The 144,179-nt window shown below is 41.8% G+C and overlaps 1 protein-coding gene across 3 annotated transcripts; it reads left to right on the top strand.

Annotated features, from left to right (window-relative positions):
* The first annotated feature begins 62,269 nt into the window (after positions 1-62,269).
* A1CF (APOBEC1 complementation factor) lies at positions 62,270-141,648 on the top strand. Of its 3 annotated transcripts, none has more exons than XM_044239521.1 (12): positions 62,270-62,352; positions 86,636-86,779; positions 103,491-103,625; positions 105,404-105,534; positions 110,616-110,854; positions 115,669-115,833; positions 121,973-122,070; positions 126,202-126,475; positions 128,422-128,603; positions 133,519-133,655; positions 134,350-134,492; positions 137,767-141,648. In XM_044239521.1, exons 2-12 carry the CDS (start codon positions 86,681-86,683, stop codon positions 137,916-137,918), a joined length of 1,755 nt encoding a protein of 584 aa, XP_044095456.1. In that variant the 5' UTR covers positions 62,270-62,352; positions 86,636-86,680; the 3' UTR covers positions 137,919-141,648. The 3 variants fall into 3 exon arrangements, with proteins under 3 accessions (XP_044095456.1, XP_044095454.1, XP_044095455.1); XM_044239519.1 differs by having other exon boundaries at positions 128,398-128,603; XM_044239520.1 differs by lacking the exon at positions 62,270-62,352 and adding an exon at positions 69,741-69,829 and having other exon boundaries at positions 128,398-128,603.
* The last annotated feature ends 2,531 nt before the right edge of the window (positions 141,649-144,179 follow it).

Raw genomic sequence — 144,179 nt, 5'->3', positions numbered from 1 at the left:
GAGACTTTTTATATTAATTGTTGTCCCCACTAAGGGACAAAACTGGTGACGAGAGCTTGAACAACAAGGGCCCATACTGGGGTTCCCTGCAGTAGCTTCAGCCTCTCTCTAGGTCGTGCTGGGGATCTACTCCGCTGACAACAGGCTCTTAAAATGAAAAAGCTGAGTAGAACAGATGTTTTCAGGAGTCCTTGAAAGTCACTCTTCTACTATGGTGGCTCAGATAACCTTTAATTTTACAATTCAAGGACAGCAAGGAAAAATATCAGCCCGCATCACATCACCGTTTTCAGTGGGTTTCATTACATTCATGGTGCTTTGTCCTTAAAAAGACCACTTGGATTTTTTGTTCTCATTAGGGCTGGAAGAGTCGATACCAATCCCACCTGGCAGAGCTAGAAATAGTCATTTTCCTCGCTATCCTCTCCAACAAAGCAAAAATAAGCCAATAAGGAGCAGGGGTTCCCAAAGCCAAGAACAACGATGTTACTTCTTGGTGTTCTGTGCTCTGTTGTCTCAACCACATACATGACATTCGAGAACATTATATTCCTTAAGAAGCATGTATCTATTATTTCTGGTAGGTTCTTCCTTAACCTTGACACAGTGCTGGACAGGCATTCAGAATTCAAAAGGTTGATTCAAAAAGTTGTTCAAAAAGTTGATTGTGACACACAGTAATGCATCTGAAAAGGTTTTGGCGTCCACTTTGTGTCAATATTTAAATATCTTTCTTTCTCCATCTTACAGTCGGCTCCGTTCTTCACCGTCAGCCCACACACAAACTATTTTCTTCATTTCCGTGTCTCCCTCCTTCCCTCCCTGTCAGCTTCCTAAAGTGGGGAGGAGCCTGGTTTGCATGTGAGGGGATGAATCAAATGCCTTATGACGATCACTTCAATATGTCTGAGGGATACCGCAGAGCCTAAGTGGGATTCAGAGTCAGCCTGAATGTGAGGTCTGGGTATTAGTGACCTTTCTGGAGACTCATCCTTGGTGGGGAAGGTGGAGTAGGGGACCAGGGCCCAGAGGAGGAGATTCTGTGAGACAGGCTTTGGGCGGAGGTAGAAGGGCCCTGATGGAGAGAACAGGATGACATCAGTTGCCTCGCCCAGACCTCAGGATGAGGTGTGATTCTTGAATAGAAAGAAATAAATAGCAGTTCTGTGGCAAATTCACTATGTGATATATTCTTCAATGACTTCATGAGTCATAGGACACAAGCAGAATTACTTTGAAGCCACAGTGACCAAGTCTATACCTTGATTTAAGATCTTCAGGGGGGGTTTTGTTTTTGTTTTTGCTTTTTAACATCACTAGAGTCTTTCAGAATATGATTCCAGAACTCCACCTTCATGAAAAAAAAAAAAAAGACTAAATGGCTATTTACCCCAAAGATACTGACATAGTGAAATGAAGGGCCCTCTGTACCCCAATGCTCATAGCAGCAATGGTCACAGTCACCAAACTGTGGAAAGAACCAAGATGCCCTTCAGCGGACAAAGGGACAAAGAAGATGTGGTCCATATGCACAATGGAGTATTATGCTTCCATCAGAAAGGATGAATACCCAACTTCTGTATGAACATGGATGGGACTGGAGGAGATTATGCTGAGTGAAATAAGTCAAGCAGAGAGAGTCAATTATCATATGGTTTCGCTTACTTGTGGAGCATGAGGAATAACACGGAGGACATGGGGAGATGGAGAGGAGAAGTGAGTTGGGGGAAATCGGAGGGGGAGATGAACCATGAGAGACTGTGGACGCTGAGAGACAAATTGAGGGTTTGGGAAGGGTGGGGGGTGAGGAGGGGTTGGGCGAGCCTGGTGGTGGGTGTTAGGGAGGGCACGTATTGCATGGAGCACTGGGTGTGGTGGATAAACAATGAATCTTGGAACACTGAAAAGAAATAAAATAAAATAAAATGGAAAAAAAAAAAGACTAAATGGTTGAATAGCAGTTAACCAAGTGAAGCCTGGGGAGGAGGGGAGGACATTTCAGGTGAAGCAGACGGATAAAGCAAAAGCACAAGAAACCAGAATCTCACGCAGTTCCTTACTGATGGAGCTTGAAGTCACAAGACGCAGTAGTGCTAGGCATAACACTGAAGAAGAGGCACCTTGTGAAGCAAGGGTAGTCAGCTCCCATCCAGCATGGGTGGCTTCCTGAGGAGCTCTGTACAGGTAGAGTCTGGGGCTGCATTTAGGGTCATCAGCAACATCATGATCAGAGGGAAGGGAGGAGAGTGATGGCACACGTGCCAGGATCTGAAGTTTCCACCTGGGCAATGAGGAGCCATTGAAGGCTCTTTGCCCCCGGCAGGTGTGGCCTTACACACATGAACTGTATACCACCAGAGTATATTCACTAAGTTTGGCCTGTTTTCCTTGAGCCTGAGAGATCACTGATCAATATTCAGTGATTGCATTCACAGTACTTGTTGTATCCTGATTCCATCAAGGCGTTCTAGAAAGGCTGAAAGATATGCTGATTTAGCCAATAACGTAGATCCTCTCTGACACTTGAAGACTTGGCTGTTACAAGGCTCAGCAGAGGTACGACATCTACAGTTTTTTTTAATCCCCTCATCTCACTGTCACCTCTGGCTTAATGAGTCCCTAAAAGGCTGCTGTGACATAGACCAGCCAAGTAGGTAGCAAGTCCCCTTACCTCCTTAGTAGCTAACTCTGGGTTGTTATTTGAGCCTTTTAGATTTGATTTCTCGTTTTCATTATTTCCTTTGGGTTTTCCTGAGACTGGTAGGCCAAGGAAAGATCTCCACTTGAATATACTCAATGACAAACTAGCAAAATTAAAAAAGAAAGAACTTGGTCTTCTGAAAAGAATTACCCTCAATGCTATTATATTGATGTTGGGGTATATAGAGATGTTGGGGTAAGGAGAGACCATCACTACCCATGACTTTGAGGTTTACAGTTTGGGTAGTGAGTTAACAATGGCATGTTGAATCATAACAAAATTTGGAAAAGGAGGTAAGAAGAAAAAGACAACTAATTTAAAGTAGACCTATCTAGCTATTAAATGTGAAGCCTTAGTTCATATTATGGCATTATAAATGTATATACTCAGACTTGATCAAGAACCTATCCATAACAAACTTCTTTGTAGCTATAATATAATGAAGGTTTTCTGTTTGTTTTAAAGATTTTTTTTTTTATTTATTGGATAGAGAGAGAGAGCAGGAGCAGGGGGAGCAGCAGAGGGAAAAGCAGAGTCTCCACTGAGTGAGGAGCCCTGTGTGGGACTTGATCCCAGGACCCTGAGATCATGAGCGAAGCTGAAGTCAAGAGTTAGACACTTAACCGACTGAGCCACCCTGGCACCCATTATGGTTTGAAGATTATATTATTTAATAAACAGCTACAAATCTTTCAGTGCTCTAACAGCCATTCCTTTTCAGCCATTTGATTTTCTCTACAGCTCTCCACAAAGTTTTTTGTTTCTCTTACATTTTGGTGCACAGAAGGGAACATAATATATCTGCCAAGACTAGAAAATATTGGTATTTTAACTTTTTAGTCATTCTCATTTCTTTGGATACACTCACGCTGCCAGTAGGCTTCTAGAGTCCTCCATGTGGGCACCACACAATTCACAGACACTATGCCATTCCTCTGCTTTCATCCTAAAGCTTTTCTGCCACAGGAACAAGATGGCTGCTTCAGTCCAAGCATCACCTTCTCTCAGGACAGTATCTCAAGAAGGAAGAAAAGGGACAAGAACATAGTGTACATTATCCCTGTTTTGACAAAGGAAAAAAATTATCAAGATGATCCTCTAAATAATATCCCATTATTTCTCATTGGTCAGAAGTGAATCACATGGCCACGCCTAGGTTTAAGAGAGGATGTGGAAATGAGTATCTGGCAAAAACCAATGGATAGCCAAGATTAGAGTAACCCATAACTTATCCCTTTGATCTAGACACATCCAAAATAATAATAATAATAATAAGCCAGGGCTTTTTTATCAAAAAAGAAAAAAAATCAGGAATAACTTTTAAATAAGTAACCAACATTTTCTGATACATTTCCCCTTGAAGAATGAGCAGTAGCCTAGAGAGGTGAAGGGTTTTCCTGATGTAGGGATTTGGTAGATCATAGAGAATACCAGAAGATGAGAAAGCTGAGGTGGAGGAAGAGATAACTTTCATTCAGGGACACACAAACTTTGAAATGACTCTGGTGCATTGAAGTGGAGGAATCCAGGCAGATGGGCAAAATGCAGGGCTAGACCTTCACAGAATGCTGTGCACTGGAAAGAGAAGGGAAAGCCATCTAGAGAAAGTAGAGGGAGAAGGGAAGGGAAGGGAAGGGAAGGGGAGGGGAGGGAAGGAGAGGAGATTGGAGTGGAGGGGATTGGAGTGGAGGGGATGGGGTGGAGGGAGGGGGATGGAGAGGAGAGGAGAGGAGGGGAGAGGAGGGGAGGGGAGGGGAGAGGAAAGGGAGAGGAGAGCTGTATGGAATGCCAATATTTAAAGGATGAGAAGAGAAATTTAGACCCTGGAAGGCAGCTCAGAAAGGCAACTCAGCGATAAGAGAAAAACCAGGTCAGGGTTAATACCATAAAAATGCAGAAAAGGTTTCAAGAAAGGACTGATAAAGAGAAGTCAAATACAGTGAAAACGTCAAATAAAATGAAAGTGGGACGTGTCAGTGAAGCAACCTGGATAGTTAAAATATTACTGCTTGATAACAGTATTTTCAATAAAATGATGAAAAAGAAGACATCATAGTGGATCAAAGAATAAATGAGAATCAAGGGAAAAAGGCGAAAGTGTTTAAGTTACAACACAAAGGGAGACACAGAGACATGCACACACACAATGTAGTTATCACTGAGGTTTTTGTATTTTAAATTTAAAAAATAAAAGTGATAGACATTTTAGGCTCTATGATTTTTTTTTTCTGTGTGTCTTCTCAGACACCGCTTAAATGGCCTCTGGTATCTGATGGTGGACACACGTGTGTATTTGCTATGAATTCTTCAATCTCATTAATGCTATATAATTCAACCTGAGATTTGAGCTTAATTCCAATCTTTACTACCTTTGTGTCCTTGAGCTATGGGGTTTGTCCAAGGTAACACACCTGGTTTGTAAGGTAACTGGGCTTCAAATTCAGGTCTGACTCCAAAGCCCACTGAGCCTTCTGGTGAACCTACTGGTGTATGAGTGAGCTCCAACTCTTACAATGACAGCATGACTTCAGTTTGTCCACATCAATCTGTCTATCCTCCCTTCCCCAGCACCCAGACAAAACAGAGGCTATATGAGAAGAGATGAGAAAGAGGTCCTTGGGTCAAGAATTCTGTCAAGAGATAGGAGCACGGGGCATCTGGATGGCTCAGTCAGTTAAGCATCTGCCATCGGCTCAGGTCATGATCCCGGAATTCTGGGATCAAGTCCCACAAGAGGGTCCCTGCTCAGCCGGGAGTCTGCTTCTCCCTCTGCCAAACCCGCCCCCAACCCTGCTGTTATGCTCTGTGTCTCTCTCACTCTTTCCCAAGTAAATAAATAAAAATCTTTGGGAAAAAAAAAAGAGAGAGAGAGAGAGAGAGAGAGAGAGAGAGGAATCAAAGGGTTAGTCTCCATCCTCCTAAGGATGAGAGGTCCACACCTTGCTCTTTCCTGGAATTCCCAGGCAGCTATAGCTGAAAAGCAGATAACCCGTTACACAGACAAGTTCTCCAGCAAAGGGCTGTGTGCAAGAGGAGTGTAACTAAGTGATGCCCATGATACAGGCGAGTCTCACACAATATGCACAGGCCATGCTATACTCATGGTGGGGACCTGCCAAACAGCACTATCGATGATAATAACCAGTACGTTAATTATGCCATTAGAAGAGTAAAAAAAAATAATGTTCAGACCCCCCAAAAAAGCTCTATTCATTTGAAGTCAACCACTCATATTTTAAATCATTTATACATGTAATGTAGGGAGCTGTTTTTCCTTGGAAGAGAGGAAATAAATGATTACAAAGAGTTTCAAAAGAAAAATGATTGTTATCTTAAATTTCAGCTAATTTTTAATGGGTTTTCCATGGCCATAGGCTTGACCTTTTTTTGCATTTTACTTTCTCTCTTCTACTCATGAAGAGACAAAAAATGACAGCAGCTAATGCCAGGTCCTTTGAGCAATTGCCCTGTAACAAAGCAATTTAGAGAGGCAGACAGAAGATGGAGTCAACTTTTATGAGAGAGTTGCTCATGTTTTCCTCCGATACAACTTTTCCACTCGGATATTTTATGACAGCTACGGTCTCCAAGGACCAACTATGCAAAGTTAAGACTGATATTTTGTAATAAGACTTCCCTTACTACTTAATCGTTGCAATGTGTCAATAAAACTATCTGCCTGGAGAGGGCCAGCTCCGTGAACTTGCTCAAGTCCAGAAATCAACTGTCTACAAGGATTCATTGTTTTATCCTGGGATGCCAAGGTTTACTCTCAGGCAGACTCCGAGTCTGAATTTTCTGATGCCATCCATGAGAGGAACATTTTGCCTTCTTTTTATTTATTTATTTTTTTCATCACGATGGAATTATAAAATTTTAACAGTCGGAGTGGTTTTCCATGAAATGATGAAAGACTTGCCATTAGAAGTGCTTAGAAGTGCTGATATCTGGTAACCTGTTCTTGCTCCATAGTCAGAAAAACCAGAATTCCCGGAATTCCCGAGATGTGTTGAATCGCTAGGCTGGACAGTATGCTCCGCAGGCAAGTTCTCATTCAATGCACACAGAACCTCCAGGCTGAGAACTAGTATCCTCTCCACCTTTCAGAGGAAAAAGCTAAGGTTTAAAGACACTAAATAAACTTTCAGAGTCACACAATTATTAGTGGCAGCGGGCAGACTCAAACTTGGGAGGTTTGAGGTGGGAGTCTAATACTCCCAACCTGTATTACAAAGAAAACAGGAGGTGTCCATTATCATAATGAATGAGAATCCTCACCCAGAAGACCATGTCAAATGAGGTGATTTGTTAGTTAATATAATAGCAAAAAGGGGGAAGTAATGAAGATTTATTTAAGCAATAAATATAACAATTAAGAAACCTGTAAATATGAAGCTTTTATTTTCATTTTTAATCTTTGGTATATGAGAACATTTTGAAAAAAAAAATAGACAAAACTAAATGGATGACTTCTGGTCAGAACTACTTTAAGAAGAGTAAAGCTCTAGGGGTGCCTGGGTGGCTCAGTGGGTTAAAGCCTCTGCCTTCAGCTCAGGTCATGATCCCAGGGTCCTAGGATCGAGCCCCACATCCGGCACTCTGCTCAGGCGGGAGCCTGCTTCCCCCTCTCTCTCTGTCTGCCTCTCTGCCTACTTATGATCTCTATCTGTCAAATGAATAAATAAAATTAAAAAAAAAAAAGAAGAGTAAAGCTTGGGAAGTTCTGCACATTACCAGGTTGAGCCCTCGGGATGTTTTCTAATACTTTCCAAGAGGTGAAGTATTTGTGTCAGTGTGTTTATTTTTTAAAGACTCAAAGGAGGAAAGAAAAAAATGCATTTTGTTACTAGTGACATACTATCTAGTTAGACCATTTTTTCCCTGAATCGATGCTCCATAACAGGCTCCTTGTGTCACATACTGTTACAAACAGATGAGCCGAAAGCCCATCACTGACCCACTGACCCAGTTGTTCCAGAATGGAACAACTGAATGAGATGAAAGTCATGGTCTCTGAGGTTTCCAGGCTTTTTAGTCTGATTCTATGTCAAAGGAGGCCCTTCTGAGTGTGGAAAAGGGCACTACTGATTATGAGTCAACAGACACAAACCTCTAGACCTTCCATCACCTTAGCTAATGCCCACCCTCCGGTCATCTCTTGGCACTGCTGCTGTCTGCTGGGGTAGTAGACACCCTTTCTGGAGCCTGAAGGGGCTGGGGTTGGGGGGGAACCTTTTGATGAGAGTGAGTGTGGACAAAGTACTTGGGTTCCATTAAAGCGATAAGATCAAAATTCCTGTCTGGGACCATGTTTCTTTAAATGCAAAAACACTCCAGAGGCTGGACTAGTAGTAGGTCATGGTTTTTGAGTTTTACTGGAGTTCATACATAAAAGAATCAACAGAATACATATGGACATAATCAGAGCAAGGCTGGTAGAGGCTAGAGGGTAGAGGCTTGTTTCATGTGAAAAACAAGAATGGGAAAAATAAAAGGAGGGGAAAGGTCCTGGCACAGGAGAGAACGGGCAATTTAGTTTGTAAGGAAGAGACTGAGGTTTCTCCTCTAGTGAAGGATGTTTTGTTTGTTTGTTTATAGGATACATGTGGAAGTAAGAACGACAAGACCGTCACTAAGTGACTCGGGCTTACGTAAACTCATAAATAGCCGCACAATTGGCTTCCCATAGAAGGACATATAATTTGGAAATTAGAAGCTTATTTAGAATCCAACATAACTCTACATATACTGGGTTGTCTCTTCTCTCTGGGCAACAAAAGCTCTTTGTTTCCTGCTGTGCCATGACGGAAACTCAACAACCCTCTTTGCCTCTGCTCTTTTCTGTAAGTCATTGGTCCTTCCTTCCAAGAACTCCCTCCTTCTGTGGGTCTGGCATTCCACATCTCCAGGGCACAGGATCTAACTTGTTCATCAGCCCACCATCCAGTAGCAAGCTCCTGCTGGGAAAAGTCTTTCTGTTGGAAAATCTAATATGCTTCTAGTTAGCCAGAGGCCAGCTGCCCTCAGGTCAAATGCCTGCCTCTCGTCCAATAGCTGTGACCAGGGTAATGGGATCACAGCAAAGGGAATGTGATCGCTCATGGTGCTGGGATACCACACTCTCCCAGATGTCCTACACCTCTCTAGCTAGTCCTTGGGTTCTTTTTTCAAGCTTATGCTCCTATGTCTAGGCATTAAATGTTGGATTTCCTTAAGTTTGAGCCTTAGGTCTCTTTCTCCTTCCCACTATCTTTCTCCTTATATGATCTCTACCATTCCCACAGCTTCAGTTCCCGTGGATGTGCCTATGATTTCCACATGATTATCTCTTGCCTTGATTTCTTGCCTCCTTTGAGCTCCAGATTTGAGATCTAATTGCCAACTTGATAGTTCCACTTTTCTGTCTCAGAGTCATCTTGTAGGTCCAATGTTTTGGATCTAGCTTGTGTTCTGTCTCAGACCTGTGTTTTCCAGTACACATCATTATTCATTCAGTTGCAAAAGCCATAGACTTAAGAGTCATCCTTGACACAGCCGTCTTCCCCCAATCCATTTTCAACCTATCCCCGTGTTCTATCAGCCTCACTTCTGAACATCTCTTAAAGCCATCCACTTTTCACACTCTTCATGGCCATGCCCCCAGCACACGCCACCATCATTGTCCTGCTGGACCACTGCAGGGGTCCTCACTTTGGTCCCTCTTATCTATTCTAGTTCCTTTCAATCTATTCCTGGTACAACAGTGAGCTTTACAGAAGTCAGATCTTACCATGTTACCCTCCTACTTTAAAACTGTCAGCAACTTCCTATTGCCCTTGGAATTGAGAACAGCATCTTTAATGTGGCCCTGCCTATTTACTCTATGTCCCATATACCTTACCACCATCATTATGCAATCTGTTGCTTTGGTCTTGCCACAATGACCTGATTTCAGACCCTTTAATATGCCAGGATCCTTCCCTGTAACAATTCCTTTCAATGGGCTGATTCCTTCCATGGAAAGCTCTGTTTATTCTGTGTAACTCCTACCCAACCTTCACAACTCAACTTTTCCTGATTCCCATCTGTATCAGGAGTCTTTGCTATACACTCTCACAGACCCATATGTCTGTCTTTACAAAGGATACACTAATGATGTATTTTTTTGTTTACCCCCACCAAACTTTAATATTTGTATTAGCTAAGATCATATTTATGTTTATTTGTCCTTATATCCTCAGGGTTCCTAGTAAGTGCTGAAGAACATATTTTGAATGGATGGATGAATGACCAACCACCATTTCCCTCAATAGGAGATTATAGGAATGACACAGTTGTCCTTTGAAGGGTTTCTCATCATGTTAGTCACTCAAAGCATCATAGATTTCTTTCAAGATCAGTTAAAAAAAAAAAACAAGAAAAATAGGCAAGAGTTATCCACTGGTACATTTACTGTAGGAGGAACAAAATTAAATTCTTATATTCAAAAATGTTATTAACCTGAGGAAGGAAAAGAGGGGCTTTCCAAGCTCCAAACTGAACATGAGTTTAGAAAGAAGCATGACATAAGAAATGCAATTAAGAAGATATTGATAGTTAAAGCCTTAATCTAGAGGAGGTACCTTGAATTGTGATTCTAGAGGCTTCTGTGTATAGAAGATAGTGACAGAGAAGAGATTTTTAAAATTTTCAATCTCGGGACATCTAGGTGGTTCAATTGGTCAAATGTCTGACTCTTGACTTCAGCTCAGGTCAGGATCTCAGAGTCTTTAGATCAAATCCTGCGTTGGGTTCAGCACTCAGGATTCTGCTTGAGATTCTCTATCTCTCCTTCTCCTTCTGCCCCTCCAGCTGATTGTACTCTTTCTCTCTCGCTAAAATAAGTTAATGAATAAAATCTTTAAAAAATAAAAATCTCCATCTTAACTTGAGGTTGGAAATACAGTATATATGTGATAGATATCCCATTCTAATATCAAAGACAACACACCAAGCAGGTTCTATAGTGAAAAACATAAGTGAATTTAACAAGATCTAAATATACCAGTATATTAAAAATCTACAGTTGGCTGATAAAAATAAACATGGAGTATTTGTTACAGTTATTTACTTTCCGAAGAACACATATGTCTCTTACTAGAGACCAAATTCTTTTAGAATTGCTATGTGGTAAGGTAATCACAACACCAAAAACAAAAAGTATAAAAGATTAATAGATCTGGAAGTGTAAAAATGTCAAACATCTTTGTGCCACAAACACACGCCAGCAAAACACCAACAAATACTATCAGCAACTAAAAGAAAGCAACAAACTGAACAAAAATTTGCAAGACAAAACATGAAGGATTAAAGTCTTGAATCTAAAAGAATATAGTCTTAAAAATACAAGGAATGCGATGCAGCGAAAGCAGTACTTAGAAGGAAATTTGTGGTATTGAATGTTCATATTAGAATAGGTGAAAGTCCTAAAATCAATAATCAAAGATCCCCCCCTGAGGAGACTAGAAATAAAAGAGCAAAATTAAATCTAAAGTAAGCAGAAGGAAAAAAAGAAGAATTAGAACAGTAATCAATGTAATTGAAAACAGGAAGTCAATAGGGAAAAACCAAAGAAACCCAATGGTGGTTCTTGGAAAAGAGCAATAAACTTGATAAGCTTCTTTCAGGCAAAGGATAGGGGGCTGAAAAAAGGAGGAAGAGGATACAGATTACTAATTTCAAAAATGAAAGACAGACATCATTAGAGATCCCATACTGATTTGGATAATGGGGGTGACTATGCATGTGGAGGTAGGAGATTTATGGGAAATCTCCACACCTTCCTTTCAATTTTGCTGTGGACCTAAAACTGCTCTAAAACAAAAACAAAACCTTGTTTTAAAAAAAATCTATTGAAAAAGACAAACATCCCAAAGGAATGACTGACTAATCATACCATCAGGTGATTCACAAAAGAAAGGGATAGAAATAGAAAAAATATATCTCAAAAGTGCTTTTTCTAGATCTAAAAAAAAAAATAAAACAATTGGATAAAATTTTTTCACCTCTTATACTGCAAACACTCATAATACCCAGTTTTGTCTTAAGTGTTGAGGAAATGGGTCCCTCAAGCACGTTTGGCAGACATGGCAATAAACTGGTCCAAAAATTCTTGCGGACAATCTGATAATATATGTGTCGACTTTTTAAGATGTATACCTTTGACCTAGAAATCTAATCTGAGAAAATAATCAGAAAAATATTTTTTAAATTTTGAGAATAAGGATGCTAATAAACAATGCTAAGTTCAGCATTTTTTATAACAGTGAAAATTCCAAAAACATGAAGTTACAACAATAGATTAGTTAGATGAATAATTATAGTAAATCTACTCTATGGAAAACTCTGCAAGCATAACTTTTTTTTTTATTTTGATATATATTTAGTGACAAAATATATCTGTGGTTTATTCAGTAATATTCACGTTTACAAAATATCATTTCCTATGTATCTACATCTACCTGTCTATAAATAGTCCTATGTGCATTAAAAAGTCCCAAAATCTCAGAAACATTTACCGAAAGGTTAATGGTAGATATTTGGGGAAAATGGGATTATGAGACTTTCACTTTTATTGCTTTCTATACTACGTAAATTTTTTAAATGAGCACTATTGCTTCTAAAATAAAATTGAAAAAAGGGCATAGGATATATTCAGCAGATTTGAAAAGCATGGAGATAAATCACACTTGCATCTATATCAAAGCTTTCTCTTGCTACGTCAGATGTCTACTTTTCTCAAGGCAGAAAATTTCTATGCTTAGGAGCAGACTTCCCTTTCCAAGAACAGTGTGATGACTCCATCATGCCATCTAGTGTTAAGAATCTGTGATGATGTCTTGAGAAAGCATCACCATGCAGCAAGATTTTAAGTATTCCAATTCACAATTCTATAGGCAATTTGAGCAACATGAGTAGCTCTTTAAAAAGAACACTGAGACTTGTTGTGCGTATACTCTTATGCCAAAGACCAATGCAAGTTTGTAGCTATGTCCTTTCAACTCAGATGTAACTGAAGAAATGACAGAGAAATGTCTAAAATCCAAGGTGGTTAATATGTACAGAGGTAAAAGAGGAGAGTGACTCTCTGTCCTTACCCTCACCTCACCCATGCTCCTCTGATACACCTACCACCACCGTTCCCACCAACACCAAGAAAAGCTAAGAATCAACCAGTTTCTTTAAAAGGTTACAAAAACAATAATTTGATTTGAAGATATACCCAAAATCACCTTACTTTTGCTCTGAGGATAGAAACTAAAAAAAAGGTGAGTCACAGATTTATTTTCTTCTGCGCTACAGACACAAATTAGTACTCAAAGGAAGCTGATGTCCTGTTGATAGCTCAGCTCCAGGCTTATCTGAAAATAACCAATACAACTCCAAGTAGAACCCTATGTCAGCTCCACAAAAATACTTACTGAGTATCTGCATGCTGGGCTGTTTTAAGTGTCAGAAAACTATACTAGGTGGTAGGAAATGGTTGTCTAAAAAATATAGCAAAGTCTCTCCAGGAACTTACAGACTAGTGTGGTTTTCTTAACTCAGTAAGATGTTTCTAATTCAAAACTATGAATCAAGTACCTTAAAAGTGTCCTATCCTATGACGGGTTGTTTGACATCTGAGAGTGTATCCTAAAGAAAAAAATACAAGAAACTCATCTCAGAAATAACAATAGTGACACATTGGAAACAACCTAAATGACCAAAAATAGAGCATTAGTTAAAAACCATTCATGCAATGGAATATTATGCAACCATTTAAAATAATGTATTGAAATATTTTTAATAGATTTTGCAAATATCCGTAATAAGAAAGAAGGAAGAATGAAGAAACAATAAAATGCAAACTATCAGAAGCTCTTCTGTAAGTGGGATAGGCAGTCACAGGTGATTTGACCTGTCAGGGTATCGGTGACTCTCATGAACAATGGGCATGGCAAAATCCCAGGGCAAGATTGAATGGTGGAGCTATCCGATTTTCAAGAGTCCCTAAAGAAAGCCTCTAATACTTCAAGATATACAGACAACCAGTCTCCTTCACAACCATTGGAAAGAAAGTTTATACAGAGGAGGTGTGGCCGCCCTTTATTAAACCTGCTTCCCCAACTGAGAAAGAGCCAGATGAGTCTGAAGACTCTGGGAGCACCCTCATATTACCGCTTTCTGGAAACCAAGTATTGGGGTGACAGTAGACTTCCCTTCCCACTCCAGCTTTCTGGATATTTTATGTATTGAATGGAAGGAAAACAGAAGATACCACCCCGAAATATGCCTCTCTGGATGATTTAGAGCTGGTTATTTTTAAGAAAAAGCAGACATAGAAAAAACACCCAACCTGAGAACTGAGTAAAAACTACCCTTCTGTAATACAACAATCACATTTATAAGGGACATTCCCATTTGCCAGGATGCCTCCCTCTCTGTGCCAGGAAGAAGCTGAGTAAATCTCTAGAAGCTCTTACCAGTGGAGAAGAAAGTGACTTCAAACTGCGTAACAACCATACCCCTACTGATTGTGCCTTTACAATAACCTCCCATAGCTGGCCTTCCCTTTGTCCCCAACACCTTTTGTCCTTAGCTTAAGAAGGTATTTAAGGTGGAAACTTGGGGCATTTAGAGGAGTTACTGAGTTTCCTGGACATCTCCCAGGTGTACAGAAGACATACACGGCATGAAACTTCTGTTTGTTTTTCTCCCATCTGTCTTTTATTACAAGGAGGTCTTAGCCAAGAACCTAGAAGGGTGAAGGGAAAATTATTTTTGTCCTCCATGCAGCGAGCAAGCAAGGCTTATGTCCTGGTCTAGGAGATGGATTGGTGGACCAGGAGCTTTAGAATGCCTTCTCCAGCTTCAACAGTCTATTGTAGTAGCCCTCCTGTGCCTACACTGGTGAGTTGTACCTGTCCTGGCCAAAGCACTGGAGAATGATCCCACAGGTGACAAAGCCAGCTTTCACAAAGTCCAGGCTAGCCATCAGCAGGGACCTTGAGTTAAACTAAGAGAAAGACAAAGCTTGTCTCCTAAGCAGAAGTCAGTAGAGAGCCCCTTCTATCTGTTCCTCCTACACGTGGTTAGTAACTACAGCTTGACCCAGACCTCAACCACACCAAACCTGCCTCAGGGACAACAGAATATCCATCCACAACTGTCAGATACTCAACAACACATGTTAAGAATATGCTGTGTACCAAGCCATGCCTTTTCTGAGCTTCCAGTCCTCAGGGTGGAGGAGAAGAAGGGAGGATGACGGGCATGAACTGAATAAACAAACAAAAACGAGGAGCATGAGAGCCAGAGTGTGCTGAAGGGAGACTGTGGTTATGAGACGCAGGGAGAGCTGGGCACATGAAGCCAGATTTAAAATTATGGTCTTTATTCTGTTATAAAGAAAACCACAGAACCAAAATGGAGTCACTTGTGCTAAGCCATGTCACCAGATGGGGGATTAATACCTGACCTAATTGCAGTTTCAACCTTCTCCAAAAAAGGTCATCTTAAAGGGCCACTCTGAAATTCTGTCAGCCCCAGTGATATAATCCGCTTACTGACACCCTTTGGATCCCAAGACTTTGCCCCAAATTATTCTTTTTCTGTTTGTTTAAGACCTCCTTACTCTGCCTCTCAAAACCTGTCCCATTTGGGGTGCCTGGGTGGTATAGATGGTTAAGTAACCAAGTCTTGGCTCGATCTCAGGGTCGTGGAACTGAACCCCAAGTTGGGCTCTACACTCAGCACAGAGTCTGCTTAGGATTCTCTTTCCCTTTGCCCCTCCCACTTGTGCTCTAAAATAAAATAAAATAACATTAAAATAAAATAAAATAAATCATAAAAAACCGGTCCCTTTCCATAGTCCTTTGGAGCTCCTTTCAATATTGCTAGATGGGATGGAGCCTGATTCATGAATCACCAAATAAAGCCAATTCAATCTTCAAATTCACTAGGCTGAATTTTTGCTATTTAACAATTCCAAGAGTCAGAGGCTCTGGGGTCCGTATAGAGCTCAGCTTCTGCCTTCTGCCTTGCTTCATGACAAACACATCGTCTTAGCAGTCACAGATCCAATTATCTTTCTCTCCTTTGTAAAATGAAATGGTTTAATTAAATGAGCACTAGGTTTATTCCAGCCGTGAACCTGTTCTTTTTACAAGCTCTGCAGCTGACTACTGATTAAATCACTAGACTAGTACGAAGATTCCCAAGGATTTGTTGTGATCATGGAGTCATTAGCCTTTGTATACCCTTTCTTTTCAGAGCTTGACATATTCCCCACGCAGGAGTTCCTACTGCAAAGCAAGTATTCATAAACATCTCACAAAGCCAACTGATCAAGGGTAGTGAGACTTAATCACTATATTACCATTTGTTTCTTTAGTACGAAACACAATATAGTCAACTGCAAGAAAAGTTTCAGCAGCACAACCAATACACTCTAATGCTTTGTATACTAAAATATATTTGGCCTGATGCTATCACTACTACACTTACCATTTTCTTCAAGCTTTAACCTTGTACTTCAGCAAAATGGGTTCAAATGAACAAAGAACATTCTTTAGAATTCTATGCTCCGTGGAGTCATGTTTCTGCAACTAAGATGTTTAGTCTTCCTTTGGCTCTAACTCTAGTCTGTTACACTCTTCTGGCATAGTTTTGAAGAGGGCTCAGTTTTGTTGTGCCTTCACAGTGTATTTCTAAATTCACATTCTAGTGTTTTATTAGCTGTGAAAGTCAAAAATGGGGAGACTGCATATTAAATGGCAGTTCAGAAGAAAGCAATTAAACATTTTGCAAAACCAAGTGAGCATCACTACCATAATTATCACCTGCCTTGTTTGAAGATATTCTCGCCAACAAATTCAACTGAATCCTTTTAGGATGTTGCGAGTAATGGAAATGTATTACATGTAGACAATGGATTGAATTCAGTAAAATACACTAAATTTCTTTCTGCCTGCATAGTGAGCTTATTATATCTCAAACAAGAAGTTGTGACTTGAGACTTGACTTTGAAGCGAAACAATTTTCCCAGATCTTTCCATTTTGTCTAAGTGGTTGGTATAACTCCACTGCTCTTGTTGGAAGGGAGAGAAGGGCGGGTCTGCTCTGGGTAAAGAATCTGGAAGTTTAAGTTCAGAAAGCAGTGACTTTTTCAGTTGTCATGAAAAGTACATATATATTGAACAGAATGAAAATATCATAAAAAGAAGCCAAAGTAATGCTATAAATATGAGAAACGGGTTTTTTAAATGAGGAGATAACAGAGCATTTTGGCTACTGAAGCCTAAACTTTTGTAGATTTTCCCCCTCTTTCATTAGTTGCAATTTTTTGTTTTTTTAAGTTTTTTAAAAATTATTTTAAAAAGTAGGCATTTGTGGCCTTTCAGGGGAGCATGGAGGGGGAAGGCATCAGGTGGTGTAGTGACAGACCAAAGGTAGTGAAAACCAGCATGCTGCCCACGAGAACCATGGTGTGGTGTAGGGTGTGAATTCTCACATACATGAGCCAGCTCCAATGCCCACCTTGCCTGCCTTGATTTAGGCTCTGGGAGCCTTTTGTAAGTCTCTCCATGGTTCAGATTCTTCACCTGGGGCACCGGTCGAATAGTACTTATGGCCTAGGGTTTTGTGACGGTGGAGAGTGAACCAAGTAGCAATCTTCCATGCAAATATGAGAGGATGACCAAGCAAAGTGAACATGCCCAAAGATGAGCTCTTTTTGGTCAAAGAAAAAGAATATTCCAATAATATACTGCTAGGCAGATTTTTTTTTCTGGATGGGTACTCAGGAAGCTGTTTATAATTCTTACCTCTGGAGATGAAGAAAGGGAGGCCAGGAAAAGGGGTACAGAAACTTACTTACCATTCTGTTTTTTTCTAATACTCTTTTATTTATTTTTTAAATTTTTTAAAATTTCTTTTCAGTCTAACAGTATTCATTGTTTTTGTACCACACGCAGTGCTCCATGCAATCCGTGCCCTCTACAATACCCACCACCTGGTTCCCCCAACCTCCCACCCCCCCGCCACTTCAAACCCCTCAGATTGTTTTTCAGAGTCCATAGTCTCTCATGATTCACCTCCCCTTCTAATTTACCCAAATTCCCTACTCCTCTCTAACGCCCCTTGTCCTCCATGCTATTTGTTATGCTCCACAAATAAGTGAAACCATATGATAATTGACTCTCTCTGCTTGACTTATTTCACTCAGCATAATCTCTTCCAGTCCCATCCATGTTGCTACAAAAGTTGGGTATTCATCCTTTCTGATGGAGGCATAATACTCCATAGTGTATATGGACCACATCTTCCTTATCCATTCGTCCACTGAAGGGCATCTTGGTTCTTTCCACAGTTTGGTGATGGTAGCCATTGCTGCTATAAACATTGGGGTACAGATGGCCCTTCTTCTCACTACATCTGTATCTTTAATTGTTTTTATCACATGCATTGGGAAAAAAAAAACAAGGATTACCTAGATATTGAGATAGTCAGTCACTCTCATTTTCTTCTTTATATTTGTCTGCATTTTAAAAAGAAAAGCACAGTTGCTGAAGCTTTTTGAAAGTAATAAAGAAAAATGCCTGATAGCAATTAATTTTTTAAACCTTTTGCACAGTGAAGGAAACCATCATCAAAATAAAAAGGCAACCTACTGAATGGGAGAAGATATTTGCGCTAAGTGATTAATAACTACAATATATAAAGAATTTCTACAACTCAACATAAAAGAACAAATACTTTGATTAAAAATGGGCAGAGGGCCTAAACAGACATTTCTTCAAAGAAGTCATACAGATGGCCAATAGACAAATGAAAAGATACTCAACATCACTCTCGCAGCTGACTGTATTAAGTTTCATACTAAAGAAACAAACAAAAATACAGTGATTGAGTCTCACTATTCTTGACTTGTTGTCTTTGTGAGATGCTTACGAATACTTACTTTGCAGTATAAGCTCCTATATATGGGCTATGTCAAGCTCCTCAAAAGAAAGGCATATAAAGACTAATTGCTCCATGATCAGAAAGACAAGGCCACAGTACAGTAGATACCCAATAAACTTTACCAAATTGACTTCCAAGACCCTGCCATGTACCCCACCACCAGCTCGGAAGGAAGTCTAACTAAACTTGTGGAACTATGACTACTTATCTTGGTAGGTGCATAATCTGCTCCAGAAGCGAAGAGGAGGAAACAATAATGTCTTTAAGAATCAAGGAAAACCACTCAAGGTCAGTAGGTGACCACTGAGATGTGTATCAAAAAGTGAGGAGTTTCCCAAGGAAAATGGACATGAAAGGCATTCCACACAGTGAGGGTAACATAACCAAAGGCATGGGCTTAGGGCAAGTGCAGGATGTTATTCTAGAAAGAATATTCTGTCAGACAGCAAGCTCTCCAACGAAGCCTAGACTCAAGATTTTAAAACCTTATAAATGAGATTAAATCAAATTAAATATGGTAATAGATGCAAAACCACCCAACACGGTGCCCTACAGCACAGACTCAACAGATGTTGGTTTATTTCACTTTATCCTATAGACCGGGACTGGGCAAATTTTTCCTGCAAGGGGCCAGATAAAAATTGTAGGTTTTACCGGCCGTCAAGTTTCTGTTGCTACCAGTCAACACTGCTGTTATACCATTTAAGCAGCCATACCCAATAAACAGATGGATGTGAATGTATTCTAATAGAATTTTATTTTAATAACAATTACAGGGGCTGGATTTGGCTTGCACACCACTGTCTGCTGAGCTCTGCTGTCGACCAGTGTTTCAAAAAACCAAGCAAGAAAGTGCAGTATATATCATCATGATGATTCCCAGAAAGGAGCCATTTAATTTTTAGTACTCACGGACGGAGAAAATATGTAACACATGACTCATACGTGAGCTCTCATGTTCAAGAAATTTCTATACATCTATGAAAAATAGTAGTACTTTACATATATATCATTTATTCAGCCTGGAGGTCATTGGAGTATCAAGTTTAGGGTTTTTGCAAAGACATGCAGCTTGTCACAGCTGTGATCAAATGGAAGAAGCAGCAGAATGCTCGATTTGTGCATTTAGAAGGGAAGGGTAGAGGAGAGACTGAGGAAGGGCTCGATTGATATAAGGTTTTGCTTTCAGAGCATTTCCTGATACACAAGGGAATGCAGGAAACAAGCAAGAGAGCTAATACCTCAGCAGTCCTTATAGCTAGGAGGTCATGTAAGTCAATGATTTCTGGGTCTATGAACTAGAAAGCCCCCAGAATTTGAATTTATAACACAAAGAATGAAGATGGAAGGAACCTAAGGGCACCTGGGTGGCTCAGTCAGTTAAGCGTCTACCTCTTGATTTTGGCTCAGGTCATGATCTCAGGGCAGTGAAATCGAGCCCTACATTGGGCTCTGCACTTAGGATGGAGTCTGCTTGAAATTCTCTCTCTCTCTCTGCCCCTCCCTCTGCTCAAGCTTCCCAAATAAATAAACAAATAAATAATCTTAAAAAAAAAGGGGGGGCGCCTGGGTGGCTCAGTGGGTTAAGCCGCTGCCTTCGGCTCAGGTCATGATCTCAGAGTCCTGGGATTGAGCCCTGCATCGGGCTCTCTGCTCAGCGCGGAGCCTGCTTCCTCCCCTCTCTCTGCCTGCCTCTCTGCCTGCTTGTAATCTCTGTCTGTCACATAAATAAATAAAATCTTTAAAAAAAAAAAAAAAAAGGAGGAGGAGCCTTAAGATAGTAAGCCTGAGCGTCTCTGGCTTTAGGGAAGCAGAAACCAAGAGCCGCCTGGTTCCATCTTTCACACCCAGAAAAAATAACAATCATCTTTTCCATTTGCTAAGCACATACCTGAGGCTGCTAGCAGTCAGTTAACAGGTCTAAGGTCATGAAGGTGGGAAAACGAGAGGAATTTCTCGATAGGGTCCATGGCTTACTCTTCCTATTACATCTGAATAGAGAGACTGAGGCTAAATCATATAGTGCTAGGGGTAGATAAGCCAGTGCTAACCTGAAGGGGAAAAAAAGCCATTGCTGTTTAGTTGTCTTGGTCTAAAATAAACTCTCTTCTCTTCTTGTTGTTGGTTTGGGACAAATCCATGACCTTGGATTGGATGAGGACAGTGGATACACACGGAGGATAAGCAACTCACTGGGTCATATAGTCAATGTATGGGGGCGCCATCTGCATCAGGAGCACGCGGTACTCTTAATGCTAACAACCTCTGGAAGTGTCTGGGTTCCATGTGACTTTGCAACCTTTTCTGTGCGTGTTAGTTTAGTACTCACAGGTATCAGATTCTCATCCACGCTACTCATGTCCCTTCAACATGCATCTGCATCTGCAAATATATGACTGAATGAACATGCAAAGAGGGGCGTCTGCAAGTCAGCAAGCCCCGTAAGCACTATTCTCACAAATCCAAAGACAGAAGAACCACTCCCAATGTCCCACTTCAACAGGATCCACTTCACAGCCAGGCTCTGCTTGAAAATGAAGTCTTGGGGCACCTGGGTGGCTCAGTGGGTCAAAGCCTCTGCCTTCAGCTCAGGTCATGATCCCAGGGTCCTGGGATCAAGCCCCGCAAAATGAACTCTTGTCCTGTTCTGTGCATTACTACATGTGTTACAGTGGGGAGGACACAATAATGGTGAAAATATATCCAAGATGTTGATGAGGTCTACCTGTTTCTAACATAACCAGCTAAATTCTCTGCCCATCTGAGAGCTGGTTGAATTCAAACAAGAGAAAAACGAGACATTAATTGTGAAGGCTCTATTTAGACTCAATTTGGGTCTTTCCTGGTCCTGATTCCCTTGAACTTGAACCTGCACTCTGGACATCCACTCCATCCTGTTTCCACATGCACCACAGAAGGCAACTGACCTTCCCAGTTGCTCAGGATGCAGGACTTTGACTATTAAAACCAGGACAATCCCAGGAAAATCAGGACTGTTTGCCACACTGCCCATTTACTGAAGAAAAGGCTGGTAGAAATATGGCCACAGAGCCCAGTCCCATTGCTGAGAAGGCAGCAGACTCACAGTGAAATGCTGAGAGAAAAAAGGAAAAAGTGCCTGGATTCCTGATAGTTTCCTGATTTCTGACTTTTTTCACAGGAGGACCAGCTGCATCTCTACTTCTAGTGACATAACAAATGCTTGTATAGCAAATTATCTGGGTTTTATTTACGTATTATTTTGGTTTAAGTCAGTGGATGTAGGTTTCTGTTAGTCAGAACTAGAATAACTTTGGTGATTATAATATCCACCAGCAGCACTGTCCAATTAATTAAGAACTTTTTTTAAAAATCTCATGACCCACTGATGGTGGGTCAGTAGTACCGAGTTCGCGAACCAAAGGGAGAATTATTAATAGCTTCTGGAGCAGGAGCAAGGTCTATCCATTAATGCTTCAGAAAGAAAAGAACGGATGGAAAAGTGCCACCTTGTTTCCAATTTTCTTTGTTAATGAGCACATTTCATTCTCGGGCCAGCAATCACTGGTTCAGAGTCCCTGGTGCCGCCAAAGCTCCCCTCTAAAGGTTATCTTGCTCTGTCGTGAAATCACAGTGCAGAGGAATGCTTAGATGCCCAGGCTTGAAAACAATCTGGAAATTACAACTACACAAAATGTTTTAGGAAGTCTTATCTCCTAAAATCTCAAGTCGAGTGCAGTGATTTGATGCAGGAGAAGACGACGACCATTTATGGAAAGCTCAGGGTCTGTCTGAGCCCCGAGTCACTTCATACTCACCAGGGGGAAGGCCAGTTCTCCTCCTGGTCCCTGTTGCCTGCCTCGGTCTTTCCCCCATGAGGGTAGAGGAGTATGAGTCACAAAGAGACAAAGAGAAGGTCCAGGGTGGCTGAGCGAGCTCTCCCCTTCCTAGGATAAGGCACTAGGGAAAGCAACACATTTTGAAGCAGGAATCATCCGTGAATCTCACCACTTTGCTGATACCAACCAGTGCACAGCAGGACCATCTCCTGGTTTGAAGGCAGTGACCTCCTGACTCATTTTCTCGGCTCTCTCCATTTCCCCTGGAGTCAAATCCTCACAAAAGATGCAGACTACGATCTTTAGAAGCAGACATCAGACCGTGCCTCTTGAGTTCAAACACTCTTGATTCCCCATCATAATCAGAATAAAATTCAAAGTCCTTACAATAGCTTATAAAGCCCTATGCCCTGGGGCCCCTACTCCCTTCCCCCAATCGTGACCCCTACCTCTCTGCCCCTGGCTCTCGGAGCTTTAGGACCTGGCTTTGGTTGTCCTTGAACGTGCTGAACCCATCATTCTTCCAGGGCCTCTGCAGGAGCTGTGCCTTCTGCCTGGAAGGCCGTCACCTCAGTCTTCACAGACATTTTCAGCGAGGGCTCAACTCACCTGTCGCTTCCTCGGAGAGAACTTTCCTGCCCCCCTTATCTAAAACAAGCCACCTCTGCCCCAACCCAGTTTACTCCCTTTCCCCTCAGCCTGCTTCTGGTTTACAGATAGCAGCATTTCCTGACTGCCTGTACGGAGATGTGTGTGTGTATCATCTACGACACAAACACACATGCTTTCGGGGTCTGACCATACAAGGCACTGCTGTAATCCCAGTTCTCGCACGCAGTAAGTCGCAACTGAGGGAGGGAATGAATGAACACTTGGATGAACAAAGAAAATGCACCAAAGTTCAAGGTCCGGCTCTTCCACTTCCAGGCTGTGTTACCTTTAACAAATTACCCAGCTTCTCTGGACCCCAATTTTCTTAACCTCTAAAGTCAGCATAATTACCTCCTCCTTCAAGAATTGTCAGGAGGATTAATTGAGATAATTCACCTAAATCCTCTACAGAGTGGGCTAGAACTTTGTAGGTGCTCAACAAATACCCTGTCCACCTCCCGCTCCTCCACCTTTCCAGAGATCCCAAATCAGAGTAAAGCGATGCTTTGCAAGTCAACAGAGTAGCCACTGTGTTTTGCGTCATGAATTCATGAATCCACCCAAGTACTGAAATTCTACCATTTATTCAATTAGAGTTCTGCATCCCTGCCTATTCCCATAAGAAATGCAGATATTCCTGGAAGAAAATATTCATAAGGTTATTTCCATCTTTTTTTTAAAGATTTTATTTATTTGACAGAGATCACAAGTAGGCAGAGAGGCAGATAGAGAGAGAGGAGGAAGTAGGCTCCCCGCTGAGCAGAGAGCCCCATGTGGGGCTCGATCCCAGGACCCTGGGATCATGACCTGAGCTGAAGGCAGAGGCTTTAACCCGCTGAGCCACCCAGGCGCCCTGGTTATCACCATCTTAATAAAAATAATTTTTCAAATGATTTTTCTTTATGACTAAAAGCACTGCAGAAGAAATAGAAACCAGAGACCAAAGATGCAAAAGAGAAGCTTCTTAGATGCCTAGAGGGTGTATCATCTATCATCTTAGCCTGAAATCCGAGTCACACGTAACCATCAGAGATGACATAACTGGTTCTTGAACAGGAACAACGAAGAGATTTGTCTTCAACAAGGACATCCCTCGAGGTGGACAGGTTTGCTGCTGCCTCACCGATGGATCCTTCTGGTAGAAAATTCCTGAGTGGCCAAGCCAGACTCAAACTGCATTGTTTTCTTGGCTACAGAAGTGATTGTATTAAGCTAATGATGATATCATTCCCAAAGACCTTGTGATTTGATTTAGCCAAGATGGCCCCGTCCTGCTGTGATTCAGCTTCAGCCTTCTGTTCTGCTTTTACTCCTAGGGGCAGAAGCAGGAGGAAGAGGCCATAGTCGGCTACTTTCTTTCCTTCCACCATCCCTCCTACCAAGACGCACTGAAACAAGCTCACCTAAGTCACTTGGGACATCACTGGAACCTTCGACGTAGTCTGAACCTCGGATGTTGGTTCCATCTCACCTCATTTCCCTTCAGTGGCCCTGAAATGTCTCACCAACCCTGTCTCTTCTGGCTTTATAGAGTCAGTAGCCTTGAAGTACGTGGGCTCCCTGGGTTACGGAGAATTTAGAATCTGGGAAAAGTCCCCAGACGCTATCACCTTGTGGGTCGGGTCTATGACCATTTCAAGAACGCTCCTTTTACTTATTTAACCTCCTTCAATGATGTGTTTCCTTTCCCTACCTCCATCTGCCACCCCAGTCCAGATAAGCTTGAAGTTGAAATGCTTTTAGAAAATAAACGAAATTCTATCATTTTATAAAATGTATTCAGTTTGGGCTCCAAGACATATTTTTAAGTCTATCATATCCAAGTATGCGCAGTCCTGGGTAGATCGTTACTGACCAACCTGGTTTGGCTGAGATGTTGTAGCTTACTTTTGGTTCCCTACATAACCCCTTGTGTAGTTTTAAGCCCACATTCCTAAAATAAATGGCTCTTGATTCAGTAAACAGACATAAATAAGACTGATCTTTGGATAAACACAAACTTTATTTTTATGGAAAGTGTTGCTCACTTTTTACACACCCATACCTGAAATCCAGCCAAGACAGTCTCTTCTCTTACAGAAATCTGTGCTGCTGTTATTTCTTAGAGAAAGAATTCTAAATCAGGGAGCTCAGAGGAATGACCTAAAATCTCATCAGTGTCCTAAATTCTGTGCTAGTAATTTTGGAACCATAATTTTAGAACATGAGTTTGCACTGAGAGCTAATAATACTACAGAACCTGTTGCTATCATTTCAAAGCCTAGATCAAAGGTTTTACAAGCAAAGAACATTAAATCTCTTTAAAAAATTAATCTACTACGCCATTTGCAGGACAACCCAGATTAATCTTTTGTTTTGTGGGGCCTTGTCCTCTCTGTGTACTAAAGGCAGAAGAAGTGGGGATGGACAGCAAAGTCTTAATAGCAGCTTACTTCTATGGTTAGAGAAAGATTTTCAACTAAAAATTTCCTGACCTGTGGTTTAATATAGTATAATAATCTTTCTTGCTGTTTAGACTTTGCTGATGAAGAGGAGAACAGGAGGCAGCTCCTGGGATCATCATTTATCTTAAGGTCTTCCCGAAAACTCTTATGATACGTCAGTGACAACTGTGTCCCATTGGTTGTTTTCTCTATTTTCAATTACTTTGTCAGCAATTGAATGTGTGCAAGAAGCCAAGCATTTTGCTAGGATCTGAGGGGCAATTTGACCCCATTCGTACTCTCCACATAAGAGCTTGGTCTTAGGGCTCACTTGCTGTGACCAGTGCCCCAGTGAGAATGACGAAGTCATCATTATTTGCTTCTGGAACCCCTCCACCCTCCTCTCAGTGCTTTGCTCTCTCCAAAGACTCAGTTCCAAAGCATTGCTTAGAAAATAGTTCATATTTATATGAATAAATCCATCACTAACTTCCCTTTTCTCTTTATCTATAATTTGTCTTCCCCAATAGACTAAGAGTTTACCATTATGGAAGAAATAGAGTAATACATGAGTATTGTATTTCAAGAATAACACTTTTTAAAGAAGACCCCAAAAGAGGATAAAGTTTAGCTCAAGATACCAAGCCTCCAGCAAAGAATTTTCAGGCTATGAGGCATCCATTTCCCTGGTCCCTTTCATCTCTTCTGGTTACAAGAAGTAGAAATATACTAATACCAACAAAGTAGCATTAATGAGTACACATATTTCATGGACCAAGAGCAGGAAGGAAAGAACAGATGGCCATACAGTGGCATCTTGACTGGAAACTGGAATGATCAAAGGTAGCGTCGCTCTCCATCCCTCTCTTTCTCTGACAGGGATGACAGGATTTCTAACTCCTGTTCCCCTGAGTTTAGTCCATCTTAGGTCCTCAACCAGCTTCTTCTGATGCACATTGCACGTGGCTCCATGGGGCCAGCAGGCATAACTCTGTATAGTTTCAGGCCTTCTACCCATCACCAACTATTATCAGTCTTAGTTCTTCAATCCAAGTATGAAGGAGGAAAACAGGAAGAGAATGGGTGAGCCAGAGTCTGGCTGGTCCAACCCATCTCTTCAAGTCAAGCTATAAAATTTTCTGACTAACCAATGTATAGACAGATACTGGATAAGGTATTCACTTCTAATGCAATTATCTGGACCCAGAAAGTATTAAGATACCAGAGTATGTAGGGCTGTCTAAATGGGATCTGGACAGGACAGAATCTTCAAGAAATCTGGATAGGGGCAGGGAAAGAAACATCCTTCAGTGGACCCAGCCTCTGTATCCCTAACCATGAAATATCTATAGGATGTTAGACACCAGGATAAGTCCCTCCTCACTTCCTCTTTTCCAATTATTACAGGTTTGTTGTTCTTGTTGTTTAAATCCATTTCACATCTGTTACTTGCCTCCTGCAACTCTTGTTCTCATTTACTTTAGGCTCTCAACCTTCAGAGCGTACTTAGTATTGAAACAAAGCAAAACCCACATGGATCATCTAGCAACCATGATTGCCCACTTTGGCAGCAATCATGAAAGAGGGTGCTCAGAAAACTTCCATCTGTGGTTGGCTGTAACACTGAGTACCATTGACACAAGTGGGCAAAGAGAATTGGGTGTCCCAAAATACTCTTCACAAAGGGTCGAGAGAGGAGCCCAGGGGCTCTGCATTGTCCTCTTTTCAGCTTGCAAGATTGGACTGACCCTGCCTCACAACAATATAATTTGGTTTCTTTTTCATACCTACATGATCTCTTAAAGTTTCCTTCCTCCCGTATGTTAGCCCTTATCTCAGCTATAGGGGAAAAAAATTCAATGTTGATAGCAAATTCTCCACCTGTACTCAATACAGTGGCTGGAAAAACCATGCCATGGAAGATAGAAAATAAAATCTTCCCTGATATAAAACTCCATTATAAACTCCATTATTCTACAAATTCAACTATTCTCTGGTTACATCACAAACATCATGTAATATGATGTGTTTGATGGTGTGGAAAACTTGCAAAATAAACATCATTTTTCCCCCTTCAGATAGGACTTTTTGACAGATAGGAGTCCCTTGAATATTAGAGGAATGCTGAACAAAGTAGAAGGAACTCCACCAAGTTCCTCCACCAAGAGCCACCCCAGTTCTATTATTGGATCTGCTGTTGACTAATCTTGTGACTTTAGACAAACTGTTTAACTCCTGCTGCAGCCCAGTTTCCTTGAAAGTCACACACCACGTTGCATGTTAAATCAAAGACTGCTGGTTGCCAGGAGTCATTTGTCTCCCCCTCCATCCTGCCCCTTTCTTACAGGTGGAGTTTATCTCCCACAGTAGAGGCTAGAAATGACCATCTCACTTCTGTAGCTTCCTCTGTAGTTAGGACATGAGCATGTAACTGTCTTGGTCAAAGGAAACTCATCATTCTGCCTGGGATCTTCTGGGGAAGGTGCTCCTTACTACTGAAAATTAATTTCCCTTCTTTATGCCTTTGGAAGCTCTCGTGCCCAGAGTTGTGGTGGCCATCATGGCACAAGGACAAGGAAGATAAGAGGGTTATATCTTAGAATCTGATCCATAGTGCCTCCACCGTTTGAGCTGCTGAATTACCAACCCTAGAACTTATTAAACAATTTGATCTCATTCTATTCTCAGCCATTTTCACTTGGGAATCCCATTATGTACAGCCAAAATACATCCTTGTTGAATAGATGCCTTGGTCTCTAAGACCCCTTCTAGCTTTAACAACATATGATCAGCTAAGAGACAAGGAAAGTTGTCCTCTTGATGGATAAAGTACAGATATTGATTTTAAGGATCAATAGTGAACAAACTTTAGAAAGTGATACCAGACTTTTGGTTTGTTAACTGTTTCCTTTGCTGTGCAAAAGCTTTTGATTTTGATGAAATCCCAAAAGTTCATTTTTGCCCTTGCTTCCCTTGCCTTTGGCGATGTTCCTAGGAAGATGTTGCTGCGGCTGAGGTCGAAGAGGTTGCTGCCTGTGTTCTCCTCAAGGATTTTGATGGTTTCCTTTCTCACATTGAGGTCCTTAATCCATTTTGAATCTACTTTTGTGTGTGGTGTAAGGAAATGGTCCAATTTCATTTTTCTGCACGTGGCTGTCCAATTTTCCCAACACCATTTATTGAAGAGGCTGTCTTTTTTCCATTGGACATTCTTTCCTGCTTTGTCAAAGATTAGTTGACCATAGAGTTGAGGGTCTATTTCTGGGCTCTCTATTCTGTTCCATTGGTCTATGTGTCTGTTTTTGTGCCAGTACCATGATGTCTTGATGATGACAGCTTTGTAATAAAGCTTGAAGTCCGGAATTGTGATGCCACCAACTTTGGCTTTGTTTTTCAATATCCCTTTGGCTATTCGAGGTCTTTTCTGGTTCCATATAAATTTTAAAATTATTTGTTCCATTTCTTTGAAAAAGATGGATGGTACTTTGATAGGAATTGCATTAAATGTGTAGATTGCTTTAGGTAGCATAGACATTTTCACAATATTTATTCTTCCAATCCAGGAGCATGGAACATTTTTCCATTTCTTTGTGTCTTCCTCAATTTCTTTCATGAGTACTTTATAGTTTTCTGAGTATAGATTCTTAGCCTCTTTGGTTAGGTTTATTCCTAGGTATCTTATGGTTTGGGGTGCAATTGTAAATGGGATTGACTCCTTAATTTCTCTTTCTTCTGTCTTGTTGTTGGTGTAGAGAAATGCAACTGATTTCTGTGCATTGATCTTATATCCTGACACTTTACTGAATTCCTGTATAAGTTCTAGCAGTTTTGGAGTGGAGTCTTTTGGGTTTTCCACATAGAGTATCATATCATCTGCGAAGAGTGATAATTTGACTTCTTCTTTGCCGATTTGGATGCCTTTAATTTCCTTTTGTTGTCTGATTGCTGAGGCTAGGACTTCTAGTACTATGTTGAATAGCAGTGGTGATAATGGACATCCCTGCCGTGTTCCTGACCTTAGTGGAAAAGCTTTCAGTTTTTCTCCATTGAGAATGATATTTGCAGTGGGTTTTTCATAGATGGCTTTGATGATATTGAGGTATGTGCCCTCTATCCCTACACTTTGAAGGGTTTTGATCAGGAAGGGATGCTGTACTTTGTCAAATGCTTTTTCAGCATCTATTGAGAGTATCATATGGTTCTTGTTCTTTCTTTTATTGATGTGTTGTATCACATTGACTGATTTGCGGATGTTGAACCAACCTTGCAGCCCTGGGATAAATCCCACTTGGTCGTGGTGAATAATCCTTTTAATGTACTGACAGAATGGGAGAAGATATTTGCAAACAACATATCAGATAAAGGACTAGTGTCCAAAATCTATAAAGAACTTAACAAACTCAACACCCAAAGAACAAATAATCCAATCAAGAAATGGGCAGAGGACATGAACAGACGTTTCTGCAAAGAAGACATCCAGATGGCCAACAGACACATGAAAAAGTGCTCCATATCACTCGGCATCAGGGAAATACAAATCAAAACCACAATGAGATATCACCTCACACCAGTCAGAATGGCTAAAATCAACAAGTCAGGAAATGACAGATGCTGGCGAGGATGCGGAGAAAGGGGAACCCTCCTACACTGTTGGTGGGAATGCAAGCTGGTGCAACCACTCTGGAAAACAGCATGGAGGTTCCTCAAAATGTTGAAAATAGAACTGCCCTATGACCCAGCAATTGCACTACTGGGAATTTACCCTAAAGATACAAACGTAGTGATCCAAAGGGGCACGTGCACCCGAATGTTTATAGCAGCAATGTCCACAATAGCCAAACTATGGAAAGAACCTAGATGTCCATCAACAGATGAATGGATCAAGAAGATGTGGTATATATGCACAATGGAATACTATGCAGCCATCAAAAGAAACAAAATCTTGCCATTTGCGACAACATGGATGGAACTAGAGCGTATCATGCTTAGCGAAATAAGTCAAGCGGAGAAAGACAACTATCATATGATCTCCCTGATATGAGGAAGTGGTGATGCAACATGGGGGCTTAAGTGGGTAGGAGAAGAATCCATGAAACAAGATGGGATAGGGAGGGAGACAAACCATAAGTGACTCTTAATCTCATGAAACAAACTGTGGGTTGCTGGGGGGAGGGGGGTTGGAAGAAGAGGGGTAGGGTTATGGACATTGGGGAGGGTATGTGCTTTTGGGTAAATTGGAAGGGGAGATGAACCATGAGAGACTATGGACTCTGAAAAACAATCTGAGGGGTTTGAAGTGGCGGGGGGGTGGGAGGTTGGGGTACCAGGTGATGGGTATTATAGAGGGCACAGCTTGCATGGAGCACTGGGTGTGGTGAAAAAATAATGAATACTGTTTTTCTGAAAATAAATAAATTGGAAAAAAGAAAAAAATATGAAAAAAAGAAAAAAAAAGAAAGTGATACCAGACTTAAAAACACAGAGTGCAGAGAGTGGTTGATATGTTGTGGCTTGAAGAGCACAGACACGAACACGTCCCCATCTCCACCCCAAACGTCTCCCACTGTCTTTATACCCTGGTTGGGGAAGGAGCATCTATAAGTGCATATCTGTAATATTCTCACTGCCCACCATTTGCACACCCTTCCTATTTTAGGAATCTGCCTCCCACAATGGAAGCCCAAGGGAGGTTTACCCTCTTCCTATCCCTGGTTGCCAGAGTAAGACAAGATGGCTAAGGCCTAGCCAGCTGAATGCTTCTATACAAAATTTCAGATCTTGGAAAGTGGTGATGAGAGGTACCAAGGTAATACTAAAGCTATTGACCTCAGAGTCCTTGGCCTTGACAGGGAAATGAACCCATCTCAAGTGGTGACTCCCCGACCAGACTACATCTGTGGTGAGAACCTGAATAAGAATTCCAGACGCCCAGTCTCCCTTGGTCCAGCCTGCATTTTGAGGCTGCTCCTTCCGAAAGCTTCTGGGAGCTATTCCCCATGTATTTCAATAATACGGTCTCCTGGTTTTGGCTCTGTTTATCATAACCAAGAAACCCAAATGACAGAGAGTCAAAGTCTTTTTTTTTTTTTTTAAAGATTTTATTTATTTATTTGACAGAGAGAGATCACAAGTAGGCAGAGAGGCAGGCAGAGAGAGAGAGAGAGGAGGAAGCAGGCTCCCTGCTGAGCAGAGAGCCCGACGTGGGACTCGATCCCAGGACCCTGAGATCATGACCTGAGCTGAAGGCAGCGGCTTAACCCACTGAGCCACCCAGGCGCCCAAGAGAGTCAAAGTCTTGATTGTGAAGAAATGTATCTGCAAAAGTCTAGATTTTGTACAAACCTGTGAAAATAGAATTTGGAGGAATAGCCGAAGTGTTTGAAGGACATCTGGAACTTTCCATAGCTCTGGCCCTACCAAGAGAGGAGTATCAGCCTTTGGAGGCACTGAGGGAAGGAACTTTGACCATCCCTGAGAACAGCCTCCCCAGAGACTTCTGAATATCGTTAGTGGTCATTTATGATGTCAGCGAACACTGTCATTTCTCACTGCCTTCCCTCAGCGACAATCATGATTGTCCCTCGAAAGTGTTTTAGACGTGTGCTCAGTGACATGTGTGTGTTTGGGAACCAACATTGAGTAGAATATGACTTTTATTTTTATTTTAAAGATTTTATTTATTTGTTTGACGGAGAGAAATCACATGTAGGCAGAGAGAGAGGAGGAAGCAGGCTCCCTGCTGAGCAGAGAGCCAGATGCGGGGCTCCATCCTAGGGCACTGGGATCATGACCTGAGCTGAAGGCAGAGGCTTAACCCACTGAGCCACCCAGGCACCCCAGAATATGACTTTTATTAAGAGTGACACCTGCAGTCAGTTGAGTGTCTGCCTTCAGCTCAGGTCATGATCCTAGGATCCTGGGACTGAGTCCTGTGTCAGGCTCCCTGCTCTGCAGGAAGTTTGTTTCCCCCTCTGCCTGTAGCTCTCCCTGTTTGTGCTCTGTCTCTCTGGCATATAAATAAAAACTTAAAAAAAAAAAAAAGAGTGACATGTGCAGAATGACCTGGGGACAGAAAAGGCGAACACTTTCTCCATTTGTGGTGGGGTAGTTTCCCTACCCCCAAAGACCAGACTTCCTGCTACAATTATAAAAACAGATTACAAGATTAAATAAAACAAAAGGAAAGCATAAATGGGAGTTGTATCAAAACAAAGATAGTAAGTTCACTGTAGGCAAACATTGTTGCTAAAAAAAAAATACAATGAACAAAATAAGAGAGAAAAATATTATTAGAGAGAAAACAGGAATCAGTACAGCTGAATTATAATATAGTGAAATATCAAAGATTCAAATCAATAAAATAAATCAAAAGATTGGATTAAAATGCATAGTGAAAAGGAAAATAAGGTCACAAATTGAGAACAAAAAGGTAACCCCCCCCCAAAAAAAGATAACCCAAATCCAAACAGAAGCACTATATTTAAAAACTCTAATTCAGGGCGCCTGGGTGGCTCAGTGGGTTAAGCCGCTGCCTTCGGCTCAGGTCATGATCTCAGGGTCCTGGGATCGAGTCCCGCATCGGGCTCCCTGCTCAGCAGGGAGCCTGCTTCCCTCTACCTCTCTCTCTGCCTGCCTCTCTGCCTACTTGTGATCTCTCTCTGTCAAATAAATAAAAATAAAATCTTTAAAAAAAATAAAAATAAAAATAAAAAAATAAAAATAAAAACTCTAATTCAAAATAAGAATGTATATCAGTGGGTGCAAACCTCTAAAATGTGTGTGTGTTGTAAACAAAACCACTCCATTCTCAGTAAAGACAAGGAAACAGCAAACATCAAAACATTGTCTTTAGAGGAAGCTTTAGTCTCCTGAGTGGTGTTCAGGAACAGAGACCATGAGGACAAGGAGCAAAGAGGAAAGTCCATCTATAACCTCCTGGGACAACTATCCTGTCCGTTCTTGCACAGTTAAGCTAACACTCTGTCTCAAACGGCAAGAAACAGCCCCGATAGTTAGGCAAGCATACAGCCCTCTTAATGTTTGCTTTTGCTGTCACCTTTCAGTGAGCCCCTACTGTATACATGTGAATATGAAGCCAGTCACTTTCGTGTAAGTTCTCTTACGGGATTCCCTCAACAACCCTGGGGAGGATCAGGGATTCTCAAGCACTATGGACACACCAGGGATTTGTTTCCTCTTGCTGCTGTCATAAATTACCACAAATACAGTGGCATAAGCAGTACCATTTTTTCCCTTATAGTATGGAGGCCAAAAGTCCAAAACAAGTCTTATAGGCCCAAAATCCAGGGGTTGGGATATGCTGGTTCTTCCTTCTCGCCTTTTCCAGCTTCGAATGACGGTCCTCATTCCTCGGTTCAGGACCCAGCATCAACATGTCTAACCTCTCTCTGCTCCCACCAGGACACTGTCTTCTCCGATGCCGAATTTTCTTCTTTCATCCCTTATAAGGACCTTATAAGTGCATTGGGTTCATCCAGATAATCCAGGACAATCTCTCCATCTCCCAGTCTCTAATTTGGTACATTTATGTGGTTCCACTTTTCCACAGAAGGGGGCAACCACATGGTCTGGGGCTTAGCACGTGGACATCTTTGGGGCCATCCTTCAGCCTCCCACACACCCATTGTGTCGGACTTTTTCGAGGGGTAGGTTGTTTAGTTCATAACCTTGTAACCTCACCACTCTGCGCTTTTTAATGATTATATTAAAATGAGGTGAACAGTCAAGGTCAGGAGAAGCTGGGTGAGGGGCATATGTGAAGCCTAGTTTGGGTAACATTTCTGCGTCTAAAATTAGGGGAAAAAGAAAGGATGTGATGGACAAGAGCAACAACCAAGATTTTCCTGGGAGTTTTATGAAGAACAGAAGTCTTCAGGTCCCTTCCACATGGACGGAACCCCATCTCCGAAGACAGAGCCTAAGGATCTGTGGTTGACACAAGCACGTGAGCCTGTCTCACAAGAAGCTCTGAGAACTGTTCATTTAAGATCACGCCAGGACTCCTCAGAAGCCGACCTGGCATCCTTCAGAACTGTAAGTTCTCAGGCCTACCCCTGACCAACCAGTCAGAACCTCTCCTGGGCATGGGGTCTGGGAATCTTGCGATTTTCTGACACAGCGTACTTGGATAAGCGCCTAGCTGCACGCTTTTGAACAGTGGGTTGTGACTCCTCTTATTAGCACCCAGTTCTAGCCTGAGATCGCTGAGGATCAGTAAATAAAATACTGAAAGTGAAGGGTACCTGGGTGGCTCTGTGGGTTAAAGCCTCTGCCTTCAGCTTGGGTCATGATCTCAGGGTCCTGGGATCGAGCCCCACATCGGGCTCTCTTCTCAGTGGGGAGCCTGCTTCCTCCTCTCTCTGTCTACTTGAGATCTCTGCCTATCAAATAAATAAATAAAATCTTTTAAAAAAATACTGAAAGTGAGAGAGCTATGAGGTGCCAAAGCTGGAAGAAAATTCCCCAATTTTCAGCGGAAACCCTCATCAAATTGTCCTTTAAGTCTGACAGTTCAACCCTCAAGTGTATAGCATTAAAATCTTTCCCCAAATGAAAATATATTATTCTGCAGGAACAAATCATTAAGAGGAGCCAATCACAGGGGCATGTGGGGGGCTCCGTTGGTTAAGCGTCTGACTTTGGGTTCGGCTCAGGTCATGATCTCAGGATCATGAGATGGAGCCCTGTGTTGGCTCAGCATTCTGCATGGAATCTGCTTAAGATTTTCTCTCTTCCTCTGCCCCTCCCCCCAATTCATGTTCTCTCTCTCTGAAATAAATAAAATCTTTTTAAAAAGATGAACCAAAAAAAGTAAAATAAAATAATACGATTTAAAAAAAAAAAAAGATGAACCAATTACGTTCATGAATCACACATGAATGACATGACCTGCTACAACCAGACTTGAATGAGACCTAGGATCATAGGTCTGACAGCCAGAGGGAAATCTGATATCACCGACCCAACCATATATGCCAAAACTATCAGTCCAAGTAGTCCTTCCTGCAATTATTTATTCTACGATCTGCAAAAGCACACTCACACTGCTCAGATATAATGCCCCTGTAATGAGATCCAGAAACTAGGAGAATCTTCTGGAGGGTTAGAAGAAGAGGCAGTTTGTATGCATGCTGGAAGGAAGAACTGGTTCCCACTCCAAACCCACTGCCTGCTTCTTGGGCCCAGCACACCGAAGGACCCAGAGACTCAAAGGGCACTTGGTGATGCAACTCAAAGCAAAGAATACGAACATTAAAAAGTGCTCTGAGAGACGGACCAGTGTAGCAGGTGCCACGTCTATTTGCGAGCTAGGAGCATACCTGCAGGGTCCGAGCCCCTCCTGAGGATCACTGTCTACCTTGGTCCCATGTGGGTGGAAAAGAATGACCCTGATGATTGGCAGCCAGCACCAGAAGTGAGGCAGGGCCCCAGGAAAGCGGGGATAGACATTTAAAAGCATCCAGAGGAAGAAAGAAGTTTCCACCAGGACCTCAAGCAGAGTAGTTAGCTGGGGCGTGGGGTTCAAGAGGCGAGCCCATGAGCCACTCACACCCGCCACCTGCCTGCAGATGGCATGGGACTTAAAACACACACATCAAGCCTCAGTTTTGTTTTCCTGGACCCCTGAATGTGTCCAGCTGACTGCAAGGATGTTCACTAATGAGCCAAACCCCCATCGCACGCGATGCAAAGACAGAACTCTAAATGGGCAGAAAGGCAGGCACAGGGGCCAAGCCCTGAGCAAAGCTTGGTGGGAGAAGAAAATCAGCATCGCCGGAGCCTACGGAGGGTCCAGGGGTGAGCCCAGAGTCACCATGTGGACCTCAGTGCCAGGCTGTCCTCTTCCTCCAGATTCTAGAACTACATGGGAAGCTGACTAGCCACCCACTCTGATCACTTGCAAATACTAGAGATCTTTAAAAAACTTGCTGATTTCAGATCCTCATTTTTCCAGCCCATAAAACCTCAGGCTCTAATGAAAATCTATTGATCTTTGAAAGAACAAAGGTGAATAAATTCCAGAAAGGATTCTGGGACCTGTTTGATGCTGGTTCAACAACTTTCATCAAAACCACCTACAGCCTGATTTGAATTCATTTTAACATGTTTTGTAAACCACTCAAGTCCTTAACATCTCTTGCTGAAGGATGGAGGCTAAGAGCCTCCACGCAGAATGCAAGGAGGAGAGAAACACACTCTCTGCTCTTTGAGCTGTCCTGATTCGCTGGCTGGCTTCCAGACTACGGGATGAAATCAGGACCTAAATTTGTCACTGACCTGTTTTCCCATCTCTGGTGTAGTCAGCTCATGTAAGTCCAGTGCTTGGCAGTCATTTTTGTGTGAAACTCAGGTTTCACCTATTTTGTTTTTCATATCCAAATTTTGTCAATAGTAACCTAAACTTCTAGTTACCTTCACAAGTGGGGAGCAACACAATGGCATGGGGGCCAAAGACGCCAGGAGAGATCCAAGCCAAAAACACAAAATGTCCCTCCATGAATGAGCTCATATACATGCTATTTCCAGATCCCTGCTGAGGACACAAAAGGCTAAGGAGAAATCAGAAAAATCACGGAGCTGACCTGATTCCATTCAGCATTTTTGAAAGCCGTTGCTCTGCACTGATTGAGAACAAATCTCACCTGGGCCCTGCCTAGCCCCTGGCATTGAGAGCTCTTTGGTGCGGTGTTCGATGCCTAGAATCCTAGAACAGGGCACACAAAAACAAAATGCACGGCTCCTGGCCCCCCAAAATGCCCAGTCCCATGGAGGAAAGATGCATGAGCGTGGACAAGGGAGCACAGCAAGTGCCTTGTTGGAGGGGAGCCCTGGCTGGAGGAGCAGAGACAACAGGCATCCAACCCAGCAAGAGCCGAGAGGAAGGTTGGGGAGGGAAGGCTACTTGGAAGGAATGAAAGGGACAGAAAAGGAGAGCAATCCTCTACCAGGAGGACACTGGTTGCCAAGCTTCAGTGGGCAGAAGACCCGCCAGAGGGCTTCTGTTGAAATGCAGATTCCCAGCCACACCCTCCAAGGGTATTGTCCACTAAGACCACAGTGGATCCCCAGAATCGATTTTTCACAGCATTTCTGGGTGATTCTCTGGACACCTGGTCCTAGTCCCCATTTTGAGAATCATATTCCCCAAGCCAAGCCAATGTCACGTCCAGTCTGGAAAGGCCCAGCTCCAGCGCCCTACAGAAAAGGCCTCAGGACTGACTCTGCCTATTTTTTCTGGTCTTTCAGCTGCCACAAGCTTGCACCCAGCTCCTGTTCTCCTGGGAACCCTCAGGCCCTCCTCTGGGGAAACAAGCTCTCTGGAAAGTACGCCCTCCACTCCCCAAGGTCAAGCGAAGGTCTTGAATTACCATGACCAGGAAGAATTCGCTTTCCATCCTGACCTCCAAAGAACAAAAAATCTCTGTCTTTAATGAAAACATTGTGAAACATCCTCAGGGAGGCCGGGTTATGCACAGCAGAGTCCAGGAACCTTTCCTAGGGAGCCCCTAAATCGTGTGTTGTGGGGGTGGGGGTGGGGGGAGCCCCCCCAGGGCCCTGCGAGCCAGTTCTTGAATGGCTCACCCTATCCCACTCCCGCCTCTCACAGCAGATGCGCATGGATCGGGGCTTCATCTCCGTGCAGTCCAGTGAGTTTTACGCTTCCCTCCCTATTTTCAGAAGATAAGGTGTGACAGCCTCTGAGAAGGCCCCAGGGATTCTCACCAAAGGATTCTCCGAAGCATCCAGAAGAAGTTCTGAAGGGCTGATGGTGCCCGGAGCCTCCCGGAATGGACAGAGCTTGGTAAGACAATTCACACCCATCACACACCCTCTGATGGAAAAGTGCTCAGGAGACACCCCTTGTCACTCGATTCCCCAACCAGACTGGTCTTATTTCTTCTGTCCCCTGTGGTCCCTTTCTGCATTGTGTCCCTCCAGATGTGTCCGCCTTCCCAATCTCTCCCATCCTTTTGCTTATGTTCCCTACACAACCCACTCAGAGCCTCCTTGTAGGTGCCCGGGTGACCCGCAGTCACCACAGGCTTGGAAAACAGCCTCCTGACTCCAATCCCTCCCGCCAAGGTCTGCCAAATGTGGCTGCTGTCTGGGGAACCCTCCGTACACCGGGGCCCCAGCACCTCCGCGAAAGACCCTCTTCAGCACAGGGCCCCCCTTCACCCCACGCAACAGCCAAACAGACTTTCACGCTGGATCCTTTCAAGGCTTTGAGTTGCGGCTGCTTTTAAACATTGTTTTCAGAAATAGTCTAAGTACACGTGGTCAGCATTCAACTAAATGCAAGAGGCGGGAGGGGGGAAGCAGGTCTCCCTCTATGCACCCCTTCCCGGAGACAACAATATTGCTGGTTTCGGAACTCTTCACTGTGTCAGTGTCTCTGTGGATACACGCCCCCCCCCTTTTAAAATAAAATAAATAAGAGCACACTATAGACACTGTTCTGCACTTGGCTTTTGTCACCTGATGGTGTCGTAGGGAGTGTTCTGCATCAATACATAGAATCAGATCACCTTCATCCCGTTCAGCAGTGGTAGAATATTGCATCATAAAATTTATCATAATTTATGTCAGCAGTACTCAAGTACACAATTTGATGAGTGCAGATGTTAAGTACTAAAAACTACGCTAACCTATACATCTAGCTCTACTTAGAGGCACGTTGACACCAGATCTTCCGTGTCCCTCCCTTGCAGGGGCCCTTCCTTGAACTTTTTTTCCCAAAAAGGGAACCGGGAAATTACATATATATGGCAAGACTCACGAAATCTGGAACAGCACCTGGATGTGGCATAAATGGTCTATGAGAGCAGAGGCCAAGTGTGTACTTTACATTTCGAAGACGGTCGCTGCATTCCAAAATCAAGTCCAAATTCACGTTCTCACCATCCCCCACAACGCCCTGGGCTTCTCCTAACACCTCGGGTAGGTTGCAACCCTTTGCGCCTTGTTTCCTATACTCGGGCGCTTGCCCCTTCTTCTTCGAGGGGTTGCAAGCACCCTGAAGTCAGCACTCAAGTCCTCTGTCTACTCTGCCCAGCATCCATCAGAGGTCCTTTGCCCAGCGAACACTCAAAAATGTGTTCCATCTGTGTCAAGTCCTATTCAGATGCAATGATTATATAATCAGTCAACAAAATGCCGATTAGGTGAATATTAATATCCTGCCTCACCTTAAATGCAATTTAATTTTAGATTGTGCCCATGAGATACCAGCCCCGCCAACTCTGTAGATCTAATGACTGTGCTGTTTCTCATCGTTAACGTCATGTAAAAAATAGTACAGAGTGGTGGCCCAAGGCCAAAGACCTACAAAATATTACCTAATATGTTCTTCCCACTCTTTGTTATTAATATTAAGCCACTGATAGCACAGTCCAAATAGAACCTTGCAAAGAAATTTAATTTTCAAATATGAAGAAGAAAAGCTCATTGAAGCCGACACATGCTGGCTGCCTCATTCTCGTTATCTTCTATTACTTTGCCACGGAGGCACATTTCATTTGTTAGACATAGTTGGTTCTTGACAAAACAGCAGTGGGTATTAGAAAGCTCTTTAGTTCTTTGCAGTGTCTGCTGATAAGTTTGGAGGCATTCAAGTTCAGGTGCCCAGAATATGCGGGCATTCAACGGGATGGGAGGCACCTTCTCTCATTTAAAGCGATAATAAGTTTGGCAATATTGGAATCTGTGCTGAAGGCCTCATTTTTCCTTGATCTAATAAAAGCTTATATTAGAGGATCCCCAAATTCAGTGTTAGCATTACTGTACATTACTCTGAACCTCTTTGACTATCATTAGATCTTTACTTGATTCCGACCCAGCTAATCCCTCTGTGTTTCCTGTATTTCTTTGCTTCTTCATTAACTCCGGTATCCTGTACCTATGATATGCCTCATCATCCCCTGGGAAGCTTATTAACAACTCATCCCCCTAGTTCCACCCGTACCCTGTGTGACTCAATGATTTCTCTAGCCAAAGTTTAGTCCCTACCACTAGCCTTGACATCACCAGATATTCAGACTCTCAGGACCCACCACAGCCCCACTGAGTTAGACCCTGCCCTATTAACAAGATCCCCACCAGACTCACACATGCCCTAAACTGGAGAGAGAAGCACTGAGCTGTACCCCCTTCCATCCCCTCTTTTCTGTTTGTCTCCTTGACTCCATCCCCCTCTCGTCTAGTCAAAGACATTATTCCTTAAACAGCATCTTTATTTTCTTCTGTCGCCACCATATGAGACTCGGGGAAGATCACAGTGAATGAGTCGAAGATGCTACCATTGTAGAGTTGATGTTCTCTTCTGGAGGACAGGTAATGAGTGAGAGCAACAACTGAAATAAAATAGGGAATGACTGGGAGAGGTTAAGAAAGAAAGCAACACAACAGAATGAGAATGAGGCAGGAACCCCCATTCCTACTTTACGGATGAGCTAATGAAAGTCAGAGGTGCCCAAAGCAGGACAGAGTCACACAGCCAGTAAATGGCAGGTCTCTCTAATACCAGAGTCCACTGTTTTGACATCTCTGCAAATATGGCATCATGGAAAACTAAGTGGGATTCCTCCATACCCCCCTTGTTGCTCTCTTTTCCCAGGATTTCTGACCCCTCTCCTCCCAATTCCACAAGGGGGGAGGAAAAAACCTAACCTTTCACCCCAACCCAAGAAGGTCTAACTGTCCCTCCTGTGAATAAGGAAATGAACCATGTTGTCATAATTTTAAAATTCCATCATCTTCTCTCTGGGAAAACAAAAACAAAAACTAACACCTGCTTCTCTGTATCTACAGATCACTGATAGTTTCTCCTTGAATTTTTCCCCAGAAGTGGCACAGGTAATAAACTAAAACACACACCTAGCTCACAGAACAGATCTCAAATCTTCTCTCTTCCAGGTAGAAAGACATGCAAGTCAACTTTCAGCAAACACCTGCCCAAGAGCAGGGTTCAGTTTTCACAGGTACTACCCTAAAATATCCTCATCCAACTCTGATTCTCTGAAATGTTGTCATCTGTGATACAATAGAAATATTCAGGTTCTACAACATTTTAACAAACCACAAACACCATGCATTTGTTCTAAGAGACTCTTTTACAACTTTGCCCGTATTTAAATGTGACAACTACAAACAGATTTCATTTTGTACAAATACTTATAAGAAAATTTGGAGCTGGGAATGCCTGGGTGGCTCAGTTGGTTGAGCATCTGCCTTCGGTTCAGGTCATGATCCCAGGGTCCTGAGAACCAGCCCCATGTCAGGCTCCCTGCTCAGCAGAGAGCCTTCTTCTCCCTCTCTTTCTGCTCCTCCATGTCCCACTCATTCTCTCCCTCCCCTGTCTCTCTCAAATAAAATCTTTTAAAAAAGAAAGAAAAGACAATTTAGTGCTTGTTGAACCAGGTAACAGGAAGATATTTTGGCTTCAACAATAGTAATGAACTTTTTAAAAATTTGCCTTGGAAAAAAAGTGCCTGGGCACCATTAGTTTAATGCAAAGTAAAAGAAAAGCATTAAATACTAGCTTTCAACATTTTTTCCACCTTTCCCCCTTTGTGTGTGATGCCATATGGTATTCAAGTTTGACCGTGATTACTCTTAATCATGAGTATTGCCAATAATTGGCTTATAAAACCAGACATAAGCCATCCAGTAAAAGGCTTTTCCCTACAGATAAAGGCTAACTAAAGAATGAGCCCATGAAGATCTTTTTCTTCCTCTAGATTTTGTTGTTTGGGAATGTGAGACCTGAGCCCACCTATTGAGAATGACGCTGACACCTTAAACCAAAAGTGTTGGCTGAAAAATGGATTCAGAAATTTTTTTAAATTATTTTTATTAACATATAATGTACTATTTATCCCAGGGGTACAGGTCTGTGAATCATCAGGTTTACACACTTCACAGCACTCACCATAGCACACACCCTCCCCAACCACCCTCTCAACACTCACTCCCCTCAGCAACCCTCAGTTTGTTTTGTGAGATTAAGAGTCTCTTATGGTTTGTTTCCCTCCCAATCCCATCTTCTTTCATTTTTTCCTTCCCTACCCCTCAAAACTCCCACCCTGTCTCTTAAATTCCTCATATCAGGGAGTTCACATGACAATTGTCTTTCTCTGGTTGACTTCTTTTGCTCAACTTAATACCCTCTAGTTCCATCCACGTCACTGCAAATGGCAAGATTTCATTTCTTTTGATGGCTGCATAGTATTCATTCATATATATATATATATATATATATATATATATACACACACACATATATTTACCACTCTTCTTTATCTATTCATCTGTTGATGGACACTGAGGTTCTTTCCATAGTTTGGCTATTGTGGACACTGCTGCTATAAACATTGGGGTGTATGTGCTCCTTCAGATCACTATGTTTGTATCTTCAGAGTAAATACCCAGGAATGCAATTGCTGGGTCACAGGGTAGCTCTATTTTCAACTCTTTGAGGAACCTCCACGATGTTTTCCAGAGTGGCTGCACCAGCTTGCATTCCCACCAACAGTGTAGGAGGGTTCCCCTTTCTCTGCATCCTCACCAATATCTATCATTTCCTGACCTGTTAATTTTAGCCATTCTGACTGGTGTGAGGAGGTATCTCATTGTGGTTTTGATTTGTGTTTCCCTTATGTTGAGTGATATAGAGCACTTTTTCATGTGTCTTTTGGCCATCTAGACGTCTTCTTTGCAGAAATGTCTGTTCATGTCCTCTGCTCATTTTTTGATTGGATTATTTGTTCTTTTGGTGTTGAGTTTGATAAGTTCTTTATAGATTTTGGATAACTGCTCTTTATCTAATATGTCATCTGCAAATATCTTCTCCCATTCTGTTGGCTGTCTTTTGGTTATGTTGACTGTTTCCTTTGCTGTGCAAAAGATTTTGATCTCAATGAAATCCCAATAGTTCATTTTTGCTCTTGTTTCACTTGCCTATGGCAATCTTTCAAGGAAGAAGTTGCTGCGGCTGAGGCCAAAGAGGTTGCTGCCTGTGTTCTCAAGGGTTTTGATGGCTTCCTGTCTCACATTGAGGTCTTTCATCCATTTTTAGTCTATTTCTATGTGTGGTATAAGGAAATGGTCCAGTTTCATTCTTCTGCATGTGGCTGTCCAATTTTCCCAACACCATTTGTTGAAAAGACTGTCTTTTTTCCATTGGACGTTCTTTCCTGCTTTGTCAAAGATTAGTTGACCATAGAGTTGAGGGTCTATTTCTGGGCTCTTTATTCTGTTCCATTCTGTGTCTGTTTTTGTGCCAGTACCATGCTGTCTTGATGATGACAGCTTTGGAATAGAGCTTCAAGTCTGGAATTGTGATGCCACCAACTTTGGTTTTCTTCTTCAACATTCCTCTAGCTATTCGAGGTCTTTTCTGGTTCCATATAAATTCTAGGATTATTTGTTTCATTTCTTTGAAAAAAAAAATGGATGGGCTTTTGATAGGGATTGCATTAAACGTGTAGATTGCTTTAGGTAGCATAGACATTTTCACATTTGTTCTTCCAATCCATGAGCATGGAATATTTTTCCATTTCTTCATGTCTTCCTCAATTTCTTTCATGAGTACTTTATAGATTTCTGAGTACAGATTCTTTGCCTTTTTGGTGAGATTTATTCCTAGGTACCTTATGGTTTTGGGGGCAATTGTAAATGGGATCGACTCCTTAATTTCTCTTTCTTCTGTCTTGTTGTTAGTGTATAGAAATGCAACTGATTTCTGTGCATTAATTTTGTATCCTGACACTTTACTGAATTCCTGTACAAGTTCTATCAGATTTGGAGTGGAGTCATTTGGGTTTTCCACATAAAGTATCATATCATCTGAAAAAAGTGAGAGTTTAATTTCTTCTTTGCCGATTCGGATGCCTTTTATTTCTTCTTGTTGTCTGATTGCCGAGGCTAGGACTTCTAGTACTATGTTGAATAGCAGTGGTGATAGTGGACATCCCTGCTGTGTTCCTGACCTTAGGGGAAAAGCTCTCAGTTTTTCCCCATTGAGAATGATATTCACTGTGAGTTTTTCATAGATAGTTTTGATGATATTGAGGAATGTGCCCTCTATCCCTACACTTCGAAAAGTTTTGATCAAGAAATGATGCTGTACTTTGTCAAATGCTTTTTCAACATCTATTGAGAGTATCATATGGTTCTTGTTCTTTATTTTATTAATGTATTATATCACATTGATTGATTTGCAGATGTTGAACCAACCTTGAAGCCCAGGAATCAATCCCACTTGATGGTGCTGAATAATCCCTTTAATGTACTGTTGGATCTTATTGGCTAGTATTTTGATGAGAATGTTTGCATCCGTGTTCATCAAGGATATTGGTCTGTAATTCTCCTTTTTTTTTTTTTTAAAGATTTTATTTTTTGACAGAGAGAAATCACAAGTAGGCAGAGAGGCAGGCAGAGAGAGAGAGGGGAGGAAGCAGGCTCCCCGTGGAGCAGAGAGCCTGATGCGGGGCTCGATCCCAGGACCCTGGGATCATGACTGGAGCCAAAGGCAGAGGCTTTAACCCACTGAGCCACCCAGGCGCCCCGTAATTCTCCTTTTTGATGGGATCTTTGTCTGGTTTTGGGATCAAGGTAATGTTGGCCTCATAAAATGAGTTTGGAAGTTTTCCTTCCATTTCTATTTTTTGGAACAGTTTCAAGAGAATAGGTATTAATTCTTCTTTAAATATTTGGTAGAATTACCCTGGGAAGCCATCTGGCCCTGGGCTCTTGTTTTTTGGGAGATTTTTGATGACTGCTTCAATCTCCTTACCGGTTATGGGTCTGTTCAGGTTTTCTATTTCTTCCTGGTCCAGTTTTGGTAGTTTATGTGTCTCTAGGAATGCATCCATTTCTTCCAGATTGTCAAATTTCGTGGCATATAGTTGTTTATAATATGTTCTTATAATTATTTGTATTTCTTTGGTGTTGGTTGTGATCTTTCTTCTTTCATTCATGGTTTTATTTATTTGGGTCCTTTCTCTTTTCTTTTTGATAAGTCTGACAAGAGGTTCATCAATCTTATTAATTCTTTCAAAGAACCAGCTCCTAGTTTTGTTGATTTGTTCTACTGTTCTTTTGGTTTCTGTTTCATTGATTTCTGATCTGTTCGGTATTATTTCTCTTCTCCTGCTGGGTTTAGACTTTCTTTGTTGTTCTTTTTCCAGATCCTTTATGTATAGGGTTAGGTTGTGTACTTGACCTTTTTCATTTTTTGAGAAAGGCTTGTATCGCTATATACTTTCCTCTCAGGACAATCTTTGCTGTGTCCCACAGATTTTGCACAGTTGTGTTTTCATTTTCATTTGTTTACATGAATTTTTTTTTAATTATTCCTTAATTTCCTGGTTGACCCATCCATTCTTTTTTTTTTTTTAAAGATTTTATTTATTTATTTGACAGAGAGAGATCACAAGTAGGCAGAGAGGCAGGCAGAGAGAGAGAGGAGGAAGCAGGCTCCCTGCTGAGCAGAGAGCCGGATGCGGGACTCGATCCCAGGACCCTGAAATCATGACCTGAGCCGAAGGCAGCGGCTTAACCCACTGAGCCACCCAGGCGCCCGACCCATCCATTCTTTAATAGGATGCTCTTTAACCTCCAGGTATTTGAGTTCTTTCCAGCTTTCCTCTTTTGATTGAGTTCTACCTTCAGAGCATCATGGTCTGAAATATGCAGGGAATGATCCCAATCTTTGATAACGGTTGAGACCTGATTTGTGACCCAGGATGTGATCTGTTTTGGAGAATGTTCCATGTGCACTAGAGAAGAATGTGCATTCTGTTGCTTTGGGATAGAATGTTCTGAATACAGGAGCCAGAATTTCTAAAACAAACTGAAAGCCTACACTATCTGAGGACTACTGACTACCACATTGCATCAAATCTAATATGCCACCCATTGTAAGACATGCCATTATTTTATGCAGCACTAAGGAAAACTTCTATACCTGTGACATAATACTTTCTTAAGTTTAGGTTTTTCAAATCTGTTATTGAAATAGTTCTTTTAGACTTATTTGGGTTTAAATTTTCATTCTGTCTTTTTAGACATAATAATAGGGCATATGGAGACAAATTTAATGTCAACTCAACACTTCACACTTAGTCTGATTCTCCTTAGATCTAGGATATGTCATCCTTTTCTGTGCCAGTGAAGCTCTGGTGTGTGTGGTTTTTTTTTTTTTAAATGAATGGTCCAGTGTTTTCTTTAGGACATTCCTCAAACCCAGTGGCACCCATTCTTCAAACATCAATATGCATATTGAGCAATGACCATGTCGCAATTATAGCCTGGCCACCAGTGATTCTAAGACACATTGAAATATTAAAATATAGGAAATGTGGTATACAGTGTATGTGCTATTCTTGTCCTTCTTGTTGTATGGACTCTACCCATCAACCAGTGAACATGAGCACAAAGAGGCCACCCTACTCCTGCTAACACAGGGCTAAGTGTAGCTTTGGTATCGGGTCCAACAACTGGAGAGAGAGGGCCAAAAAGAGGGTCTGAGTTGCAGGATCCCATAAGGCAACAGTGATTGTTGAATGATGAATCATTGGTGAAACTTTATGCTGTATCAGAAAGCAATTCTTCAAGGCCATGGCAACTGGCTGGCAATTGGGATTATAGCCACATTATAATTCTTTGTGTGACACATCCAACCTGACTGAATAGTGTCTGACATTATTTGCCACAATACAAAGAGGAATTTGGCATCAATGGTTTAGAATACAATGTTTTTAAGTTAGTGTAGTAAGTGATGATCTATGTCCAGTCATTTAAAAAAAATGTGTTTATCACAGAGTATGAGGGGGAGCTTGGAAGCAATCTTTATAAATTAGAATACAATTTAAGAATAAATATATTCAAGATAATAATACATTTGCAAGGAAAGAGATACTCATCTTGAAATTAAATGTCCTCTAAAATTGGTCGTGTACAGTGAATGAGTCCTCAGGATGAAGTGGGCACTTTGAATATCATCATTTCCTAAAGGAGAATGCTGAGGCTTGCAAATGTTAGGGAACTTGTATGAGGTCTCTCATGGGGAAATGGCAGAACTAAGATGGATTAGACCTTGTCTTTTAATTGACTAAGCCTAGCTGTTTTCCCTTACACCTCACTGTCCATTGTCACTAATTTACAAGGTGATAAAATAAAACCTGGGGTCCCAACTTAGCCTTTAATGAAGATCAGAGAGGTGCTTTGTTCAACTCTCACCCAGACAGTAGAGTCCCCTGCATTGATTTAGACATGTAGCTTACTCAGATTTTGGAATTCCTCATGTGAATTGGGATATGTGAGAAATGGTTGGAGGACCCATTATTTACACATTGAGGGAAGAATTGACAACATTTAAATATTTTCTTGAGATTTACACCAACTCTTTTGTTGCCATTGACAACAATGGACAGTACCTGGTTGTCTGGAAGTATAAAGAGAAAGAGACAGGGAAAGAATGAATGATGACAGTGAGGACAGGCACATGGATATAACCCATAATTGGACTTTTTGGAGAGATTTATCATTCTTCTCAGTAGCCATATTCAGGGCAGCCAATGGGCATAAAGTGAGGCAATCTATAAAAGATGGAATAATATCTTCTTTTCAGAAGTTTAGGACTGGTATATATGATATGCCTTACATAGTGTCTGATAGATCCTTTCATTCATTCAGTCTTGGTTTTTTACTCTTCGTACTGAGCACATACTATGTTTCAAGAATGTCTCTAAGTACCAAGGATACAGCAGTAAATGATGAAACAAAATAAGACACATACCGTACTCTGAAGAAGTTCATAGTTTTGTGAGGAAAACTACATTACATTAACTGTGAAGACTATACCCAAACAGAGCAACTAACTGAAAAGAGCTCCCGGCAGCCAATTCCGGAGCAGCATGAGCAAGAAAATAGTCCTTAATTATAACTCAAAGTATAAAATAAATATTCACGAATCCATACAGATAGAAATGAATGAATGAGTAAATGGGGGAGAAGAGAGAAATCTCCCATGCCTGAGATTCCTAAACCTGAGTACCTGGGTGCCTTAGTTCGTGAAGCAACCAACTCTTGATTTTGGCTCAGGTCATGATCTCAGGGTTTTGGGATCAAGCCACCATTGGGCTCCATGTGGAGTCTGTTTGCCCCTCTCCCTCTGTTCCTCCCTCTCCCACCTCTCCCCTCTAAAATAAATAAATACACAGCACATTACCTCTGTGATCTTCCTAAAAAAAAAAAAAAAAAAAAAAAAAAAAAATCACTCCAGTCTAATAATGAGAAAAACTTCAGGTAAATTCCAATTAAAAGACATTCCACAAAATTCTTGATCAGTACTCCTCAAGACTGCCAAGGTCCTCAAAAAGAAGGAATATTAGAGAAACTGATTTAGACGAGAAGTTAAGGAGGTATGATGGGTAAATGTATTTGGTGTCCTTGGGTAGGATCCCGTGACAGAGAGAAGATTAGTTCAAATTTAAGGAGATCGGAATGAAGTATTGATTTTCACTAGAAATAATTTATCAATATTGGTTCATCAACTATAACACATGGGCTATATTAATATAACATGCAAATAATAGTAAAATTGATGCTGGATATACAGGAAGGTACTATCTTCACAATTTTCCCAAAATATAAAAGCTGTTGTAAAAATAAAGTTTATTTTAGGGCGCCTGGGTGGCTCAGTGGGTTAAGCCACTGCCTTCGGCTCAGGTCATGATCTCAGGGTCCTGGGATCGAGGCCCGCATCGGGCTCTCTGCTCAGCAGGGAGCCTGCTTCCTCCTCTCTCTCTCTCTGCCTGCCTCTCTGCCTGCTTGTGATCTCTCTCTGTCAAATAAATAAATAAAATCTTTAAAAAAAAATAAATAAAGTTTATTTTAAGGAACCATTTGTTAAAAAAAAAAAAATCCAGAATGTGCTTGTTCTAAACTCTAATAATCATTCTTTTGAAAGTTTTTTAAAAAGTGCTCTTAGCGACAGGCATCTGGCAGTAGGAGAGCAGGAAACTGCTAGATTTGACTTCTGACTTCTGTTTTTGCACATTTATAAATGGTTTTCCTGAGGCAGTGTTGGAAGAGCTGAATTCAGGTTCATTAAAGAGTAGTTAATATTTTAATTCTAAGACTTGCTTATTAAAAAGAAAAAAGAAAGAAAAAGAAGAAAGGGGGAAAAAAGGATCTCCTTCCTTAGCCAGAAATCTATACCATGCACTGCTGGAATCACTCCTGTGAGTCAGGCTTACCTGGGAGCCGCTGCCTGGGGGAGCAGACATATCCCACCCAGGGCATGACGGTTTTTGTCCAAAATGCTTCCACCAGCCCATCAGCCTATGAAGGAAACTAATGTGTAGTAAACGCCCACATTCCCAGCATGAAGGTCAGGTCCTCAAACAGAAAATCCTTACTCTTGTTTAGCATTTTTGAAGATAAGTGTGGTAACCCCCATTCACAGATGAGAAAACTAAGGTTCAAAAATAATGTGGCAGACTGGCCAGAGCTGGTTCGCTGCTTTTTCTACCTGACATGGCATAATTGTTTACCCTCTACAACATAGGAGTGTCCTAATGAGAGAGAATCACTTTTAAAGGTCTGTCCTAGCTACAGTCATATGAGAATGTACAAAGTTCAGAGAATGGTAAAAATGTCAATCAACTTCTCCTGCTAAAAATTAAAAAAAGAAAGAAAGAAAAGAAAAGAAAAACAACTCTTCTGGCATAGTCAGTAGTCAGATGTTTGAACTCAAAGGAACTCAGCAAAGTAGGTCTTGGTGAATTAAATGTGCCTTTAATTGGTGTTTTGGTTGAATGTCCCTTTTGCAGCAGAAGAATCCCAAGTAAGTGCCATTAACAGGGAGCTCGTTTTCCAACTGAGTGACCAGGATTGGGGGGAGGTTGTAAAGTTTGGTTTTTCTATTTTCAGTGGTGCCCTGTTGTGTGAAGTTAATGGGTTAGAAGTAATTTGTATGGACAGGCCAAAATATTTCCAGCAACCAAATCCAAAAATACTCTAGCTGGCCAAAGCAAACACAACCTGTTCTGCATTTTACGCTGCGAGTGGCCTTCTCCCAGCCCAGGGTTCGGACATCACAGCACCTCCCCCTTACCCCCTACCATCCCCCCCAACACCAAGCACACCGCTGTGTGTTTTGACACAAACTGCATATTCTGTGAGCCATGACACAGTCTCTTTATATGTTAAGGGAACACTTCCCTTCCCCCTTCCTCAGTAAATCTTTCTGGATCAGGAAGTAAATCATTGGAACTCCTGTTTTGCTTCAGTAATCTATAGCTAACATCCTCTGAATATTTCAGAGTCTGCCAGACAAAGGTGAAGCACTTTATATAATTATTCTCAAACTACCTTGTTTTAGAGAGAAGGAAATTAAGCATCAAGAATGGAGGGGCGGGGCAGCCTGGGTGGCTCAGTGGGTTAAGCCTCCGCCTTCACCTCAGGTCATGATCTCGGGGTCCTGGGATCGAGCCCCGCATCAGGCAGAGAGTCTGCTTCTCCCTCTGCTGCTCCCTCCCCCGCTTGTGCTTGCTTGTGCTCTCTTGCGCCTGTGCTCTCTCTCAAATAAATAAACAAATGAATAAAATTTAAAAAGAAGAACGTAAATAATTTCACCAAGATTTCCCACCAGTGGGTGGGAGAGCTATAGTCACAGTGAGTCATTCCTGGGACAGGAACAAAATATAAAGCAAGACTTCCCACCCTTCTCTTTTCTTGACCCAACTGCATTCCAACACAACAAATTCCATTTTAATCCGTATTTTTTCCACTAACCAATGTATTCAGGGAGCACTTTACCAACAGCAGTATGTAGCTTTTACCTTAAAAATAATTACTATTATAAGTAATAACCAAATGCATTCTTATTATCAAAATGCAAGTGACGCTTAAGTATTTTTAGCTGCCCATCATTTCTTTTCCATGGTAACCTATTCTTTGTTTTAATGAAGGCAAAGAGATTTCTATCGGATCTCTCTGAGGGCAGTAAGACTTGGCCATTCCAGGATCTGAATCTGCTGCTTCAGCAAGGAGCTGCCTCTTCTCAAATGCTTTTGGACCTTTACTGTTCGTTTCTTAATTTCCTCATCCCTGGTTTATGATTATTGAATTCTAATGAAGGTTGTGTGGTAGCCTGCCTCCGGTGCGCGTGCGCGTGTGTGTACGTGAGTGAGTGTGAGTGTTGGCTGGGGTCGGTTCCTTAGTCTGGCCTCTGTCTCCCCGTCCTAAGGTCCCTGGGTCAGGTCTCTACTATTCCAGGGCCGGCTCCCGCTTGCTGAGGGTTTAGAGAGGGTCACACGCAGCTTCATCCTTTCCCCCTCAGAGTGATTTGCCACATCTGTCTGGCAGGATCTAGACCTCCTCTCAACTTGGATCTTCCATGATCTTTAAACTGCATTAGTCATGGTTTGCCAGAGAAACAGAACCCACAAGATGGGTGTGTGCATATAAACATAATGGGAACTATACATATATACACACACATACATATGGACACATACATATATGGGAGACAGAGAGAGATTTTAAGGAATGGGCTCATATGATCTTGAAGGTAGGGCAGGTCCACAATCTTCAGGACAGACGCGCAGGCCAGAGCCCAGGGGCGGTCAGCATTCTGGCGGGTAGTCTGCTTAGCCCTAAGTCTACAGATCTAGATGTTAATCTCATCTTTAAAAAAATCCTCACAGCAATATCTAGAATAATGTTCGACCAAATATCTGGGTACCATGGCCTAGCCAAGTTGACCTATGAAATTCATCAACACATACACACACACACACACACACACACACACACCCACCCCTTTTTTTTTTTGATGGCTGCAGGTAGGAGAAGTAAGATTTGGAGGAAATTGATAAGTTACCATGTATAGGACAGTATATCCCTCGGGATAAAAGTCTCATGACAGCCAAGACTGTGGGACACCTGGGTGGCCCAGCTGGTTAAGCATCATGATCTCAGGGTCCTTGGTTGGAGCCTTACATCAGGTTCTCTTCTCAGCGAGGAGCCTGCTTCTCCCCCTCCTTCTGCCTGCCACTCCCCAACTTGTGCACTTTCTTTCTCTGTCAAATAAATTTAAAACATCTTTTGAGAAAAAAAAGAAAAGAAAGAAAGAAAACAGGCTGTGCCTGCTGGCTCTAGTAACCCCAATATCAAGTGTGACGTAAGCACTCAGTGAAAATATTCCTTCCGTGGCAATCCTATAGGCCAGACATCTTGATAAACTTCTCATTATAGAAAACACTAGTTAGCCACCCAAATTTGTCTTCATAGTAAAAGAACATTATCTTATTTGGGGCAGCCTTGGAAGGACAATACCCCCCAAACAGAATCTGGGCAAGGCCATATGACCAAATTGTGACCATGAGATACAGCCGGAAGTATTGAACGGGACTTTGGTGATTTAAGAGAGTGACACAATGTCTAGCCCCTTTCTCTACTTGCAGTCTGGATTACACAGATGATGATGAGCTCAGTCAGGATCCTGGCACAGGACACCGTGGGCCACACCCCAGCTGAGGGCAGGAAGGAGGCTGGGCCCCTGATCAAATCTCACAACCACTCTGCACCCCAACCCCCACGACTGCTTCCTCTAGACTTACGTTACATAAGAAGGAAAGAGACTTTTATTCAGTTTTTATTCAGTTTAGGAAACTGCTATTTCCTATTATAAGAAACCAAACAATTCAAATTAATATAATTCCCACTAAAAGATCTGGAAATGTGGATAGAACATAGACATTCACATAAATGCATAGCTGACCTCATAAGACAGGACACAAATTTAAGGAGGTTAAAAAAAAAAAATAAGTTTGGGAGCCAGGATGTTTAGATGAACTACACCAACCAAAATGAAATGTAGAGTGGAAAATGTTTGCTCCTGGCAAAGGGAAATGAAAATGGAATTTGCCTGTCTCCATCTTTGCTGTGGATGAGATAAAATTTCTGCTAATTTTAACCACAGACCTCTCCTTATACAAGTGTTAGGATATATATAAGATGTATCTTACATCTCTATATAAAATATATACACTTACACAAGCATTCACATATATGTACATCTCATCTACATTCCATGTTGTCTCAGAAAGCCCAAGGTAGGAAAATTAAGATAGAAATATGTCCCAGAGGAGCAACTGGGTGGCTTAGTCATTAAGCATCTGCCTTGGGCTCAGGTCATGATCGCAGAGTCCTAGGATTGAGCCCCACATCAGGCTTCCTGTGGGGAGTCTGCTTCTCCCTCTCCCACTCCCCTGACTGTGTTGCATCTCTCTCTGTGTCTCTCTGTCAAATAAATAAATAAAATCCTTTAAGAAAAGGAATGTGTCCCAGAGAAAGCAAATGTGAAACCTCTTTGGAGGGACCCTCCCTCACAACCCAGGAGGCAAACTCTGGTGACCCAGGATTCCCCCATCTGAAAAGCCCCTATTGAAGACAAATTCGAAACCTAAAATGACAAACTTCGAGGACACAAGACACTTTCAGAGAGGGAGGACAGAAACAACAATTTGACCACGAATCAACTCCTATACTATAATTAGCATGCATAGACCATAAAAGAAAGATGTTCGCCATGTTTATGAAATAAAAGATGGAATTCAAAACAAAGGCAAACAAGACTGCACAGCTCTGTCAAAAGAAACCAAACAGAACTTCTAACACACTAACGCATGCATCTACGTTCGTGCATATTTATTCAGCCAAGTTTAAAAACTCCATGGAGGGATTAAATGGATTGTTCTAAGGCAGATTAGGGTGTGGAGAAAGAAATTCATGACCTGGAAGCTGTAGCTAAAGAAGTTACCAAAATGTATCTAATCCGAGTTGTAAAGAGATGAGAGCAGCTCAGTCCAGGGACACATGAAGCTGTGAAGGTCAAGAATGTTAGAGAAATGAGGGAAGACGCGTGTCGCCAAGTGCAGGAAGCAGAAGGCTTCTCGTACAGTCTGTGTGGAAACAGGTCTGGCAGTGAGGAGCCATGCGAGAACCAGGTCTGCCCCGTCTGCATGGACCACTGTGCAGCACAGTGTGTCCTGGAGAAGAAAAGGAATGTACCAAGTGCCAGGCATGACACAAACACATCACTTGTTTAGTCCAAACAAAGTACAGTAAGCCAGAAATCATCACTCCCATCTCACAGAGAGAAGACCGATGTTCAAAGACATTAAGGAACCTTCCAAGGCCACTCAGAATGAACAGTAAAAGCCCATTCCTTTCTCTCCAACCCTGTGCCATTTCCCGGTGCGAGACCCCCTTGGACAAAACATGAAACCCCTTATTATCTCATCTTCTCTTCTTCTAAACAAGAGGAAATAACCCTCCTGCTCTAATCACTTCCCAGAGAGGCCACAAGGATAAAACACAAGTACAAGCAACATCTGAAATTCTAGAGATCTGTGATTCTCAAAGCGCATTGACATTGCTGACCCTCTGGGGTTAACACATGGTGTTGCTACCCAACCGTGGCAATGACCTTGGAGCACCTCAAGGGAGGCACTGGGTTTCACAGTAGTGCATTTTGGGGTGTCATAAAAATCTCAGTTTTCTGGTCGGTGGGATAAGGTAAGAACAGTTAAACTTCATGATTCTTTATAAAACAGATTAATGTAAAATTAACATAGGTAAAAACTTTCTGTGAATCTGGCTCTGGGCTAAGCATTTTCTGCACCTTCTCTCCTGCGAGCCTTACCTGGACCTAGGAGGTAAGTGTCACTGTTGCCCTTATTTCCAGATGGGAACAGAGGGGCTCAGGGAAATCAGAAGACACACCTGAAGTTAGCTCGCTGGTCATCCCAAGTGACTGAATGGCAAGGTCCAAGCATATTCTTAAACATTATACTTCACCGACTCCTAATAGCGACATGGTTTTTGAGAAGAACCAACGAAAGTGCTTTGCAAAGGACAAGAACACACTCCAAATCTAAGTTTCCATTTTGCATAAACCACAATGAACACACATTAGGAATTAGGCCCATTTACAGCCACAACCTCAATTTTGTTTGAAAAGTTAATGTTCTCTTCACAATAATCTTGCCATTGACTTCAGCTTTATCATTTGAAAAGGTATTAATGCACAGAATTAACATTTTTTTAAAAATTTTGTTTATTTATTTGACAGACAGAGATCACAAGTAGGCAGAGAGGCAGGCAGAGAGGAAGGGAAGCAGGCTCCCTGCTGAGCAGAGAGCCTGATGTGGGGCTGGATCTCAGGAACCTGGGATCATGACCTGAGCCGAAGGCAAAGGCTTTAACCCACTGAGCCACCCAAGCGCCCCCAGAATTAACATTTTATTATTCTACTTCTGTTATTAACTCCCAAATCCTTCCAGTGTTTACAAGAATTCTTTTTTTTTAAATTGATGAATGTTTTCTTACTTGGATGTGGAAAGCTTGGGTTCGCTGAGTTAGGCAGAATGGTTTTATTGCAAAAAAAAAAATCAATATGCCCTAAATGATATCACATAGAACTTCTCAGGTTCTTTGTTCACCTGAAGAATTCAAAATGTCCGTTGAGAGTGAGGAGTGGTGTGCTTGTGTGAAAGGCGGGGAAACATCATGGTTAGGCCACAATTATTTTGTCTGGGGGGTGGGTATGTGTGTTGTGCATCATACATACATATATATATATGTGTGTGTGTGTGTGTGTATATATATATATATATATGTTTTAAAGTAGAATTAAATCAAAAGTAAACTCAAGGAAGTAGATAATGACATGATCATTTTAAAAAGAGATGACCCGGGGGGGTACCTGGGTGGCTCAGTGGGTTAAGCCTCTGCCTTCAGCTCGGGTCATGATCTCAGGGTCCTGGGATTGAGCCCCACATCGGGCTCTCTGCTCAGCGGGGAGCCTGCTTCCTCCTCTCTCTCTTGCCTGCCTCTCTGCCTGCTTGTGATCTCTGTCTGTCAAATAAGTAAATGGAATTTTTAAAAAAAAAAAGAGAGAGAGATGATCTGGGGCACCTGGGTGGCTCAGATGTTTAAGTGTCCAACTCTTGATCTCAGCTCAGGACTTGTTCTGAGTTCGAGCCCCATGTTGGGCTTCATGCTGGGCATGGAGAGAGCGACTGAGAGAGAGATGATGTGACGACCCTTCTGAAGAAATTATCTGAAAGTTAGCAGAGATTTTTCTGTGGGAATTTTTTCTTTACAGTAAAGAAAATAGAGCACAGCAAATTACACAGATTAAAGACCAATGATTGGTGTTCTCTAATATTAATAAAGGAAAATACTGCCTTGATGCCAGATTTTTTTTTTCTAAAATTGTTCTTTTACAAAAAGCAGTATTTGCTTTTGCTTGGGGGCTGAAATAATATTGCTTTAAAAATAAAACAATGTGACATCGGGAAACTCTAATTTCAAGATCATTCACCAAACCCAAGGATGACTATGAGAAGGAACAGGGACGGGGAAGAGGGAGCTACTCCATTCGTGTTTAAAGGACAGAGTGTGGAGGGTCGCTCTGGCAGCCATGATTTTTAGAGGGAATCTGGACTAGATAAATTCTTGAGTCATTTTATCCTATAATTAGGTCATATTGAAAATACTATTCAAAGGTGTCAGGAGAACCAAATGCTATTTCCTAGAACATGAAGCAAAAGAGTGAATGTGTGTGTGCGTGCGCGTGCGCGTGTGCGTGCATGTACACATGTGCATGTTTTAGTCAGTTCAACACTAGATGGCTCTAGTTACAAAACCTGTACATTTCACAAGTCTAAGATCCTGAGATGGGACAGCAGAGAACACACGGTGTCTAGCCTTGTGGATCAGATTCTGCTCTCCTCCCAAGTCTTGAAGGCATTAAAAACAGCACCAAGCTTTTATTTTTAAATGGCTTTATTTGAAAGAGAGAACACAAGCAGGCAGAGCGACAGGCAGAGGGAGAGGAGGAAGCAGACCCCACTGAGCAGGGACCACACCTCAAAGCTCCATCCCAGGACCCTGGGATCATGACCTGAGACGAAGTCAGCCCGCTTAACCAACTGAGCCACTCAGGCAGCCCAAACACCAAATTTTTAGGTTGAAATACTGTGCACCTCTGGAAGAGAGGGCTTACCTAGAAGTCCTTACGTCACAGATTCAAATGCTGCACTGACACAGCCTTGAGAATGGAGGTTTAACTTGCTCTGTAATTCTTCCTCTCTGTGCTCTGACAGTACACTCTTATTTTCAAACCACTTCCACCAACTGCCAATTCATTTGATCCTCTCTCCAGCACCACGAGGGAGATGTTGTCCTCAGCAAAGGCAAGGACACTGACACTTCCACAAGGGGCAGAAACTTGCTCAAGGTTACTCATAAGTAATAGCTCATACGTGATATAGCACCTAAATGATAACATTAGCACTGGATTCCCCAAGTACCAGCTCCTGGCTCAGAGTTCTTTCTACACCCAAACAAGGAGAGAGGATTAGATGTTTGCCCTATGTAGTGTGTCTGGCATGGCCCTTGGAATAGAATATTCCATTCCAGTTCATTAAATACCCCCATCAAATACCCAAAATATATTTTGAATTCTTAAGAAATTGAGAACAGTGAAGAAAACTTTTATGGAGGTAGGAGAGGGAGGATTTGGGCTAGGAGAGAAATGTCTCATTCTTGGTAGTCTTTGGCTTTGAATTACCTTTGAAGTTTTTTTTAAGCTTTGTGTTTTACCTAAACCATCAATAAACAATCAACACTTTTACCCAAATACACAGCTCTGCTGGGTGGCAAAGTCAGTTTGATATTTAAGGCAAGATTAGTTAAAATCCATAAGCCAAATAATTGCTGAAAGCTAGCATTTAATGAGCGCTTATGATGGACTACTCTGCAAATCTCTTCCTTCATCCATTCTTTCTCGCTCCAATGCCACCACCCTAATCTCAAACCCATTACATTCCATCTCCTCTCTAACTGGTCTGTCAAATATGTCACCTGCCTTAAACCAAATCACTGACTCTTATTTGAAGATGTATGCGACTACACAACTCTAAGACAAGAAACTCTAAGACAAGAGAAGGGGAGAGGCAATGTTATCTCAAGACGATTTATTCTCAACCTTATACCTAAAATAGACAAATAGATCATGTGGTTCACTTCCTTAAAATCCTTCCAGTGACTTCCCACTGCCTGGGAACAGCACTGGAAATCCGTGGCTCTAGGCTCTTCTCCCCACTCACCCCTCACACCTGGCCTTCTACCGGATATTTGAATGTGCTGAAGTCATTCAAACTCAGGAGGCCCACTGTGCTATGTCCACCTGCCGTGATGTCCAGTTCCACACTAGCTTAGGTTCCCACAGGGAATGCTTTGTGTACCATCCGGTCAGTACCCCTCGGTAATACTTATTCCAACTCCATTTAATGAAGTATCACGAGGAGTATTTGCTTTATCTACTTTGTCCACTCCTGAATCCCTGAAGACTAACGTATTATTTTGAAACTTTTAAAATTGTGCTTCACCATCAATTTTAGATCATAATGGGTACACAGAGAGAGAGAGAGTCACAAAATGGAGGAGTTTCATGAACACACCCCTTCTGCATGCAATTCACTTGATAATTTCTGCTCTGTTTTTTTTTTTTAATTTTATTTATTTATTTGACACAGAGAGATCACAAGTAGGCAGAGAGGCAGGCAGAGAGAGGAAGGGAAGCAGGCTCCCTGCTGAGCAGAGAGCCTGATGTGGCTATCGATCCCAGGACCCTGGGACCATGACCTGAGCCAAAGGCAGAGGCTTTAACCCACTGAGCCACCCAGGCGCCCCTCTGCTCTGTTTTAAAAATGTTGTCTGCAACCTGGTTTATTGAGTTTACAGCCACTACGAGACTCAAACCTCACGTGAAATAAGCACTCATCTAACACAGTGCTCAGCCAATAATAGGGCCTTGGTGATTATTTACAGAACAGACAAATGAAAAAAATACTCACCAACCGCTACTTAAAATGATTTGTTTTTGTCTGCATTGGATAACAGGGGTTTGATTATGACTTTGTCTCTCCCCAGAGAATGGGGCCCCAGAAGGGCTAACCCTGCCCATTCTGGGTACAGTTATTTCCCTTGACTGGACTGATGGGATCAGGTCATGGGGTGATCTCCTCCTGTCCCCATGCCCCAGACTGTCCCCTTAAGTACCCTCCAGAAAGAGAGACTGTTCATTATTTCCCTGTTGATGGCAGACATTTATATTCCTATCCCTGCAAAAAAGAGAGGACTTAGAAAATAAAGAACTTTCCAACAATATCTTTATTTTTTTTTAAGATTTTATTTATTTGACAAACAGAGATGACAAGTAGGCAGAGAGGGAGTGGGAGAAGCAGGCACCCTGCTGAGCAGAGACCCCCCCCCTCAATGTAGGACTCCATCCCAGGACCCTGGGATCATGACCTGATCTGAAAGCAGCAGCTTAACCCACTGAGCCACCCGGGCACCCCAGTTCCAGCAATATCTTAATGACACCAAATGCCCAGAATGAGATTTCTCAAAAAAAAAAAGCAGGGAAACTGCTCAGTGGGGGCCCGGTCCCAGGGGCTTGTCCAAGGGTGTGTCCTCCATGCATCTGTAGGTCTGTGGGGAACTTGAGTGCCCCCACCCCCACCCCCATGAGCTCACTCCCAGGGCACAACTCCAGGGCAAAGCACGTGTTCTGTCACCCCGGTCATGCAACACTTTGGAAGAAGTAGAGATAAACCGACCCTTGCACGCGTCTGAGAACTGAAAACCTGCAGCAGAACGAACATTCCAGCAATAGGCATTATGTCCTGCATTTTAGATTCCGGTGTGCTTGGTTGATGCCTCTCTCTCTATGTCCATACGATGGAAGGATTGTTCATTCTGTGTGTTTTCATGGCCCGCATGCTTCTGTTAATAGTTGGCTCCTAGAAAATCTGACTCCTCTTACTTGAACTATCTATCCCCACAGTGCCCTGGGTGGAAGTAGGCGCAAGAATGCAACATCAGTTGTTCCAAAACTGGCTATAGTGCAAATATCGTCTTCCACACTAAACCTTTCTATGGGGACAAGAAGCACAGAATTACTTCTGAGATTTTTTCTCCAAATGATAAGAAGTCTTTTTGCTCAGTTGAAGGGGAATGGAATGGTTTAATGTATGCAAAATATGCAACAGGGGAAAGTGCAGTTTTTATAAATACCAAGAAGTTGCCTATAATTAAGAAGAAAGTAAGGAAGTTGGAAGATCAGAATGAGTATGAATCCCGCTGCCTTTGGAAGGATGTCACTTTCAACTTAAAAATCAGACACGTTGATTCAGCAACCGAAGCCAAGCATAGACTTGAAGAAAGACAAAGAGCAGAAGCTCAGGAAAGGAAGAAGGAAATTCAGTGGGAGACAAGGTTATTTCATGAAGATGGAGAATGCTGGGTTTACGATGAACCATTACTGAAACGTCTTGGTGCTGCCAAGCATTAGGTTGGGAAATGCAAAGTTAACACCAGACGACCAGGCCAATAGGCATAATTAAGCAGCAATCTTCATTTGGAGAACCTATTCATTCCCTTCTTATTGCAGTGGTTCCTGTCTCAGGGATACTGGACTTTATGATGCAGATGAACAATTAAAGCGAGAAAAGCTTCTTTTTTTAAAAAAAAAAAAAAAAAAAAGCATAACCAGGTGAGGGTAGCCTCTATTCTATGGGGCCTGCGGTTTCTAAACCCTCAGGGCAAAATGTACTCAAAATTGGGAGGGCTTTGGGTTTTTTCTTTTTCTTTTTTTTTTTTTTTAAAGTGGGCTTTATACCTTTAGGATCTTCCTCTATAGACTAGAGCTTTTTTTTTTTTTTTAAAGATTTTATTTATTTATTTGACACAGAGAGAGATCACAAGTAGGCAGAGAGGCAGAAGAGGAAGCAGGCTCCCTGCTGAGCAGAGAGCCCGATGCGGGACCCGATCCCAGGACCCTGAGATCATGACCTGAGCCGAAGGCAGCGGCTTAACCCACTGAGCCACCCAGGCGCCCCTAGACTAGAGCTCTTAATGAAGAACTTAGAATCTCAAGGTTAGTTCTTGAAAATGTCCCTTCCTTTATTCTTCAAAAATCAGGGTTACCACTGAGGTTTCAAGCCAGGAACAATAGCTTTGGATCTCACATAACCCAGTCCACAGCTGGTGCCCTCTTAAAACCCAGATGAGCAGCTTGCATAAAAAAGAAGCCCATTTCCCCAGCCCCTATTTACTTGGTTATGTAAATGTTTTGTGTTTTTCAGTTTTTGTAAGCCAGCATTTATCTGCATACTTGACCTGAAACTCCACACTTTACTCCATGTAAAACAGTGATCTAAAACAGCATGAACAAAAGGAAGAAAGCCAGACTCTCCCAGATTTACCCTTAGACTTAATATCCCTTCCGCGGAACAAAGAACAGGGGAAACGAACGTAAATAAAAGCCAAGCAGCCCAAACTACAGTGAGTTCCGCTTTTTAAAACACGTAACTCGGGACAACAGCCTCCAAAGCAATATTCACATCAACGGTTTTTAACACAAAATATATTTTAATGTTGTCCACTAAGGAGCCTGGCCCTTTTGTAGATTCTACGGGCCGCCGTGACCCAGTTATCTGGTCAAAGGGCTGTATGGATGCAAGGGACAGGGCGAGTTAAAGTTTAACTCCCAGGAATTGTAAACCAAACCTAAAGCCACTGAACCTTTGGAGTTTGATATGTTGATTAGAGCATAACCAGAGTGACACGTTGAACTCGCCACAATCAAGGAAACCTTTTCCAGGCGGGGACCTCTGCAATCACTCAGGTACGGTCCATGTGTTTGGCTATTTCTTGCTTCAACTCTGTGAAACTGTGCATTGTGGCTCAGTGGGAACACAGCAAGAAGAGCTTCTATCCTATTGCCTAATGCAGGGAGCTTTCTGGCTGGGTTTATACTAATGGAGCAACCTGAAAACAAGAGAATATACTTCAAGAGTCAGATAATCTCAGAATGAAATGGCTGCCTCTTCTGGTCCTTGATTTTATCTATTTCTGAGCCAAAAAAGTAGATTTACCGCCTTGGGTTCAAGAGTACGGCTAACGTTTATGAGAAGTTTATTTAGCTGGGAGCGTTGGGGTTGACTGTGGGCTGTGGTCCTAGGACCCCCGGAAATATACAAAATGTAATTACAAGAAGAGCATTAACATCAGTGGTAGATTTTGATTTCTCTGTGTAGGTCGTAATTCCTATCACACTTTAGCTTTCGTATTTTCAGTTCTCTCCTTCCCTCTCCTTTGCCCTTCGCAACCACCCAAAATCTCAAACACAAAACCCCGAAGAAAAGAAACCCACTCAAAGTCATCTTGGTGGATTCTTGCTATCTCTTTGGCCAGAATCCTACTCACCAAAGGAACGCCTTAAGCTGTTCCCTTTTTCATTCTAGCAAAAGAAAAAAAGAAAGGAAGGGAGGCAGGGAGGGAGGGAGGAAGGAGAAAGAAAGAAAGAAAGAAAGAAAGAAAGAAAGAAAGAAAGAAAGAAAGAAAGAAAGAAAGAAAGAAGGAAGGAAGGAAAGGAAGGAAGGAAGGAAGGAGGGAGGGAGGGAGGGAGGGAGGGAGGAAGGAAAGAAAGAAAGAAAGAAAGAAAGAAAGAAAGAAAGAAAGAAAAGAAAAGAAAAGAAAAGAAAAGAAAGAAAGAAAACAAAAACAGACATGGAAAATAACTGGCTTTGAATGTGTTAAAATCTCAGCCTTGGGCATAGCTAATTATTAGAACTTTTTCTCGGGCTGGTTTGGGCGACGGTACTGCAGTGGATATATTTTCCCGTGATCATTTTGTTCACTCCAGAAAGAGGATTTGCAACCAAAACAGGCCACGATTGTATCTTAAGAAAGGTGTCAGAGCACGTAACAGGAATATCCATTCCTGCCAGAAATCTTCAACTCTGATTGAAATACTTTTGTTCCACAATTACGAGAATGAATTCCAAGGAGAACGGGCTCCAAGTTAAACAAGAGTGTTTACAGGAGGACTGTTGAGCTATGTCTTGCTTATTTTCCAGAAGGGAAGGAACACGGAATTATTTGTGCCCTGTGCAAGATTAGTGTTTTGCAAAATATACACTGACAAGCTCAACTTTCGTTAGAATTTAGAAGCTTCAAAGGTGTGTTGGTCTGGTCTGAAACATCCTTCATGATTATGTGCTGGAGCATACACAGTAGGAACAGAGGTCTGGGGAGAACAGTGAGTTCTCTAGAATAAACACGGACCTGTTTATCTCTAGAATAAACACGGACCTGTTGCAGGGCAAAGACCTTCCCCTGCTAAATACAGAATAATAGACGACTTATGGGTTCACATTTTAGGGCCGTATTTTCTGGAATTTTATTGATAGTGCCCATTTGAGATAATTCTCACAGTTTGCTCTTCCAATTTATTATTTATCGGGTATAAGGGAAGGGGAAGGAAATTTGGAAAAAGAGAGGAAAAGAAAAAAAAAGACTTAGTGGGCAAATACAAACTGACATGATGGATAGGAATACGCTGAATATTTAGTTATTATTTTTAACTGGGCTAATCCCAAATTGTCTTGTGCTGTTTCAAACGTGACATTTCCTACCCTGTAGTCAGTGGATGTTCGTAAGTGTGGCTCAAAAAAAGTGACCCCGTTGTCAAGTGGAGGAAAGGCAGTCAGATACTTTAAAGCAGGTCTTGTTATCACGTGGACGTCTGGAGTGAAACTAACAATGACAGATGTTGGTTGAGCCTTATATGGGCAAGCGTCATCCTCAGCACCTTCCAGGGGTTCGTCTATATTACTCTTAAAATAGTCCTATAAGGTAGATACTATTATAACATTTTACTAATAAGCAAACTGAGCAGGGATTAGTTACCTCGCAGACTCAGCATCACCCAGGTGGGGAACAATGAGCCGGATTTCCCAGCCGGGTGGACAGACCCCGGAGCCCAAGTGTGTCACCATTGTAACTGTCTTCACAGGCACTGGGGCGTTACTGTGGGTGTACATGTATGCATTTCTGGTGCGCGTTGGGCAGTGCGAGATGTTTCGTTTCCTCGCTTCGTTTACAACAGAATGGCTTTTAGGAATGTCTATTATTAACATGTCTCAGAAAGGGATTCCTCAGAATGCAGATTAAGAAAGAATAAATCCTTTCGAGAGCTCACACCCAGTGTTCATAAAACCAGAACCCACTGAAATCACCAGTGAAACCATCTGAGGAGCCTGAAGGTCTAGCTGTCTTCCATCAAACAGGACCCATGCCTCTTTTAGACACTTTGCAAATTCATTCTAGAAAGAACACTGGACTCCTCTCCCAACAGAGGGTGGCTGGAAGGCAGGTTCCCAAGCCCCCAAGCTCTGTGGCCTCAGGCACACTACTTAATGTCCCTGACTCTCAGATTCCTTGAGTTTGCCATGGGGGTAGAAGCCACCTTGCAGAATTCGGTGAAGATTGAATGAGATGACACAGCAAAACAGTTGAAGCCGGTCCCTGGCGTTCAGTAGGAATTCAGTGAAACTCTCTTCCCCTTCCCATTTCTCTATTTGTAACAATCTTCAGAAAAATGTCCAGAGGCTTTCCAAACTTACCTAGTAGCTGCTCTGTCAAAACTCTACTGATAGAATAATAATAATAAAAAAAACTCTACTGATATAGTCAATCAAAAACTATACACAAATAATAAAAGTTCTGATTAGTCACCAAGAATAACCGTGTTCTAGACAAAAAGACAGAACCGCTTCTTTTCTATTATTATTAAAAGACAGCAGCAACAAAAACACAACATAGCATGCTTTATTTCAGAGAATGTTGCTCAAGGAAACTCTTAGCTAAAGTAGCCCAATGCCCTTTTCCCCGAAACCCACCGGGTGGCCTGTGGTGGTGTATGTTCATTACATCACACAGCCGGTTCATGTTACAAATCTGTTTCAATAACTGTCTTTTAAAACACTGTCATCCCTCAGCAGGCTGGGGAGGATGCTGGGTACTGTTGCACAATTGTTGTCATTACCTTATGTGTCTCTAAATGACTCAATCAGTTCAAACAAGATGATATTGATCGATGGAGGATAAACACCATTTGATCTGACTCATGGAAACAGTAACCAGGCTTCTCTGAAGTGTAGTTCTAACAGCCCAATTCCCCCCACCCACCCACCCCAACCCCGGGGAAAGCATCTGGAAAAGGGGAGACACCACTGCAGTGACATTACCTGTTAGAAATCTGAATCCCATCTGCTCCTTGCAGATCCTATAAGATGCAGGTGATTGTTAGGGAGCGTTTCCTGCTGATTGGATCAGGAGAGATGGCTCATCTATCATTTGAGTCCACCTGACCTAATCTAATCTGAATCTCAGTCTTAAAAACTACATAGAAGCTTTAATTGGATAAATTAAGGTTTTGTGTTGAATATTTTTGATTCACCCAAATCAAAAATTTAAATATTGCCTTTTATAATAATGGCTGCTTTGACTAAAATATGCTGGTAACTTGAGCTCCCTAATTTGATTTTCTAAAAGGTTTTATTTATTTATTTGAGAGAGAGAAAGAGAACACAAGTCAGGGGAGTAGGAGAGGGAGAAACAGGCTCCTTGATGAATAGGGAACCCCCCCACTCCATGCAGGGCCCAACCCAGGACCCCAGGTTCATGACCTGAGCCAAAGACACACACTTAACCAACTGAGCCACCCAGGCCACCGAGGCTCCCCACTAATTTAATTTTTTAAAGATATATAAACTCAGTTTTTTTCTTTTCCTTATACAGCTATGTCTGTGGAATTTTATAGGGTATTAGTGATCCTGTGGAAAACATTCACCAGATTTATTTCAACAGGGCTCCATCCCTGGTAACAGGAGTAAGAAGGCCATAGTATGGACTGAGATAATCCCCTCCAGTCTGCAAGGGTATGCACAGTGTTCAGCAACAATATGGCTACGGAATTAGCACATGATAATTTGACCAGACAGAATGACCAAGAGAGAAAAGATTTGCAATTCTGTAAAATCTCACCTTTGGTGATGTAATAATGTCTCTTCTTCCAGTAGTTAAAAATGAGCATTGTTTTGGGGTGCCCAACTGATTCAGAGAACACTATACTTAACATAGCAGAATGCACTACTGTTGCTACCTTATTTCTATAGAATATTCTAGTTTACAAAGCATTTTAGACAGAAGCATTTAGACTTTTCTTTAAAAGATTTATTTATTTATTTGAGAGAGAGAAAGAGAGCATGAGAAGCAAAGAGAGAGGGAGAATCTGAAACAGATTCCCCACTGAGTGCAGGGCCCAACCCAGGGCTCTATCTCACCACCCTGAGATCATGACCTGAGTCAAAATCAGAAGTCAGACACTTCAACACCTGTGCCATCAGGGACCCCTAGACTTTTTTAAAGCCAGATTTCCTCATGGTCAATGCAGCATGCCTACTTTCTTCAAGGTGGCTCAGCCATCACATCTCATTCCAACTGTGAGAAGCTGGTTAAGTGCAAGACGCTCACACAGAGTCTAGAAGCCTAGCTGGGCTCTCAAAGCGGAGGCGTATTACGTCCGGAGTTCACCTACCGTGCGGGACGTGACTGCCCCGGTGATGAGTAACTAAGAGGTTAGATGAAACTGGGAAGAGAGGGTGAGAATCCCTGCAGAAGGTGAGAGGAAAACTAGTCCCATAGGAATCCTCGAAGGAAAGGATCCTACAAAGATTTCGAGTATGGCACATCCAAGAAGTGAAGAGAGGGAGCCGGGCTCCCTCCTGGAACGTCACTGGGTGTTTGTAGCGTTTCTGTGTCGAGGCAACTCTTCCTTCTTCCTCTCAAGTGATCTTTCTTATTCTTCCATCTAGCTTTTCTGTTAGGACTAGATTTAGGGTTCCTCTTTCCAGCTGGGGGCTTCTGCGTAAAGTAAGTTGGCTTCTTAGATTTAAGCCCTAATCCCTCTGGTTCCTTTCCCCGGCAGTCAGAGATCAGATGCTGACACCATACGGCAAGAGTCTGTGTTGGCACATGGACATGACCAGGTCAGGTAGCCTCTTGCCTGAAGGTCCCCAGCAGAGCCTCACAAGGCAGGCACTGACTGCTGGCCAGTTAGAGTCGGTGCCCTATGATGACGTCCATGACAATGACATGAGGAATAGCTCTTCTGGACTGACATAGCTCCTGCCACATGCCGAGCACAGAGATGGACTTGTTCAACTCTATGGGATTCTGTGGAATGGGTTCTATGGCTGTGCTGTTTTCCCAAAAAAGAGGTCAAGCCTCAGGACCATGGAGAAACTTGCCCCAGGTCACAGGGCTGGAAAGTGGTGAAGACAGTAGTGAACCCCAACAGTCTGGTGTACACCACTGTGCAGACAGAGTGTGACCAGAGCATGGGGAAGCACTGGATCTTGGAACTGGAGCTAAATTTTGAGATCCTTTACTGGACAGAGAAGAACTGAGTTTCACCAAGGACAAAAGACACTTTGGTTGTTGTTAGGGAAAGAACCCAAGTGTAGGCCCCCAGCCCTCAGTAACTTCCCTGAATGACTTGGCTTCCTCATGCCCAGATTCTGCGAGGGTCTGAACACAGCACCTCCTACCTGGAGGCCACACCCTTCTCCCCAGGGAAAGAAGAACTGGGCTGCTAGGTCTATAAATGCTCAGGGAGCCCCAGATTTAAACTGCCCTAATTTGGAGCTTTAAATGGAGACCCAGAAGTTCCCAAATAGCAGCTCTACCAGCCTCAATGGAATTATTCATTTAGGATAACAAGAGCGTGCTTCCAGAAGTTCCTTGTTAACATACACATTATTTGGGAGACAGGGCATGAGTGATAGGGACACTGTGAGGTATTGACATTCAGGAACACATTAGCCTAAAATCGCTTAGCAAATTAACTAGCCTGGCAAAGCCCGCCAAGAAGGGCGTTTAGGACAAGTCGATTGTGATGGTAGGGAAGCGAAGACGGAGAGGAGAAACGGCCAAGGATAGAGGTGTCGTGGGGAAAAAGAGGAAAATGTAAGGTATTTGAATGATGGCTATTTGTCTGATCTTTGAGGAAGAATTTACTTATTAATTTCGAATGATTATTAAAGACATTTGAGCATCACACTTAGCAGATTCCTTCCTGTCTGTCCCTCACTACAGAACAGAGAGTTAAGACAGGTGTCCTGGCCAGAACAGGAATCATCCAATAATGTTAGTACAAGCTAGTTAATTTTCCAAGGCAGAGATGTTCTCCATCATGGGCAAGGGCTCCTAATTAAGCCGGGATAAAATAATTGGAAGGAACCTGGGTCATTAGCAAGGTAACAGAATAGAAATCTGGATCTTCACACCAGAGGGCAAGCCTCTTGGCCTGTGTTGTTTTCATGATTACTACGAAGAACATCAGGACTCAAAGTCACTTACAAATAGCAGGGTTAGGGATGCCTGGGTGGCTCAGTGGGTTAAGCCTCTGCCTTCAGCTCAGGTCATGATCTCAGGGTCCTGGGATCGTGCCCCGCATCAGGCTCTCTGCTCAGCATGGAGCCTGCTTCTCCCCTCTCCTCTCTGCCTGCCTCTCTGCCTACTTGTGATCTCTGTCTGTCAAATAAATAAATAAAATCTTTTAAAAAAATAGCAGGGTTATCAGCATGACAAAAACACAGGTATGAGATAATATCACCTGTGCCCAAATCAGTCCCCTACAGGGGCACAGCAGAAGACCCCTGAAGAGAAAATTATGGGGGCAGAGGCTAAGCAGAGCATCAGGACAGAGGAGAAAAGGGCTAGGGATTAGTGTCTATTTCAAGGGGAGCTGCTGGATGGAAGGGAAGGAAGGCGATCCCTTGGGTTTACTGCGTTAATCTGTCCGCTGGGACTGACTGATGGACTCCGTGCTTGTATTCAGCATCATTCGAGACGCTGTGTTGGATACAAAGATGTATTGCACTTTTGTTCCTCACTTCAAGGGGCCCAGGAAGGGTTCCCCAGGTTTCCTATCTCAGTCGTAGGGTATTTATTCTCTCCCTTCTCCGAAGTCTCTTACTTTGCTGGAGAAGGAATACTATTTTCTGTGCTATACTGAGGGTTCCTGAAAGACAAGAAAGTTATCCTATTTCTTTTTCAGTGTGCAGACCTACCACCTTGCTCTACACAGAACAGATTCACACTATTGTTTGCTGAATAACAGAGCCATCTAACTACGGAGAGCAGGACAGGAGGTAGAAGAGGCCAAGGAAAACAGCATTGAGTGCCCGGTACCCCACTCTGGGCTGTGTACTTGTCCTATCCTTTTGGATCACTATGGCAACACCATGAGACAGGTATCCTGATCCCCAATGTTGAAAAGAAGAAGCTGGGATCTGGTGAAAACAACTTCAGCCAAGTTTACAAAGTTCTTAAGGGTAGAGCCCCCACATTAGAACCTGAGTCAGTCTAAATCCATGATCCCATGGTGTGTCTACTGGGCCATGATCCCCACTTGGGAATCAAGGAATGAACAACAAAAGGGAAAATACTGTGTGCTTTATTATTATGTGGTAAAACTAGAAAATTAGGAGGGAACCAAGTGTGGAGTAGTCCGAGAGGCTATATGAAATTCCCATTCAGTGCAACAAATATGTATTAACTGTGTCTACTAAGTTCCAGGCTCAGTGGAAGGGCTGGAGATAAAAAGATGAGTGTCCGTCCTTGGCGAGGGCATGGTCCTCCCTCTCTTCATTTCCCCACCTGTCCCTACACTAACCTTTCTGCCTCCAACACATTCTCAGCAACGCTCATGGAGTTTCCTTCCTAAAGTGCACAGGGGCCTGTTAGAGTTCTTCTGTGCTGACTTCGTAATAAAGCAAGAACACTCTGTCCTGCCGGGATGGACATCATTCTTGCCTGCCTCCCCAGTCTCACCTGTTGTCACTCCCCCTCCCGATCCCCTCTGTTCCACTCACGTTCAGCATTCCCAACCATACTCAACTCCTCCGTTGTCCACGCTGTTTTCGCTTCTGCCTCTGTCCTCTAGGGCCCCCATCTTTCTTCTTCTCTGGACTCCTAGGCTTCTGGACCAGTCTGAGTAGAGGAAAGTTATCCCCTGGAAATTAATACAAAGTTGGGTCCTTTTGATAGGTGATGACATTGGTTGCCAGCGCTGCAGAATACGGGGCCATGGGAAGTCTTCGAATAGGAAAGTAACATAATAAAATGGTCGAGAAAATTAACGAGTGTTGTTAACACAGAGGATGTTAGAGTTAGAAAAAAGGTCAGAGACCAAGGTAAGACAACAACCCAGGTATAAAATGATAGTTGCATACATGGTAATTAATGGCCGTGGGAATTCAAAAGAAGGGCAAGTATCAGAACTCAGGGGCTGACTAGACATAATGAGAAAGAACGTATAAGGACAGTTTATGCCAAGGTGTGAAAATTAGCATATAATCAGAACTTCTGTAATCTGGTTTCAAGGATTTGAGCCCAGGCATTCGGGGTCTGGAAAGGGAACATAAAGCTGTTTTTCATTGCGCATGTCACATTCCCTTAGGGCTATTGCACTATAGAGCTCCAGAGAGTTGGACTTCTGTAAGCTCCACTCAAGGATCAAAAATATTTTATTCATCAGTAGTTGGCTGTCTTAGTGAGAATTGAGTGTTTGGCCTAATTTTTCCAAATTGGTCTGAGGAAACCAGATGCAGAAATTAAGCTCAAAAGGACAATCTCAACTAGAAAAAAAGAGACATAATAACATGAATCCAAGAATGAATGAAATACAGCACTGACAGTTCATCAGGCCCCTGCAATCTGTCACACAAATAATTGGTCCCAGGCCTATGGAACAAACATCTGCTTATAAGCTGAGACACATCTACATGGCACACTGGGATTACCACTTTCCCAATTTGTAAGTCAACTTAGAAATTAAACATATATGCAAAGACTTTCTACTCCTCTTAGGATACACCATTCTAGAATTTCTAACCTTTGCCAATCCTCTTTCCCAGGGATCCTCAAGAGAGCGGGGCACAGTGGAGAGAGTGGGGTAGAAACAGAACTGGTATTCCAATCAGTGCCTATACAAAAATGGTTTTGTTGTTGTCATTGTTCTAGCACCTGTAAGATACCAGTACTGGCAACTAGCATCTCTAAGATACATCTATCTGTCTATATCTATCTGTTCATCTAAAGGGATTTATTTTAAGTGGTTGGCTTACATGTTTAAGGAGGTTGATAAGCCTCAAACCCTGAAGTTGGCAAGCCAGAGACCCAGGTCAGATGACGTATATTTCCAGCCTGAAAGCCAGCAGGCACGAGACACAAGAACCAGTATTTCAGCCCCAGTGAGTCCAGAAAAGATGGATGTCCCCGGGGGGGCAGAGTTCTCTCTCACTCAACTTGTTTTTGTTCTATTCTTGTCTTCAATTGATTGGATCATTCTATATTTAAAGTTAATCTCATCCAGAAAGATGTTTACAGACACACCCAGAACAATATTTAGCCAAACATCAGGCACCCCGTGGCCCCGTCTAGTTGAGACATAAAATTAGCCATCATAGTAGATAGAACCTTAATGGAATAGAGTTCATATGTTGTCTGGTTGTAAAGCTCTGTGTTTCTTCCCCAATACCCACTTCCACTCCGCCCTCCAACACATGCCATTTCCACCTGCTGTTCAAGTTTTCCCAAATCATTTTTGGATTTAAAAAAAAAAAAGTGTTCATCTGTCAATCTTCAGTGTTACCAACAAAAGATCGCATGTGAGGGTCTTTCAGAGTTTCTGATAGTCCTGTTCAAGTTGACTCGAGGCTGAAGCATTTGAGGACTTCACAGGGCCAGAACAAGTTACAAAGGGAAGGGGTGTATGGAGAAGTCTCCTGTGTGATATTGTGCTAACAACACTGGCCACCAGGCCAGTATAGACACCCACGTGTCTATACGCATTCATGTCCTCACACACAGGCTTGGGAGTTCAGAAATATATATATAATCCTATAACTATGCACCCCCCAGAGGAAGCAGCTTGAATTTGTCTCATTCCGGGAGACTGTGGAGAGCAGCATGGAAACTAGGCAGGGGGAATATAAACAACTTACTGGTTGGTCCTCATGGAAACAGAGTTGCAAACAGATCACTTGAGCCAGAATCTAGTAAGAATGAGATTTTTTTTTTTTTTGAATTTCTAAACACTACCATTAAGGAAAACATGTCTTTATTAGGAATGATGAAAACATAAACAATTATTAGAGAAAATATGGAATCATCCACTCATTTATCCTATCATGTAGTGTCTACCTTTCTTTTATAGGCTTTTTCCTCTCTTTAATACAATGTTCTTTACATGATATCTATCCCGTCTCTTTGGCAGGTGGGATAAATTCAATTACTGTCTATCGCTTTGTTTTGACCTTTAACACGTATAGACTCGAGCTTCATTCAGCAGTTCCCAACTCAGCTGCCAATTATGGTGACTTTGAAGGCTTACAAAGTAACCATTTCCAGGCCCCCCTCCCAGACCAGGAGAATCTGGTCCCCTCTGGGGTGAGGAGGATCCTGCCCCAGTGCAGATGATTATAATGTAAAGCCAAGCAGGGAGTCTGTTCTTTCTCCATAGCTCCCGCTCTCTGATCTGCTGTCAGCCCTGTTGACTAAAGCTATTCTTAGATGATTTCTTTTTAGTGCCAGTTTGGAATATGCTGAATAGTGGTACAATATTTTAAGGATAGGGCCCTGTAGCAAGTGATGGCAAGTCACGATTAAGGAAAGCATGCAAACTGGACACATCCTCAAGAAGATTACAGTGAAGTTGTTTTTTAGATTATAAGGGGAGCCTGGGTGGCTCCGTCTGTTAGGCATCTGCCTTCAGATGTGGTCACAATCTCTGGGTCCTGGGGGTTCGAGCCCTACATCAGGCTCTCCGATCAGTAGGGTGTCTGCTTGTCCCTCTGCCCCTCCCACCCACACACTCCCACTCGTGCTCAGGCATGCTCGCTCTCTCTCTAATAAATAAATGAAATCTTTTTAAAAATTGAGGAAGGGGAGATTTAACAAAATGCATGTGACTTGCTAAAATCCAGAACTGCTTGCGATGAAATCTGAAAGTTCTGTTTTGACAAAACACGTGTAGGCTAATGCTCTCTCTCCTGCATTTCCTTGTGCAATTTACAGTTTCAAGCTGAATCCCAGGGATTTAATGCCTTCTTGTTGATATTTAAAGGGCATTTTAAGCAAATAAGTGTGAAATGTCTTTTGAAATGGATCAAATGTTCCTACTCTATTCGATCTACTTCAAAATATGCTAAGAAGCAGGAGGTGTTCCCATTGGACCACAAGCTGTGCAGTTTTAAATACACTTTTTAAATGAAAATACATGGTTCTATTTGAAATTAACTTTTCCATCAAACAAAACAAAATGGTGGTCTAGGTGTCAGGACTGTTTTGCAAGACTCTCCCGAGAGTCTGGGGACTGTTTTCTTTTCAAATAAAATTGTATCTAATTCCTGGTTTTGAATTTGTACTTAAAAAAAAATTAAAAAGATGAAAAAAATTTGAAGAACACACCTTCTTACTCCTTGCATGTTTACAATGCTGAGATTTAGTCCGGGGGGCAGGGGAGGTGTGTGTGTGTGTGTATAGATACATATGTATATACATATCTGCACAGACAAGGACACACACAAAAACTGCAATACAGTCATTTGTCTCTTGTACCTCTGCTCATTCCATTTCTCTGATAATGTTAAGTCAGTAGTGTCCCAATGGAATTTTGTCTGGTATAGTTTTATTTCTCCATAGATATTTTTGCAGCAGTGCAATTTCCCTAGTGTCTTAGGTTTTACTATTTTAAGTTACTCTATTTAGGACTTCAAATGACTCCAAATAAGATGGCATATAGATTTAAGTGTCAACAAACAGTCCTCAAAGTATCAGCTGGCCCAAAGCATCTTTGCCAAAATAACTGTTTCTTGTCAAAATTACACCCATCAGCATTGCTTCATTACAGCTCTTAACACCTTTGTCTTAAAAGCAGGCGATATCTTCCAGGAGGAATCGGCCACTTTGTTAGTCAGGGCTGTCACCAAGGGAGGAGAAAGAACAAAGTCAAGGATTAAAGAGAGTAAGAGATGGGAAAAGGAAAAGAGGAACTATATGGACATTTGAAGGTGGATGCAGAGGGACAGGGAGGAGACCCGCCCCCACAACTGTAATGTTTGGTGCCTACTGGAAGTACCTGTGTCTGTTAGCCATCAGTGCCCCACATCAGATGTTTGGCCCATAGCTGGCTCCCTCCTCTCTGGCTGTCTACGATTCAGAAGAGCTAAAGGTCAAGGGGAAGAAGGAACCAACACTTCAAATGTACGAATACAAATTAACATGGATTCCAAGTCACATCCTACCAAGTGACACGTCACCTGGTCATCTCTGAATGATGCTCCCCATTCTGCCAGGGAGCACGAAGGCTGAGGTTTCAGGGGGGTATGACCACGTGCATAGCAGAGAGCTGGCAATGACCAGGTATCCACTTTGGACCATGTGCAAAGTGAGTCAGACACTGAATGTGTCCAGGTGAACCATCACACGGTCTACCCACAGCACTACTCAGATGGTCATAGCTCATTTTCTTTCTAGCAAAGAGGCCAAGTTACCGTGGTGCATTAGATGACCGAAACCATCTGTCCCTATGGAAGAAGATACAAACTCATAGTATCCATGCTTCACCAGTTTCCTCCTGTCATGGGGTTGTCCATAGGAACTCTTTAGGAAAAGCTAGATAGATACTATAATCTCCCTACTTCTTCTGTGTCATTCACCTATTTCCAAATATAGTAATGAGGAGCAAAGACTCTGACCCCAGAGTACCTGGATTCTAATTACGGGTCTCCTTCCAGTTCCCTGGGTGACCTTGGACAGACATACTAACCAACCTCCCTAACTTGATTTATTGTCTGCATCATAGGAATGATAATACCTACCCCCACTGATTTTTATGAGGGTTAAATGAATTAGGTTTGAAGTTTCTGGAATATAGCATATAATAAGTGTTCAGGAAAGTTAGCTCTGTTATTATTTGAAATCTTTTCAAATTTTGCTATGTGAGAGGCAAAGCCAAGGTATCTTGGTTTTTTTGTTTTAACTTACCTTTTCTGAGTTGATGACTACATTTAAATAAGTTTACAAACTCTTTTTGTTTCTTTTTTTCCTGTGAATTGACTGCCTGTGTCCTTTGCTTATTTGTCCAGTGATGGGGGCAAATCATTATTCAGTCAATTTTTATTCTGGATCTAATAGTATTCATTGTATATTACAGATACTTATTATTGGTCTATTACATAAAAACAGCAATCATTTTTTTCCTGTTGGTGGTTTCCTTTCAAATTTGTTGTACAGAAGTTTATAATTTTTTAAAAGCTTTATTTATCTGAAAGAGAATGCATGTGATGGGGAGGCGGGAAGAGGGAGAGAGGGAAAATCCCGAGCAGACTCCCTGCTGAGCACGGAGCCTGAGGTCTGGCCCCATAGATGCTCTGTCCCACGACCCCGAGATCATGACCTGAGCTGAAACTAAGGGTCAGACGCTCGGCTGACTGCGTCCCCCAGGTACCCCAAATCTGTTAGTCTTTTCATTTGTGGTGGTTACTATGCCTGGTTAGGAAGCTCTTCTGCATCACAGGATTATAAAAATGTTCCCCCATCTTTCCTTCCAGTAGTTACACTGTGTTTTTGAAGACTTTTCCATCAATCCACTTAGAATTTCAGTATGTGCTCTGATAGGGTGGGCCAACTTTTTTCTTAAAGTGTCTATGATCTATCCTTTGAAATAACACCTATTGGCAAATTCCAACATAAACAAAACTATAGGTCTAGGCTTCTTTGTTTCTTTCCATTTATCTATTTGTCCATTCCTATGCCTGTTTTAATTTTACCTTTGAATTAGATGGGTTCCCAAGAATACTATAATTCAGTACACGTTGTAGCATTTCCTGAATGTTTTTCCTGCCAGGTAAACTTTAGACTCATTTTGTCAAAAAAAAAATTTTTTTTTATTGATGTTTAAATTGGTTTGCATTAGATTAATCATATGGGAGGAACAGACCCTTTTTTTTAAAATTTTATTTATTTATTTGACAGACAGAGATCACAAGTAGGCAGAGAGGCAGGCAGAGAGAGGAAGCAGGCTCCCTGCCGAGCAGAGAGCCCGATGCAAGGCTCGATCCCAGGACCTTGAGATCGTGACCTGAGCTGAAGGCAGAGGCTTTAACCTACTGAGCCACCCAGGCACCCCAAACAGATCCTTTTTAATAATAACACTTAACATATATTCAGGCCTTAGATCCTTCAATATAATTTTATTGTTTTCTTCGTAAAGAATTTAAGTACTTCGCCTTATGTCTATTCTTACGAGTTTTGTTTCTATTGTTCAGATCTTCTCATTTCATCTGCTATTTCTGCTTCAATGATGAACTTGTTTTGACTGTTCTTGTGGTGTTCCTTTATTCTAATTGTTCTGCACAAGAAGCCCCAGTAGCCTAATGGATAAGACATTGGCCTCCTAAGTGTTCTGCACAGTTGATTTACTGGTCTTTAATGAGAATGATCTTGGGCGTGACTCAGTGGGTTAAGCCTCTGCCTTCGGCTCAGGTCATGATCTCAGGGTCCTAGGAACAAGCCCGGTATTGGGCTTTCTGCTCAGTAGGGAGCCTGCTTCCCTTCCTCTCTCTCTCTGCCTGTCTCTCTGCCTACTTTGTGATCTCTGTCAAATAAATAAATAAAATCTTAAAAAAATAAGAATGAATGATCTCAGTGTTTCAGTTCTAAGTATGTTTTCTGTGTGTTTCTGATGCTCTTCATCAAATTAAAGATGTTTTATTCTATTACTAACTTAACAAGTTTTTTTTCCCTAAACCAATAGTGGGTGTTGAATTTTATTAAGTGCCAGTTTTAATTTAATGGGATGATCATGTTTTTTCTTCCTTGTCACTGAAATGAATTAATAGAATCCCTAAAGTTGCACAGTATTAGTATTTTGGTGATAAATGCAATGTGTTTATTGTATATTAGTATTTTAATACCTTGCTGTATGTGGTTCATATCTAGACTTACATATGATATTAGGGTTCACAGTTTTCTATTTTGTGATCTGTTTGTCTGGCTTTATATCAGAGATATGAAATTGACAGATTTAGTATAAGTTCTCCTTTATTTTCTATGCTTCAAAAGCTTTATATAATGAAAGAATTATTTGTTTCTTAAATGATTTGGAAAAACTGCCCAATAAAACCATCTGGACCTTGCATTATTTAGGAAGAAGACAATGAGTTCTTTCATTACAGTGTGTGATTTTTAGCTCATTCAAATTATTATTTCACCCTTGAGTTTTCTAGGTAACTGATGACTGCATCCATATTTTTCAATGTATTAATAGAAATCTTAAGAGTCAAGAGTCTCTTATCTGTGGTTACAACCATTTTTCCCACTTTTCTTTATAAAAATATTTTGTGTAGTGTAAAAAAAATAGAGAAGATAAAGAATAAAGCAAAATAAATGCATGATTTTATAGGCGAGAGAGAACTTCTGAACCCATTTGGACTATTTTCTTCCTGCCCGTTTTCCTAGTATTTATGTATCACCTGTTTTTAAAACGGGTTTCTCCATCTTACTTTGTCCAGGTGCCCAGAGGTGCTGATTCACAAACCTTTCAATCAGCCCTTATATTTACCAAGTCTGTGGATTTTTCTATCTTACTGATTCACTTTTGATTCCTTTTGATTTCATTATGTCTATTGTGTTTTGCCCCTGGCCTCTTTAGCCAGATGCTTGGAGTAATTTTCAGCATTTTTCTCTAATTAATGATCAACAGGTTCCCCAGAATAGAACCATGACCACATCTCAGTCTTTGATGATTTGTTCTCATTGGCAATTCATTTATTAGGAAGATTTAACTTACTTTTTAAATTATTAGAGTGAGAGCTATATATTATAGAAAGCTAAAAATGGTCAAAGGAGAGTGGCAAACTGATCTGTTTACCTAGTCAGCCTTTTATAATCCCTTACAAATATGAAAGTTAAAACAAATGAAATCAGACTATGCTTGCTGTTTTTAGCCTGCCCTTTAACTATTTTATTCACAAATATCTGTCTGAACTGTATGTTCTACTAGAACAGCATTATTAGATGCATTGTACCACTACTTATTCAAATATTTCTTAATCATTGATTTTAGGTAGTATCTAATTTTCATTACAGCTCTAAGGTGCTCTGGGGCTCCTGGGTCATTAAGCATTTGCCTTTGGCTCAGGTCATGATCCCAGGGTCCTGGTTTCGAGCCTTGCATCTGGCTCCCTGCTCAGTGGGAAGCCTGCTTCTCCCTCTCCCGCTTCCCCTGCTTGTGTTCCCTCTCTTGCTGTTTCTCTCTGTGTCAAATAAATAAATAAAATCTTAAAAAAAAAAAAACTCTAACGTGCTTGCTCTGTCTCTGTCTCTCTCTCTCTCTCTCTCTCACACACACACACACACACACACACACTGAAGACCTTAAGGATGTTTTCCTACTGAGAAGTGACAACAAACACAAAAAACCACCCGATCAAGTACTAAAGCAACATGAAAGACATAACACATTCCAAACAGCATTTCTGTGTCCCCTGGACAATTTGTAGGAAGGATAGCCTTGCAGAAGAACGCAGATGATGCTAAGATGAGTCAACCAAAGCAACAGACAAGGAACAAGGAGGAAATATTTACTGAGTATCATCCAAATGCCGGGCAGTTTATTAAATTCTCTCCTATCCATTATCTGATTGATTGATTGATTGATTAGGTTCTCTCCCATTCAATATCTGATTTATCTATGCTAAAAAATAGAAAGATAAAAACAAAAAACCAAAACAAAAAACCTTCAAGTTAGGTATCAGTGCTCCTGTTCTTAGAATAAGAAGCAGAGCCTCAGAGAACTTAAAATCGTGGTGGTGGGATGGAAATTTCAATGCAAGCTTATCTTTCTCTGAAGATGTACAATCTACTATAGACAGAGGATATTTTCTGTAATTGTAAGTTAGTATATCTACTAAGAACAACTTCAATTTCTCTTTATTTTAAGCCTTGACAAGGCACAAACTCACCAGGCCCGAAATTAAGGTATGATTGATTACTACTGCCTTAATAAGACAGAAAGGATTCTGGTTACTTTAATTTTTTGGCTGACAATATATTGATTTTTAAAAAGAAGTTGCCACATATTGGGACTAGGTGGGGTGTTTTTAGGCCACATTTTGGAATTTTATGTATGCATATTCTCTAATTTTGCTGTGGTTCACGATACATGGCCAACTACAGAGCTATCATGTGAATTCACCTCCAAAATAAACTTAAGACCGATTGTAAACATTTCCAGAGAGAACATTAGAGCTAGTTTCTATTTCTTTATCAAATAATGCACGAGAGTATTTACTTAGCATCAGTAGGCAAACACATAAACTTTGGTCATGAATCCTTCACAGACCATGTTGATATAATTGGAGCTCCTTCTGTGTAAAATTCCCAGGACATACTAAATGCTTGGAACTCCTTATAAAACCAGTTATACAACTTGCATGCTGGTAAGAGTTATCATGCAACGTCAGTGCACCAACACTGGGGAAGCCTGGATTGGGTCTGGAGAGGTCCCACTGGCCCATGAAGCCGTCACTGACCTTGCTGGCACCAACCCTAGTGTCTCCCACCTGGTTACAAAGGAACGTCTCTCTTCTGCTTACCAAGTCAGAAAGAGTCTTACCCCCAACTCCGTGGCCTCAGTCCTCCTCTTTAGAAAAGTCCATAAAATACATACAGAAACTCTAGCAGTAACAAAATGACTCTATTTCCAGACTAAACCATCTAGCACGGTGCCCGGCACATTGGAGATATTTCTTTAATACTCATGGCAGAGGGAGAAGCAGGCTCCCCGCTGAGCACGGAGCCTAATACGGGACTTGATCCCTGGATCCCAGGATCGTGACTTGAGCTGAAGGCAGGTGCTTAACCGACTAAGCCACACAGGTGCCCCCATTGCAGTTTTAAACCAAGAAAGCTAATAACTTGAACCTCTGTCTTCCGTCCCTCTTGTCCTCTCCTTCACACCATCACACCTGCCTTTGCTTTTCCAAGCTTTTCTTTCTGTGCAGGTTCAGCGGGCCTGCCCTTCTCACCTTTGTCTGTCTTGCCTGATTTACTATTTTACCTGTTTTCCCACTTTCTCTGTTGCCACGGGCACCAACTGCTATCCCGCTAGGGCACTCATTTTCCGACACTGCCTAACTTCGGGCAAATCTAGGTAAAAAAATATCACTAACAATCCCCTCGTAGTTTCCCTTCCACAACGTGCAAGCCAATTTATATGTACAACTTTTCCGTATGCTTTTCTTCTTTATAGCATAGGGTAATAAAGCAAGGGCAGCTTCTACTATCCCCCTCGCAGCTGTGGAGACAGAAATGCTGGCACTTGCTTCCCTACCTACTTCTCTCTCTTGCCTCCTTATCTTTGTCTCCCTATCACTTTCTCTGAGCCAGGACCCACTGGTACCTGAGGCCACCAGGGTCAAGGGTCAGGAACAGCAACTCTGACCTTGCCCAACAGTGAATTCTGGAAATATCTACTGAAAAGTCTCGACCGAGGTGAGATGTTCATTCCAATCCACCTGTGACTTTCAGGAAGGCAGAAATATTGAACCCTCAATAACTTCTAGACCCTTCACTTCTGGATCAAGTAGCCTCCAATGTTGCAAATAGAAAACCAGAAAGGCACCTAAAAGAAGAAAAGTAAATTCAAATGTCAATTCTCCTTTTCAGTCACTTTGCACACTCGATTTTACTCTTCTTTTTCTCTCTCCCAAAGACAAGAACGCACATATAAACACAGTGAAAACACCTGACATCCATCTTGCACAAAAGGTAGACTCACTACTCTAGGACAGAACTTTCTAGAAGTGATTGGAACAAGAAGAAGAATAAACAGTAGGAGATTAGATGCAGATTCAATTGACTTCAAAACAAGTGTAAGTTACTGTCATTTATAAAATGCCAGTCCAAGGTCTTTCATTTGTTCTCCAAGTTATTTACTGAGCACTTAGCATAATGCCAGGCTAAGCATTCTGGGCAAAGAAAGAGGAGTACAGCACAGTCCCCACACTGAGAGAGGTCACAGTGTAGCAAGAAAGACAGCCATGCAAGTAGATAAGTACAGTATCATATACAATGGTACAAGGATGTACAGACTCAGTTGAATGTATCAAGGCTTTGGCTCCAACATGATGCTGAGAGGGTATCGAAGGAAGGCTCCCAGGGCAGACCTTTCCATCCAGTCTGGAAGGATAACATGGCCAGTGTAGCGAAGGTTGGATGTGGGACATTCCAAGCAGAGAGCCAAAAATGCAAGGCAGCATGGGAGCCCCCAGTGGCAGGGAAGGGAATGAGATGACTAGAAGCGAATCTAGTCCTGGAGGGACGATGTATGGTGCTAAACATGTGAGATTTTATCTTCCCAGAAAGTGATTTTGAAATTTTACCCCTTGGAATTAGAGATTAATTATAATAAGAATTAAAACACTATAATATAGGTAACCCTCACCGGGCAGTTATTAAATGCCAGGAACCACTTTAAGTATTTTTAATCTACTCATAGTTCGTCCTTAAAACAACCCTGTGAAGTAGGAATTGTTGTTATCCTCACACTTCATATGTAAGGAAATGGAGACTCTGAGTCTCCACCAGAATGACTGGAGGCAGAGGAGCAGGGGAGGGGACCATCTCTAGACAGCAGGCTGGCTTCGGAGTGTCCATTTGAACCAAGCGTCCCTTTGCTACAAAAACACACACAGGACCAGGACACACCAATGGCCAAGGAGCGAGAGTTGGCAGAGCCAAGCGAGTCCTTCAGATCTCTGGATTAGGAGTCCCTCCCTCACCCTGTTCCAGACTGAATGCAAGGAGGAAGGAGAAGGGACGGGACCTGGGTAGGGTCCTGCCTCATCCAACGGTAAGGGGGGAGGCTTTCTCCCAAGTTGCTTTGCTGCCCCCGCTCTGTGCCTTCTTCTCTCCTCCAGCTGGAGTTACTGGTGGTAACAGCAAGTTACTAAAAGATATCAACGAAGTCCCGCACCCAAGAGCTGGAGCGACCCAGAGATCTGTCCTTGGACCTACTCTCTACCTTTTACTCATAGATGATCTCACCTGATTCCACAGCTTCAATGTCACCTCTAAGCCGATAGCTTCCCAACTAGTATCTCCTGCCTGGAACTCTCCCAGGAAATTCCAGCTCCTGGAACCAACTGTCGGCTCACCCTCTCTGGGCTCATCTCAAAATCAGCAAAGCCGACAGCAGAGCTCCTGGTCCTCCCCAAATCTGCTCTTCCCCATCTGAGCTAATAGGTCTATTCTTCTAGCTGCACAGACTAGAAAACTGGATGTCATCCCCGACTCCTTATTTTTTCCCTCATTTCCAGATGCATCCCATGCATCTGGAAAGTAGATCCAAGATATCCACTCTTCACCACTCCTGGTCCACCACTGCTCCCTCTTGCCCAGAAGGTGCACTGGTTTCTGACTGGTCTCCCCACTTAGCTCCGTGAGCTTTCTGCTGACCAGAGTGAGGTCAAAGCTGAGCAGGGCCCTGCCTCCAACGCAACATGTAAGGGCACAAAAAAACTCAGGAATCAAGACAAGGGGTGTTTTCACACAGTATTTTTTTCAAATCAGAATTCATGCCAAAAATACCCTAATGAACAAAATAGCCAATTCTTGCACGAAAACAGAACCAGAGTGTCAGCATCACTCCCCTCCGTCCCAGCCCTTCTCGACTCTCTTCAGTGGTAGACAGATCCTGCTAAGCATCTCGTTGATCCCCTGGCTTCCCATCTCAGAGCAAAAACCAAAGTCCTCACCTTGACCTGCAAGATCCTTTATGGCCTGGGCTGCCATTATTTCTCTGCTAATTCCTGCTTCTGACCTCGTTCACTCAGCTCCGTGCCCTCCACACAGGCTGGCTCCATCAAGGAACTCCCACCTCAGGGCCCTCAGGCTGGCAGGCTCTCTGCCCAGAATGGTCTCCCCCAGACACGTGCCTCACCTCTCCGGGCCTCCTCCCAAATCCACCCCCCCCCCGCCCCAGGATCACACCATCTAACATTTCACTCCCTCCTCTCACACACATACTTCATATTCCTTTTCTCTTCATTTTTTTTCTCCGCAGGAACTATCTTTAGCACCTGCACATCTTACTTGTTTACAGTCTCTCTCACCTACTAGAAAACTCTGTGAGATTTTGGGGAGAGGGGTTTGTTTTGTTCTCTGCTATTTTCCTAGTATCTCAAAAAATTCCTCAGTGACAGTAGGTACTCAGCAAATATTTTAATGAATAAGTGATACTTATTGAGAAGTATGTTCGAATACTTACTACTTATGAGTGCTCTCCTTTGGTGCCAATGTTCCTAACGCCGACTTTGTATTGGTTTTGAATCCTACTGCCTCCATAAATTACATTGAGAACAACTCTTTCAAAAGGCAGTGGTCTTGGATCTGAACAATTTTGGGATATTAGAAAAAGTATTGCACAATCCTTCTTCTAAATGGACCAAATTTAACAGAAGTTTGACTTGCTTAAAAAAAAAATATTTATCTAGGATCCAAGTTCATCCCTCAGATCAATGTTGGGAAAGGGCATTGTTTTTGAGAACTAACCATAGAAGATGAGGTGTTTCTTGTAGCAAATTCTGAATTTTATTTCTACTCCCTGACTTCTGATGACTTGACACTATGTCAAGATGTTGTTGAGAGTTTTCTCAGCAATGTCAGAGTGAGTTTCTGTGATCAAAAGACCTTTCTGATGTGAAAGGCTCTTCAGGTCCCTGTACTAATCATTAACCAAAACTAAAGGTAGGTCTTGCATAAAACTTGTTTCACCATGAACTGTTATGTTTTGATGGAAAAGATGAAGCTCAGCAAAGAGTAAAACTACAAGTTGACCAAAAAAACAAGAGACTTTGCCTCCAAACATCTGGGAGACACTTGATGACCAAAATGACGAAGCTCACCAGATCCCAGTTCACAGGTGGCCTCCCTGCTTCTGCAGATTAAATCCACAAAGGGGCACCGGGTAGGGGGCGGGGGAGGGTCGTGTTGAGAGTGTCCTGATGAAAAGACAATTTTAGCAACATTTGGAGAAAGTGCAAGAGTTATGTTTTGTCCTAAAGGCTCGTTTTCTTCGGAAATCCTCCAAATGCCTTTTGTAGTTTTACTTTTTTAAGAGGGTTTATATGGTCTCATAGAGATTTCTAGAACTGTAGTCAGCAGCCAGTTAGCCTTATAATCTGAACACAGGTTTCCTTTCGCCTCCCTACCCTGTAGCATCCCTAGGAAGATGGTTTACACTGTAGAGTTGTCAGGGAAGCTACAAGCCCCCACCTAGATGTTAGAGGTCTATCCAATCACCACTATCTGAAAAATGGTTTCAAATTTGTCTTAGCCAAGATACAAAGTTAGGAAGAAAGAAAGGAAGGAAGGAAGGAAGGAAGAAAACAAGCTTGCTTATTGCCTTTTGCAAAGGACAGCAACAGAAACTGGTACATTAACTTAATAGACATTCCCTAACGCACAATGCCTTAAAACAAGGCAGAGGGCAAAAGGGGCCAGCTGGCACGGACTTAGTACCACTTGAGAGAATGAATGAGTAAGAGTGGAGCTAGCCAGGGCTGGAAGCAGGCAAGAATTACTAGAACAATCAAGGGCAAGAATGGCCATTCTTACATGTGAGGCATGAAATTATTCTGTCCCGGTAACATCTGAGGAGTTGTCCCTCTGAAATCTCATTTTTCTCTTGTCCTCTATATTTTATTGGAAGTATTTACTTTCTAGACAATGCTAGATGCTGCTTGCCTATGCATTTGTTTATTAGTTATTACCTTAATAGAAGACTTTGAATCTTTTACTGACATGATCGCCCCAGCTTCACTTTTCACTTTTTTACACGTTTCCTACACTATTAATGGCCCATTCGTTCTGAATCTTTAAATGACCGCCAGAAGTAGCATAGGAAAGCTCAAGATATAACACAGAAAAGTCTTAAAAGGGCCTATGTTGAAAGGCATTCAATCTGCATGTGATTCAGATCACTGCGAGACACTCTTCTTCAGTCTTGGCTAGCAGAGCACAGTGGGCAGAGCGGAAGCCCAGCACAGAACCTTCCTGAGCCCTGACACTAAATGAGGTCAGTGTAAGCCCCTCTGGGCATGGGAGCCCCCAGCGCCTCCCGCCACCACAGCCTGGACCACTCAGGATGACCACACCCTCGTCCCATGAATCTCTAGGTAGGAACAATTAACCCACTTGCAATGGGGTTCAAATCATGATCCCAAATAAAAGGTACAGAAGAGAAAACACTGAAATTGCATCTCTATATCTACATAAGCATGGAGATGTGTAAACTTGTAGAATTCCTTACATTTTTTTTTTTTTTTGGCAAAGGGCATCCTGTCCTCTCCTGAGTGGTCTAAGTGACAGATGATCCGAGCATCAGTCGGCCCCTTCTAGCACCATTTAAAAAAAATCTACTTTTCTTGTTTTATTAAAACCCATAGGACCCCTTTATTACACAGACTAATTCGCATGATGATTCCTGTAGATGCAACAGAGCACACTCCGTTCTAGAAATTTATCTTTGGTGAATAAGTAGATAAAGGTTTTAGGTACCACACTGAGTAGAGAGAGAAAGCTCAATCTCTCAGGATTTTAATACTATATCCTAGTTGATTTGAGTTAATCACCTTGTTCTCTTCCCACATCTGCAAGGACCGTTTCGCCTATTTTTAATCGACAGGAGCTAATTTGTTTTGGAGCATTTGGTGACATTCCGAAATAATTGAACTGCGATTTACTGATCTGCATTCTAATTGGAGAAGGGGGATAACTCGTTTGTGACTTCCGAATTCCAACTAAAATTGAACGTTTTTTTAAAAAACGCTTTTTTAATGAGACATTTCACCAGCCGTGTTTGTGTGTGGCTGTTCTTTAACGCTAACTTAGTGACTTATTTACAGAGAATGTTTCCTAAAGATGTCCTTTGTGAGAAGGACAAGTTTGGCAACAGTAATTTACTTAATTTATCTTAAATTTGGTTTCAGTGAGCAACCCTAATTAACCTGATTTTTTGCTGATAATCACTCTCAATGGAATCAAATCACAAATCCGGGGACGGATTGAGCGGCACCCAGAAGGAAGCAGCCCTCCGCGCCCTGGTCCAGCGCACAGGATATAGCTTGGTCCAGGTAGGATCTTCTTGTGACCTCTGCTGAGATCCAGCACTGAGTTCTCTGAATGGTGGGAATATTCGTGGTCCTAAGATGCAAAATGTGAATGGTCAGCTGTGTAACTCTTGACGGATATTCGTTCCCGGGGGGATGAAGTTACACCATTTCAGTGTTTGTGGGCAACCCTGCTGATGACTTTCTTTCCACTCTGGCTCTCAGCTTCATCTTAGCTGGTCCTTTGGAAGCAGAATCTGCATTCATAGTCACTGGGACTATCGTAACTTTAAAAGAACACTTGAGTACATGAAAAGCCAATTGGAATTTACTACCCAAGGTATTCTATGAAGAGGAACCATGCTAGTGTTGCAAGAATCAGCAGAGAACAAGCTATCCTGGAACTTACCTAGTTTCCTGAGAGACTCCCTACTTCTAGACTTCTAGGGGCCTCCCAGGAATGACCGTTGGTCACCGGAGCTATTCCATGAAGCTTTCTCAGAACACCTCCCCAGGCAGCTTTAGGATCTGTAATGGTTTCTCTCCATGTCCAGCATTTTTAAAAAGGAAAAAGTTCTACAACTGACTATTCCTAGATGTTGGTTAAGAATTATCTATATAGATTATTGCTGTTTCTATAAAAGCCTCCTTTAGAGAGGTTAGGACACACTGAAAAGAAAGCTAATATTAAGCATATCTTACTTGAAGAAATAATGTTGCCCTTTTTACCATAAGACAAAGTGGAGTCTCACTACTTTTTACACTTGCTACAGTTTTTACACACACTACACTTTTCATTCCCAGCTGTAATCTTTCACCCACATACCTTTTGAACTTAATCAAACCCATGAGCTGTTACAAATACAAGTTTCATTTGGATAACAATAAAACATGCAACATGCTCCTATAATAATCCAAAGGATTATTACATACCCCTTTGTCAGATTATTACAAAGTGTACTGCGTTTAGTTACGTTAGATACCAATAATACTTAATTTTTTTTCTTTTAACCTTCTTTGTATCTGAAACACTTATGCAAAGATGGTGGTAGTAGAAGCATTTAAACCCTTTTGAAAAGCAATTAATATTTATACATAAGGATGTTTGCCTTCTGAAAAATTAATCTGTAATAACCCAAAATATAATGATAGGAATATATATAAACCTGTCTGGCATGGCATTATTTTTAACACCTCAATATCACACACCTAAATGGATAAAAGAAAATCATTAAGCAAACTATGAATATATAATCATTATATTCAATAATCAGAACTTTATGAGAATTAACCACAAAACATGTACATTGTCTGTTCAGTTTTATTCAAAGCGCTAGTTCTTCCTTTTCCCCAGAAGAAATTCAGGGCATGTCTCATGACTTTTCTGGTAACTCTCAGGTAATTTAAAAAAAAAAAAAAATCTTCCACTAAATAGTAATATGTCCATTGCAGTATAATAAAAACTTCAAATTATAGCTATTTCCTTTCCCATGTATGTCAAGGTAGAGGGTGATTTCTATTTTCTTCCTTTATGCTTTCAGAAGCATAATTTCCCATGCCAGTCTGCTAACTATGCGTTCGGACTCAGAGCTGAGACAGAAGGAAGGGATCAAAGCAAAGAGTGGGGGCAGCATGTGCTTGACCCATAGCCAGCCCTGGGCTCTCTGGGTCTCGCAGGCAGGCAAGTAAGATCATCACAGACCTCCTTAATTCCACTATTGGGCATCTCTCCCCTGCTTCACACTCCTCTGGCTGGCCACTTTCCTGGGCCTCTGACCCCTTCTGCAGAGCTCTTTTTGACACTCTAAGCAGAGCTCCTTGGGAGAAGGGAAGATAACCCCTCTCCATGGGGCCTATATGTGGCCAAACTCTAGCCCCCGGAAAGCACTCACACGTTCTCTGACCAACAAAACCTGGAGGTACGGTTTCCACCTCTCATTCTCGCCAACATCAAAGCAGGAGAACCCACCGCTTTCACCATCAGGGATTTCAGGAGTGAGTTAGACCTACCAGCCTAGTATGCTCCCAAAAACAGGGGGTGCATCTCGAGCTCTCTGAGTGGTTTCCTTATTGCCCCTGCCACAGTTCATTGAGATGCACCTCGCAATTCCTCTCACATTGGGGAAATCAGAATCCACAGCTCACCAGCAAGGGTGTCCAAATAGCTCCACAAACCCCTCCCAGACTCCCCCACTGCTTTCCTAAATACAGGGATGGGGAGCGGGGAACAGTGAGGAGGTGTTGCATCAAGAATGTAAACAATTACAGCAGTTTCTTCCTACCTCTTCCACCTGCTTGGTGGTCCAGTAACTTGGTTCCATATCCAAGCCAGAGGCCAAAGAGAGTCCCATCCATCTTAAAATCCTGTTGCAAATTAAATAGCATTCGGTCATGAAGTAACCACTTAAAAAAATTCTGGACAGAAAATTGTAACGTCTTATTACAGCTGTGTGAAAAGTTTACAGGTCCTATATTTTTTAAAGCCTCAAATAGCAAAGGAGATCGTTTTACCAACCAAGTGCAAGGATGTAAGATCATTTGCAATATAGACAGAGGGAGACCAATAGGGCTCTTTTCCTTTTATAATGAGAAGTGAGTTAGGGGAAATCAGAGGAGGAGATGAACCATGAGAGACTGTGGACTCTGAGAGACAAACTGAGGGTTTTGGAGAGGAGGTGGGGAGGGGGTTGGGTGATCCTAGTGGTGGGTATTAAGGAGGCACGGATTGCATGGAGCACTGGGTGTGGTGCATAAACAATGAGTTTTGGAACACTGAAAAAAAAAAAAATAAAATGAAATGAAAAAAAAATGCTTCCCAATCAAATCACCCTAAAAACATATGGCGATCTGCATATTACTTTGAATTTATTTTTTCAATTACATTCAGAAAAGGTCAATAATGGAACCACACATTAATAGCAATGAAATAACAACAGACATTTAGTAGGCACTTCTATTCTAGCTGCTTTGTATAAATTCATTCGCTGGATCCTTACAACAACACTATGATCATCTCCAGCTTCCAGATAAGAAAAACAAGGCACTAGGAGGCTAGGTACCTTGCTCATGATTTATAGGATGTAATTCCACTGCTACTGGCCAGAATTTCTGGCAAGATTTACAGAACTAAGAGAAGTTACAATATTATCTTTCTGATTGCAATTTTAGGCACTAGCATGACAGGGCATGCAAAAACTATTTTGTTGAGCCTAAACTATTTTGTTGAGCCTAAACTTTATAATGGGATTCACTTTCAGTAGTACTATTTATTTGCTAACAAAGTGACTGATTGGGTCAGAAATTCTTCCATAATGGGGGCCCCTGGGTGGCTCAGTGGGTTAAAGCCTCTGCCTTCCTTCAGTTCAGGTCATGATCTCAGGATCCTGGGATGGAGCCCTGCATTGGGCTCTCTGCTCAGCAGGGAGCCTGCTTCCTCCCTGCCTCTCTGCCTGCCTCTCTGCCTACCTGTGATCTCTGTCTGTCAAATAAATAAACAAAATCTTAAAAAAAAAAAAAAAAAAAAGAAAGAAAGAAAAGAAAAGAAATTCTTCCATAATGTAAAACCTAGAATGCTAAAACCTCATTATCTGGACCTAAACCCTCTAGTCAAGGTCTACATACATACAGCACTCGGTTCAATCATTTTGAATGAACTGGAAAATCCCTCCTGATTTTGGCTGCAAAGTATAGGAAGTCACCCAAGACTTTAAATGGGAGACCTGCGGTTTAACTTGTTCCTTGCCACAAGTTGTATAATCTTCAACAAGTCCCTTAAGCACTCTGGGTTGTAATTTTGAATACTGGCTAGGTCCTGCCCCCATTCTACTAGTCATGATGTTGCCATCCTGGGATCTGCCCAGTCCAGTCACTGGTCCACAGCCCAGATTAACTGGCTGGAAAAGGAGAGCAGCACGTTGAAGGTACAGGCTCAGCGCTTTGGTACTTAGGGGAGACCTTTCAGCCTTCTCCATACTTTAGCCTTTGCAAAGAGGGCAACATCAGGTTTCCTTTTTTTAAAAATCTCTGTACAAAAAAATTAAGATAAAGCAACAGCTTAATACAATTCTGGGAGCATAGCCATAAAAAGATCATTTTAAACATGAAGGTATTTGCTAAATTAGGTGTTGGGGAATTTATTTTGTCACATCTTCACAGCCTCTGAAATTGAACATTGAACACTCGCAAAAGGAGAATTCAAAAACCAGAGGGTGACTCATTTGTGCTCTCTTATCACCAGCAGGACAAATAGAGCCATCAAAAATAGAATTTTACAGGTTACTTAATAACGTGAGCCAGTCTTTTATATCACAACTGATGCGACACTTTGTGCCTGTGAGCATTTGAATTATTGTTAAAAAAAAAAAAAAAAAGGAGGAGAGAGAGATCACAATGTATATCTTTGGATATTGATAGCTGGAAATTTCATCAAAGTACCTTGGAGAAAATAAAGGGACGTTAATGCCATATCCTGCATTTAGTGGACATTCAATAAATTTTGATAAAAATTGTGTAACATTGACAAACTAGACCTTCAACTTCACACTTGTGCTAACGCCACACAGAAATATTTTGGAAGGAATTATGCTGCAATGTTGTTGCTTTGTCAACAGTCTTTGTCTCCAGATAATGGAATTATGGGTGGTGATTTTGTTCCCCTACTCTTTCATTCTTAACTGAACTTGCCAGATTTTCTGAAACAAGTATATTTTTGAGAGTGAAAATATACTTGAGAAAAAATCAGATCATGTTGATCCTTTCTTCAAGAACGCTTTAATGTTATGAGTCATGAACTCTGACCTATGATGATCCTTCCATCTGGATTTTTCTCCTTTACGCCAGAAAAATCCATTTTCATAGATGAGCATTGTCCACAAACTTCCCACCCAACATGTGATTAGTTTACATGAATTTTAATTCTAGTAAAACTAAAACTAAAGATATATTTAATAAACATCACCCTAGAGTAGTCCAAATATTTTTAAAAGTAGGATACTTCTTCATGTATTATTTTAAAATAATTGTATTTATCATGTATTTTCCATACTTAAGTATTATTTTTAAATAGTTCAAAAGTATTATTTTTAAATAGTTCAAAATACGTATTAACACTATTGTCCGATTACCCCGATAATCTATTTTCTAAAAATCATTACGACACACACTTTTATGAAGTATGATAGGCCCATTGCTTTCTTAATCCAGTGGTTGTCTTTAGTATGCATAAAGGATTTTTTGTTTTTCTGTTTTACTTCTGTAGTCCATCTCATTGAACACAGTGTGTTAGTAGGAGTTCTTGGAATTATAGAAGTAGAAGATGCAGCATCTGTCCTAAAATGCATATAAAGTAATTGCAATGAAATTGAGTTTATCCAAAATTAAAAATGGTAACATAAGACCCAGTGAGTGGGCAATACAGCTGTGGGTGCCCCCTTTCTGTTTGGAGCCATAAAACAGACCATTCCCTCACCTAAAGAGTGGGGACAAATACTTAGACATAAGGATGTTCATCACAGTGGAATTTATAATGTCAAAAACAGATATATCCTAAACGTTCAATAAAAAAATCACTGGCCACAAAAAATATGGTCACTTTTCTATTTCCCAATTATGTATTCAGGAAGTAGGATTTCAAAGAAAGACATGGAGCGATGTCCAAGCATGAATGTTGACCTAAAAATGAGAATGCAAAGCTGTATACAGCTTCTAAAAAATGTTCTGAGAAATTCTTTACACACAGTACAAATACTGGGAAAATAATAAAATGTAATCTCTGGTTAGAGTTAAGTTTTTCTTGCTTGATGCTCTTTTTTCCCAAACTTTCTATAATGAGTATGGACTATTTTTATGATAAGGGAAAAAAAATTCTCATGAAGTGAAAAAAATGTTCTAGGCAGCACTCAGTCAGCAATCAACAAATTGGGAAATTTTCATGGAGAAAACCTCACTATTAAAGGTGTAGTATAGTTCCCTGGGTTCATTAAGCTGGTCTTTCGAATCTTTGTAGTGTTTGAAATTTGCTTAATACTGTTGTCATCCAACCTTCTCATTTTGCAGTCAGAAAACAAACCCCAGCCTTCCACAATTCAGCAGACACAGGAGCCTGAGGTCAGCCAGCTGAGCTGAGGCTCAACTTTGGCTACCACCTGTTTTTGTCATTTTTTAGATTTTTTAGGTTTCTAGATTTTTCAAGAGTTGTTTTTTAAAAAGCCAAAAATACCAACTACCTGGCCCTTTCCAGAAAAATTTGCTGACTTCAACTCTAATGTTTATTCTAATACTTTGAGAAGCTAATTCACAGGTTTTAAAGAAAAGTCCCCATTGCATAAATGAGTGTTTAAACTCCCTTAATAGGAGCAGGCACACCCTCTTGGTCTTACTACCTCCTGCCTGCTCCCACCTGAGCCTGATTCACTCATCCATTCATTTGTTAACTCCACCAAGAGGGCCAGGGTTCCTGCCTTCATGAAGGTTAAGTTATCCTCAAGGGGAGGCAGAGAATAATCAAGTAAAGAAACCAAAAAAATTACCGATCCTCGTAAGTGCCATGAATATCATAAACTGGGCAGTGTGACAGAGCAGAGCAGGGAACTCTTCAAGCCAGCGGACACTGCAGCTGGAACTTGGAGGGTGAACACAAAAAAAGAACCTTGGAAGGAGCTGGAGACAAGGAGCGTCCGTGGCCATAGCACTTGAACAGCAAAGACGTTAGCGTGCCTTAATTCCCAAGACCCAGTAAGATTGGGCCAGACAAGCCCTTCCCTTTCCCTATTAATCAGCCATGACTGGGTTCCTGGGAACAGGTCCCTCAGCCTACAAACAAAATGCGGCTTCATTCCCACCCCTCAACCTTGGCTTGCTGCGCCCATTCTCTTATGTGGAATTCCAATACAACCATGTATTTTAATTCCCATGTGCTCATCTCCTCAACAAATATGTTCAAGTCTGGAGGCAGAAAGGCTGCTGCTAGATTGGCATATAGGGGATTAGGATACCATCTTTCTCAGGGTGGCCCAAATTAACCCCGTTCCTCTCTCTGGTTTTGTAGAATGTCCTCCACTAATTTTACTTGGGTACTGCTTAAGTTGCACTGTTTTTCTTATGAATAATGCAATGAAAATAAGCCACTTAGGATTCCTGTATTTACAACCAGTTCTGTCTGGTGACGGATGAGCACAGGGAGAAGCAGATGTAAGAACACTGTGGCATGGACATTCTTTTCCAATCGCCACACAAAAATCCTAGGGACAAAAATAGGAATTTGACTTCATGGTAAAAGATAGCTCCCGGGTCCTACTTTTTCTTCCATTGCCTCGTACCACCTGCTCATGTCCCTGCTATCCAAGGACTTAAGTCATTCACCAAGTGTGTTAATACTAATTCTTTAAATAGGTAGACTGTGCAGGAGAACAGGATGGGATCATCCGTAGATGATCACAGACATGTGTTTCCCTAAGCTTATCACCCCAGCCACCCACAGACCAGCTTTAAAAACTCCCAAGAAGCCTTTGCTTTCACTAGCCAGAAATGCCAAAGCACAGAGTGGAAGACTCCAAAGGAAGGAAGAGCTCTGTGAATCTTTTTGTGGAAAACGTATGGCTGTATGCCTGACAGGTGATGGGAACTTCAGGATCCCAAGAAATGGAAATGGAGCCCTAAAACTATATTCATACAGCCATGAATTTCTCCTAAAATAGAGTAATAGAGAATTGATTATATAGGAGATCTTCAACTGAAGGTTGAAAATCTTTGCAAACTAAGCCTGAGCGTGTTTTTCCTTTAACTAGAAGCACGTGGGGTTTTCCATTTAAAACTAGGTGTGAGTTTCATGATTTAAATAGGCAGAAACATGGACAGCTCTTTGGGACTATGGACTTTGCCTGTGGGCAACTTTAGCATTTCTTAAATTGTTACCTGTCTACTACTGATCAAAATAAATAGTATTACCCAAATAAGTATTTTTAACAGGGAACCAAAAATAAATGGTTATCTTCAGAACCCAAAACTTTATCAAGAGATTCAAAGATAGCTATCTAACATAGGCAAGGCCAAGGACAGTGAGATCACAATGCCGTACAGTCATGAATTGCATATGAGGTCAGTAGTTATGACTCTTTTTCACATTGTTTCAGAGGCACAGGGTGGAGAGGAGAGACAATGTTGAATGGCGTGTTGACACAGCATTAAATGACTCTATCTCAGAGTAAGGATTTTTCTACAGCTGACCCCTGAACAATGTGGGAGTTGGGGTACTCTTCCCACACACACACACAGTCAGAACTCTGCCTGTTGACTTTTGACTCCCCAGCAACTTAATCACTAGTAAGCTACTGTTGACTGGAAGCCTTACCAATAACTTAAACAGTTGATTAACACATACTTAGTATGTTGTATTATATACTGTCCTCTTAAAATAAAGCTAGAGAGATGTTAAGAAAATCATAGGGAAGAGAAAATATATTTACAGCCCTGTAAAAAACTGGCATATAAGTGGGGCTGTGCAGTTCAAATCCATGTTGTTCAAGGATCAACTGTACTTTACATTCTTTTTCAAACTTTCTGATAAGAAAAGTTAGTTGTGGTGGGGCACCTGGGTGGCTCAGTAGGTTAAGCCTCTGCCTTCGGCTCAAGTCATGATCCCAGTGTCCTGGGATCGAGCCCCACATCAGGCTCTCTGCTCAGCAGGGAGCCTGCTTCCCCTTCTCTCTCTGCCCACCTCTCTGCCTACTTCTGCCTACTTGTGATTTCTCTGTGTCAAATAAATAGATAAATATTTAAAGATTTAAAAAAAGAAAGAAAGAAAAGTTAGTTGTGGGAGGTATGTCTTCAACACCTCCCTAAACACCTTTTTAAACAAAAAGAACAGGACTTGGGCTCAGAGGTTTTAGAAAACAAGCCCAGCTAGAATGTGATCATGATTTCTCTCTTTGATCCTAATATTTCACTTATAAGAATGATTATATTTTTTATATGAGTTTTTTTTTAAAAAAGGAAATTAATGCAAAAACTGCAATGAAAATTGATTACTGCAGAGAAAGTAACAGAATAGGCATCAAGAGGACAAGCAACAAGAGACACATTGATTTTTTTTTTTTAACCCCTACAACCTTCCCTTTAAGGATCCTTTTGATTAACTCACAAAACAGTCTCTGAACATTTTCCCACCTTTAGCTGTGGGGTCAAGGACAGCCTCCCTTTCACCAGCATCCTACCACCCTCTCAAGATCTTTGCCAGTACCCGGTCAGCCCTGTCCCTTGATAATGAAGAATTTACATTCAGGAAAGGATACATGCCTTGCCATATCCCTCACCTCATCAAATTAAATTCATGGGGTATTTAGTAAGGAGAGTAATTACTGTATACAATTCCTCTCATGCCCCCAAAAAACAAGGGCCTTAGATGAAATTCTTCTTGGGCCATGTTGAACTCAGTAGAATAGGAGGGCAAACATCCAAACCAACGATCTTCCTTGCACCAGGACAAGTGTCTTTATATGTGGACAGATCTCCATCTATTATAGTATTCCTCAATTCAAAAAGGCAGATTGTATGTATAATAAAAAGTTGGAGGGGCCTCTTGAATAAATTAAGTTTCTGCAAGGTGAAAGCTCCCAGATGGATAAAGGAATCACCAAAGCTTTCACCCAGTTATTTTTTGGTTGGGCAGGAGCCTCTCCCGCAGGTGACAGCAGTCGCCAACAGACATGCGCAAGTCGGAAGCCGGAAGCCGGAAGTGAGCGTGAGCACAGCGAATCCGGTCTCATTTCAATGGCTGCTGTGCGGTCCCTCCTTAAGTCGATTTCCTCGCAGATTGTGAACACAGGGTCTTAGAAGAGAGTTGGCATTTTAATTTCCCTCATTTGGAAAAACAAACTCCAAAATTTTTTCCTGATTTTGAATTGTGTGTAAACATATCCTTGAATTTAGAATTCCCATGAACTGGCCAGAAACTAGTATTATAAAAAGCTTTACAAAATACAAGCTATGCTGAAAAGCCTGTTTGCTTTCAAACACTTCAAATATTGAGATGCTGAATTCCAAAAGTTTGCCACACATAATCCTTTAAGTGAAAGGACAAGTATTACAGATTTTAAATGCATCATTTGATAACATAAATTATTTATGCCTCTAAAAGTGAACAACATGAGATGTTATTAGGAATATTTTGCTGGACAATAGGGCTTCAGTAGTTAGCTTTCCAAAGTGAAACAAATATGATTCCTAATTTCCTAAAAGTCATTTTTGTGGAAGAAAAATATCATACTTTTTTTAAAAAAAATAAAATGTAAGGGTTTGGTGGAGAGCAAAACAAATAATTGTTAAGAGCCAAAAGCTGGGTGTATTTTTCACTGTGATTTCTGCCATAAACACGTGCCAATAATACTATTCAGAATTCAATAAATCAACTCTTTCTAGTCAAGTTAATTTTAAAAGTAAACTTTTTCTCACATACATAAACGGAAAAGCCACGGGTTGTATATGGTAATTACATGTTTTCTAATGTACAATAAAATGCATATCTATTCAGATAAACCAATGGCCTCTAAACTACTTAGTATCTCACACAATGTACTTTCAGAAACACTAAGCTATAAGAGGACAAAGTTAAATTTATATCTGCCTATTACGTTCATGATTTAGCTTCTCCTCTCAGTTTCCAGACGTAGTCTCACAGTTCTATAAATTTTAACATCCTATTTATTCAGGCTTTACATCATAATTATTATTGTTCCTCTATTTTTAGAAAATAATACTGACATGCCTATTGGATATGCTTATTAAGGACTCTAAAAAATAGAGCTAATAAGGGTAATGTCAAGTTCCACAGTACATAAGTTAAATAGACTCTGCTTTCTAAAATTTCTCAGCCTAAAAGAGATTTCACCAACCTGAGCTCACTGATCTTGATGTAAAGGCAAATAAACAATATGAAAGACGGATTGTTATCTTTACATAGAATTAACAAGATGAGTATTCCCCGTAGCACTGTCTATTGGCATCAGGGAACAAAAAAGTTCATAAGCAGACCAATGGTAAAATCACATCTAGGAGAACCCTCATGGTCCCTCTCATTTAAGTACTCTGAGATTCGGGTTGAACTCTACTACATATGAGATGTACAGGTGGTCTGTAGGTGAGAACAGAAATAATGTCTAATGGAGAATTTTATTCAATCTCAAAAATCCATAACTGGGGAAATCCATAAGTTTGTATTAAGTCACAAACTTCAAAAGACACAGTCTTGAAATCTGTTCTTGATACACTGATACCAGCTGTTGAGAAGAGTCTCCAAGGGTCTGGTCACAGGACCAGTGTCCTGGGCATAGCCCTGGTGACTACAATGTCTGTGAAGGTGACAAATGCCACTGAGCACAACTGGGTTGTCCAGAACCTGAACTAATAGGAACAGAAATAAATATAAACATAGCCAGTTGGAAAATGGGCAGGAGAACATCTGAAAGCAGTTTAGTAAGGGAACATACACAATTTCTTCCCCTTGGCAAGAAAAAACAAAGGACCAAAGAGAACCACAAAAGAGGATTACAGAGGATTTCCAAAGAATCATTCAAGGAATGGAAATTACTACTCAGGAAACTTTTAAAAAATGGACTATAAAGGTTTATTAATTAATCTCCTTCTGTTTATAAAGGGGCTCACTTAGAGGAGAAAACAAACCATCTGGTCTCCATGTTTGCTGAAACTAAAAAGTAGGCAGAGCACAATACAATGAATTATAAAGATCATGAGCCTGAGAAAAATGCTGTCGTGACTTGGGACAGTATATAAGCCACAGAATTCACCAGACTGAGAATCAGAGTGTTCAATCTGGTGTTTTGTGCAATAAATTAAATCAATGTGACTTTAAGCAAGTCACATAATATCTCTACAAACAAGTTTCCTTGTTTGTAAAATGAGCATACTGGGCTAATATAAAATCCAAAGAAAAATATTATTACAAGCATGAGCTTGAGGTTCAAATTTTGTCTTCATCACTTACAGTTTGAGTGACTTTGAACACAGTCTATGTGTTGGATTTCTCATCTATAAAATGAATAGCATCACCCCCATAGGTTTGTTGAGGATATTAAATGAGTTAATAGGATCAAAAGCCCTTAGCACGATATGTGATCCAATTAGGAATAACTGTTGAGAGTTTTGTTTGTTTGTTTTTCTTGCTATTTACATGTAACAGAAGTCCACTGTCCTCCTTATGCAGAAAAGGAGTTTATTAAAAGAATGTTTGTTTATGGAAACTCTGATTTGGAGAAATAAGTGTAAGAGTAAGCCTTCAGGAAGGTTTTCAAAGTTTTGAGGAAGTAAGGTTTTAAGAAACCGCATCACAAATCCGGAATGAAAAGAAAATGCACCATGGGGTCTTGAACACTGAAGTTTGCACCATTATGATTTTTGCACCAGAACACCATTTTACTTTGTTGTAACCATTACTATCCCAACAGCAAAAGAAGCTGGAAGAGCAAATATCTGGCCTTTTTTAACTCTGTAGGAAAACACAATTGGCTCAGATTCCCCAATGTATAAAAAGGTCAGATGCCAGATGGCCAAAATGAACTCAGTCCATTTGGCCTCAAACTAAGATTTATTGCTTACAATCATTTATGGAAGTTTGGGTGGTTTTATTCATGTCAAGAAGATGGTATACATCATTTCTTAGAGTCTATGATTCCGTAATGAAAGGCTTAAAATATCTGTGACAAAGGAACATCCAAATACTCTTGATATATAAACTGAGTTACTAGGTGGGCTTGGTGTCCAGTATGTGAATTACACCCACAGATTTATAGTTAGAATTAGGTCTTCCCTTTTTAATTTACATGGTTGAAGGTTTCTATTTATGTGCTACGAGAAAGTCAATAGTTTCCAAGTCTTTGATTAGAAAAATACAAGTTCCCAGAATTTAATGAACATTCCCTCATGTAAAGCAAAAACCTATATTCTTTCTCTCGGAACTATTAATACATTTGTGCTACCGGGGGAATGCATCCCACGAGGAGGACATCAGCCAGGAGGGGAAAGAGCCATTATAACTGGGCTTTATCTATTTTAAACTCCTCGACTATAAAAACAGTGCCCAAAATACCAGCAATCCAGCTCCCAACTGTCCTTTCTGAGTAATGGACAGCTATTCTAATCCCATGACTAACGCCCCTCGCTGTCTTAAATGGGCACAGATGACCACCCCTTGTGCGTGCCTAGTCCAGCGGCTGGTGCGTAGAGCAGATTCCCCCATGCATGAGCTTCGTGACGTCTCTGAACCAGCCAGACTCTGTGATCCCCTAAAAAAATACTCTTGGGGAATTTTTGTCCAGTGTTTATGAAAACTGTAGAAAGACAATTAATAAGCTTTCCTGCCCAATCATTTTGGCTCATAAGCAGATGAATCCTCCTATTCACAGTGACGAGCACAAAATAGTCCGGTGATATTTTTAGCAATTGTAGCAAGAAAGAAAAACTTTAAAGGCTAGTCTGCTGGTTGCCTATTTTCAAACTATCAGACAAAGCCTGTCAAATCAGAAATTCTGGAATAGCTAATTTGGTATTAGGGGAGGAAAGTTTGGTTTCTTCAACCTAAAGATTAAATATACTACCAAATTTATACTATGTTCATCCTAATAATCCACTGAACAGACCTCTAGACATTTAATATATACAAAAATGGCCTCAGAGGGATCATTAGCAACCAAATGGACTTTTAAAAAGTGGACTTTAGCCCGGCAATAGAAATATGTCTCCTTATAAGCAACAGTTATCAGATCCGTCCTTCCAAAATTTGTGTAATAAAATGATTGGAAAATGGAAAGGATTTTAAATGCGGCAGAGTGTTTGCCATTTACTGGCATGATCATTTTTTTCACAAGTGAATACGTAAAGGTATGAATCTGTTATAAATGATTACATTTCCATATGACAAGGCAAAATGTAGGGATTAGGATGATGGTCTCTAAAACCAGACGGCCTGAGGTCAAATCCTGGCTTTGCCTCTTCCCAACCATATGACCTCAACAAAGTACTTACTCTCTCTGGACTTCAGGGTTTTCTGTAAAATGGGGACAGCAGTAGTCCTTAACCTCTGACAATGTTGAGGGTTATAGCAGTGTCCGGCCTGTGGCAAGTGTCATATAGGTTTTTTTTAGAAAATCAATAACTTTTAATATATCCCTGAAAATGTCAACTTCGTATTTTTCAGCAAAGTCTTGGTTGAGATAGAGTATATTCATTCTAGAATTCTTAAGGCATTTTTTTCTCTAGAAGTAATTCTCAGTGCTACAGAAGTTCTGCCAGAAGATTCTTCAATATAAGAGACAAAAAAAAAATACAAGAACTCCTGAGGCAAATATTAAAATAATTAGTAAAATAAATAAACACCCGATTGTTGGAGGCAAAAAATAATCAAGGCAAGGTAGAACACCCATCTCTCACCTTTTTTAAAAAATTTAAAACAATATTATATAAATTAGGAATAAAAAAAGCAATTGCAACCAGAGACATAGTTTATATCATGACCTAAAAACCTTTGAGCTAATACTTATAAAATAATTGAGGAAGTCCCAAGTTGGTTTGTATAAAGATTTAACAGTGAAACTAGAGTGTTTTACCTTAGATTTTAAACTTTCATATAAACAATGTCTTTAAACAACTGATATATGACTTTTTAGAACACACATAGAAAAATATTTGGAAAAGCAAATAAATTTAACAGAAACTGCTTCAAGATGGGCAGAGTGACACATTGAGGAATGTTTCTCTTTATCTGATACATAACTATGTTTTTCGCCTCCTGCATCATGGTTTTTTCCAACAACATGTACCATTTTATAGTATGAAACTCAAGTATTACTTGAAGAAGTTAGCAATAAATGCTGGTATTTGGTCCCTTAAATTCACTTTTCTTCAAAAATCACAGTAAAGTCTAATGACCAAGAGCTCTGGCTATACCTACGTGGGAAATAAGTGTACCTTTCCCCAGAAAGCACACTATTGCCAATCAGCAGCAATGCATCTGACCCATACTCCACTCGGAGCCCCTGAAGTTGCTTTCAGGTCTTCAACCTCTAGAAAAAATAAATATAGCACTGCTGTCTTTAATATCTAATATCTAATAATGAAAAGAACCAAACTCTTCCCCATAAAATGCCAAGTGTTTTTACCAAGGGTTGGTTGGTGTTAGCAAGGGTTGGTTGATGTTAGCAAGTGTTGGTATTCTATTTGGGTAGAGAACAGTATTGCTTCCCACAAAGAGAACTAACATCAGTAAACTCCCCTCACCATACTGTCAACTCTGAAAACAGATTTAAGTCCCTCACTAGCTACCCCCAATATCAGCCAGTCCACTTCTTCAAATGTTAATCTTCATAATGTTTCTATTTAGGACTTTTTATCATGGACGTGCTTGGCACATGAGACAGACCAAATCCAAGAAGGCAAGGAGAGAATAACTGTTGACTATATATCTCATGCCTAGTACAGTGCCAGACATATTTGCTATATTAGATCCTTTAATCAAAAAGCCACTATTATCCTCACTCTGTGTATGATAATACTGAGGTTCTAAGAAGCTAAGTCATTTGCCCAAAGTCCCATAGCTAGTGAGTCAGAGAGTCAGGCAGCCCTGCTCCAGAGCCCTCACTGCCATACCACAGACACTCCATGTTATAGCAGAGCCCTGGATTCAAAGTATAGTCAGATCCTCTGATGATCAGACATTGTGGAGACTGAATGACAAAAATCATAAGTAATTTGTCCAGCACTTTACATGTTCTCACAACACTTATCACAAGCCAGTGCTGAAGCACAGAGCTTGGTATTAACAAGTCAGGAAAGGACAAATATTGGCAAGGTTGTGGAAAAAGGGGAACCCTCCTATGCTATTGGTGGGAATGCAAGCTGGTGCGGCCCCTCTGGAAAATAGTATGACGGTTCCTCAAAAAGTTGAAAATAGACCTATTTTACAATGCAGCATTCACACTACTGGGTATTTACCCCAAATATACAAATGTAGTGATCTGAAGGGGCACGTGCACTCGAATGTTTATATATAGCAGCAACATCCACAATAGCCAAACTATGGAAAGAACCTAGATGTCCATCAACAGATGAATGGATAAAGAAGATGGGGTGTATATATGGATACAATGGAATAGTATGTAGTCATTTAAAAAGCCCCACAAAATCTTGCCATTTGCAATGACATGGATGGAACTAGAGGGTATTATGCTAAGTGAAATAAGTCAATTAGAGAAAAACAATTATCATATGATCTCTCTGATATGATGAATTTGAGAGGCAGGTGGGGGGGTCATGGGAGGTAGGGAAGGAAAAAACTAAACAAGATGGGACTGGGAAGGGAAACAAACCATAAGAGACTCTTATTCTCAGGAAACAAACTGAGGGTTGCTGGGGTTTGGGGAGGGGTGGGGTGGGATAGGATGGCAGGGTTATAGTCTTTGGGGAGGGTATGTGCTATGGTGAGTGCTACGAAATGTGTAAGCCTGGCGATTCAGAGACCTATATCCCTGAAGCAAGTAATACATTATATGTTAATAAAAAATAAATAAAACATAAATCCACATAAAAGAGACCTTGATTTTATCCTCTGCCCAGTTCACTATAATTTGTCAATGATAAATAAGTTCCTTATCATGATTTTGAAAATAACTGAGGAACTTAAAGGTTTTATTGTTTTCTTCTCTGCCTCATATACTCCACCTGGGATTTGCAGGAAAATGGACAAAGGAAATATGGCGGCCCTCCACCAGGCTGGGATGCAGCACCTCCAGAAAGAGGCTGCGAGATTTTTATTGGAAAACTTCCCCGAGATCTTTTTGAGGATGAACTTATACCATTATGTGAAAAAGTGAGTCCAAATTTCATGTTTTCTTATCTCTCAAGGGAAAAATACTATACACTTTGTTGACGTGCTCATTCTTGGCTGGGGATGGCTTCTCTTCCGATTGCCATTCCTCAATTCCTCAATTGCCATTCCATGGACAAACTCAAAACCTTCCTGTTCGTGGCTGTCCCCTTATTGTCAGTGCCCTGAGGTCACCTTCCTATTCCTGATGGCTTGAACTAGGGCTGCTGCTCATTTTTAAGTTCTGATCCTTGATCTGCATAGGTGCACCGAGTTTGCAACAAGTTAGCCATCGCTCTATAATACTACTACAATGATCTCTCCAAAATAAGATATTGCTCCAACTTGACATTCGAATATGGTTTTCCCAAGTGCACCATTTCACATCCAAAGACCATGTGTAGGTTTGCCAGCACTCTTTGTGTACTTATACGTAATGGTTCAGAATGAAATTTGCTTCTACAGGTTTCATTTGGCTGCCCTAATGCATCAGCAAAATTAAGAATGGGGTCTCTCCAAGTCATTATATAATTAAGGAACACATTTCCTCAGTTTTAATGCCAAGTCATATATTGGAGCTAAACCCAAAGGTACAGGGAGAACAGAAAATTACAATTTGTTTTCAAGGTTTTACCAAGTGGTGTTTCAACAACCACATTCCTGGAAAATTTAGAAAAATTAGAGTCTAGCTATTTCTTTCCCTAAAAGCCAAAATCAATTGTGTGTCTGGATAACTCAGCCTCTGATTCAGAACCACTCCTAATTTTATACAAACAATCTCATTTGGCATGTCCACAAATTATAAGGATTTGATCCTATAAGAATTGTATATCCTGACCTTGAAAATGAGCAACGAGAAGCACCTGAAACTGATGAAACATGCTTGAATTCTTTCCTGATGAGCCCTGGATAGACAGGTGTCCACCACTGAATTCCATGGGGAGGGGTGAGGAGGGTGCCGGTGGGGGAGGCTGAGCCAGCGGGTAACCAACCACGAAGAAGCACACATTTAATGACAGCTCTTCTCCCTGCATGTGCCTGTGCTATCTCTTAGGGCCACGGGTCATACAGTGGCCAGCAAGAATAAATTACTGAGCCTCGGTTGCTGGAGACCATCTGGGGTAGCAGGAAGAAAACAGAAGACCTGTAGTCAGAAGGATAGTGAGTGGCCTCCTGCTGTGAGCTTCTGATCTTGGGCTGATTATGTAAAACTGGCATCTACCTTCAGCCTACAGATGAAAACAGCAACAGAAAGCCCCAGATCATCCTCTGAAACACATCCTCCCTGAACATCTTGAGGTCATGGTGGGAGAAAGACACAAGAAATCGGTTAGCAAGGTTCCAAGTGAAAGTCCCGGGTCACTGGTAGATTATGATCAAGTAAAGATAAAACTATGGAAATTCGAGAGGCCAAGGTAGAGGGCAAGGACAGATCTATCATGAAATCGTGCTTCTGATGACAGATGCGTCCTCTGGTCCCAAGGATGGTGGATAAATCCACAGATAATTGTGTGATGAAAGGCCATTTGCTCTGTCAAAAACCTACTCTGTTAAGTCAAGCTGAAATGCACTTGTACATGTTTTCTTTAACTTGACTTTGCCCATGAATCAGATAACAGATCTGAACCCAGCATGAAAATTTTCAAACCACTCCACATAGAATGCAAATGCCGATTATGGCAGAGATGAGGCTTCAGAAAACTCTGTGTGTGTGTGTGTGTGTGTGTGTTTCCACTTGGAAGCACAAATGGACAAACATGGATTCTCTCTTTTACTTGTAGATTGGTAAAATTTATGAAATGAGGATGATGATGGATTTTAATGGCAACAATAGAGGGTATGCCTTTGTAACTTTCTCCAATAGACAGGAAGCCAAGGATGCAATCAAGCAACTTAACAACTACGAAATTAGGTAAGAGACGCTTCTTCTGATTAAAAGTGAAGAGACAATTCACCTGTATCTTTCTTCCATCAAACATATCTAATGTAGTATATGAAATACACAGGCAGATCAGAAATAAAAAAGGTTTCTTTTCCTTGGTGAAAACCAATTTGATACAATATGTATTTAATTCAACATTATATAAGGTGTCAAACTAAGGTTTGTGAAACGCTCCAAGAAACAAACATCATTCATTCATCCATCATGAATATGTTGATGGACACTGTTCAAAATATTGCAAATATCAAGATGCCTTTTCCTACCCTCAGAGTAAGCAGATGGATATATTTTTACGAGTATGAAAATCATACGAGGACTCTAAAAAAGCAAATAAACAAAAAGCAGAAGCAGACCGATAAATATAGGAAACAACCTGATGGTTGCCAGAGGGGGTGGCCGCAAGGGTGAGCAAGATGGGTGAAGGGGAGTAGGAGGTCGGACCTTCTGGTTCTGGAATGACTCAGTCACAGGGATGCAAGGCACAGCCTATGGAAGGTAGTCAGTGGTACTGTAATAGTGTCATACAGGGATGAGCAGAGGATGACATACACAGAAGTCAAATCACTGTGAAACTAAGGACACATTGTGTATCAGCTACACTCAAAAAAAAAAAAAAATAGGTATGAAAAAATAAAACCACCTCTGAGGAGGTAGCTATCCTAACTTGGTGTATTTAAGAAGATGCTGTCCAGGAAAGTACAATTTTACCTGAGACTTGAAAGAAGAGTCGGCTGTGACAGCCTGATCTGGAGGAAGATTATTCTAGAGAATAAAAACAGCATGTGCAAAGTCGCCCAAGTGAGAACAAGCTCAAGGTGTTTTAGAGGACAAAGCCAACGAGGTAGAAACAGGAGAGCTGAAGGCAGTGTCCTCTAGAGCCTTATACGCCGTGATTCAAAAATTGCCTCTTCTTCTAATAAGGAGGAGAAAATATTTCATTAGATTCATGCTTTTAGAAACGTAACTCTGGCTGTTGGGTGAAGAATGGACTGTAGCAGGGAAAGAGGGAAGCCAGAGAGAAAGACACAGCGGAGAGCAGTCTAGTAGACAAGGGCTGACGGCAGGGGCACGGCGGCTGGTGGTGCAGGTGGCTGGAGGGGCAGACATGGGATACGTTCTGCAGGTTGAACAGACAAGACTGGCTAAATACTGGATTTGGAGTGAGAGCGAGGTTAGAATTCAGGGAGGAAGGCAAGGACCTTGGTCCCCGTGTCTGTGGAAGAAATAATATCCTTGAGATGGGAACACAGGGAGAATCACCAGAAATGTGAAGAGCTTAGTCTGGGGGAATTTACATTCGAGATTCACATTAGACATCCCCGTGGGAGCTGTTGGAGAGGTGTCCGTAGATACTGGAGCCAGGAGAGAGGTCACAGGGCCTGCCAAACCCAAGTAATATTGCAAACCATGGGACTGGTGGCGGATTCTGGGGCGTAATTGACCCTGTGCTATCAATAGCTGGTTTTAATCCACTAGAAACAGGGCTAACATCATGAAATTGTCTGAGTTCTAAAACCTCCAGCTAGAGAGGGAACTGTGCTCCGTCATTTCTTAAAGGAAGCCACAGGGCCCCTGGAAGAAAGGTCAGTGAAGCAGTTGGAAAGCAACAGCCTTGGGGTCAGACAGGTTTCACCTGCGTTCCGGCTGCTCCGAGCCTCAGCACGCTCATCCCCAAGTGGGGCTCCTCACACTCCCATCAGAGGCGTCCTGGTGTTTGGAACATGGTAATAGGTCAACAAATGATAAAACTCGTACATCTTAGCACAGTCGGCAATCCTAAGATGTAATTGCCATATACTTCCTTTCTGCATCTTAAAATTCATGTCATCCCCATGTGAGTACAGAGGGACTCCCTACCGTTTACTGGCTCTCACCTTCCTACAGGCCCCAGTAGTCCAACAGTTACTGGGTCATTTTCCTTAAACCCCTGAGCTACAGAAAGATGCACACGGTTAGTAACCACAGTAGCTTACCCACTCAGTCCCGAGGTTGGATCCTGGAACAGAGTTTTGGAGGAGAGTATAAAGGAAGTTCCTCTCCCACACATGCCTCCATGAATCCAAAAGAACTCTGTCTGGTATGTGCAGGGTTGTCTGGCACGGGAACCAGGGGATCAGAGCCATGGGCTTCTTCGGACAAATCCTGGGACCGTCAGCACCTACTAAATCACACCTTCTCAGCATCTGTCATAGGAGATGACAGACACTAAACTGTTGTTGGAAAGGGCCCCAGAAAGCTCTATTTTAATACAGCTTTTTCATAGGACACGTACAAGGTTTCAGGAATCAGCGGTGTCCCCATTCCTTGGTCCTTGGTGGAGCCTAGATATCTGGCGAGAGAGGATTACTCTCCAAATGGCTTTTAGGTTAAGATGGATGGAGACTTGGCCACGCAGGGAATCAGCCCAGTTTGCTGTATGTACTCGACACTTTGTTACACACTGGGGCCTGTCAACGCTTTCCCAGAACAGATAGGGTGTGGAGCACAATCAATCCATGCCAGTCTCTGATAGGTAAGAGTAGGCTCTGTGAATGTCAGTGTCTTCATCTATAAAGGAGAGAAAGATACACTTATCTCATGGGGGTAGTATGAAAAATAAACAGATAATGCAGGCAAAGCTCACGGGGTCTAGGAGTGTTTGCCGATGATTACGGGGGAGGAGGAGCGGGAAGAGGGGGAGGGGAAATGTCACAAAGCATTTGGAAAGAGCAAGCTGGTGGCCACGTTCCAGTCAAAGACCAGGCTGGAAGCCAGAAACAAGGTGTGGGGTGGGGAGGGGGCAGAGCAGAGCAGTACTTTAAAAATCAAGGTGTGGGATAAATAGGATATGAAATAATAGCAAAATAGATAACCCAGAGCCAAGCTCTCCTACTTCCACTCTGTCCTAGATCAGTCCTGCTAGACAGAACCTGGCCTGCAGAGAAGACGATAATCTTCAATTGGCTTTAACCACTATTTCTCAGGGGATAGATAATGTTCTTATCTGGAGAAGACCCATAATTGTCTTCTCGTCCTCCTCATCATCAAATATTCACTGAGATTTATCTAAACGCCTGGCTTCTGGAGACACTGGAGCCCGGGCCTCAGCATGTGAGGAATGGCTTCTTGTCTCCAAGCAGTTATGGGAAAGTGCCTGAGGAACCACACAGATTTAAAAATAGGACAGGAGACACCAGGCTCCACCTGCTGGTAAAGGATACCCGACCAGCCCTCCATCAAAAATAATAGAATTTCTAAAGAAATAATGTTTTGGAATAGAGGGGTTTCTTTAAAAAAAAAAAAAAAAATCCCTAAAAGAGGATTTTATCTACCCCTCCCTACTCACAAAGAAAAGCACATTCCTCAGGCGACAGTCACCAGATTATAAGGGACCTGTCACAGGTCTGCTAGGCGGTCCTCAGTTCTCCAGCAAAGCATGGAGGACAAGCAGGACAGGGGCCAGTCCTGGGGAGCGTGCCCACCGCCCCACTGAACGCCACTAGTTCCAAGAAATCAGAGCAGCCTTCTACTCGGCGGGCTGAGTACTTCTCTCATGACATGCGAGTAATTTCTGTGAAAGGAACTTTACCCATTTTAACCACTTTAATAACTTTGTGCTATTATGAAAGTCACACAACAAACAGAAAAAAAAAAAAAAAAAGGCGGTAAAAATTCAAGCCACTCCTCCACAATCTCATTGCCCCAAGATAGTCACTGGGCTGGTGTCTTGCTTTTTAGTATCTTTCTAGATTTTCCATACAGTGGTCATCAAAATGGTGTCCTCGTATACTTATCCTGAAGTCTTTGTTTCTTAAGCTAGTTAGCCTAGGGCGAACTGGTTTTTTAACCAATGAATATTCCTCTGCATTACCATGTTGAAATGACTATTGAGAATTCTATGGTGTAAATTCCCAGGTTTTTAGTATCAATGACTCTCAGCCAGGAACGATAGCATCCACCCCAGGGAATATTTAGAAAGATGAAGCAGCATTTTTAGCTGACCTAATGGGTGGCTATTGGATTAAGAGCACAAGAACCCAGGGGGTGACAGAGATACTACAGTGCACAAGGCAGAAAGACTCAGCCCCAGGGTTAGTATCATCTCAGCCAAGCTGCATTAAACTGGCCCTGGATGGTGGGATATTTTGGTTATTTCCAATCTGGGGACTAATTTTTTTTTAAGATTTTATTTATTTATTTGACAGAGAGAGAGAGGTCACAATTAGGCAGAGAGGCAGGCAGAGAGAGAGGACGGGATGCAGGCCTTGATCCTAGGACACTGAGATCATGACCTGAGCTGAAAGCAGAGGCTTAACACACTGAGCCACCCAGGCGCCTCTGGGGACTATTTTAAATAATAGCAGTGAATATCCTGATACAAAAATGTTGGTTCATTACTTTCCTAAAGACGCTCTCCCAGAAGAGGCACTATTTGCCCCAAAATTATGTACAAAAGATTTTTGATACATTTTCCCAAACATCCCCCAGAAAAGCCCGATCTGCCCTCTCCCAGGGAAGGCAGACATGAACTTGTTCATCAGCAACCCAGGGCAGCAGAACCAGGAATGAACTGAGAGTGTGGAGGCCAATTTCATCCCTTAAAATCCACAAAACCTTAAGCAAGTCATTCCGTTTCTCGGGGTCTCAAGTTCTTCATCTATAAAATGGAAACAGCACCTGCTCTGCCCATCTTCCCTGGACAGGTCAAGTAAGAGAGTATGTGAAAGTGTGTTCAGCATAAGGAACAATTTCTAAGAGCAGTCATGTCAGAATCACTTCCCTACTTGGCTGGGAAGGAAAGGGAGCAGTGGGCTCACGACCTCACAGCCATGTGTGGCCAAGGGTTGGGGGGGACTGTGTGAGTGACAGGGGCAAGGTGCATGCGCCTTGGGGTGGGGGGATTGTTCCTGGCGGTGAGGAAATACCGGGAAGACCAAACATCCCACATCCACGGGCCAGATCAGGTCCGGAGTCAAAAGTTTTACAACCTCTCTCTTAAGCCTCAATCACACAAGGATTTCTTGCCAAGCAGAAAGAATGTCTTACCCCACCCCCCCTTTATTTGTTTGCAGAAATGGGCGTCTCTTAGGTGTGTGCGCCAGTGTGGACAACTGCCGATTGTTTGTGGGGGGAATCCCGAAGACCAAGAAGAGAGAAGAAATCCTAGCAGAGATGAAAAAGGTCACCGAGGGAGTTGTCGACGTGATCGTGTACCCGAGCGCTGCCGACAAAACCAGAAACCGAGGCTTCGCCTTTGTGGAGTACGAGAGTCATCGGACAGCTGCCATGGCCCGAAGGAAGTTGCTGCCAGGTAAGCACCCCCTTCTCAAAGAGGAGACCGCCCCCCACCCCCACTGTGCTACCTGCCTGCCCCAGGCCGCCGTGTGCCTGAGAAAAGGAGACAGAGGCTGGGTGTTGTGTGTTTGCTCTTGGGCTTTGCTTCGGGCCACTTTAAACCCCTTCCCCTTCTCATCTAGGTCACAGTAGCTCAGCTCCTGGCGGGTTCTGCAGATTGGGTTCTGGAACACAGGCACAGAGGCTAACATTCATGCACTAACCCTGTGATGAAGGGTTGAAGAATATATCCACTGTTTTTCTGCACAGACGTGGTTATGAGGCTTCTAGGAACAGTGTAGATTGTCCATTATGATGTAGAGTGACCCATGATCCCGAAGACAGCTAAGGTTCACGAACTCCTATTAGGACTGCCGAGTGTCTAATATTCTCTAATTTGGGGGGAGTAGAACAGCACTCCAACTACAACCACAATGTGGGTCCCATTTGGGCAATGCCCTTCAATCCCCGAGTTTTAAGGACTCCACACCAAGGCCCTGGTCAACTTTAGGGAAATTGTTGAAAATCCTCTGCTCATTCTTAAATATTCACTAAAACTTAGACAAAGAAAGGTATTAAGATGAATCAATATTAACATAAGAGGATTTCAAGAATGACAGAGTGGTGACATGGATATCCATTCTTTTCTTGAACCCCATGGGAGAGCCACCAGAATGAAAGACAAAACCAACAGCACCTAGATTTATATCATCTCTGTACACAAGCTCACAAACCATGAATGAGGAAGTCGCAGGGATGAAAGGTACAGCGCGGGGAGATCATTAATGATATTGTAATAGCATCGAATAGTGGCAGACGGGAGCGACACTCGTGAGCACAGCATAATGCCCCGTGGGCCAATCGTTAGGTCGTGCCCCTGAGTCTAGTGTAACAGGTGTATGAGCTGTACTTCAATATAAAAGAAAATTTAACCCATTGAAAGGGTGAGCCCTCTAGAAGTTTTCAGAATTGGAAAATGACTTCTGATCTGTAGAAAGATTTATTTTTTAAGATTTATTTATTTGGGGGAGGGGAAGGGGCAGGGGGGAAGGTAGAGAATCCCAACCAGACTCCCCACTGAGCATGGAGCCCAATGTGGAGCTTGATCTCAGGACTCTGAGATCATGACCTGAGCCTAAATCAAGAGTCAGTCGGAAGCTCAACCACCTGAGCCACCCAGATGCCTCAGGGAAGATGTTTTTATTACTATTTTCATGAAGGCAGTCAAGTGAAAAGAGATCACCCCCAAAGTGGCCAAATCCAGGCCCCATATGGGGATTTTTCAGGTTGACACTTTCCTTCCCTACTCTGCTACCACCCGATGGTCAGGCCCTGTGCCACGCAGTCACAGAACTCAGCGCTCCTCCTGAGGTGTCCTTAGCCTCTCGTTGACCTGAACTTAATCTTTGGTATCCTCACCGACTCATCCCTCTTCAACGGTTCTGCCATGAAAAAGTCCCTGGGATCCATCCTGATCTCAGACCATCACTGGAGTCAAAAAAATCTGTTCCCAAACTGAGACTGTTTGCAAAAACTCCAGATTATTCTCCCAACTCTGCTCTCTTTTGGATTACCCCACTCTCTGCCTCTTCCTCGCCAAACATTTCCCCCCCCCCACCCAGATCAGTGTTCCCGAAATACCAGGTCATCCTTTTGAGGATTCTGGCCAATAATAGGACTTGGATCTCTCTGTGTCGGGCAGGGGGAAGGGGAGCTGAATGGTCCTGCTCACTCATCAGCTCAATAAGAATCACCTGCTGGCTTGGGGCAGCAGAGACAGAGGGAAAAACTGAGCCGGTTACTCAAGGCTCCAGTCCTTTCCACACATACTGGCTACCTTCCTTTTCCCCACAAAACCCTTCTTTCCAGCAGGACCAAGTCTCCTGTGTTCTAGACAATGTCATGCTGATTGGTGTCTCCTTTATTCAGAAAACTGTACCCCCCCACCCCGAGAATGACCAGCAGCCTCCCCTCCTCCACGGCCCTACAGCATTCAAAGCCCCAGCTGAGCTGCCCTGGGGCTGAGAAACCAGCTGCCGCTCCCCCAGCTCCCACTAACCGCTCCTCCCCCATGAGGGAGGTTAGCGGTGAGAGAGGGTACAATATGGGAGAAAGATAGCTTTCGGGGGCTAATCAGCGTCCCTAGAGAACCAGAACTTTTGCTCGGCTTCGACTCTTCCAAGAAAACCGCGTACTGACCCACCAAAGAGTTTCTCTCCACTTGAACCAAGCAGACTAGTCCCACCAGGACGGGGCAGCCAGCCCTCAGGAATTCTCTGGAACTTGGTTATGCCTGCCCCCGAGGCCCTGACTTTTCCTTAGAGATGGTGCCTGCAGGAACCACCAGCATACAGGCCCCCTTGGTCTCCCCGGCCACTGCACCCCTTCGTGAGGACCGAGGCAGCCCCCTCCAACCCCCCCGGAGGGACACTCGGCTGAGTTGAGTTTCTTGGGCTGCCCTGGAGTCTCGGGGCGTCCTGGCCATGGACCCGGCCGCAGATCCTCCAGCCAGAGCCTACTGCTTGTACCCGCTGCACCCCGAGAGCAAGACCGACGACGCACTGGGACAGCCTGTTCCCTCACTGTAGATTCAACAACAGCAAAGGATTTGGGTCACTGGCAGTTCTCTGAGGAGCCTGGTTGGAAATCAGGAATCTTTAGCAACCACGATAAGCGCCGCAAGCAGCTTTTCCTTCTTAACCCACCCAGACTTGGAGACAGAGACAACCGCTGTCTAATGCGTGGGACGTGTGGGGCCCAGTCACTTACCTCCCTGCCAACAGTGGCCACAGCCTCCCGGCCCTGCGTCCTTCCAGAGGGGTGTGTGTCCCACAGCCCCGGTCCCGGCGTCCGCCTCCGAGGCAAGCAGAGCGTGGTAAGGACGGGGCGAGTCAAGTTCTCGCCGTGGCTCCACCATCAGCCAGCGCGGGCGTCACCTGGAGAGCTCGTGAGAGCGCAGGCAGCGCGGCCCCGACCCGCAGTTCCCGTCTCAGTGGGTCTGGACCGGCTTCTGCTCATTTGCACTGGTAACGAGCTCCCAGGATGCCATGCTGGGGAGACCCAAGTTCGAAAACGCGAGATCTAAGTCGGCGGCTATCTGCTGTGGGCTGCAGATGTGAATGATATGAGGAGGTTCTGAAACAATACCAGAAACCAGATCAACCTCTGATCACCTGAATCGGCCTCTCTGGGGCCCTGGTGTTTTAAGTTTTCTAGGTGATTTTGTTGTGTGGCCCGTGTTGTCATTCACTGCTAACTCCATCGACTCAGGATACTGGCCATCACCCGAGGGGAGGTTGGTAAGAACGCCAGGAGGAGTAAATGGGAGCCTTTCCTACAATGGGCATTGCTCCCTTTCAAAGGAAATGCTTAAAAAACAAAAACCAAAAAACAATAACAACAAAAAATATGATCTACTTCACCCAAAGAGTAACTCCGAAGAAACTATGCCACAAGGAAAGACCAAAAACCCCAAAACGATCAAGGGAGAGTGCATCCCTGGAAAGTGATTAGGTCCCTTATGTGCACCATCTTTTATTTCCATGACACTAGGTAGTACTTCCATTATCCCCATTTTGTAGATGAGGAGATCAGTGTTTCGAAAGGTGACTTCCTAGTCAGGAGTGTGATCTGATGTTTGAACTTGAACTTCAAAGCCTATGTTCCCAAATCCCTCAGCAGCCCCGGCTTCCACGGGGATGTTGAAGGAGATCACGGTTTACCATACCTCCTCCAATTCCATCCACCGCAACCTTCTACAGACCTTCCAGCTGGCTGAAGGCCTCCTGCAGTCCCAGACCAGGATGGCAAAGGCCAATGGGCTATAACAGTGTTCTCTGAAAATGTAGCAGACTAACAGCAAGTGGAAGGGGATTGGGTCCAGCACACCTATAAGTGGGACTCAGGTTGGGTCTTTCTTAAAGCTCTTCCAAAGCGACTCACAAAAAAACACACAGAATTTCCAAATTTAGAAATTAAGTTGACCGCCCCTCCCCACAGAGTGACTGTGAGCAGGAACCAAGGTAGCGAATGGAAAATACATTCTATAGGGCAAGATGCACAATAAATTACAACTTCAGGAATCCAAGAATAGACGTAGTCATCACAAAGAGTTCAGTTTCTCATCACAGACCCTCCCATTGCTCTGTCTTCTCGAACACGGTGAAATGTTTTTCTGCAGATTCCCAAGTTGTCCATGTGCCATCAGGGAAAGAGGAGGGGACAGAGCTGATGAGAGCCCTGATGAATGTAAGGGACAGAGAACATACAAGGGGACCCTGTGTCCCCAGTCACTCTTGCCCACACATCAGTTTGTAGCTTGGTGGTGGCCACTGGTCACGCAGATCCCAACAGCAGCAGACATACTTCCTACTGACTTTTTTAATGCTTCATGAAGTCAGACTCTATGTCAGAGCCTTAAATCCATTTTGCCCTTTCTCCTCTCCTGCCACGTCCCTTTCAACGACTATTTTCCTCCCTCTGTGAGAGCTGGAGCTGGAGAACAGAAACCTTCCCATTGCTGCCTCATTTCTGTTGCATTTCAAACCACATCCTAGTTCCCTTTATGCTCCATCATTATGATAAGCCGTCTGCCACAGAGAATCCCTTCTACCACCTCTTCCCTCTATTTGAAAGGTTTCCTAAAATCAGTCATCACCTCTTGAATATCAGTCTTCATACTGCACCAAGACCTCAAAACATCGGTTGCATTTAAAAGGCCATCTCAGTGAATGGAGATGATGATGTCCTGATTTCTGTGTAACTAATCATACTTGTGATCCTTTTGAACAGGAAGGATTCAGTTATGGGGACATCCTATCGCAGTAGACTGGGCGGAGCCCGAGGTGGAGGTGGACGAGGACACGATGTCTTCCGTGAAAATCCTGTACGTGAGAAACCTGATGCTGTCTACCTCCGAAGAGATGATTGAGAAAGAATTCAACAATATTAAACCAGGTAGGACATAGCAGAGAAGATGAAGTTTTTGAGATGTACTTTAAAAACACTTGGGCTACAGATGACTTCCCGTGACTTTAAACAGAATAGCTTTCTTTTAGCATTCTTCTAATTGCATGTAGACTACAAAAACCATAGACCAGGCCTAGGATGAGAGAAAAAGGGACACCTGGTCCTAAAACATTTATTGACATCATAACTCTACAGTTATCTGTGTGATTACTTAATTAACACACAACTTCCTTCACTAAACTCTAAATCCCATGAGGGTTCTTTGGCTTCTGTCATCTCCTCAGCCCCAGTCTCTGGGCCCGGGTCATAATAGATGCTCAATAAATATTTACTGTGTTGAGGAATGTATAGACAGAACTATATCGAAGTCAGGGTTTCTCAGCCTCAGTGCTCTTAATATTTTAGGCCAGATAATCCTTGGTCGTGGGGGTTCTGTCCTGGGCATTATAGGAATTTTAACTCTATCCCATACCTCAACCCTTTAAATGCCAGTAACAACCCCCAAGATGTGATAGCCAAAAATGTCTCCAGACATTTACTCTGGAGGGCAAATTTACCCCCATTTGAGAACCACTGGTTGAATGGAGTATGATTGTTACTTCAGCTACGTAAATAGGAAGATGAGAATTAATTCCAGGAAACTCATTTGGGTGAGGAGGAAGGGAAAGGAAAAGAGGGAGATGGAGGGGGATAATTATTGCTGCTCATCTTGTCAGTACTTTTTTTTTTTAAAAGATTTTATTTATTTATTTGACACAGAGAAATCACAAGTGATGGAGAGGCAGGCAGAGAGAGAGAGAGAGGGAAGCAGGCTCCCTGCTGAGCAGAGAGCCCGATGCGGGGCTCGATCCCAGGACCCTGAGATCATAACCTGAGCCGAAGGCAGCGGCTTAACCCACTGAGCCACCCAGGCTCCCCCACCTTGTCAGTACTTTGCAGTATCAGTTTTATACCATGAGATTCAGATCTCGTTGCTTTTTTCTCCTGTAGGAACTACCACACTGAGACAGGTCAAGCAAACAATGTTCAAAATGAGCATTTTCCAAAGCCAGTTCTTCAGAACATTACTTCTGTGGACACTTAGTAGATGCTACTGATAAAAGGGGTCCATGGTCAAATAAATCCATAAACACATGATTCAGGACAATTAAGCAGATTCTTGTCTCATTGCAGAACTTGTCAGAGTCCTTAACCTTCTAATGTGTTTTGAAAGTCTCCAAAGGGAAATGTAGGATGGCTCCTTTACCAAATTTTTGGACCATGGGTCTCTTTTTGGCCAACCATCTTGTGGAATTAACATGTTTGGGAACACACTCTGGCCTAAGTTTATCACTACGATAAAATTTTTCCACTTTCATGGCACAAGTCATCCTAGGATGTAGGTTACTGCGGCACTTCCATTATTGTAAAGGTGGGAAAACCAGAAAACAGAGCAGTTACATTGCTTGCTCAGGGCCATACAACTATTAAGTGACAAATCCCAGATTTGAATCCAGGTCTGGCTAAGACCACGTTCTTAGCCGCTCGGGATCTCCCTGCCCCAACCTCATTCCCCTCACTCATTCGTTCATTCAACTATCATCACTTTAGTAGCTCCTATGTGTCAGGCACTGTGGGAGGAGTGAACAGGTGTAATGTATGTGTGGAATAAGTTTAAGATGTTCCAGAAGAGTGGACACACAGCACCCCCGCCAGTGACTTAGCCAGTGAAGAGTCCAACTCTTGAATTTGGCTCAGGTCATGATCTCAGGGATGTGAGATTGAGCCACGTATCAGGCTCCATGCTCAACAAGGAGCCTGTTTGAGATTCTCTTTCACCTTCTCCCTCTGCGCCTCCCACCCCCACCCCACCCAGCCAAATGATACTCCAGAAGAATAACAGCCATGACAGCCTACCTTTGGGGCACATATAAGATTCATGTTTAAGAGTAGTGACTTGTGAGCTAAAAAAACATTAGAGGAATATACAGGGTAAAGCTTCATGACATTGGGTTTGGCAACAAATTCCCTGACCATATTAAAAGTCCAGGCAACAAAGAAAAAATAGAGTAATTGAACTACATCCAAATTAAAAACTGCATCAGAAGACACTCTCAACACTGACAAAGCAACTCACCGAATGGGAGAAAACATCTGCAAACAATACATCTACCAAAAATTAAATAAAAACTCCAATGTATATTTGCGCAATGAACAATGTTGCGCAATTGCTGTAGACACAAGGTCAACACTCACATTAAAAGATGCTCAACGTCACTCGCTATTCACCTGGGAAATGCAACACCAACACCAACACATTGTCCCCTGGCTAAGATAACAATCGCAGTAGTAGTAGCGCTCATCAAAGATGATGGCACAGATGCTGGGAGAAGTTGGAGCAGAAAGAACCACGTGCCCTGTACACGGAAATACAAAACAATGCCATCACTGGGGGAAACGACACCCGGGGTCCTGAAGAATAGATAATCACGGTGGCTGCCCAGCGACAGGGGAGAAAGGACTCAGAAATGATTATTTAATAGATCCAGGGTTTTGGTTTTGGTTCACGACGAGGTTCTAGAAACGCATGGTGATGACAGTTGCAAAATATATATCTCCCTTTTATCTAATTAAAACACTGCCATTTTGCTTTGTTCTGTTTTTGCTTTTTGGAAGAGGCTGGAATGAGAAATGACTCAAAGACTGCTTCCTGTTCTAGTCCCCTGGTCACCAGTTTATCCCATTAAAGGGAGAGATGAGCTCGTGCCATCCTAGTTACAGTGAAAATAATAAATGCAGGCTCTCTCTCCCTCTCTCCTCCTCTCCCCCTCTGGTGGCACAACTCAGGGCTCTGTAGTGACGTGTGGCTGCTTCTTGGCACTCCACAAAAGAATATAAACTATGGAGGGTAGAGGACTAGCAGACACCTGCTGTATTAGGAAGAAAAAGTCAGAGCTGACTAGTTTATTTTCCAGTGGAAAGGGTGTGTTTATACTTACCTAGGAAAATTTCCAGAGAGAATAGGAAAATAACCCCTTAAAAACCATATTGAAAGTTTGGATCCCTCAAAGGAGCCTAAATATTCATGGCAAATATTTGACCCTATTATTTTAACCCTGATTAACCTAAAAATACTCTACTGACATTCAGAGAAATAACTGACGATCAGAACAGAAACTGGGGCTGAAAACCTCAGTTTTTCCTCTGTGTAGCCTAAGGCTATCTGCTGAAATTCCAATTATAGTCATTCTACAAAATCTGATTTCCCTAAAACAGTTACACATCCGAATCACCAAGAGAGCATAAAATAGATTGCGGGCTCTTCCCCCAGGGGTTTCTGAATCAGTGGGTCCAGGGTGGGGGTCGGGGAGGCCCGGCATTGGCATTTCTCCTGAGTTCCGGCGGGGGAGCTAAGACTGCTGCTCAGAGGATGCACTCTGAGTACCATGGCCTTCGGATAGCGGCGTGTTTCTCATCGGGTAATTGATGCATTTCTGACAAGTGGATCATGAATCAAGTAATATTTTTCCAGTTTCCTACATTATGACTTTGGAGTCTTTTACATCATTGCTGATGATGACCACTGATATTTTATGGCTTCTGCTCTCTACCAAGTGATGGTCCATCAGTAAGCAAACTCCTGCAGTCTGAAGAGGGGCCATACCATCATAGGCCACGTGGTGAACACTATTGTAGGGAAAACCATGCTCCCTTTCTAACTTGTTTCATGAGGCTAGATCTTCATTATTAAGATTTCCAAAGTCAGGTGCAGCTGAACAGCCTAGCTTAAAAATCCAAGCTAGGTTCGTTACCTGCAAGCAGAGCTGGGGGACATTTAGATCCATAACCATCCGAAATGCCACATAACAAATGTAAGTACTGGAAGTTGGAGTGGGAATTGACTGGTAATAGTTGCTCTTCCCATGTATTATTTGTAGAGCAGCCTCTGCACACATGGTACTAGGTAGGACTTGGTGATGACAATACCAGGACACCCCTGAACCAGATCCTGTGCTCGGGGGCTAATGGTCCAGAGGAGCCTAGATGAAGGACAGCACTGAAGAATGAATGGAGCCAAGACTGGAAAAATAGAGACCCTCATTGGCCTCCCCTTTCACTTCTCAATGACCAGGACAAGCCATGGGGTTAGGTCATGGTAGTTACCCTACCCAATCCTGAAGGACTAAAGAGACTGTGCTGGAAGGTCGGTTAATTCCATGTCTCCTGCTTCATGGTCTCAAAAACCATCATGTACCTCCTCAGCCTTGCCAGACAGTCATGCCCTGGACAATGACTGCCATAAGAAGTCAAGGGTTGAACGCTGAGGGACGAGAGGATTACTCCAGGTTTTTTAATGAGCCCTGCATCACAGCCCTGCCATCATTCCAAAAGACAACTTACAGCCATCCAACCATTGTGGGAGAGTAAAAAGTCAAATTGCCTTTGTTATCTTGAATCTAAGAGGATAGACAACTGAACCTTGATAAGAGAGGACAAAGGAAAACCCTTATCTGCTCTTCTTGTCCTTCCTAGGGAAGGGTCCCATCCTAGGTTCTGTGTGGTGATTAGGATAAGAGAATGAACCCAGTCTCTCTAGACATCCCCAAGTCAGAGTCACTAAAAGAGGACAATTGGCATGCTAAACTGTTAAGAGCTAACAAGTTACACAAGTGTCCATTTCACCTTCACTCCAAGAAGAATAACTTACTCTTAAGACTGTGTAATCAACAATATTCTCTAGCAACATTTTAATAATAAAATGTAAGTTTCAACTGTTTTTGTAAAACTTTTTTTTTATATATGTTACCATCAACATATGCAGCAGTTCCTCTATATAAAAATAGATTAGGTTGATTTGTTATTTTTTTTATTACACAAATAATAAGCATTGTAAATGTTTGCAAAATACCAAGGCATATAAATTAAAATATGAAGCTTCCCTTTATTCTCTCCAAATTCTCTCCCCATTCCTGAAGTAATCTCTATTTTAACAGTTTGGTCTCTGTCTTTCCATTTCTCTTTCTGTGTGTATATCCTTATTTATGTGTGCACATACGTGAGTTGGGATTTTAAAAACATAAATGTTTGAGTATTATACTTACTATTTTACAAACTTTTAAAATTTAACAATAGGTCTTAAATCTTTCCATGTAAGTATACATAGGTCTATTTGTTCTTTTTTTTTTTTTTGAAGATTTTATTTATTTATTTGACAGGCAGAGATCACAAGTAGGCAGAGAGGCAGGCAGAGATAGAGAAGAGGAAACAGGCTCCCCACTGAGCAGAGAGCCCGATGCGGGGCTCGATCCCAGGACCCTGAGATCATGACATGAGCCGAAGGCAGAGGCTTTAACCCACTGAGCCACCCAGGTGCCCCCTATTTGTTCTCTTTAAATACTCATATTATTTGATATGAATATATTGTGTATAATCAATCTCATGAGAATAGACTTTGAGTGGTTTTATTTTTGCTATTTTAATAGCGGTAAACTTAGTCTTTATGCTCATCCTTTTGCTTCTCTAGCACTCCAGGAGTGCTTCTATAAAAGACATTTCTCAAGGTAGAGTTAGTGGATATCTACATTGTTTCCAACATTTAAATATTATGAACAGCATTTCAAGGAACTGTCTTGGTTAATCTAAGTTAAAAATACTTACATTAAGGCCAAATAAATTTTTTAAAAAGCTTAAAGTAAATCATCACTAAAGTCTTTCCTAATTCTAAAGTTTTATTCCATAAATCAAAAGATGAAACATTTTTCTGGGGAAAAGCCATAAAATTTTAAAAGGTAATCACCTAAGTAGAGATTTATAGGATGTCCAATAGTTAACTTCAAATCAATTCAGTGAATATTTCACTGAGTGTAAGTTACTATCTTTTACATAAAATGCCAGAAGATAGTGCTTCTATCCTTAAGGATCTTATAACCTAGGAAGTGGGAAACACTAATTGATAACAATAAGGCAAAATATAGGGCATGTTAAAAAATATACAAATAAACTTCTGTTGGATGTATAGAATTATAAACCTGGACCTAGTGAATATTCTTACTAAGATCTTAACTAAGTAATGAGTCTCCCAGAAAAAAAAATCAAATCATTCTCAGGGCTCTCTCAGTTTTTGCTAATGGGGCTACTTTGTTTCTAGGTGCTGTGGAGAGGGTAAAGAAGATTCGAGACTATGCTTTTGTGCACTTCAGTAATCGAGAAGATGCAGTAGAGGCTATGAAGGCTTTAAATGGGAAGGTAAGGTAGAACAACATGTACACACACACACACATACACACACACACACACACACACACACAGGTTTCACACAAGTGTGTTGTATAAATTTTATTCAGAAGAACAATCCCGCAAGTCTGTGTCCCTTAGGCTTTCTCCACTTCTGACAAGACTGCACGGGTCCATTGAAGATGAACATAAGAGAAGTGACAGAAACACAGTGCAGATGTGGCTCATGTGTCTGGCTCTATCTCTAATTTGGGGTGATTTGAACAAGTCCTTGGCTCCAATTTCCCTACAAAGTGGGTGATTGGAGTACATTATTTCAGGGCATTTTTCTCAGGCCCAGTTTTCTCTCATTACTTCAAGAGATTATCACCTCATTACTGTAGTATTTTGGAGGTTGAAGACCAGAAAACAGGCCAATTCTGTTGTCATTCTGCCCTCAGAGTTTGCCTTTCCTACTCTGGAGGGCTCTGGGTCTCTTCCCCTTGCCAAGAGTGGGGTGAGGGGAAAATTAGCTTCTAAAATCCTTTCTCCTGACTTGTACATGGAAACCAAGATCATATTTACTTATTATTGATGCAATAAACATTAAAACCTTTCTATAGACAACTTACTTTGCTAAACAATGTCTGGGACAAAAAAAAAAGATACTTGTCACCAAGGTAAAAGTTTACAGAGGACTAGAATGGGTACACAAACATCTTTCATGGTTCAGCCAAACAAGTTCAGGTGCATGACATTTCTAGATAGAGAGGTGAGAAAGTCTGAAGGAATCAGTAATTCTTCATAGAGATGAGAAGATGGTATCCATGAGAAGTGATAAAAATTGGACAGAATTCCCAAAGGAAAGAACTGCAGAAATGGAGAGGCAGTCTCAGAGACATAGAATTTGGAAAGAGCAGGAAATGAATGAGGAACAGTGAAAATAGACCGATTCAGTTAGAACATCACGCACATAGGGCCTTGTCGCCCATCTGGCTTTGCACAGTTAGTCTTAACGGCAGACGGATGGTGAAAGGACTAAGGACAGAAGGGTGAGTGTGGGGGAGGGAACTGAAGAGAGATGGAACTGAAGCTCAGGCTGCCATCAGAATCAAGGCAACAGGGGGCAGGAAACGTAATGGGAAGCCTCACGGAGAGAGGGCTGTGCAGAGCAGTTCTCCTTGGAGAAGCAGGGATCTTTGGCCAAAGGACACAGCCAGGGGCTAAGGGAGCACCTCTGGAGCAGGTCCCTTAGTCACAAGTGGCTGGGTTTAGGGAACCTCCATATGTTTGGAGGGGAAAAAAAAAAAACCTGCCTCCAAAATACAAAAACTGTAAAGCAAAAATTGAATGCAAATTTAAATACATGTCCTTGAAGCAAAATATGCTTTAGTCTTCATTGGTGATTGCATTTAGTATCATAAAATTGTTACTACCTTGAAAACAATCTGTAGGTTCATTTCTCAATTTGAAAACATTCCTGAGGATACATGACAATTGCTGAGAAGGGATTGTCAGTCATAAATTATGTGCTAAATAATTACATTGAAATAATCACAATGGAAAAATATTCAAATTGTTCCCAGTTTTTAGTTAGATATTTTTATAGCAATGTGTACATATATATCAAGGTTAAATATATATTCAAAATTTTAAACAATGTACCAAATATTATAATTATATCTAACTATAATGTTGCATGGGAAAATGAAAAGTAAGTTTGCCTAGGAACTATGTAAGGCTTGAGTATACATATGCATATTAATAGTTGACCTATCAGACAGGGTGAGACTCAAAAGCTTTTTGTGTATTGGAGTAATGATCACATACAATTTAGGGAAATGAATGTACTAAGAGTTGTAATTTTGTGGAGTAGGAAGAGAGGTATCATTGGAACTTTTTGAAAAACTGTTATAGTCACGCAAATAGGAAGAAATAGGGCTTGACCAAGGGCAGGAATACAAAGTAGGAGAAAGCGCCACACAGGGCTATGGGGGATGAATTCAAAACACCCAGGAAATGACTGGATGTTGGAGTGAGCAAGAGTCATTGCTTTTCAATATGGGAGACCATGATGATGTGGTCAGGGAAGCCAGGAAAGGAAAGTTAGAGAAAAAGGTGATGAACTAAGCTTTGCATTTGATTGTTCATTTGTTCTGGAAATAACTTGTGGATGTCTGTGATGTGCAAGGAATTTTGCTGGGCTTGGGAATACACTGATTAATAAGATGTCGTCCTATCTCTTGAAACATCTAGACCAAATAACTAAAATACAATACTGAGTTTAAAACACTATTACAGGGACAGATAAATGCAGTACAAAATCTATTACAACACTAAATCTGGCTTTGCAGTAAAGAACCATTCCATTAAAAATGTCTCTTGATATGGAAGGACCTAGAAGCAGAGGTCTATTTGGGTGTCTCACCTTCCTCCAGACAGGACTGAAGATAAAAATTATTTTTAATTTTTTAATTTTTTTATTAACATACAATGTATTATAGCCCCGGGGTGTAGGTCTGTGAGTTGCCAGGTTTACACACTTCACAGCACTCACCATAGCACATACCCTCCCCACTGTCCATAACCCCACCACCCTCTCCCTACCCCCCTCCCCACGGCAACCCTCAGTTTGTTTTGTGACATTAAGAGTCTCTTATGGTTTGTCTCCCTCCTGATCCCATCTTGTTTCATTTATTCTTTTCCTACCCCCCAAACCCCCCATGTTGCATCTCCACTTCCTCATATCAGAGAAATCATATGATAGTTATCTTTCTCCGACTGACTTATTTTGCTAAGTATAATACACTCTAGTTCCATCCACGTCATCGCAAATGGCAAGATTTCATTTCTTTTGATGGCTGCATAGTATTCCATTGTATATATATCCCACATGAAGATAAAAATTCTTATATGTAATACCACTCTGTTCCTTTGGACACTCAGATCTGTTTCTTCTAATAACATTGACACCAGTGTGAGATAGTTGAATTTCATCAGGATTCTCTCTCTCAGTGTATTCCAGCTAATATGTTAAATACTGGCTCCTGCTCCTAGAAAATCAGGCCGATATATGAAACTAGGAACAAGTGACAACCGGGAAGTACAACTTTGGCCAGCAAACCTCAATGGTCTCAGAACCACTGAGCACTCACAAAATGGTGAGCAGCCATGACAGGGAATTCTGGAGGGAATGTTTCATATTACTTGCTTTCTTTATAAAAATAGAGGCTTATACTAATCTTACATGGAAGAAGCTACAAGTGCTTCCTCACAACACCTTGTCCCATCAATAAGAACTACCTCAATCCTTCAAGCATTTGTTGAGAGACATCTTTGAGTCTTATGTACGCAAGCCATATGGGAAAGTGAGTCATGCATGTAGCTCTCCCTGCAGCTCTTCTGGCCAATATCTGGATCTGTTTGCAAACTGTCCAAAACTTGCATTAGGAAAACAAACAAACAAACAGAACCTGTCCAATAATCCTTGAGGACAAGTTTTAAGAAGTGTGTGACCTGAGAAATCTCAGTACTGCCCCTGCCATCCCAGCCAGTTCCCACCTCTTTTAAGCCTCTCTTCTCTTCCAGTGAAACGTACCTTTCACTGGCTGCTCTAAGGAGTAAACCGTCTAGCTGGCAGGTAGTCCAAAAGATTTGACAAGGCCATCCCTGCCACAGTGTTAACAATCATCAAGATTTCCTTCCTGGTTTCCTACCAACTTCCCTGTGCTGTGCTAAGTAGTAGACATTATATTCCACCCATTATTAACCTAAAATTTCTTAGAATTATATAATATGTAACTTAAAACATATATCATGTAAAACTTTCACTTAATTCTCTGTCACAGGGACTGTATCACATAATTTACAACCTGAATGTCAGGGGTCGGTGCCCAGTTTGTTCCCATCAACCAACTGAGCCACCCAGGCGTCCCACCAGTTTGTTCCCATCAAACCTGTCACATATTATATGCAATTTTCCAACAAAACCACTCAGGAAAACTCAACTGGCACATGAACGTGAACCCATGAAGAGACAAGATATGTATAAGTGAGACCGTGACCAGACTGTCAGATTGACTAACACCCAAGAGACCAGGGCTCAGGTACACTTGACTGTCTTCATATCTTCTCATGTTGATTCTTCTTTGCTCTCTACTACAGGTGCTAGATGGTTCCCCCATTGAAGTGACGCTAGCCAAACCAGTGGATAAAGACAGTTATGTTAGGTACACCCGAGGCACGGGTGGAAGAGGCACCATGCTGCAAGGAGAGTACACCTACTCTCTGGGCCATGTTTATGATCCCACCACAACCTACCTTGGAGCTCCTGTCTTCTATGCTCCTCAGGCCTATGCAGCAATCCCCGGCCTTCATTTCCCAGCCACCAAAGGACACCTTGGCAACAGGGCCATTATCCGAGCCCCTTCTGTTAGAGGTAATGCTCATCAACTCTTGCTCTAGAATAACTCTACAATTTCAAATGATTTGTATTGCCACAGCCTTAGACAAATGGGATGGACCCACTGGGAGAAAAGGACTGGGAAATAAATCATTTATGAAAAATCAAGAATTATTATATCAGTAGTTGTCCTTCCATAAAAATCTTTTTTCACATTACAACTGGTTATTGAAAAAACGTGGTCAGAACATAGCACAAATGGGTCTAATGCATACAGTTGATCGTTGTCTGGGCCCATAAAATTTGTTCAGACTAAGTAGTTAGCTTCCCCCATATCACTGGACCACTATACTGCAGTCATATGGGACTCATTAGAAAACCCAAGTGAAAGCAGGATGGTCCAATGGAAACCAATTATCTCAAATAGCAAAAAACAGGTCAAGGCACATGTATATTTGAGGGTAACTCAGTGGCATCAAATTCATACATAATCACAAAATATCATACGTATTCTAACAGATATATGAGATACTTTCAGCTGACCTCGCCCCAGAAATACATGCTATGCCTTCTAAAAGGCCACACTGTCGAGGAAATCAACATATTTCTCCAGGATATGGGGAACTAAATAGTAAAGTCCAAATAGAAGAAAGACTAACTACCAAACAATAAATCTTTCCTATGTAATCCTACAGAAATTCCAAGTGTTCACCCAGTTCTCTGGGCTCAGTTCAAACAATACAGATGTTAAGGAAAGCATTTTTATTTTGGATAAACTACCCTGTCTCTGCCTAATGGGATCCTTCTGAATGGTTTTGCTAGGATAGAGTTAATGCCAAAAGAATGCCAGTTCTATCTTCCAAATAGGACACCACTCTGGGCAATTTGGCAATGAATTGTATTTAACTCTATCCTTGGGTTTTACTTAGAAGCAAAGGGGCATATCCAGATTATTGTGAAAACAATTATCTTACTGTGTTTTGCTATTTTTCAGGAAAACTGAATTGACCATCCTAGAAGCTCTAGTCTTCAACAGCCTTAAAATTTCCATAATCATAATAAAATCACTCCACCCAAAATTATAATCATCAGGTTTTCCTCCAGGATATTTATCTATGTGATGACAAATTATGTCATTGAAGTATTGTGCATTTATAATCTGAAATCATATTGTTAAATAATCCATACATTAAATATAAATTGTCAACCAGTTGTAATGTAGGAAAAAAACCAATTTTCACTCTAAGGGGAAAAACACCTTATAACAAGAAAGGAATCAAAGAATGGCATTCATGGATGAAGGGTAATCAATTTAATTTTTTTATCACTTTACACCACCAATAGGAAATCAAAGTAGTAACATAGCAAACAAATAATCAAAAGGAATCTATTAATGAAACTCAGTGGAAATAAAAGCCTCAAATTGTCCGAACATAAAACAGAAAATTGTGAACCAATAAACATGGTTTCTAAACGGTCAATGTTTCCCAACCGATCATTGGGGTTGGGATTATTGGGGAAGCTAGAATTCATTTCTGATCTACTGATCAATGATAAAAAATGCAAGACTTATTTTAATACCTGTGGTCATACCATGCTGGGATGTTTAAATACCTTCCCAACATTTATTAGTCTATAGAGGAATGTCAACAAAAGATCAACCGAAGATATAAATTACAATTTTTTTCTCTGTGCCAAAGTTTTAAAGTTGCTCATGCATTTATCAGTAGCTTTGACAATATGGCTTTCTTCCACAGATTTAAAAAACAAAAACAAAAGCAAAACAAAGACACTTACTATGAACTCTATGTTGAGTTTCATTATATTAGAATCCTAGAGTTTTCTATGCATCTTGAGGGCAATGATCAATGTGACTTGGGCTAACTTTTCCATTACAGTAAGATTCAGGGTGATCTTCTGGTGGTTTGATTCAGTTTAATGCCTTCTTACATTCCTAGAAATTTACATGAATGTACCTGTAGGGGCCGCGGGAGTGAGAGGACTGGCCGGCCGGGGCTATTTGGCCTATACAGGCCTGGGTCGTGGATACCAGGTCAAGGGAGACAAGAGAGAAGACAAACTCTATGACATGTTACCTGGAATGGAGCTCACCCCAATGAATCCTGTCACTTTAAAACCCCAAGGAATTAAACTTGCTCCCCAGGTAGGTAATGTTATTCCAGAGATAAATTTCCTTCTGTTGAGCCAAAGCCCATCCACATTTGCCTTTCATCAAATGATCTGATTTGATCCCTCCTTGGGTTATTGTTTGGTTGGGTTGGGTTAAAGAGGTTAAGTGGCCAATCAGCATAACATACAGTGAGAGAATGCTGCCCCTTGAGGGCCACCATAAAAAGCCATCATAGGCTTTCTTCTATTTCCTAAATAATCTGAACAAAATGGAATGTGAGGATTCTGAGAGCTATTAAGAATTATCAACTGATATCTTACATGAAAATAACATGAAGCAAAGACCCTATTTCAAAATTAACACCTGCTCTGAAGGAGTTGGCTAATGGGGAGTATTCATGACAGGAAATGAATAGGACACTTAGGACATCTTCTATGGGAAACACTGTGTGAGAGAAAACACCATACCACCCCTGGTGATGTCATGACTTGTATTAACGATAAGATGCCATCGGTCATATCCCATTAGGTCTCCCACAAGGATTTTGCTTGGGGAGGGACATGATGGTGACTTTGTAATGCTTTCATTCCACAGCTCCAAGTTTCCATGTTTCCACATGAGGCTGTGGTTTTTATTATTGGAAAATTGGAAGTTATAAAAGCTGTTCCAGGGTGGAAAGTGAATAACAGGGTTAAAAATAAAACAAAACAGGATCTGTGTGAACCCTAAGCCTGTTGCCTGGGGCTGTGCAGTCCATGCCAGGCTCTCTGTAGAGACACTGGCTGAGGAACCCATGCCAGTTGTTCAGAGATACAGTTAGGGGATCCCAAAGGAAAAATCCTTACTCCAGCCCCAAAGGGGTAAGCCCCAAATGCATGGAAGTAGCCTTCTGATTGTGATCAAGCAGAAAGCATGGTTTTGTAAAGCCTCATCCTGAGTATTATTTTTGTAGGATAAATAGGGATCTTGTACATACAGATTAGTTCATCTAAGGTTTCTAAACTCTATTGACTGTCATGGTGAAGCATTGCCCAGAAAACATGAAGGCTTGTCATCCAGTCGATCTTGGGATAAAATATAAAATAAGGAAACTCATTAAGGAACTAGAATACTTAGAAACCATTTAAGAAAATAAAAAATAATCATCATTATCAATTCCATGTAATACTTCTAAGAGCCTCCAGAGAGTGAAGAAAGATCTCAGCTTCTTATATTAAACCCAGGTGAGAAACTGGTCATGGTCTGTGAAAAACCCACAGAAAATATCATGCTCAATGGGGAACAACTGAGAGCTTTTCTACCAAGGTCAGGAACACAGCAAGAATGTCCATTATCACCACTGCTATTCAACATAGTACTAGAAGTCCTAGCCTCAGCAATCAGACAACAAAAAGAAATTAAAGGCATCTGAATCAGCAAAGAAGAAGTCAAACTATCACTCTTCGCAGATGATATGATACTATATGTGGAAAACCCAAAAGACTCCACTCCAAATCTGCTAGAACTTGTACAGGAATTCAGTAAAATGTCAGGATATAAAATCAATGCACAGAAATCAGTTGCATTTCTATACACCAACAACAAGACAGAAGAAAGAGAAATTAAGGAGTCAATCCCATTTACAATTGCATCCAAAACCATAAGATACCTAGGAATAAACTTAACCAAAGAGGCAAAGAAGCTGTACTCAGAAAACTATAAAGCACTCATGAAAGAAACTGAGGAAGATACAAAGAAATGGAAAAACATTCCATCCTCATGGATTGGAAGAACAAATGTTGTGAAAATGTCTGTGCTACCTAAAGCAATCTACATGTTTAATATAATCCCTATCAAAACACCATCGATTTTTTTCAAAGAAATGGAATAAATAATCCTAAAATTTATATGAAACCAAAAAAGACCTCGAATAGCCAGAGGAATGTTGAAAAAGAAAGCCAAAGTTGGTGGCATCACAATTCCAGACTTCAAGCTCTATTACAAAGCTGTCATCATCAAGACAGTATGGTACTGGCACAAAAACAGACACATAGATCAATGGAACAGAATAGAGAGCCCAGGGGCGCCTGGGTGGCTCAGTGGGTTAAAGCCTCTGCCTTTGGCTCAGGTCATGATCCCAGGGTCCTGGGATAGAGCCCCGCATTGGGTTCTCTGCTCAGCAGGGAGCCTGCTTCCCCCTCCCTCTCTCTCTGCCTGCCTCTCTGCCTACTTGTGATCTCTGTCTGTCAAATAAATAAATAAAATCTTTAAAAAAAAAAAAAAAGAATAGAGAGCCCGGAAATGGACCCTCAACAATATGGTCAACTAATTTTCGACAAAGCAGGAAAGAATGTCCAATGGAAAAAGGACAGCCTCTTAAACAAATGGTGTTGGGAAAATTGGACAGCCACATGCAGAAGAATGAAACTGGACCATTTCCTTACACCACACACAAAAATAGGCTCAAAATGGATGAAAGATCTCAATGTGAGAAAGGAATACATCAAAATCCTTGAGGAGAACACAGGCAGCAACCTCTTCGACCTAAGCAGCAGCAACTTCTTCCTAGAAACATCGCCAAAGGCAAGGGAAGCAAGAGCAAAAATGAACTATTGGGACTTGACTGAGATCAAAAGTTTTTGTACCGCAAAGGAAACAGTCAACAAAACCAAAAGACAACTGACAGAATGGAAGAAGATATTTGTGAACAATCTATCAGTTAAAGAGCTAGTATCCAAAATCTATAAAGAACTTATCAAACTCAATGCCAAAATAACAAATAATCCAATCAAGAAATGAGCAGAGGACATGAACATACCATTTCTGCAAAGAAGACATCCAGATGGCCAACAGACACACGAGAAAGTGAGCCACATCACACAGCATCAGGGAAATGCAAATCAAAACCACAATGAGATACCACCTCACACCAGTCAGAATGGCTAAAATTAACAAGTCAGGAAACGACAGATGTTGGCGAGGATGCGGAGAAAGTGGAATCCTACTACAATGTTTGTGGGAATGCAAGCTGGTGCAACCACTCTGGAAAACAGCATGGAGGTTCCTCAAAGAGTTGAAAATAGAGCTACCCTATGACCCAGCAATTGTACTACTGGGTATTTACCCTGAAGATACAAATGTAGTGATCTGAAGGTGCACATGCATCCCAATATTTATAGCAGCAATGTTCACAATAGCCAAACTATGGAAAGAACCTAGATGTCCATCAACAGATGAATGGATAAAGGAGAGGTGGTATATAGATATACAATGGAATACTATGCAGCCATCAAAAGAAATGAAACCTTGCCATTTGCAATGACATGGATGGAACTAGAGGGTATTATGCTGAGTGAAGTAAGTCAATCAGAGAAAGACAATCATCATATGATCTCCCTAATATGAGGAATTTGAGAGGCCACGTGGGGGGTTTGGGAGGTAGAGAAGGAGAAAATGAAACAAGATGGGATCAGGAGGGAGACAAACCATAAGAGACTCTTAATCTCACAAAACAGAGGGTTGCCAGGGGGAGGGGGTAGGGAGAGGGTGGTGGGGTTATAGACATTGGGAAGGGTATATGCTATAGTGAGTGGTGTGACGTGTGTAAGCCTGACAATTCACAGACCTATACCCCTGGGGCTAATAATATATGTTAATAAAAAATTAAAAATTAAAAAAAAAAGAAATTGGTCATGGTTTATAGGGATATGTAAGGAACACCTCTCCCAACTAACTAATGAAAGTTCTTTATTTAGTCTCTGCATCTCTACAAGGATGGCTTAGAAATTGCAGGTGATGCCACCACAAACAAACATAGATGGAGCTTTAACAACCCCATGGTGGGGTCAAGGTCATCAGACAAGAGCCAGGATACCAGGCGTGCCCAGCAGAGTCAGGAGTTAGAGTCCATACTCTCTGAGCGCGTGTTTGCATGACAGGCCCAAAGAGGCAGGCAGAATGTCTGCCAGCTAAAGCAGTCTACTGGTGCCCGGGACCCTCCGGGAACATTTTGTAGACAACAAGAGATGCTACAGAGCCAAGAGTCGTAACAAGCAAAAGTCAGTAGAGGATAAAAGAGCAATCTACAAATTTAATAAACTGGAAAATGCCCTGCGATCGCAGCTGGATTCGTGTCAGAACCAATGAGATAAGAAGTTCCATGGAGTCAGCCCGGGGCACTGTTCGGTCCCCAAGTCTTATTCTTTTCACAGTGAGGCCCTGTTTTGCAGTTTCCTGAACCTGCTGACTCATGGGAGCACTGGGGCTGGTAGGTCACTGAAAATGACTGCAGAATGAAAAAAAAAAAAATGGGTGTCTGGAGACAAGATTCAGCTTGGAGTAGTGAAAAAGGCAGAAAAAAGCATGCAGGAAGATTGTAAAACTCAGATATTTGTAAAAACAGCCAGAAGTGGTATTTTGCCAAATAAAGACATTGCCTCTGTCCACATCCATATATTAATGCTCACCAGTAACTAATAACCATTAAACTTTTTAACTCAATTTTTTATGAAAATGTGAAGTTAAAACCCTATGACAAACGACATGAAGTAAGTATATTCTTAGGTTATTTTCTCTAAAACATTATAAATAGAAGGATTGATGGTAGTCATGAGGAAATGCAGCCACAGAAGTGCTTGCAATGTCCACTGTTTTTAATGGAATAAATTCATCAAACAAATCGTAAAGTTAAACTATTGGTAAAAACGTTACAGCAAATGAACTCAACTAAAAACATATTAGAATAAATGGTGTGAAAATGATTTTTGTGAATTAATCAACATAACATTTTAAATGGAGTTCAAGTTGAGTTCATCTTAAATTTTATGAGTCATTAAACCCTGTGGCATTTTCTATTTTCTTAACATTAGCTTAAATACTGAAGATTAGAGTTTAAAAACCCTGAAAGCTCGAGAAATCATGCAAATGTGACATTTGAAAGGGAAATCACTTTTTTTTTTCATGCTCGTAGATATTAGAAGAAGTTTGTCAGAAAAACAACTGGGGACAACCAGTGTACCAGCTGCACTCGGCCATTGGACAAGATCAAAGACAACTTTTCTTATACAAAATAACCATTCCTGCCCTGGCCAGCCAGAATCCTGCAATGTGGGTAACATCTCCAAATTCCTAATCTTCAACGCTTTTTAGAATAAGAGTCTCTTGTAGATCAAGTGTATTTTATCACTACCCCAATAAGCAAAACACTTGGGTCTACTGTTCGCTTGTGTTTCATTAAACACAAACGCTGAGATGTGTAGTTGGGATGAACGTATCCAGGGGGGTCTGACATATCGGGGGCTCTGACATCTCAGAGGTTCCGAATTTCATACAATGTAGACTGCGCAGTGTAAGCAACCAGTAAAAAAGTGCAGACATAAAATGCAACAGGAATCGGAGCTAGAGTCCATTCTTTTATCTGTGTAGTATTTAGGTTGAACCATATGAAATTGCCATTTTATCCACGACCACAGCCTATGCGAGGTCACTTACATTTTGGATCAAAGGTCCTCTCTGTGGGTGAGTGTCGCCGCCTGGAGCCTGACTGGGTACACGTTTTAGGAACCGTCCTGTTTCACGTGTACCTTAGAAAAGCCATGTGGTGAGTTCCAGGTGTGCTCCAGGAATGTCCTCTTGGCCCCCCGCTGTCGTCTGCACATACACCTGTAGAGGTCTTCAATACAAAGAGAATGAAAACCACGCGGATAAAATTCCATCATCAGCTCCTCTTAGCCCACGAACAGCGACTTGGGTTTTGTCCCATCTCAGCACCTCAAAGGTAACACCTGACTCTGCCTTGCAGCCACCCCTTCACGCCTCCGAAGCTCAGTGCTTACGTGGATGAAGCAAGGACCTACGCGGCCGAGTATACCCTGCAGACGCTGGGCATTCCCACCGACGCGGCCGATGCCCCCACCGCGGCGGCCGCCGCCACCGCCTTCCCAGGTGGGGAACATGGCACCCTGCCCGGGGTGTTTGAGAAACAGCGCCCCCCACCCTGGTACCCTGAACTCTGAGAGTTGTTTTTGAACCCCACCCACAATAAATCCGGTTACACATTCTGTGGCCAAAAACACGGGGCAGATGCAGGAACCATCAAGGTAGGAGATAAGAGTGAGCGGGAAGCAGAAGAGGAGTCCAGCCAGCTGTGTGACCTTGAAAGAACCAGTCTCTGTGCCTGGATGGGTGGGGTTTTGCCTTGTTTGGTCAGAGAGTTCGGAACTACCTAGCAATAGTTGTTTTTCTGCCTGCCAGGCGTTTCCCTAAATGCTCAACGTGGTTTATTACGCCAGGAATGGTCCTGACGCTGCAAGAAGTAGGCTGTAACGTAAAGGCCGGGTGCAGCGGATGGAACCCAGGACAGGAAAGATGAAGGAATGGGGCCAAGTCAACTGGCTTTGAAGGAGTCCTGGAACTTGAATCTTTGACTCAACCTGACTTTTATGGCTTTGCTTTCTGAAAGAAATGTGTAGATCACATTTTTCTTTTATTTTTAAGATTTTATCTATTTATTTGAGAGAGAGAGAGAGAGCAAGCACAAGTGGGATGAGGGCCAGAGGGAGAAGCAGACCCCCTGCTCAGCAGGGAGCCCAACGTGGGACTCGATCCTGGCACTCCGGGATCATAACCTGAGCTGAAGGCCGATCCCAACAACTGAACCACCCAGGCACTCTAGATCACGCTTTTCTTAAATTGTGTTAAGTCAAAAACTGTGTGTATGAGAGAGACAGAGAGTGAGCAAGAACCTTTCAGTATGTAGATAATCAGCTTTCATTTACCTGCCCTATAATTTTGGACTGGAGCCTATGCTGTTTGTTCAGAATAAAGCCGGTCTGTAGATCGGCACACCTTCAGGGTCCTATTTAAAAGGCTTTTCCCCATTTGTTATGTACCTACGACAAATGCGAATAATTTTTTAAAAATGGGGACGCCTGGGTGGCTCAGTTGGTTGGACGACTGCCTTCGGCTCAGGTCATGATCCCGGAGTCCTGGGATCGAGTCCCGCATCGGGCTCCCAGCTCCACGGGGAGTCTGCTTCTCCCTCTGACCTTCTCCTCGCTCATGCTCTCTCTCACTGTCTCTCTCTCAAATAAATAAATAAAATCTTTAAAAAAAAAAAAAATGAACCCTCTAGAGATTAAAAGTGACCAGATAAGAAATTTGTTTTGTAGATCCTTCCTTAGCAGTTAGCTTGAATAATCCCATTCTTTTTTAGCAACCAAAGTTCATTTCATTTGAAGACATTGGTCACTCCAACGTGTCACTATGTCAACCGACCTCCCTTAAGACCAAGTCAGAGATCTGACTGGACCCAGACATGGGGCGTTTCTATCAGTCCATTCTGTCACGTGCTGGTCACGTTCAGGCATGAGAACTGCTGTATTCCTCTCATCTGTAACACCTGGGCTCACTCTCGCTTTCTTTTGTTTCTCAAAAACAGCAAATATGCTTTCCATCCCAGCAACTAAACACATTTCACACATGAACACTACCTCAATTCCAGCTTTGTTCCAGAGAACATGGGGAAGATGGGTCGTGCGCCCCCGTGAGGTTACCAAGGCAACAGCTGCCACCATAGAGGGCAGGTCCCCTGGGCTGGACTGGGGCCATCAGTCTCAGGCTTGCTTTTCACAGAATGTGGTGTTGACATGTCCGTCTACTGGGGACCTATGCCAGGGTTTCTTGGTTCCTGGAGAAGGTTGAGCCCCTGTCTCATGGAAAGCTGCTCCCCAAAGACAGCTAACTAATGTACTATAAAAATAAATGAGCCCCTGTCAGAATGTTACAGTTTGCTTGCACATTGGAAAGAATTCGCTTTTACCTAAGAATGTTTGATCTTGTCCTCTCTCCTGTTTGCTCCTCCAAGAGGTAGAAAATATTTAGGGCATGAGAGTTGTTCTGGGAATGCCTAAGAATTTGAGAGCCTCTCTTAAAACTTTGCTGTGGAGTCAAGCAAAGAATAATAGGTTCCAAGGGAAGAATCTGTTTAAAGTCCAAATACTCTTGCACTTAAGAAAGTGGCCAAATTGAAAAAGAAAATTCAAAATTCCCAAAGATAAAATCCACACGACACACACACATGCACACATACTCTCACACGTGGGTCTTTCTTACTCACTTATTTAGAAATACTCTTTCCAAAATCATGAAAGTAATTGGTAACACATTTCTCACATCCTTGGAAAACATACCAAACTTCAGTAGTGCGTTAGTCAACATTACTGGCCAAAGTGCCCAAGCCAACGAGTGGATATAATTTTTTAAAATATAGTCCAGCCAGCTTCCTGCCACCACTTCCTGAGAAGCCACCAGAAAGAAATCAGTGTGTCTGGGCTTGGGATGACTGCCATAGCACATAATCCAAATGGATGGTTTTGTTGTTGTTGTTTTAAATCAGGACCCCGTTTGTTGCTTATGTAAATTTTTCCCCTTTTTCTTGTCATCGTCACACTTTTTGGATTATCTCAGAATTAGCTTAACTTTGATCTTAAACATTACCAGGGAAACATTGCTTTTGTACAATAGTGGTGATGCCCTTTTCTCTAAAAGCGAATGTCCCTCAGCCACACATCATCCTAACGTGACCGCGCATGGTGGCCTCCTTACCATGCAAAGCCCTACAGCTTGGTGGTGAAACAAGAGGTCTTGGCCCTTCACAGTTGGGTCTAAATTAAACAGACCAGGTATTTGCTTGTATGGTGCTATGCAGAAACACGTTAAAACTTTCCAAATTGTTCCTACTGGTCTACCTACTCCTTATATGTCTTCAGTAAAAGCAATGGTTTTTAACATTTCATTTAGGTGGGGGGCATGGGTCCAGCAGCAGACCCACAGAGCCCCACCCCTCAGACCGGCCAACCCGTCAATCACCTCCACTCCATTATAAACTCTGAGAGCCTCTGCAAAAGTTCTCAATCTCAAGCTTTAACCAACTTGGCATCCTCTTAAGTTTCCATTTCTTGGACTCTCTCCCCCGGGTTTCCAGTTTTCTAAGCATGAAGCGGTTCTGGTACACGCAGCTGACCTCACTTTGAGGCATGTTGTCCCCTAATCAAAGAATCTAGGTATTAGGTCACCTGAGTTCACTTTTTAAAAACCTACATATTAACTTTTGGCTTTAAGTGAGGTTAACTTTTGGTCTTCCCAAGAGAAGACAATAAAGCAGGAGGGAGCAAATGTGCATGGCTTCTGATAAAGTTTTCTCCACCTCCTCCTCCAGGATACGCTGTCCCCAGTGCAACGGCGCCCGTGTCCGCAGCCCAGCTCAAGCAAGCGGTGACCCTTGGACAGGATTTGGCAGCATATACGACGTATGAGGTCTACCCCACTTTTGCAGTGACTGCCCGAGGGGATGGATATGGAACCTTCTGAAGATAGCTTTAAGTTAAGAAACACACAGAACTCTATCCAGAAGAAATAAACCTCTCGCTCAGTTTCCTTATATGATCACAAGTCCTACTTTTCCTAAAGAGATGCCTTTCTGGAGACTGCTCAGCTTACGCTAATGGTAGAATCAAGACACAAGGACATATTCCTGGTGATATCAAGTATCAAGAAGCCTCTTGTCCACCAGAAAGCTTAAGAGCCATTGTCCCCAAAAGTTGGTTCTCCAAGGTTCCTGAGGGTCTTGGGCGTGTGTTTATGCTCCCTGACGACGTGGAGAGAGGGCTTTTAACCAGCAAGTGTTCGGGGCCTGAGCCGACCCGGCCAGTCAGGAGCACCAAGGGGAGGCAAGCAAACTCCAGAGCCTTAATCCCAGCTCATAGCCGCTTCTGTGATACACAAAGTCATGACCAGGCAGCGGGAGGGTGAGAGAGGATGATTTTGTAGAAATGCTTTCCCTGTTGCGTACCACATGGGGTATGTTCTCAGGCCCGAGTCTGTGAAAGACAACCCAAGGTTTGATGGGGCCAGCATCACTTCCATCTGAAAATGACCCATCAATCTGTCCTGGGTGTCCATCTCCCTGCCCTTTCCATCTCCTGGGGACCCCTTGGAAATCCATGTGGTGTGTTGCAGATAAGGATAAAATTAGTCCAGACCCAGTGTTTATTAAACTCATCAGCCCACACCTCTCCTTCCCTGAACCACCCCCCATCCTTCTGAAGCATCTCCCAACACAGTAAGCACCCTGACTTAAAATGGACTCTTCTCCCTTTAAACATTTTGACTTTGTCCACTTGGATTTATTTTCACATCAGTCTCATTTTGATCATGTCAAATACCATAAAAATGTACACCCAACCTATAGGAATATCACTTAGAATGCTTTTTCCTATTCCGCAAATGGGCTGAAAAGTCATTTCAAGGAAAGAGGTGAAGGTCTACTCTTATTTCTTTGGTGTTTTTGCAATACCCTGACCACCATCCAGCATTCAGAGACAGTTATCTTAATGTGGGGTTGGCCTTGGATTGTCTAACCCACTTACAGTCAGTCTGCCAAGAAATCTACCTTCCCTTCCTTCCATTTTCCATAAGTATCAGACGGCTTTACCATATTTGAGCCTTTTGGTCTTGAAGTGGACACAGAAAACCTTACAGACACACACCCTACTACTGATTAGAAGTGGATTCTTAGACACCAGCAAGGGTGTTTGTGACCCAACTTCTCTAGGGCTTTAGGCCTCTCTCCAGGAATATCTCAGGGGGATTCCAGAGCTACAAAAACTGGGATAGAGGGAACAGAAGGCACTACTTTCTTGACATACTTGTAAATGACCACTTTTTGTCAAAATTAGAAATAATTGAGGTCTGAACTCCAATTACCTATCACCACTGCTTCTGTCTCTTTAGTGGCTTAAGACATACAGCACCAGAATTTCCAGTTTAAAAAAAAAAATCCCTGTGCCCTGGTACAATTTTATAGGACTCAAAGGAAAACATAAACCCAAAGACAGAAAAATTTGTCAACTCTTGAACAGAATTCTGTGATCCAACATCAGCCCAGATTCTAGTCAAAATCAGCTAAATTTCAGTAACAATGAAAAGTTCCTATAACCTTTCAGTTCTGTTAACTCCAATCAGACATCAAAGGCCTCGAGGCTATAGCTCACACTCTGAAAGGCTTGGTGCTTTTGGCTTTACATGTCCCTCATAGTCCATAGGCCAGTGGTTTCAAACTTGGCTGCATGTTAGGAACACCTGGAGTGTCTTTCAGACCACCAATGCCAAAATGGTGCCCAATCCCCATTACATGAGAATATCATGGGGCAGGAGCCTGGCCCCTGCATTTAAAGATCTTAGATGATTTCAATGTGTAGCTAACTTTGGGAATAGCTATAGTCTTTCTATTTCAATGCTCCCCCCCTAATATTTTCTTGATTTATTTCACTTGTATTAAATAGAAAAATGCAAAAAAAATTGTCCAAGTTAAAACAGATAGCCAAATCATATTTTTATAAATATTCATCTCATTAAAAGTAGGAATTTGAATGTAACTCATATTGGCTTCAAACTAACTCTTGGCCCAAACTAATTCTAAAAATGAGAAAGTAAAAAATTCCTCCATCAGCAATTCTTAAGGTCCAAATCAACGTTCCCCTACAGACCTGCTTTTATACTCAAAAAGAGTAATGACATTGGGGCAGGCAAGTTCCTACTTAGTCCAAAAAAGCATTCCAAATTCCAAGAGCAAAAGTTTTCATGTTCTTTAAAATCTTTGAAAATAGAAAACAGTGCTCTGAATGTCTAGCCAATGCCAAAGGGAAGGTCTGATCCAGAAAAGTTTTAAATGTAATCAGAATGAATAGTTAGTTATTAAGGAATGTTTTATGAGAAAAATTTTTATTCCAGATTAAATTATTATGATTTTTTTAAAGGCTCAGAACAGAAACCTAAATATACAAAAACTGGCAAAGTGTCAAGAAAATTGCCCCCAGAACACCATCTCATTTCTTGCTTAGGGAAACACAAGTGTTTGTACATTTACTTCCTAAGGACTGATTTTATTCAAGTGAGTAGATGTGGTTTCACTCTATTAAAATCTAGAGAATACTTTGAATTCCACTAAAACATATTCATAGAAAGTATCAATGTGTCTACTGTGCCATCTGTATTTACTTTGCCCAGATTAAGTACTGTAGGGCAACTACACAGTTCTACAACTCAGGATACAGCTATACTGAGTGTGAAACTTTAAAAAAAAATGGGATTTAAAAAAATCATGTGTAAAACCAAAGGTTTATTTTGCATGATGTTTATATTTTTAGACTTCGGGAAATTAGCACCTACTTATGACCTATTATATCTTGTGCATCAACCTCTATTTTTTTGTTATTTGTTACTTCATTGTTTCTTAGAAAAAAAACTCTTTATATAAAGAGGAAATTTAAAATGAGTCAACAAACCAAAAATAAAAATAAAATGAGTCAACCAACCAAGTGATAACAAAATACCCAAATCAAACATTTAGAAGCATCTAGCAAGTTAGAACGGAGTTTCTACGTTTCGGTAATTAACAGCTTAGTGAACATTAAAAGCAACCACTGTTACTTAGGAAGAAATGGACAAGCAGTGAGATTGGACATCTATCTTCATACCTGTAAAAATGTTGTCTGTTCTCAAATTCCTATACTTCTCTCCCAGCCCATTACTGTAGCTAGAAGACCATCTTTAACTGTAACAAAGTGACCATTCCCCTACATAGCTAGTTTTTCTCCTCCTACTCCTGCCCAATCCTGGTATCATGCCAAACCACACTGTGTTTGGATAAAAACACCCAAAGTGCTGCTAGAAAGCTACCTCGTGTGAAGAAAATACTGACTTCAATACATATCTAACAAAACAGAATCCCTTAACTTTTTAATGGTGGATGGAAAGCACAGTATAGCTATGTATAGAAAATAGTTGCTTGGGAAGTTTGTTTTAGTTTTATATAAAAGTTTTAAGAAATACACATTCCTCCAATCACTTAGATTAGCTTTTCATAAATATGGCCTCAATATAATTTTCAATTTATGCTGTTTTCACTGTATTTTTCAATGACTGTTTTATAGCTCTGCCTTGGACAACTGAGTCATGATTTGAATCCATGGAGGACAGGGGATTCTCTAGGGTGCCTTTTTAAGAATGAGGGTTAGTAAATAAAGTTTTTTTGAGTAAATTGTCTTTCCAAAGCTACAAAGTTTGATAAAATCTATTATTGCTGTCCAACTCCAGGCCTATCCAAGATTTCCCAAAGGAATTTACCGCTAAAAGTGAACAATGTGTCCCAGGATACACAGGAAGCTATGATCTCTTCCTTGATCCTCTTCCTTGCATTCACACAGAAATTCCCAGGAGATGAAATGTACCTACAACTTAACCTGGAGATTTGGTACTTTTTATATTTTACGGATACATTTTTACCTATTGTAGATGTATCTGTCCAAGATGTAACTTAGGTTTCAAAGATGACACCTTAAGTGAACTTGTTGTTTTGTTTTGTTTTTAAAGATTTTATTTATTTATTTGACACAGAGAGATCGCAAGTAGGCAGAGAGGCAGGCAGAGAGAGGAAGGGAAGCAGGCTCCCCGCTGAGCAGAGAGCATGTGGGGCTCAATCCCAGGACCCGGGGACAATGATCTGAGCTGAAGGCAGAGGTTTTAACCCACTGAGCCACCCAGATGCCCCTGTGATAAATACTTTTAAAAGAAAATATTAATAGCATAATTTAATGTACTTATTGGAAAACAAGAGAAACTAGGAAATTAATATTCCTACTTGATGTGTAATAGTTATATGTTTCATTAACATGATCATCAAATTTGAAGCTGAGATTTTACTTCATTCTGGTGATGTCTTGAAAATGCTTTAGGCTTTGCAAGAACATAGCCATAGAAATGTAATGTGCCCACCAGGATATATGTTTATATTGGCCAACATTAGAACAAAGCAAAGCCAATGAGTAAAACCATAAGAAAAATGAGATTTTCTGACCCTATCACTTTACTTACAGAGTGAAACATTTTTTTAAAATTTCATTCAGTAAAAACATGGATACAGAATATTCTATAGTTCCCAAAATGCCCATTTTAAAAGCCATCTATTTCGTACAGTGTTTATACGGAAAGCAAAATATGTGAGTTTAATAGGGACAGCGGTGCATGCCTTGAACAGACAGGCTCATTTATGGGAGAACGCAAACCTTATGCATCCCCAGGTCACCTCAGTTCTGTAGGAAAGTTAAAAGAAAACGTTAAACTTCACCTAATAGTGAAGAGAAATTAGTAATCCATATAGAAGTGAAAAATAATTCACTTATTTTTCTGGAAATGTGCCTGGAATGAAATCTAGAACACTTCTGCATCTCCCCCTCACAGTTTTCTCCTATTGAATATGCCTTGTTCACTTTTCATAATTGTTACTTTGTTTAAGGGGAGGGGAGATGCCAAGAAACTGCATTTTAAAGAAGGTAAGCTCCTGGACGGAACTTCTTGGAGCCTGAAGAATGTCAACCCCACCCAGAGTTCAGCAGCCTCTCTGGGGTGACGGTCCAACCCGGCTGGCAGGGATAGCCCCAGCTGATGTCTGTGATCCCACTTTATCTATTTTTTTTTTAAGATTTCATTTATTTACTTGACAGGGAGAGACAGCGAGAGAGGGAACATAAACAGGGGGAGTGGGAGAGGGAGAAGCAGGCTTCCCACTGAGCAGAAAGCCCGACTCGGGCCTCGACCCCAGGACCCTGGGATCATGACCTGAGCCAAAGGCAGATGGCTAATAACTGAGCCACCCAGGTGCTCCCCACTTTATCCATGTTAACGATAGCCCTTGCTACTCACAAATATGTCCCACTTCCAATAACATACAGTGACCCCATCTTTACGGCTCTTTTTTTTTTTCTTCTCTCTCTTTCAAATATTGTAGAATTGGGTTTATCCTCTCCAGAGCAAGTACACCTTAAAAAAAAAAAAGGCCCAACAATTTCTTTCTGACTGGGATGGGAGTCTCATGAACAGAGAGGAACACATCAACTTCTCCTTCATGATCACCCTCAAGCTACCCATTCCCTTTTCCTTTCCGTGTTACACAGGTTTGCTCAAACTCCTCTATCTCACTTCATTGTTATGCTCATGAACTCTTCCCTACAAAAACCCTCATAGAAACTCCTATAAAGTTTCAAATATTACTTTTTTTTTAAAGGATTTTATTTATTTGACAGAAAGAGAGAGATCACAAAGAGACAGAGAGGCAGGCAGAGAGAGAGGAGGAAGCAGGTTCCCTTGTGGAGTGGAGAGCCTGATGCGGGGCTCGATCCCAAGACGCTGAGATCATGACCTGAGCTGAAGGCAGAGGCTTTAAGCCACTGAGCCATCCAGGTGCCCCTTCTTTTATCTTTTTAAGATTGTATTTATTTATTTGAGAGAGAGAGCGCGCGCACACAAGCAGAGGGAGAGGGAGAAGCAGACTTCTCACTGAGCAGGGAGCCTGATGCAGGACTCGATCCCAGGACCCTGAGATCATGACCTGAACCCAAGGCGGAGGCTTAGGTTTCAAATATTTCTTAATAGAAAATAAGATTGACTGATATTTTCCTTTTTTATAGAACTTCTTTTTCATTATTTTCATTTATTTTCTTCACTAAGATTAAGAATTAAACAAATCATTATCCCTCCTGCTATAAGCCCACAAGCCTCTACTTTGTAGAATAC

Source organism: Neovison vison, chromosome 2, assembly GCF_020171115.1.
Source record: "Neovison vison isolate M4711 chromosome 2, ASM_NN_V1, whole genome shotgun sequence".
In the NCBI taxonomy this organism is placed as follows: Eukaryota; Metazoa; Chordata; class Mammalia; order Carnivora; family Mustelidae; genus Neogale; species Neogale vison.
Note: the sequence above shows the minus strand (reverse complement) of the source record. Positions and strands in the feature narration are given on the sequence as shown.

Bases quoted from the DNA above. Each gene is read 5' to 3' on its own strand.
- A1CF (XM_044239519.1), top strand. From the start codon at position 86,681: ATGGAATCAAATCACAAATCCGGGGACGGATTGAGCGGCACCCAGAAG. The intron at 128,604-133,518 runs GTAGGTAATGTT...TCATGCTCGTAG, and splicing joins GAATTAAACTTGCTCCCCAG to ATATTAGAAGAAGTTTGTCA. The intron at 133,656-134,349 runs GTGGGTAACATC...TCTGCCTTGCAG, and splicing joins GCCAGCCAGAATCCTGCAAT to CCACCCCTTCACGCCTCCGA.